This window comes from Macrotis lagotis, chromosome X (genome assembly GCF_037893015.1).
Source record: "Macrotis lagotis isolate mMagLag1 chromosome X, bilby.v1.9.chrom.fasta, whole genome shotgun sequence".
NCBI lineage: Eukaryota > Metazoa > Chordata > Mammalia > Peramelemorphia > Peramelidae > Macrotis > Macrotis lagotis.
The window spans coordinates 205,961,194-206,105,372 of record NC_133666.1 but is presented as its reverse complement, the minus strand read 5'-3'; the positions used below and the strand labels follow the sequence as shown (position 1 = coordinate 206,105,372).

Here is a 144,179-nt window from a genome sequence, read left to right as displayed (position 1 = left end):
AGATTGCTTGCTTGTTTTCTTGGTAAGCAGCATTGTCTCATATCACATCAAATTATAATTATAATCATTTTTTATTTTACCCCCTTTTCAAGTACCCTCCAAGTACACACAATCATCCTCATAAGCCAAAGTATCATCTAAAGCCATATTATTTCATGAACTATTTCTGCTCCTCCTCCCAGGCACATTTTCTCTCCCATTTTACCTATCCCAGTCCCTATCTAGGGTACTTAACCCTTGGATTTAGCCAAATCCTGATGTAATTAACTACAAGTAGCTCAAAGGGCTCTAGGTATTGGGAGGCTCTGGGGGTGTCCACTGAGAACTTTACAAATGATTGTAAGTTATGGGAGACACTCTCTCTGGACTGCCCAGTTTATGATGCTTAAAGGACTCTAAGTACTGGGTGCTTCTAAAGGTCTCACCTGAGAACTTTACAAAGGATTATAAGTTATGGGAGACACTGTCTCATGACCATCAGCTTATGGTGACCTCATTAGACAAAGTAATAAGCTTTTGTCAGCACAGCACAATTATTGAGTCAAAGTCTAATGAATCATTTAAGTTTAAAGTTAACACTTCTCCTTTTCATCAGGAATTTTTGTCTCAAACATAGTGATGTCATTTTAGATCTCTTCCATGGAGTGACAGGATCCAACTATACCCTTTAAGTCCATTCTCTTCAATTATAATTGATCCTTTAATTATGCTAAGAGAAAAAAAGTTCTAAAGAATTAGAAGTGTTATATCTTCCCTTTTAGGGTTGTGTACAATTTGATGATCTTGACCAACATTTGTTTTTTTTTTTTCTAGCTGTACTAATAGTTGTACAATTCTTAAGAGTTACTAGTACCTTCTTCCCAAGTAGAGATGTAAATAAACTCTATTCAGTCCTTCATGTTTTTTTCAGTTTTTTAATTTATAATTCTTATGAATCCAGATATTAGAGGTTGGATTTTGGGTTTAATTCTGAAAGTCTGACATCCTTTTATTTCATTGAATGGTCTTTTTCCTCTCTCAATGTTTTATGCTTAATTATGCCGGGAAGTGATTCTTTGTTACAGTCCTAGCTCCTTTTCTATCCAGAATATCATTTACAAGACTTCTGATCCTTTAATTTTGCAGCTCCCAAGTGCTGTGTTATACAATTATAATTTCTCAATATTTTGTTTCTTTGTATTCACTTTAAAATTTTTTTTTCAAATTTTTAGCTTTGAAATTTGACCATAATGTTACTTGTAGTTTTTACATTTGGGATCATTTTCCTGAGGTGATTCATGTGTGCTTTGAAGTTTTATTTTGCCTTTTGGTTCCAAGATATCAGGACAGTTTTTCTTGATAATAATTTCTGTCCGAATGCTCCTTTTGTTTATGGCTTTCCAAAGGTTCAGTGATTTTGGTACAGTCATCGGCTTCTAGTTGTCCAACTCTATCTTTTAAAGGTAAGGTTGCTTCCCTCATTTGCTTTTGTATTTCATTTTCCATTTGACCAATTCTAATTTTAAATCAGTTTTCCAATTACTCTTTTTCATAATATTTTTACATCACTCTAGTTTATTTTCCCATTTTTCTTCTATCTACTTTATATAATACAAACTCCTTTATGAACTCTTCCATGAATTCTTTCTGGGCTTAAGACCAATTCGCATTTTATTTTGGGGTTTTGCCTATAGATGTTTTGATATTGTTTTCTTCTTGAATTTGTGTCTCGATCCACCTTGTATCCATAATAACTTTTTAGAGTCAGTCTTTATTGATTGTTATTTTTTGAGTGGGCCTTTTCCAATTCATTTAAATATGATTTCTGTTCTCAGAATGGAAGGGACACTGTCTCATTTTAGGTTCCTGTTGGCTGGCTTATCCTTTACCCAGACCAATGTTGAAGAGGTGGGAGACAAGGATGGAAAGTTCTCCAAGTGCTCCATTTATTAAACCAAATACAAGTGCTTAAATATCCTCTCCAGGCCCTGGTCCAATCCCCCTCCCATGGCACTCTCCAATCATCCAATAAAATAATACTCTAGTGCAAGAGGTCATCAGGTGATAAAGGTTTATTTAGTACTCCCATACACAACAGTCCCTTACAAATCCCCCTTTTTATTTTTTTGAAGCAAAATTCCTTAATTCAATTACATAATGCATGCCATATAAGTTGTAAACAAATGTCAATTAAACAATAGTAAAAGCAACTAAACATTCAAATCAATTAGCATGAGTTATTAAATTTTATGAAATAATATTTCCATCATTATATTCTGCATGAATCCACAGATTCTTCCCATAAGGGGGTCTTGATTTGTGATATTTCCCTTACCATAAACGTGTAATATAGATGAGACAAAGAATATATAACATAAGTAACTGATAATTATATGAATTTAACATCAAAACAAATCAGAGAGTACAAATATCCCTTTCCCAAAAGAAATCATATGATTCAATACTCCCAAATTCCTAGAAATATAATTTATTCCAACATAATTTCCTTCTGAATTACATACACACAGGCACAAACAACAGAAACAACTCTCTTAAAACACTTTTACCAAGCTGACATTAATAACCTGGCCAGTACCAGATCTCAGAATATAGAAACATTTTCCCACCTCTCCAGGACAGTAGAGATATGTGAAAATGTCCTATTGATGATTAAATACACACACACACACACACACACACACACACACACACACACACACAAACAATGTACCAATTAAGACAGGTCAAGGAAAATAACTTTTGGAACCAGTCAGGAAATCTTGAAGAAGCTTATACATATTCATGAAAATCTTGAAATAGTCAATCAGAAAAAAAATTGAATGTATTCTTAAATAACTTCATAAAATTTAAAGTTAACTACTCTGTTACAGAGATATTAACCATAAGCACAGGCTTCATTCAAAAGATAAAATCTGAATTTCCCAGTCCCAGAAAAAATCATTCCCTTTTTTCTTAACTAATTGACCACAACACTTACCAATCAATAGTCTAAGAAAAACGTGGTCATTGCCCAACCACCTCCCTTTCTCCCCAATCCAGGAAGAAGGCATGAGGGTCCCTTGATTTCTAAAACAAGGTTTTGGAAGGGTCTTTGCCCTTCCTGCAGTGAAGCATACACTCCACTTGAGACACAGTTTTGAACTTCAAAGTTCCAAAAAAGGAAGATTTCCCTTCTCTCTCCCCCTCCCTCTTCAGAGGGTGGGGGAGGTGGAGAATGAGAAATAACTTGAATTGTTAACAACAGTAGAATTTGGAGTTGTTACATTTTCTGAACAGTAGCCAGCTCCATTACAAAGTGTCCAATAGCTTGTGACATTTTTGCCTTAACACAGGGAGTACAGTTAGTGTGTACTTCACAACTTTCTAGTGCCAGAGCAAGAGTTGTGGTATGCTTGGTTGTAGGCTGGAGAGTAGAATTTGTTGTGGGCGCTAGAGTGAATGTCAGGGTCAGCAGTACCAAGGAGGAGTCTCTGAAGTTATCCATAGGTTTAGAGATTTGGTCATGCTTAGCATGCATAGTGCAGCCAGGTAGGCAGTGCTGGCCAAAAGGAGAGTCCAGCAGGCCCTCTGTATCCCATTCATGGCACTGGTGTTCAGGCAGTGGACTGCTGCTTGAGGAAGAAGCTCTGTCCCCCTTCAGTGCTGCCTCAGAGACTCCACTTCCCACTGGCTCCTCAATGCTGAATACTTATTTGTTTCTTCTTACTTTCACTGGCTCCTCAATGCTGAATGCTTATTTTTTTTTTTTTACTTTCCTTTTCCTCCATATTTTTTTGTTCTAACTCCCTTTCAGATACCCTTGATGTCTGCCTCTAGATAACAATTGACTTGTTACCTTCTCTGAAGTCTTTTGCTCCAGGATGTCCCCTGGAATTTTTCCTGGCTTGTATCTGCTGGTCCCTTATCCTGGACTCCAATCACATTTCTTGTCCCTTTTAGGGAGTCATTTGTTAGATCCCTGCCCGCTGGCTTATCCTTTACCCAGACTGAATGTTGAAGAGGCAGGAGACAAGGATGGAAAGTTCTCCAAGTTCTCCATTTATTAAACCAAATACAAGTGCTCAAATATCCTCCCCAGGCTGTGGTCTGCTCCTACTCCCAGGGCACTCTCCAATCCACCAGTAAAACAATTCTTCAGTGCTAGAGGACACCAGGTGATAAATGTTTACTTAGTACTCCCACACACAACAGTCCCTTAAAGTCTCAGACTTCTTTGTCAATGACTTCAGGTCCTGGCTCTTTACCTGCTGCTGCACTGATGTTAATCTGAGGTCCTTAAGGAATCCTAGGATTTGGTGGTGCATTGAGACACTGTGGAAGGGGGTAAATTTTGTTGTTAAAGGTTGTAAGGTTGACAGATTATGTTTCACTGAGTTGTGGTCCAATTAATTGTGTCTCGTCTGTTACCAAGGCTATTGATGTATTCCACAGTTCTACACTGTATCACTTGGCTGTCTGGCCTACCTGGACCTATGCTAAAGCTCTTGGAGCTGGAGCCTGCTGGCTTCCTTGTTCAGGTTAAAGACCATGAGGAATCTTAGTGTTGGCATTTGTTCACTCCACTACTCTGGGATTCAGGGCCTCCTATGGCATTGCTAAGGTAAGACTTGCCACTCACCTTCTGGGATGCTTCCCATGCTAAACTGCATTTCCCTTTCACACCCAAGTGAGATGGACCTCTTTTGCTAATCCTCCAAGTTTCCTGAGCTAATAGATTTTTTTTACCATTTCTATCATCTTTCTGCTTCTACTGTTCCAGGACTTGTCCTGGGGCACTACATTATAGTCGTTTGGCATATAACTCGTGGTTTACTCCACTCCCAGCCCTCTTACATGATTTAAAAAGTCTTTTTTAGATCTTAGATCTTATTGAGATTTTTGTATAATTCTTAATTTTTTCCCTTTAAAGATTTGTTTGTATCTAGTTTCACTTCATTGCCTTCTTCTGAATTTATGTCTTAGTTTTCCTTGACACCATAGTAGCTTCTAATAGGCAGATAATTTTTTGTGGTTTGCTCAATTTTGAAAGTATGTTAGAGCAGGATTCTCTTCCTGGAACTGAAGGGGGAGGAGAATTTTTCTTAGCTTTAGACGTTTTGTGCATATGTTTTCAGATATAATTCTGGGATTTGGAAGTTTTCTATGCTTACAAGGTTTGTTTGATCTGAAACAAGATGGGGTCACAGTTTTTGTGTTCTGTTCTCTCTTCATTCAAGAAAAGCCCGTTTCTTTTAAGGTTTATAATTCAAAGTATTTTTTTCATATGATTGTTAGTAGCTTGAAATTCATTTTTCATAACTCATTGATCACTCATTTAATCACTTATCTATAATGTGCAATAATTTTTATCTATATATTTATAGTGGGTGATTTCTTATATACCTTAGAAGAAAATACTTACCAGTTAAATTAAATACTAAAATTTCTTCCTTATTTGACCAGTTACATTCTTGTCCAATAGAAGCATTAATATCATTTGTGCAAAAGCTTTTCTATTTTGTATAATGAAAGTTAATTATTTTATCTGTTATAACCATCTCTATCTCTTGTTTTGCTTAGCATCTTTCTCCTACAATATATAGAGGTGAAAGTTATATGAACTGCTTTTCTTATGATTTTTAAATTGTGGTTCATTTTCCTATTGTATTTTATTTTTTCACAATACCATATTGAAATTATTGATAATTGTTTTACCTTTTAATTTTTGAATCTTTTGTATTCAATTTTTCTAATTTCATATATAGTTTTCAATATTCATTTTTGTAAAATTATGAGCTCCACTTTTTTCTTCCTTTACTTCATTATACCCTCCCCAAGACAGCAAGCAATCTGATATAGTTTAAAAATGTACAATCGTGATAAACATGGTTCCATATTACTCAAGTTGTAAGAGAAGAAGCAGAACAAAAGGAAAAATAAAAACCAATTTGAAAAAATAGAGTATGCTTTGTTCTGAATTTAGATTTCAGAGTCCCCCCCCTCCCTCTGGATGTAGATAGCATTTTCCATATCAATTCTCTTAGAATTGTCTTTGATCACTGTATTGCTGATCTATAGTCTATAACATTCTATAACAGTTGGTCATCACATAATGTTACTGTTACTATATACAATGTTCTCTGAATTGTATTCAGTTATCTAAGGATCAGCTTATGTAAATGTGTACAGATTTTCTAATGGAACAATAGCTTTCTATCGCATACAAACACCAAAATTGGTAAAGTCATTCCTCAAATGATGAGCAATCCCTCAATTTCTAATTCATTGCCACCACAAAAAAACCAGCTCTAAATAATGTTGTACATGTTACCCTTTTCCTTTTTTTTCAGATCTCTTTGGAATACAAATGAATAATGGTATTACTGGATCAAATGGTACCTGTAGTTTTATAGATCATTGGACATAGATCCAAGTTACTCCCCAGAATCGATGGACCAATTCAAACCTTCACCCATAGTATATTAGTGCATCAGCTTTCCTACACGTTCTCTAACATCCATCATTTTCCTTTTTTTTGTCATATTAGTCAATCTGATAGGTACAAGGTGGTCCTCACAGTTGTTATAATTTTCATTTCTACAATCAACAACGTTTTGGAGCACTTTTCATATAACTAGATAATTCAAGTTTCTTCATCTGAAAACTTGTCTGTTCATATCCTTTGGCAATTTTTAAATTATAATCTTATAAATTTGACCCTGTTCCCTTATATATTTAAGAAATGAATCTTTTATCAGAGACATTAGCAGAAAAAAAATATTTTGTACCTTTCTCCAATACATCTAATCTTGGTTTCATTGGCTTTATTTTATGCAAAATCTTTTTAATTTAATGGGAAAAATGATCTATTTTACATTTTATAATGTTCTTTATCTCTTGATAGGTCATAAACTCTTCCCCTCTTCATAGTTCTTTCATATGAACTATTTCTTTTTCTCCTAATAGTCTTATGGTATGACCCTTTTAGAACTAAATCTTGTACCTATTTTGATCTCATCTTGGTATAGGGTGTGAGATGTTGGTCTTTGCCTATTTTCTGCCAGGTTATGTTCTAGTTTTTCTGCCAGTTTTCTGTAAAATAGTGATTTCTTATCCAAGAAACAGGAATCTTTGGTTTATCAAGCAATAAATCTCTACAGTCAATTACTACTACTTTTATACCTGCTCTATTGCAATGGTTCATTTCTCTGTTTCTTAGCCAATCCCAGATAGTTTTGATGACTATATCTTTATCATAAAATTTTTAAATTTTTATTCAAATTTTATTTAGTTTTCCCAATTGCATGCAAAAGCAGTTTTCAGCACTCAAGTAAAGTTTATTTTACAGTAATTATTTTGCAAATTTATAAATTTCACATTTTTCTACCACCCTTCCTTCCCTCCCCCCTCCTCATTGGTAGCAAATGATCTGGTAAAGGTTGTAAATGTACAATTGGATTTAATATATTTCTGTATTAGTCGTGTTGTGAAAAAGAAAATAGAACTGGAAGGGGGAGCCATGAGAATGAAAGGGAAAACATAAAAGAAATTTTAAAATGTGAACATTGTATACTTCTCTTTGCATTAATAATTCCTGGTTTTTTTCTCTGAATGTGCATGGCATTTTCCTTAACAGGTATCTCAAGATTTCCTTGATCATTGAACTGATGGAAGGAGCTGCATCCTAATAGTTGATTATCTCACAATATCATAGTTAATGTTTACAATGTTCTCTTGGTTCTGTTCACTTCAGTCAGAATATAATTCATGCAAGTGTTTCTATACTTTATTATAATCTTATCACTCATTACTTCTCACAGAAAAATAATACTCCATAATATTCATACACTATAGCTTGTTCAACCATTCCCCATTTGATGAGCAAACCATCAAATTCTAATTCTTTACCACTACAAAAAGAACTGTTACAAATATTTTTTAACATGTGAGACTTTTCCCCTTTTATTTAATCTTTTGGGATATAGAGCTAGTAGTTATTATTGGATCAGTGGATAGTGTGGACAGTTTTATTGCCCTTTGGGCAATTGTTCTTCAGTTTGCCAAATTGTTCTTCAACATGGTTAGAATAGCATTGTGTGTCAATTTTCCCACATCCTCTTTATTAGTGATCATTTTCCATTTTTATCATCTTAGTAAATCTAAAAGGTGTAAGGTGTATTTCAGAGTTGTTTTAAATTGAATTTCTCTTATCAGTAATTATTTGGAGCATTTCTTCATATGACTATAAATAGCTTTTATTTCTTCTTCTTTGTCTTCTTTTTTTTTTTTTTTTTTGGTTTTTGCAAAGCAATGGGGTTAAGTGGCTTGCCCAAGGCCACACGGCTAGGCAATTATTAAGTGTCTGAGTCCAGATTTGAACTCAGGTACTCCTGACTCCAAGGCCAGTGCTCTATCCACTGTGCTCCCTAGCCGCCCCTGCTTTTATTTCTTCTTATGAAAATTTTCTGTTCATATCCTTTGACCATTTATCAATTGAGGAATGATTTATAGTCTTGTGAATTTGATTCAGTTCTTTTATATGTTTCAGAAATGAGTCCTTTATCAGAAACACTAGCTATGAACATTGTTTAACAGCTTTCTACATTGCTTCAAATCTTGGCTATGTTGGTTTTATTCATGCAAAAACATCAATTTATTCTAGTCAAAATTATCCATTTTGCAATTATATTATTCCCTATTTTTGTTTGGTCATAAATTTTTCTCTTTACGATAGATCTGACAGAATATTTCTTGAATTTTTTTTTGCAAAACAATGGGGTTAAGTGGCTTCCTTAAGGTCAACAGTTAGGTGATTGTTTAAGTGTCTTAGGCTGGATTTGAACTCAGAGTCAGTGCTCTATCCATCGAACCACCCAACTGCCCCATATTTCTTGCTTTCTTAATGGGCCTGTGGCATCATCTTTTATGTCTACATCCTATACCCATTCAGTCTCTATTTTGGTATAGGTGAGAGATGTGGATTTATGTCTGTTTTTGTCATTCAGATGAATTTTGCCACCATTTTATCTAGTTTTCTAAAAATGGTATTTTGATAATTTGATTATAAAGTAATGAAAATTTTCATCCTTTTTAGCTCAGCCTACCCATCAGCAATTGACAATTTTCCAATTGTTTATATTTGAATTTATTTGTGTGAAAACTGCTTTGCAATTTTGTTTATATAGTTCCTGAGTTTGTCTTGGCAGGTACATTCCCAAGCATTTTATGTTATCTATAGTTACTTTAAATTGAATTCCTTTTTTCTTTTTCTTTTTCTTGTTTTTAGTCCTTATTTTTTTGTAATTGATATTTTATTAATTTTCCCAATTACATGTTATGAAAATTTTTTAACTTTCAATCATATTCATATTTATAAATTACATAATTTCCCACCACCCTTCCTCCTCCCCCTCCTTTCAGTAGTGAACAGTCTAGTGAATATTGTATGCATGCATTTGTGTTTAGCAAGTTTGCAAGTTAAATGTTTTCTGTATGAAGAATTAGGAGCAAGGGAAAAGAAAGAAAACCATGGGTTAGGAAGGAAAAACATAAGAGAAATTTTTAAAAAGTGAACATCATTCAGGTTTTTCTTTTTTGTTTGCTTTGTTTTGTTTTTCTATAGCATTTTCTATAACAGTTCTCCCAGGGTTGTCTTATCTCTCTGAAGTGCTGTGAGGAGCTCCATTCATCAAAATTGATCAACTCACAATGTTGTTATTGTGTACAATTTTCTCTTGGTTCTGCTCTCTTCATTCAGTCAAAATTTCTTTAATTCTTCCATGCTTCTCTAGAGTCTGACCATTCATGGTTACTTATAGAACAATAGTACTCCATACCTTTAACCAGTGTGTATCTCTTTGCTTCAGATGTATTTCTTGTGAACACAAATTGTAGGATTAAGGTTTTCAATCCATTCTACTATGTGTTTTTGTTTTATGGGAGAGTTAATCCACTCACACTTACAGTTAAAATTGCTAAATCTTTATTTCCATCCGTGTTATCTTTCCCCATTTGTACTTTTCTCTTTCATTTCTCTTATTCTTCCTCACTAATGATTTGATACCTTTTATCTTTAATTATTCTTTTAAATTTTACCTGTAAGTTTACTTTCACTTAAACCTTCACCTTCCCTTTTGTTTTTCTTCCCTTTTCTTTCCCTCCCCCCATCCCCAATTGCCTGAGATGTAAACTAGATTTTTGTACTCAGTTGGGAATGGATGTTATTCCTTCTCTAGGACAAATTTATTGAGTAGGGTTTGATTTCTTTAGTCAATTTATCATAATTGTCCTGCATGGCTCTCATTTCTTTTATCCTATTTTCTTCTTCCTCTTTCCTTAGTTTATAAATTATTTTTTAAGGTCTTCTATGAGATTTTTGGATTTGAGTCCAATTCATAGATTCCTTTGAAACTTCCCATATAGGAAATCTGTCACTGCTTTCTTCTTCTGAAGTGGCATTTTTATCATCTTTATCTGCATGATAGTTTTCTATAGTTAGTGATCTTTAAGGTATTTTTGCTCATTTTGATCGTTTGATTGTTTGTGGTATAGGGAGTATAGACCCAAAATTTCTATGCTGGGGCTGGTGTCTGATCCCTGGCTTATTGCTGGTCAAGACAATTCCTACGTAGCCCCCTAAGAAGTACTTTGTTCCAAGTCCTGTCTTTTGCCCCAGTGTTCCCTGGGTTCAGACTTTGTCTGGGGTTTGAATTCTTCCTGTTGACTTGCTACTTGCACTGTGACTAAAAACTTTCCACTGCCTTTTCCCCTCTCTAACCTAACTGAGCTTCACTTCCCCCCTTCTCCCCAAAGAGACAAACCTTCATTCAATATCCTCCATGATATCTACAGTTGAAAACTTGTTTGGATCTTTTCTCTTTTGTGTGGGATCTGTAGCTTTAATGAGTGTGTAGAAGCCAGATTTAGCACTTGTGTAGGGAAAAAATTTAGGAGCATGCTAACTTTGTGCCACTATCTTGACTCTGTCCTGGAAACCAGAATTCTTCTTTTCAAATCTTACTGCTGGGCTTTGTTGGTAATATACAGAAATGTTGATGATCTATGTGCATTTATTTTTGACCTTCAACTTTCCTAAATTTGATCATAGTTTTTATATGATTCCAGGACTTTCTAAGGATATCATCATATCAACTACAGAGAGAGTTTTCTTTCTTCATTGTCTATTCCATGTCCTTTTATTTTTCTTCACTTAGTTTTAAGACAACATTTCCAGTACAATATGGACTAATAATGGTACTGCTATCCTTGTTTCACCTCTGATCTTTTTAGGAATGTTTGACTTTCTCCCTTACATATAATGATTCTTGATAGTTTTAGATAGATTCTGTCTTTTTGTTTTTAGGTTTTTGCAAAGCAAATGGGGTTAAGTGGCTTGCCCAAGGCCACACAGCTAGGTGATTAAGTGTCTGATACTGGATTTGAACCCAGGTACCTGACTCCAGGGCAGGTGCTTTATCCACTGCACCACCTAGCCACCCTGATTCTGTCATTTTCAAGGAAAATTCAATTGAATCCAATATGTGTTTTTAATAGTAATGAGTGCTGTATTTTGTCAAAAACTTTTTCAACACCTGTTATGGCAGTTTTGTTATTAATTTGATAAATTATGTTTTTTGTTTTCTTCATATTGACTCAACCAATTTTCATTGATTTAATTCCTAACCTGCCATAGTATACTATCCTGCTGATAATTTCTTGTAAAATTTTTGCCAATATTTTATTTAAGATTTTTAACATCAGTATTCATTAAGAAAATTCTTTTTTGGCTCTTTCTGGTTATGTTATCAACACCATATTTGTGTCATAAAGGAATTTGGCAGGACTCCTGATATGCCTTTCTTCCAAAATAGCTTTTGCAGAATTGGAATTTATTGTTCTTTAAATATTTGATAGAGTTTGCTTGCAAATTCATCTGGTCCTGAAGATTTTTTCATACTGAGTTCATTAACAATTTATTCAATTTGCTTCTCTTAAATTGATATATTTAAGTATTTTATTTCTTTTTATCTGTGAAATTTCTATTTTTAATATATTCATCCATTTCACTTAGATTGTCAGATTTACTGGCATACATTTGGGCAAAAAAGTTGTGAATTATTACATTTTTTGAAACTGGTAATTTTCATTTGTTCTTTCTATTTTTAGTTAATTTAATCAAAGATTTATCTATTTTAATTTCTTTATATAAAACCAACTCTTAGGTTTTATGTTTTACTTTAATAGATTGCTTCAATTTTTTTAATCACATCTGTGATTTTCAGAATTTTTAATTTGATATTTAATTGGAGATTTTAATTTGTTCTTTTTTTAGATTTAGTAATTGTGTGACCAATTCATTGATCTCTTCTGTCTCTCTTTTTTAATTCAAGTAATCATTTAGAGATATAAAATTTTCCATAAGAACTACTTTAGTTGAATTGCATAGGTTTTGGTATTTTATCCTATTATCATTATCTTACATGAAATTATTGATTATTTCTATTTTTTTGCTTAACTCACTCAATCTTTACAATTAGGTTATTTAATTCTCAATTGATTTTTAGTCTATCTTTTATATTTTATATTTCTTTTTTTTTAAATTTCTTTTATAATTTTGGTTGAGTGATTCTTGGTGTCTAGTAATGTTGTTAACTTCAACTTACCTAATTATAATTAAAAAGGAATTATTTTCTTCAGTTTGTTTTTGAATCTCCTTTTTCATTTGGTCAATTCTATTTTAAAAGGAGGTATTTTCTTCAATCTATTCTTGTGTTTCCCTTTTAAAGCTATTGACTCTTCCATACCTCCCATGTCTTTTCCCAGTTTTCCTACTTGATTATTAAATGCCTTTTTGATATCTTCCAAAAGGATTTTGGGGACTTGAGATTAATTCATAGTCTCTTCTTGAGCATCACATATAGGTCTTTGCCCAATGTCCTCTTCTGAGATGTTGTATTATCTTCTTTATCACCATAATAGTTTTCTGTATGCAATTTGCATAGCTCCTGATTTTTAAAGTTCAGCTCTCCATCTCTGAGACACAAGAGGGCACTAACTCAAACCTATTGGGCTGAAATCAGAGTTCTGTTCACTAGCTTTCTTTATGTTGGAGCCTCCACTATTAGTGACTCCCCCTACTGCACTGGGATTGCCTGACCTAGTTGCACCTACTGTATTATGTTCTTGGACTTAAAATTTTCCTTGTACTTTAGACCCAGAGGTCCCTCAACTGGCCTGCTGAACCAGGACCTAGGGGCCTTCGTTAGTGATCTGCACTGAGGTTAAAAGCCTCTTGTTGCGTTCCTAGTCCCCACTTGTGCTGGTATACACTCCTCCTAAACTCAGATCTTTCCTGAAGTCTCTCCAAATATCTTTTTTCTTTTTTAAATTTTTCTTAATTTCCAACTACACGTAGAAATAGTTTTCAAAACTATTTTTTGTAATATTGTGAGGTCCACATAATTCTTCCTTCCTCCCTTCCCTCTCCCACTCTCTCTGATAGAAAAAAGTCTAAAATAGGTAATACACATATAACTATGATTATCATATCCACATTAATGTGTTATGAAAAAAAGAATCAAGTTGAAACTCTTTAAGATATCTTAAACTTGAAAATGCTCTACACTGTCTTTTTGTAGGTTTTGACATTCCAGAATCTTTTAGAGGCTTGATTAAAATTGTTTCTGAGAAGACCCCTATAATTCATGGCTTCTTTCTGTTATCTTTGCTATACCCCCTACTAATTTTTATAGCATAATTTTTACTCTCATGTATTTAAATTCAGAATTTTCCATAGAATAGTAAGATATTTGTCTCAGTCTTTTATATCAAATGTTCTTCGTTTTTTTCCCAAAAATAAATTTATGAGAGAGGTAGCTTTTCTAAGTTAATTATGGGGTTTTCCTTTAACAATATATTATTGAAAATGGTGCAGAGAAGCTAGGCAGTGTTTTAAACTCTCTTGGGTTTCCCTCAGAACTAACATGAACCAAGTCTCTTAACAGATTTTGGAACCATGGAACACAGAGGAGAACATTTCACAGCAAGGTGAGTCACAGGAGAGCATGGACATACTGGTGGAAGAGAACAAAGACATTGCACAGGGACAATGTGGTGAGGGTCAGAGACTGACCTGAGAACAGTGTCAGAAGCACTTACTCTGTATGTGTTTTGGGTGGGAGAACTGTAGCAAGGTGGCCAGAAATCTATCCCATCAGCTTGTCTGATCTGGAAGACCCAAGCATGAGCCTCCATGCTTCCAACTCTGCCCACCCCCACCCCCCGCCCCCCATATTCCTGTGGGAGAATTTGGTGACTTTCTCCAGAACAAACAGCATCCCTCCACTCCCCCCCCATATTTGCCCCAAGGCTCAGATGTGGGCAGCTGATCTCCACTAAATATTGATTGCAGAATAAATAGATTATCTAACCCAGGAGCCCAGCCCACATTGTTCAAGGACACCACACCCATACCCTCCAGTCTAGGAAGTAGGGCACTAATGAACAACACAGACAATCTAGAGAAAACTTCTGGCATCCCCTACAGGACAATACATTGGGTACCCCCTTGAAGTGGGCAAGCCCTCTAGGAATCTCAACACTGAAAATATGTGAACCAGCTCTTCCATCAGCACAAACTCAAAGGAAAGGACCCAAAATGAAGAAAGGGAAACATGAATGGGTGGGTGGGTGAATGTTACATTGAAATAAGGGTCTTAACTCAGAGAGGACTACAGCCTCAAAGGAGAATATGAATTGGTCTCCAGCCCAGAAAGCCTTCTTAGAAGAGATCAGAAAGGAGATTAAAACTCAAATTGAAAAACTGGGAAAAGAAATGCAAGAGAAAATTAACACCTTATAGCAAGAATACAAATCCAATTAGACAAAAAAGAAAATAATTCTCTCAAAAGCAAAATTAGGAAAATGAAAAATAACTTCAAAAATAGAATTGACTATTGGAAAAAGAAATGCAAAATGTAAAAATAAATCAGAATCTGTGGAAACTAATGACTTCATAAGACAACAAAAATTTCTTAAACAAAATTTTAAAAATTAAAAAATAGAAGAAAATGTAAAATAACTCATCAGTAAAACAACAGATGTGAAAAATAATCCAGAACAAGGCAATTTAAGAATCATAGAGCTTCCTGAAAACCTTGAAGAAAATAAAAACCTGAGTTCTATACTTCAGGATACAGTGAAGGAGAGCTGCTCTGATATCCTGGAACTAGGGGGAAAATAGTCATTGAAAGAATCATTTAATCCCCTCTTGAAAGGGATCCCAAAATGAAAACACCAAGAAATATAGTGACCAAACTCCAGATCTATCAGATTAAGGAGAAAAGTTTTCAAGCAGCCTGAGAGAAACAATTCAAATACCAAGGAGCTACAGTCAGGATTACACAGGACCTGGCTGCATCAACATTAAAGGATCAAAGGTCCTGGAATAAGATATTGTGAAGAGCAAGGGAGATTGGAATGCAGTCAAGAATTCACTATCCAGCAAAAGTGAGACTTCTCTCCCAGGGGAAAAGATGGACATTTAATGAAATAGGAGACTTTCAACTTTTTCTAATGATAATACAAGAGTTAAACAGAAAATTTGGTCTTCAGGTAAGAGACTCAGGAGATACATGAAAAGGAAAACAGAGGAAAAGAAAAAAACTGTTGTTCAATAAGATGAAATTGGTTATATCCCCATCTAGGAAAAAGATTATCATAACTCTTAAAAATTGTAACTATTAGAGGGAATGTACTTAGTTAGAAGTAATGGACACTCATGAGTTGTCCATGACTCAGATGGAATGATTTTAAAATAATATCTCCTTAAAAGGGGGTAGAGTGAAGAGATGGGAGGAAAGGGGAGATTGAATGGGGCAAATTATATTACATGAAGAGGTTCAAAGGACCTATTACAATTAGGAGGAAGGAGGGAGAAGATAAGAACCACCTGAATCTTACTCTTATCAGATTTGGCTAAAAAGAGGGATTAACACACACACACTCAGTTGAGTTTAGAAACTTCTCTTACCTTTCATGTTTTTTCCCCACATGTAAGACACAGTTTTTTTAAAAATGGGGTTTAAAAACTGGGATCATTTTATACAGTGGGTGCATATTTTTTTTCCTCGCATTTCCTGCTTTTTTTGCATTTGTTGTCTTTATACTCATTGTTTCACATTTGTTACCAGTATATAAGATTATGTTTTGCCACATTCTGCCCACAAATGGCTCAGGAAAGATTTTTGTACAGTGCTGAATTCAATTTAAAAGTGATCTAGTTCGCAAAAGTTAATGGAATTCATGCTGCTGAATGTAAGTTTGGTCCTCCTACAACTGAGAAAATAATCCAGTCAAACTATGGGAAGAAGAAACTCTACTAAAAACACCATGACAAAAGAAGGCCATGAGAGGCATGTCAAGAAAATGGTCTGATTTGGAGAGGGAATTGAAGATATGGATTGATGACCAAAGGGCAATTGGAATTTCTGTTTCCACAAAGATGGTTCAGCATGAGGCAAGAAGAATTGATGATGAAAAAGGAGTTATTGATTTCAAAGGAGGACACAGTTTGTGTTTGAGGTTCATGAAACAGAATGGACTAAGCATGTGCTCATGCATCAGACTTGTCCAAAAGATGCCTGAAAGTTATGAGCCTTTACTCATTGAATTTCATGATGAATAAAACTTGAGTTCAATAACTTTATGTACTACATTTTTTTTCAAATTTAGGGCCTCAAAATTAAGGTGTGTCATATAGTGGGAAATACATTACTAAGACAGGAAATGGAGAGAGTGGAGGAAAAGAGGAACTGATAGAAGGAAGGTAAGGAGGAAAGGTTAAAGGGAAAGGGGAATGAAAGAAAGAAGGGGGATTGGCTAGAAGGGGGAAAACACACTGAAGGAAATTGTATTCTGAAACAAAATACTGGGGGAATAGGGATAAAGGGAAAAAGGGGGGGAAATACAAATGGGGAGAAGATGGAATGGAGGGTAATAAAGAGTTAGTAATTGTAACTTTCAATTTGGATGGGATGTACTCTCCCATAAAATGGGAGATGATAGCAGAGTGGATTAAAAACTGGAATCCTACAATATACTGCTTTTAAGAAACGCATTTGAAGCAGAGAGAGATACATACAGAGTAAAGGTAAAAAAGACTGGAGCAGAATATATTATGCTTCAACTGAAATGAAAAAGGCAGAAGCAGAAATCCTTCTCTTAGACAAAGCAACTATGAAAATACATCTCATTAAAAGAGATAAGAAAGGAAAATTTATTCTCTTCAAAGGAGACATAGACAATGAGGCAACTTTAATACTTAATATACATGCACCATGCTGTATAGCATCCAGATTCTTAGAGGAGACTGAATGTGTTACAGGAAGATAGAGGTAGTAAAATTCTACTGGTGGAAGTTTAGATTTATCTAATTCTGAGAGAGGGAGGCTAAACTTAACATAAACAAGAAGGAAATTAAGGAGGTAAATATAATGTTAGAAAACTTCGACATGATAGACCTTAGGAGAAAATTGAATGGGATAGGAAGGAATATATCTTTTCTTCTGCAGTATATGGCACCTACAAAAAAATGACCATGTACTAGAGGAAAAACTCCACATAATCAAATGTTGAAAGGCAGAAATATTGAATGCATCCTTTTATCATGATATAATAAAAATCATGGGAAATAATGGGCCATGGGAGAGATTAAACTAAAACTAATTGGAAACTAAATAATCTCATTTTAAAGACTGAGTGGATCAAATAATAAATTATAGAAAGAATTACAAGACAAGGGCAATAATGAGACAACATACCAAAACTTATGGGATACAGCTAAAGTAGTCATTAGGGCATACATGATATCTCTAAATCCTTACATGAGTAAAATAGTGAAAAATGAAATCAATGAACTGAACATATAACTAAAAAATTAGAGCAAAAAAAAATAAAACCCCAATTAAATACCAATTAGTAATTCTAAAAATTAAAAGAGAAATTAATAAAATTGAAAGCAAGAAAACTATTCAATTAATAAATAAAATCCAAGATTGGTTTTATGAAAAAAATAAAATAAAATAAATATTTGGTTAATTTGATTTAAACAAGAAAGAAGAAAACAAAATTATTAGTATAAAAAAATGAAAGAGGAGAGATCACCACAATAGAAGGGGAAATTAAAGTATTAATTCAGGAGTTATTTTGACCAACTATATGCCAATAAATTTGATAAGCTAAGTGCAATGGGTAAATATTTATGAAATATAAATTGCCCAGATTAAATTAAGAAGTAATTAAATACCCAAATAACTGTATCTTAAAAAAATAAATTCAACAAGCCATTAATGAATTCCTTAAGATAAAGTCATCAGGGCCAGATGGATTCAGAAGTGAAGGTGACCAAATATTCAAGGAACAATTGGTTCCAATTCTTTATGAATTATTTGCAAAAATAGACAAAGATTTAACTCCTTCTATGACATCAAAATTTGGTGCTTATACTTAAAATAGGAAGAGTCAAATCAGGGAAAGTTATAGACTGATTTATCCAATGAATATGGAGGCAAAAATCTTAAATAAAATGTTAGCAAAGTGATAACAGCAAGTCATCGCTAGTATAACACAGTATGACCAAGTAGGATTTATTTCAGGGATGCAGGGTTGGTTCAATATTAGTAAAACTCTCAACATAATTGACTATGTCAATAACATACCTAACAGAAATCATATGATTATTTCAATAGATACTGCAAAAGCCTTCGACAGAATATAGCACATATTTCTACTAAAAACACTAGAGAGCATAGGAATAAATCAATTTTTCCTTAGAATGATAAACAGTATCTATTGGAAACCATAAACAATCATTATATGCAATGAAGATAAACTAGAGGCTTTCCCAATAAGATCAACATCACTATTGAATATTGTATTAGAAATGCAGGTTTCAGCAGTAAGAAAAGAAAAAGAAATTGAAAGAATTATAATTGTGAAGGAAGAAACAAAACTCGCAATCTTTGAAGAAGACTTGATGTTATGCCTAGAGAACCCTAAAAATCATCTGTGAAAGTCATCAGGGCATACATGATATCTCTAAATCCTTACATGAGTAAAATAGTGAAAAATGAAATCAATGAACTGAACATATAACTAAAAAATTAGAGCAAAAAAAAATAAAACCCCCAATTAAATACCAATTAGTAATTCTAAAAATTAAAAGAGAAATTAATAAAATTGAAAGCAAGAAAACTATTCAATTAATAAATAAAATCCAAGATTGGTTTTATGAAAAAAATATGAAATTACTGAAAACAATTAGCAACTTTAGCAATGTTGTAGGATATAAAATAAACTCACATAAATCTTCAGTATTTGTATATATTACCAATAAGACATAGCAACTTGAGATATAAAGAGAAATCCTATTTAAAATAACTTCAGGCAACATAAAATATTTGGGAGTCTATCTGCCAAGGCAGTCTGAGAAATTCTGTGAAAACAATATAAAACACTTTGCACACAAACAAAAAAAATTAAATCTAATTAATTGCACTAATATCAACTGCCCATGGATAGGTCACGCTAATGTAATAAAAATGACAATTCTACCAAAATTAAACTACTTATTCAGTGCAAAACCAACCAAACTAACAAAAACTTACTTTAGTGACCCAGGAAAAATTGTAATGAAGGCATATGAAGAAACAAAAAATCAAGAATATCAAATATTTTAATGAAAAAAATGCAAAAGAAGGTGGCTTAGCTTTACCAGATCTAAAATTATATTATAAAACATTGGTCATCAATACTGCCTGGTACTGGCTAAGAACTAGAGTGGTAGATAAATGGAATAGAGTAAGTGCAAAAGAGATAGAAGGAAATTATTATAGAAATCTGCTGTTTTTAAACCCAAAGAATCCAGCTTCTGGGTTAAGAACTCACTCTTTGATAAAAACTATGGGGGAAAACTGGAAGATAAAGAACCTAGGATTAGATCATCTATACGAAGATATAATCAAAAGTAGTACAAGATTTAGAAATAAAATACAATATTACAAGCAAATTAGGAGATCAAGGAATAGTTTACCATGAGGCACATGGAAAGGGGAGCAGTTTATGACCAAGGAAGAGATAGAGAACATTATAAAAAGCAAACTGGATAATTTTGAATGCATTTAATTAAAAAGGTTTGCACAAGCAAAATCACTCTAACCAAGATCAAAAGAAATGCAATGAATTGGGAAATGATTTTTACAAGTAGTGTTTCTGACAAAAAACTCATTTTTAAAATAGATGGAGAACTGTGCCAAATTCATAAAAAAGGAAACCAAGCCATTCACAAATTAACAAATGGTCAAAGGATATGCAAAGGCAATTTTTATTTGATGAAATCAACACTATCATTGGTTATAATAAAAATTGCTCTAAATTATTACTGATTAATGTAAAGGAAATTAAAGCATCTCTGAGGTACCACATTATACCTCTCAGATTGGCCAATGTGACTAGAAAGGATAATGATCAATGTTGTGGGGGTTGTGGGAAATCTGAGACATTAATGTAGCATTGGTGTGTAAGGGACTGTTGTGTGTGGGAGTACTAAGTAAACTTTTAACACCTGTTGTCTGCAAGAACCAGGGCATTGTTTGACTTGTAATTAGAGAATTTGTCAGGATGTGGAGTGAAAAAAAGGATATTTAAGGGGCAGCTAGGCAGCACGGTGGATAGAGCACTGGCCCTGGAGTCAGGAGTACCTGAGTTCAAATCCGGTCTCAGAAACTTAATAATTACCTAGCTGTGTGGCCTTGGGCAAGTCACTTATCTCCATTGCCTAGAAAAAACTAAAAAAAAGGATATTTAAACAATTGCTTGAGATTGAATAAACAAAGAACTTTCCATCTTTGTCTCCTGCTTCTTCATTGTTTGTCTGAGTAAAGGATAAGCTGGCCACCAGGAACATAACACTGGTGGAGTTGTGAACTGATCCAGCTTCTCTGGAGAGCAACTTGGAATTATGCCCAAAGACCAATAAAAATGTGCATACCCTTTGTTCCAGCAATAGCACTACTGCTTCTTATCCCAGAAAAGATCAGGAAAAAGGGTAAAACTATCACTTGTGCAAAAATATTCAAAGCAACTCTATTTGTAGTGGTGAAGAATTAGAAATCGAGGGGATCTTTATTATATGGGGAATGACTGAGCAAACCGGTATATGTATGTGATGGAATATTATTGTTCTATTAGAAATCAGAGGGACAGAATTTAAGAGAAGCCTGGGAAAACTTGCATAAACTGATGCTGATTGAGATGAGCAGAACCAGAAGAACATTATACACCCTGACAACAACATGGGGTGATGATCAACCCTGATGGATTTGCTCATTCAATCAGTGCAATAACCAGGTGCAAATTTAGGGGATCTGTGATGGAGAATGCCACCTATATTCAGATTAAAAACCTGTGGAGTTTAATAGAAGACTAAATATTATTATTTTCAATTTTTAATAAGTCATCTTATGTATTACTTAATGTTGTTATCTCCAATATTTTCTTTCTTCTTTAAGGATATGTATTTTTTCTCTCAGCACATTTAATTTTGATATAAGCATATCATGGAAACAAATCAAATTGCTTTCTGCTGGGGGGAAATTGTAAAATTCAAAACCTTGCAAAAATAATTGGTGGAAGCTGCCAATTATTATATACAATTGGAAAAGAATATATTTATAGTAAAACCAAAATACCCAATGTATTATTGAGTTCCATTGTTTCTAATTCATTTTTATCTAGTTTGTTGCATTGCTCTGTTGCTCCATTTTTAGATTATACTATATACTAGAACTTTATGTTTTATAATATTTGGAGATCTGTAAATGTTTTTGCCTTTCTTTCCTATAAATATATATATTTCCCCTGATTCTCTAGAACCTACTGTTTTCCCCAAATGAGTGAATGAATAAAGGGGTGGTCATTGACCTGGGGTTGGGAAATAGATACTGCCTCTCTGACCATGTCAGATTACAAAGTCTCCTTTAAGACTACTTTTTAATTATAAAATTTACAAGGGACAGTTAAGTGGTGCATGGATAGAGTACTGGCCCTGGATTCAGAAGGATCTGAGCTCAAATCCAGTTCCAGACACTTAATAATTGCCTATATGGGTGAACTCAGGCAAGTCACTCTTCACCCCATTGCCTTAAATAAATAAATTTTTTTTAAATTTACAAAGGAAGAGTAGCGGGAATTGTCATACCTACATAATGATAGCACAGTAACACATTTTTAAAGAACAACATATTTTCTTCATTTTATAGTTATTTAGGTAGTCCACATTAAGCTTTCCAGTTCTCATAACAATCATAATCTTATCAATTTGCTTTTTGTAGTACCTGAAAAAATAGTCATATTTTCAAATGTACATCTTTCATAGTACAATAAATCTTGATTTTCTTTAACTTCTCCAGTTATCTTTTGCTTATTGTGTGAAGAAAAACCTCAACTTAGATTTGGAATGTTCTACCTATCAGATGGAGGTAGCTAGGTGGATAAAATTCTGAGCCTTTTTACAGGAAGACCCAAATCTAAATTAGACCTCTGACTCTCATTAGAGCTGTGTCCCTGGGGATTCTCTTAGCTGTATCTTAATCCAATACAAAAGAAAATGGCAAACTACCTCATTATATTTTGCCAAGAAAACTCCAAAGGTGCCACAAAGAGAGTTGGGTATAATTGAATGACTGAACAACAATATATCAGAAAGAATTTCAACCTCTTAAGTAGTGAAAAGATCTTAGAGAGCTGAAAGGCATTCATTGTCTTGAAACTTGTGTGACTTTTGTGTATGTCTCATTATCAATGTACTTTGTGCGTATGACTACTCTTTCCACAGAGATTGTATGAATTTATGTATGGGAGAATGTTACTCAGGTTTCAGGAGACAAATTTTTTTTAAATTATGTGTATTTAGCTATCTTTGTAAATTGTTTTCTTTTTCTTGGAGATAATTGGATATCCTGGTTTATAGTTAATATTAAACCCCATTGGTTTGATATGTTTGTAAGAATGTAGAACCACAATCTGAGATTAGCTGATCCTCATAGTTTTCCAACCTGAAACTGAGTTACAAATTGGGAGTTTAATTCAGGGAGAACATTATGTTGTAGGAAATACCTAGATCCAAAGGAAAACCAAGGTCTTCTTCTCTAGGGAATGCAAAAAATCACATCTGTATGCTTTTGTGTAAAACATGAGGAATGAAAGATTTACTTTGGTCTAACTCATCTGTTGTTGTTCAATCATTTTGTCATTTCTGATTTTTCATAACCCTATGGACCATATTTTCCATGGAATTTCTTGGCAAAGATCCTGGAGTATTTTGTAATTTCTTTCTCCAATATATTAGGCAAATATAAATTAAGTGATTTGAGTTTTCTGCAGTTTTCTGGAGACAAGGTTTATTACTGCTCTATCAACTGAAGCACCTAGCTCCCTCCTAGAGAAACAGAAATTAAACAGCTTGTCCAAGGTCACAGGGCTAGTGTCCTTGGCCAAATTTGAACTCAAGACTTGCTGACATTACACATTTTTTTCAACCATTGTTCAATTGATGCCATCTCTATTTTCCATTTTAATTGTTTTCCTCTTTTATCAACTCTTCTAGGACTATAGATATATGGTGGAGGATCAGACTTACTTTACTTTTTAGTTCTCTTATTAACATTTTGGAGTATTTTTCCTATGGAAATGACAATAAATTATATTTCTACTTTAAATACTCTCTGTACATATTGCTTTGCCATTTATGCTTTGGAAAATGGATCTTTCCAGATTTCCTTTTTGACTACTGTAATTTAAACATTTTGAGGGTAAGGATTATTTTATTTTAATTTTTGTATCAAGAATGTTTCACATAGAATTTTGTGAATAATTGATGCTTTTAATATGTACTGAATGATTTGAATTCAATGAATTTGAATGATATGAAAGCAAACTTAGGCTAGTTAGGATAACCATTTTTTTTGTCTCTGATCCTAAATGACCATCACTTTCAAATTTAGTCTTAGATAATCTTTTTTTTTTAGGGTTTCACTAGGCAATGGGGTTAAGTGGCTTTCCCAAGGCCACACAGTTAAGTAATTAAGTGTCTGAGGCAGGATTTGATCTCAGGTACTCCTGACTCCAGGCCAGCACTCTATACACTGTGCCACCCCTTGGATATTCTTAGATATTCTTTTTCAATCTCTTCAATCTCTAGTAGAATGGCAGATTTCAACTAGCTGAAAATAAGATTGCTAAAACATTTTGATATTATACTCTATGAGAATAGATTGTGCATTAATTTGGGAATTACTGAGAACATCAATGATGGCTTATGGTTGTATTTTTCTTTATTCTAAAAAAACTGATTAGAGTCCACAAAATCTGGGTAAACATTAGCTGCTACTAGTTACAAACTTCAAATTCTCATAATTTAGAGAAACCATTAAATTAGCAAATTGTTCTTTGGGTTTTTACTATGATTGGGGTGATTCAAATATAATCAATACTAAACTAAATTTGAGGCATTTAGTATAGGATTATCTTTGTGTATTTCAGTTAATCATTTATAGAGTAGCACAAACTACTTCTAGAAAAGTGATACTTTTTACTGCTTATTAACAATATTTACATTTTTCTATACCAGCTGTACATAAAGAATTGATATTTTCTGAATTTTTAAGTCAATCTCTTCTTCCTTGAGCCATCAAAGGATTTAATAAACCATCAAAAGATGGGAGACTCGCTCACTAATAAGTGGGAGGCACTCACTCTGTCAGGCAATTAAGTGGACCTGAATAAGCTTATGTAATTAAGCCTCTTACTGCATAATTATCTTTTTTTAAATGTGTCTTTTGATGAAACATCTGTTCCCTGTTTCAAGATATGAAAAGAAATCATGCACATGAAGAAAACAGAGCTTTCAAGGCCATAACACATGCTGCCACTGATGCTCAGTTCCTAGGCGACAAATGATTTAATTTGTTCTGGCTTTGCCTGCAAGAGGCAGGTGTCCAAATGTCCTCAGTCTACATCTGATTGACCTCTATGTTCATGACAGCTATTTCAGGAATTGTTATGCAGAGAGCCACTGTGTGGGACACCAAGGAAGCTGGGACTACGATAGATTGGTGCCACATCCTCAGTCAAAAATGCATAAGGAAATTAATCACATTATATTCATTGGGTTATAAAGTGAAGTTCATGACACCTTTGTGCAAAATCAGGCCTTTGTGACCCTGTTCTCAAGAAAGTATAACTAAACAACTTCTTTTAAAAAAAGAAGAGTCATTAATATTAAACTAGTCTTCAAAGTGTTAAACATTCTAGGAACATTCAAGTTTTAGTAAAATAAGCATAAACTTAACCAATCAGAACCTCACTTGATGTCAAATGATAGGGACTTTATAAAATTCATCTACTTCAAAGTCAAAATTCACAAATGACAGACTTCGAATTGCACTTTTAAAATTCTTAATCACAGAGTTAGCATGAAAATCACCACTTAAAAGTCCAGAGGAGATGAGATTACAAAAACCACAGGAAGTTCTTCATATCTTCATGGAACATAGGCCCAGAAAGTAATTTTAAAATATACAGTCCAAAACTTTCAATTTACAGGTTAGAAAGAAATTGAGGTTGAGAGATGATATTATTTACTAAGTCATTTCAGTCTGTAACTTATAATCAGGTCTAAATTTTTCTCTCAAAGAGGATTTGTTATTGTCATATCTTCCTACTTTGTTTGGAATACAGCTATAGTTCTTCATATTTTCTTTTTTTGGTTTACTGAAACTTATGGTCATCTTCTGCTTCAGTAGAAGCACATTTCACCCTCCCTTTCTATACCTCATAATCTAGACTTTCTCTGTTATTTAGTTAGTCTCCTTGCTTTTTTTTTTAATTAGTGCTTTGTTTCTTCTCTCTGGGTAGAATATCTATTACTCAACAAACTAACTAGAAAACACCGTGGGGATAAGGATGCAAAGCAGTTGTTAAACAAGCAATATTTATTAGAAAAACTGAGGCAGTAGACTTGATTTTTATTGGAAATCCAAAATATGTGAGAATGGTGATATATAACCAAAGGTGTGCATTTTTAATGTTACCTTTACAGGTGATAATTTAATAGCTAGCATTTTAATATGATCTAATTTTTTGCTCACTAAAATCATGGGAATTAGTCGATATTATTATGTCCATTTTACCAATGAAGAAATGGAGTTTACTCAGAATAATGTGTTCAGTGTCAGGTACTGATGTGCATGATGAATACAGACAGCATGGAAAAATCTAATGAAACTGAGGCAGTATGAAATAAGTACAGTCAGAATATACACAGAGTAACTATGACAAGGGAAAAAGAAAAATTACAGCATAGCAAAAACATCAAAAGATAATTTCATGATGACCTCCTGGGTAGAGCTACTATAGTGGTGTGAAGCTAGCAATCTCCTGGAAATCTACCTGAAACATCTTTTAATGGAGCCTCTAAACAGATACTGAAGTGACAGGACCTTTAAAAAACTGAGTGAAACAAGACTTTTTTTTTATAAAGGAAGGTTTTATTTATTTTGAATTTTACAATTTTCCCCTAAACTTGCTTCCCTCCCCCCACCACCCACAGAAGGCAGTCTGTTAGTCTTTACATTGGTTCCATGGTATACATTGATCTTATTTGAACATGAAGAGAGAGAAATCATATCCTTAAGGAAGAAAAAGAGAATATAAGAGATAGTAACATTACATAATATGATAATGTTCTTTTTTAAATTAAAGGGGTTTGGTCTTTCTTCAAATATTTACAATTCTTTCTCTGGATACATATGGTATTATCCATCACAGATACTCCAAAATTGTGCCTGATTGTTGCAGTGATGGAATGAGCAAACCCATTAAGGTTGATCATCACCCCCATGATGTTGATAGATATACAATGTTCTTTTGGTTCTGTTCATCTCACTCAGCATCAGTTCATGCAAATCCTTCCAGAGCTTCCCTGAATTCCCATACCTCTTGGTTTCTAATTGAACATTAGTGTTCCATGACATATATATACCACAGTTTGTTAAGCCATTTCCCTTTGTGCAAGTGATGTTTTTATCCTTTTTCATAATCTCTTCAGGGTATAGATCCAGTAGTAGTATTTCTGGATTAAAGGGTATACACATTTTTGTTGCCCTTTGTGTGTGATTCCAAATTGCTCTCCAGAAAGCTTGGATGAGTTCACAGTTCCACCAACAATGAATTAGTGTCCCAGATTTCCCACATCCTTTCCAACATTGGTCATTGTTCTTTCTTTCAACATTGGCCAGTCTGAGAGGTGTGAGGTGGTAGCTCAGAGATGGGAGTTATTTTCTTTACATTGAGTGAACTCTGTTGCCCTGAAGGGATGGGGTGGGGGTTGTTTATAGTTTGTTCTGTGAAAATGGCTCTGCTGAAAATATGGAGCTCAGGTCCCTGGCCCAGATGGTTTTTCTCCAGGTGTCCTCTGAAACTCTTTGTGTTGGAACTCACCCTCCCGTAGCTCCTTGCCCCCAGCCAAAGAATCTGCAGCAAAAGTTGGATCTTACACACTCCACTCACCAAAATCTCTCTGGCTGAGCCTAACCCTCTGACTTCCCTCAGCTGCTGTCCCCACACTGATCCTTTGCTCTTGTCCCTACCTTCATCCATAGTTCCCTGAGCCAGACCTTCTTGGCAGGTGTTCTCCTAGCTTCTCTTTCTGAGTTTTGTCAATTGACTTAATGTTAAAAGTTTTCTTTCATGCTGTTTTTTTAGGGGAAAGAGGAGCACCTAACACAGTGCCTGTCTTCTCTTTGCCATCTTGGTTGGAAGTCCCCCCCCAAAAAAATATTTTAAAAACCAGTGAACAGAAGAACAAGAAAAATGAAAAAAAAAAAAAGAAATGAGTCATGAAAGAGAATTATGAAAAATTGATTGAAGAAAACAAATTTAAAAGTAAAATTGGCCAAATGAAAAAAAGAGTCAATTCCTTTAAAAGTAAAAATTGACCAAATGGAAAAAGAAAAGTACTCCTGTCAAAGTAAAAATGACCCACTGGAAAAGGAATATAACTCATCTAAAAGTAAAATGACCTAATTGGGAAAGGAAGCACAAAACCTAACTGAAACAAATTAAACCCTAAAGATTAGAACTGTAGAAATGGAGACTAATGAAACTATGAGATACCACAATTTCAACAAATATAACCAAAAGGCTAAAAATATGCATAAAATATAATGGAGCCCTTCAGGAAAATGATCTTATATGGAAAATAGAACTAATAGTGAAAAATTATGAATTATTGGTATACCTGAAAGCCATAATCAGAAAAAGTCTGGGAAATATCTTTTAGAAAATCATCATAGAAAATGCTCTGTTATCTTAGAACAATAAGACAAGGTATTCCTGTAAGAATCCAGTAATTATCTCCAGAAAGTGATCCCAGCATAAAAACCTGAAGGAATATTGTAGCCAAATTTCAGAAACTTAGCTAAAGGAGAAAACACTGCAAGAAACCAAAAAGACATATTTTAAATTTTAGGGAACCATATTTTAGGGAATCAGGATTATGTAGGTCTTCTCAGCTTCAGCATTAAAGGATTTGAGGGCCTACATTGTGATATTCCAGAAGGCAAAGGACTTGGATTACAAAAAATACACCTGCAAATATTAGCATATTATTCCATGGTAAAGTATGGATCTTCAACAAAATAGAGAACTGCCAAAACTACCTGATAAAAATATCTGAACTGAATAGAAAATTTGATCTTCAAATATAAGACAAGAGATGCATAAAAAAGTAAATAGAAGGAGGAAAATGTAAGTAAATAATATTAAACCATATACATCATTAGAGAGGAAGATAATTCTTTTACATCTTGAGAATGAAATGCTAATTTAAACGACTTGGAGATAACACCTCAACCCTCTCAGATTGACAAGAAAAATGATCAATTCTGGAGATTATTGGGAAAACTTGGACACTAATTCACTCGTGGAGTTGTAAACTATTCAAACCCTTCCAGAGATCAATTAGGAACTATGAACAAAGGGTAACCAAATGGTGCATATTGTTAATACACTACTAGTCCTTTATCCCAAAGAGATTATAAGAAAATTAAAAGATCCACATGTACAAAAATGTTTTTAGTAACTCTCTTTGTAGTGGCAATAAATTGGAAATTGAGAGAATACCCATCTGTTGGGGAAGGAACAATGTATGATATATGGATGTTATGGAGTATTATTCTTTAGGTAATTATGAGTGACCAGACTTTAGAAATGACTGTAAAGACTTCCATGATCTCATGCTTATTGAAGTGAGTGGAACCAGGAGAATATTATACAGATTAAAAGCAAATTTGTGAGATAAATCAACTGTGATGGATGCAGCTATTCTCAATTGTTCAGTGATCAAATATAACCCTGAGCAACCTATTATGGAAAATAATAACCCTATTTTGCCAACAAACAAAACTACAAAATCTTTTTGTTGAACAAAAAGATACCATGTTCCCTTTTCAAATTACTTTTATGCTTTTTCTCCCTCATAGTATTTTCCCCTTAGTTCTAATTCTTCTTTCACAACATGACCAATATGAGAATATGTTGAACACAATTGGAGAAACACAACTTTTAGCACATTGTCCATTGTCATGTGGTGAGGGGAGGGAAGGGAAGGGAGGAATGGTTGAAAAATATGGAATTCATAAACATGCAAATGCATGAATGTTGAAAATTAACTTTGCATGTACTTGGAAAAATTAAAATAAAAAAACACTATAGAGCATAGGAATAAATGGAGTTTTCCTTAATATGAAAATCAGAATCTATCTAAAACCATTAGCAAGCATTATATGCAATGGAGAAAAACTAGATTCATTCCCAATAAAATCACTGTTGAAAAAAGGATGTCCACAATCACCAATATTATTAAGTATGTATTGGAAATTTTAGCTTTATCTATAAGAAAAGAAAAAGAAATTGAAGGAATTAGCATAGGCAAAGAGAAAAAACTCTCACTCTTTGCAGATGCTATGATGGTATATTTAGTGAACCCTAGAAAATATACTGTCTGTGCATAAATATACACATGTATACATATGTATGTATAGATATACACACATATACATATATACATACATACATACACACACATATATATGCATATATATATATATATATATATGCATATATATGTGTATATATACTACCTGGGCCAAAGAACACATAGGAGGCTAAATTTCACAATATGCAGAGAATCAAGCTATTAAAAGACTGGAAAGACAGGAAGAGATCAGGTTATGGAAAACTTTAAAATCTAGAAAATTTTCTACCTAATTTCAGAAACTTTTATAGAGATGTCAATTTTTAATGAATAGGAAGGGTCATAGTACTATTTGCATTTCAGAAAGAAGATTTTATACTTGAGTGGAGGATGTATATGAAATCTATTTTTAGTGGAAAATGGATATGCTATTTCAGAGACCTGAGAAAGTGAGAAAAAATCATATAGTTATTGCAGTTTTTCCAGAATTAGGTAATCAGTGCTCAAACAAGGGTGAAGGCAATGGAATAGTAGAAATAGGAACTAGATAGAATAATTACAAGATCAATTTTGAGGAAGAAATGACTAAATCTATTATGTCAACAAAGAAAGGGTAAATAATGCTTTAATACTTTATATTATAAACCAAAAGTCATCTAAGTCATTTTGCATTAATTAAATAATAAATGGCAAGTCAATGAAACAGATTAGATATAAATGAAATCAAGTATTTGATAAAATCCAAAACATAATCAAAAAGAATAAAGATGAGAAATTCCAGTAAAGCTGGAAAGCAGAGAGAGAGAGAGAGAGAGAGAGAGAGAGAGAGAGAGAGAGAGAGAGGAATTTAAATTTATTTGATAGCCTTTTCACAAAAAAATTAAAATCAATTTAGTTAAATGAATTAAAATAAACACATGAACTGAATAGTGCAGAATACATCATAAAACAATTAGAGGAGCAAATTACATTTGCTTGATAGCTTGGGTTAAAAAATGAATTACTTTGAAAATAAACAAAAGAAAAAAATTATTATCATGAAATTTAAAATCCTTATACAAAAATTAAGATATCTATAATAAAAAGAAAAGATGACTTAAAAAAAAATGTTTTTCATTTAATATTCCTGAAAAAATGTTTTGATGCACATCATATGACAAATATAAATATGTCTTAAAGTCATTTCTCATTGCATGATTTTTTCTAGCTATATGATCTTTATTTCTTTTTTTCAGTTAATATATATTTTCCAAATATATTTAAATATAATTTCCACATTCACTGTTGTAAGATATTGAGTTCCAAATATTATTCCCTCCCTATCATCGCTCTCTCCATCCCAAGACAGTATGTATTTTGATATAGGTTTTACATGCACAATTATGGTCAATATATTTCTATATTAGTCATGTTGTGAAAGAATTTGAACAAAAGGAACAAAAACAAGGGAAAGAAATTAAAAGTAAAATTACAAAGGTGGGAACTTCTGGTCAAGATGGTGGAGAAAAGACATGCACAGTTCTAAATTTTCCTGATCTTTTCCCATATATGATATGAAACAAACCTCTTCACAGAAATCCGTTCAACAAAACCCAGAAAGAAAAGCCAGGAGAAAGAACATCTACCTCAGGATTTGTCTTCCTCAGTCCTGGGTGAGTCTGAGCATAGAGGGCAGATCAGCCACATATCAGCATAATAAATGGTGGGGTTGGAGCCTGGGAGCCTGAAGGCCTGAGAATCATACCTGTTTGATCAGCAGTGGGGTTAGAGCCTGGTCCACCAGAGGGACTTGGGACAACTAGGGAGCACAGGCATTGGTGGTGGAGCTGAACATCTGGAGCTTGCCAACAGGGCTGGGGCGGGGCAGAATTCTGGTTGGGAGAGCCATGGACATCATCCCTGGGCTCCTCTGGTTTGAGGAACTTTTGACTCCACACCTCCATTTCAGCTGATGCCTCTTCCCAGAACAAACACAATTACAGACCTTCTGCCTCAGGTCACAGGTTTGTGAGCAGGAGAACCAGCCCAGCTGACAATAGGGAGAGGAATGATCTTACCCCAGGGAAAAATCCACCAATGATTGAAGACAAAGGTATTTAACAATGTCAATCACTCCATCCAGGCCAAGGGAGAAGGCCTCAATCAAGGTCACAGAAAGTCCAGAGGAAACAACCAGAACCCCCTACTGGCCAGCTGGAGATATTGCACTCAGTGAGTGAAACTTCTAGGGATCCCAACACCAAACCTCTATGAACCAGCCTCTTCCCAACTCAAGATCTTAGCAAAATGAAGAAAGGTCAGTGGAAAGGTGGATCCATAGAAAAATTCTTGGAAGTAAAAGACCCTAACTCAGAGAGACCTAGAACCTCTCAGGAGAATATGATCTGGACTTCAGCACAGAAAGTCTTCTTTGAAGAATTAAGGAAGGAGACTGAAAATCAATTGGAAAATTTGGGAAAACAAACCCAAGAGAAGATTAACACCTTGGAACAAAAAAACAAATCACTAGAAAATAAAATTGGACAAATACAAAATGAGAATAATTCTCTTAGATCCTCAATTGGGCAAATGCAAAAAGAAAATCATTCTCGCAAAACCTCAATTTTGACCAATGGAAAGCTTTGTCAAAAATGGAAATGACCAATTGGAAAAGGAGTTGTAAAATGTAAATGAAGAAAACTCTCTAAAAAAATGGAAATTAATGACTTCATGAGAGAGCAAGAGCCTGTTAAACAAAATCAAAAAATAGAAAAAAATAGAAGGAAAAAGTAAAATACCTCATCAGCAAAACCACTGACCTTGAGAATAGATTGAGGAGGGGCAACATGAGAATTATTGGAATTCCTGAAAATATTGAAGAGGAAAAAAAAAGCCTGGATGAAATATTGCAGCATCTACTGAAAGTAGGATTCATCCCAGGAATGCAGGGTTGGTTCAATATTAGGAAAACTGTTAGTATAATCAATTATATTAACAACAAACCTATCAGAAATTATCTTATCATATCAATAGATGCTGAAAAAGCTTTTGACAAAATACAGCACCCATTCCTAATGAAAACACTAGAGAGTATAGGAATAAATGGACTGTTCCTTAGAATAATAAGCAGCATTTATGTGAAATCACCAACAAGCATTATATTCAATGGGGAGAGGCCCGAGGCATTCCTAATAAGATCAGGGGTGAAACAAGCATGCCCATTATCACCACTACTATTCAATATCTTATTAGAAATGTTAGCATCAGCAATTAGAGAAGAAAAAGAAATTGAAGGGATTAGAATTAGGAAGGAAGAGACAAAACTCTTAATCTTTGCAGATGACATGATGGTATACCTAGAGAATCCCAAGAAATCATCTAAAAACTGCTTTTAACAATCAGCAATTTCAGCAGAGTTGCAGGATATAAAATAAACCCTCATAAATTCTCAACATTTCTATATATGACTGGCAAGATACAGCAGGAAGAATTGGAAATAGAAATCCCATTCAAAGTACTATCAGATGATATAAAATACCTGGGAGTTGATTTGCCAAGGCAGACTCATAAACTTTTTGAAAACAATTATAAATCACTTCTCACACAAATTAAATCAGATTTAAATAACTGGGCAAGCAATAATTGCTCATGTATAGGGAGAGCTAATATAATAAAATAATAATTCTACCAAAACTAAACTACCTGTTTAGTGCTCTACCAATCAAAACTCAAAAAAAATTACTTTAATGAGTTAGAAAAAATTGCAAGTAAATTCAAATGGAGAAATAAAATTTCAAGAATTTCTAAGGATTTGATGAAAAAAGTGCAAAAGAAGGTAGCTTATCCCTACCTTATCTAAAATTATATTGTAAAATATCAGTCATCAAAACTATCTGGTATTTGTTAAGAAATAGAGTGGTGGACCAGTGGAATAGACTAGGTGCAATAGCAGGATATAATTATAGTAGTCTGCTGTTTGATAAACCCAAAGGGTGGAGCTATTGGGATAAAAACTGTCTCTTTGATAAAAACTGCTGGGAAAATTGGAAGTTAGTATGGAGAAACTTAGATTAGACCAACACCTCATACCCTATACCAAAATAGGATCCAAATGGATACAGGATTTAGACATAAAAAACAATACTATAAGCAAACTAGAAGATCGAGTACTAGTTTTTCTGTCAGATCTATGGAAAGGAAAGCAGTTTATGACTAAGGAAGAGATGGAGAGCATCAGTAGAAACAAACTAGATTGTTTCAATGACATTAATTTAAAAAAACTTTTGCATTGACACATCCACTGTCAATAGAATAGGCCATGAACTGGGAAACAATCTTTACAACTAATGTTTATGACAAAGGATTCATTTCTAAAATATACAGAGAAGTGATTCAAATTTATATTAAAAAAGTCATTCTCCATTTGAAAAATAGGCAAAGGATATGCAAAGGCAATTCTCAGACAAGGAAATCAAAGCAATCCATAGTCATATGAAAAATTGCTCTAAATTATTACTTATTAGAGAAATGCAAGTTAAAGATTCTCTGAGGAACCACCTCATACTGCTCAGACTGGTCAATATGACCAGAAAGGATAATGATAATTGTTGGAAGGGTTGTGGGAAATCTGGGACACTGTTACATTGTTGGTGGAGCTGTGAACTCATCCAACTTTTCTGGAGAGCAATTTGGAACTATACCTAAATGGCAACAAAAATGTGCATACCCTTTGATCCAGCAATACCACTATTGTATCTATACCCTGATGAGATGATTAAAAAGGCTAAGAACATCACTTGTACAAAAATATTCATAGCAACCCTGTTTGTGGTGGCAAAGAATTGGAAATCAAGTAATTGTCTTTCAGTTGGGGAATGGCTTAACCAACTATGGTAGATGTTTGTTATGTTCTATTAGAAACCAATAGGGATGGGATTTCAGGGAAGCCTGGAGATATTTGCATGAACTGATGCTGATTGAGATGAGTAGAACCAGGAAAAACACTGTACACCCTAACAGCAACATGGGGGCGATGATCAACCTCATTGGACTCACTCATTCCATAAGTGCAGCATCCAGAGAAAGAACTGAGGAGTTTGAACAAAGACCACGGACTATTACCTTTAATTTAGGGGGAAAAAAAAAACCTGATATTTTGTTTTCTAATCTTACTATTTATTATACTTTAGGTTTCTTCCTTAAAAATATGATTTCTCTCTCATCACATTCAATTTGGATCAATTTATACCATGGAAACAATCTAAAGAATGGCAAATTGTCTTCTGTGAGGTGTGGCATGAGGGAAGTAAGATTAGGGGGGAAATTGTAAAAGTCAAAATAAATAAAATCCTTAAAAAATTTACAAAGGTGAAAATATTATGGCTTTGTATATATTAAGACTTCATAGTTCTTTCTCTGGATGGCATTTTCCATTGCAAATACATTAATAATTGTAATGTTGAAGAGTAAAGTCTATAAGGGTTGATGCTATTGTTTGTCTTTCATTCTAAGGATGACCATGACATCAGGGAGGTAATGCCATGATATGCAAATAAATTGGATTTATGTCCTGTACAAAGTCACTAGCTTCATTTTTCCTCCACAGAAATCTATGTCCAGTGGCCAGATGTGGATTGAATTATTTGTTCAGGTCTGGTCTTATCAAGACGAAACTTTTCCCCTTATTTCACCTTACCCCTGAAAGAGTATTTTTTTTTAGGTTTTTGCAAGGCAAATGGGGTTAAATGTTTTGCCATAGGCCACAGAGCTAGGTAATTATTAAGTGTCTGAGGCTGGATTTGAACTCAGGGACTCCTGACTCCAGGGCCAGTGCTCTATCCACTGAGCTGCCTTGCCATCCCAAGAGTATTTTTAATTCAAATATTATTCTTGGTTATAATCCAAGCTGCTTTACCCTCTAGAATATCATAATCCAGGTGTTTCAATACTTTGATTTTGAAGCTGATAAGGCCATGATTGGCTCCTTTGTATATGAATTGCTTCTTTATGAGTGACTGTAATATTTTTGCCTTAATCTGATTATTCTGTGATATTCCTTGTCGTTTTCATTTTGGAATTTCTTTTGGGAGGTTATCAATGGATTCTCTCGATTATTATTTTATCCTCTTATTTTATTTTTAAAAGTTTAATATTTTATTTATTTGTTTTTCCAACTACATACAATGATGAATTTTAAGAAGGATTTTTTTGCAAGGTTTTAAGCTTTGCAGTTTTTTTTTCTGACCCCTCCCTTCCCTCCTCCTTCTCTCTCTGACAGAAAGCAATCTGATATTTATAACCATGCTAAGCATAGATCAATATTGAACATGTTGTGAGGAAAAGAATCTGATCCAAACACGAGAAATCATTAGAGAGAAAAAAATGATATCATACATAAGACAATTTTTAAAAATTGAAGAAAATAAGTTTTGGTCTTTATTTAAACTCCACAATTCCTTCACTGGATATGAATGGTATTTTCCCATCATGTCTTCCAGAATTGTCTTTGATTTTTGTATTGATGAAATGAACAAATCCATCATGGTGGATCATCACCTCATGTAGTGGTTAATGTCTATAATATTCTTCTATATCTGTTATTTCACTCAGCATTCATGCAAATCTTTCCAGACTTTTCTGAAATCCTTTCCCTCATGATTTTTTTCTTGTTCCATCATGCACATATTCCACAATATGTTTAGCTAGGTAGATATTCCTTATCATTTTAAGGAACATTCCATTTATTCCTATGCTCCTTAGAGTTTTTTTTACTAGAAATGGGTGCTACATTTTGTCAAAAGCTGTTTCAGCATTTATTGAGGTTACCATATGATTTCTGTTAGGTATGTTTTTGATTTTGTCAATTATATTGTTAATTTTTCTAATATTGAACAAACTTTGCATTTCTGATATAAATCCTACTTGGTCATAGTGTATTATCCTAGTGATAACTTTTTTTTAAATTGCTTTGCTAATATTTTATTTAAATTTTTTATTCATATTCATTGATGAGATTGCTTTATAATTTTTATCTATGTTTTTACTCTGCCTAGTTTAGTCGTCAGCACAATTTAACTGTCATAGAAGGAATTTGGCAGACATCTTTCTTCATTTATATTTTCAAATAGTTTTTATAGAATTGAATCAAATCATACCATGAATGTTTTGTTGAATTCAATTATGAATCCATCTGGTTCTGGAGGATTTTTCATAGGGAGTTCATTGTTGCTTGATGAATTTCTTTTTCTGCAATAGGGTTATTTAAGTATTTAATTGACTCTTCTTTTTAACCTGGGAAATTTATACTTTTGTAAATACTAATCCATTTCACTTATATTATCAAATTTATTGGCAATTTATAGGCAAAATAGTTCCAAATGATTATTTTAATATCTTTTTTAATGGTTAATTCAACTTTTTTCATTTTTGATGCCAATTAATTGTTTTCTTCTTTCTTTTTTAATCAGATTAACTGAAGGTTCTCTATTTTATTGTTTTTTTCACAAAACCAATAAGATTTTATTTAATAGTTCAATCGCATTTTTTGTTTTCTTTTTTATTAATTTCACATTTAATTTTCAGTATTTCTAATTTATTATTTAATTGGGGATTTTTAATTCGTTCATTCTCTAAAATTTTTAGTTGCATGCTCAGTTCGTTGATTTCCTCTTTCTCCATTTAATTCATATAAGCATTTAGAGATATTATATATCCCCTAATAATTGGTGTGGCATTATTCCATGAGTTCTGATATTTTTGTCTCATTATTGTAATTATCTTGTATGGAATCAGAAATTGTTTCTATGAATTATTGTTTGATCCACTATTCTTTGCATTTAGGTTATTTAGTTTCCAATTAGTTTTGGGTCTATTTCTTCCTGGTCTTTTATTGTATGTAATTTTTATTGCAACATGGTCTGAAAAGGATGAATTGAATATTTCTGCCTTTCTGTATATGATTATGAAATTATTATGCCCTAATATAAGTCAATTTTTGTGTAAGTGCCATGTACCACAAGAAAAAATGTATATTCTTTTCTATCCTTATTCATTTTTTCCAGAGGTTTATCATATCTAATTTTCTTAACATTTTATTCACTTCCTTAACTTCCTTCTTATTTATTTTATGGTTAGATTTATCTAATTCTGAGAGAGGGAGATTAAGGTCCTCACCAGCAGAGTTTTGCTGTCTATGTCTTCCTATATCTCATTTTGCTTTTCCTCTAAGAATCTGGATGTTATACTGTTTGGTGCAGAAACATAATGTAATGAAATTAATCCATTTTCTATGGTATCTTTTAGGAGGACATAGTTTCCTTTACTATTTCTTTTAATAAAATCATTTTTTCAACTACTTTGTCTGAGATAAAAATTGTTACCCCTGCTTCTTTTCACTTCAACTGAAACATAATATATTCAACTTCAGCCTTTTATATTTACTCCATGTGTATATCTGCACTTCAGATGTGTTCTTGTAAGCAGCTTACTGTAGGATTCTGGCTTTTAATCTACTCTGCTACCCACTTCCATTTTATGGGAGAGTTCATCTCATTCACATTCAAAGTTATAATCACCAACTCTAAATTGACTTCTATGCTATATCCCCTTTGATTATGTTTTCCCTCTTATTTCACCTAATCCCTCTTCCACAATGTTTTGCTTCTGAATACCACCTCCTTCAGCATGTTTCCCCTTTCTATTCAACACCATCCCTTTTCTTTTCCTTTTTCCTTTTCTTATTTTTCCTTCCTCTCTCTCTTCTATCAGTTCCTCCTCCCACCTGTGCTTCCCCTCCTAATATTTGAATGATAAGATAAACTGAATGTGTGTGTGTTAATCCCTCTTTGAACCAAATCTGATGAGAGTAAGATTCATGTGGTTCTCAACTTCTCTCACATTTCCCTCTATTGCAATAAGCTTTGCACCTCTTCATGTGATGCAATTTACCTCCTTCTGTTTTCCCCTTCCTCCTGTCTCTTTACTGTCCCATCCCACCCCATTTTAATGAAACATTATTTTTAAATCATAGCATTAATGTCCACATTTTCTCCCTAAGTATATTCCCTCTAATAGAATGCAATTCAATTCTCAAGAATTATGTGAGTCTTCCTCTCCAATGGGGATGTAACCAGTTTAATTTTTTTTGTTAACAGTTTTTTTTTCTTTTCCCCTCTTTACATTTTCATGTATCTCTTGAGTTTCCAGTTTGAAGATAAAATTTGATGTTCAGTTCTGGTCTTTTCCCCTGAAAGAGAGGAATCAGTTTTCTTGGATGGTGAATTCTTGGTTGTAATGCAACCTCTCTTGGTCTTTGGCATATTCCAGGCCCTTTTATCCCCTTGAATCCAGATCCTTTGTAATCCTCATTATTCCTACTTGGTATTTTAATTGCTTCTTTCTGGACACTTGCAGGATTTTCTTCTTGATCTTAATATTCTAGAATGTCTCCACAATATTCCTTGATGCTTTTATTTGGGGATGCTTTTCAGCAGTTGGTCAATAATTTTTTCAATGGTTATTTTGTCCTCTGGCTCCAGGATAGCAGGGCAATTCTCCTTAACTATATCCTTAAGTATGTAGTCCAGACATTTTTTTTTTTGATCAAGGTTTTCAAGTAGTCCTATGATCTTTAAATAGTTTTACCTAGGTTCTATTTTCCAGGTCATTTGTTTTATCGATGAGATATTTTACATTTTCTTTTATTTTTTCATTTTTGTTTTTGTTTTACAGATGCTTAGTGTCTCATGAAGCTTCTAAGTACCACAGATTCCAATATATTTTTCTGAGAATTTTCTCCAATTAGCTTTTAAATCTCCTTTTCCATTTGTTCATTTTTATTTTTGAAGGAGTTGTTATCCTTTTGCATTTGCCCAATTGCATTTCTGAGGGAATTATTTCCTTTTTTGTATCTTTAAAGGAATTGCTTTTATCTGAAATTTCTATTGTTGCAAGGTGTTAATTTCTCTTGCATAAATGTTAATTTTCTTTATTTTTAATTTTTACTAAAGATATTATTTGAGTTTTACAATTTTCCCTGAATCTTGCTTCCGTCCCCCCACCCCCATCCCACAGATAGCACTCTGTCAGTCTTTACTTTGTTTCCATGTTGTACCTTGATCCAAATTGGGTGTGATGAGAGAGAAATCATATCCTTAAAGAGAACAGAATGCTCAGAGGTAACGAGATCAGACAATAAGACATCTGGGTTTTTTTTTTTTCTTTTCCGAATTGAAGGGAATAGTCCTTGTACTTTGTTCAAACTCCACAGCTCCTTATCTGGATACAGATGGTACTTTCCTTTTCAGAGAGACAGAAATTGTTCCCAATTGTTGCGTTGATGGAATGAGCAAGTCCTTCAAGGTTGAACATCACTCCTATGTTGCTGTTAGGGTGTACAGTGTTTTTCTGGTTCTGCTCATCTCACTCAGCATCAGTTCATGCAAATCCCTCCAGGTTCCCCTGAAATCCCATCCCTCCTGGTTTGTAATAGAACAATAGTTCTATTGACATGACATACATATACCACAGTTTGCTAAACCATTCCCCAATTGAAGGACATTTGCTGGATTTCCAATTCTTTGCCACCACAAACAGGGTTGCTATAAATATTTTTGTACAAGTAATGGTTTTACCCTTTTTCCTCATCTCTTCAGGGTATAGACCCAGTAGTGGTATTGCTGGGTCAAATGGTATGCACATTTTTATGGCCTTTGGGCGTAGTTCCAAATAGATCTCCAGAAGTGTTGTATGAGTTCACAGCTCCACCAACAGTGTAATAGTGTACCAGATTTCCCACATCCCTTCCAACAATGATCATTATCCTTGCTGGTCATACTGGCCAATCTGAGAGGTGTGAGGTGGTACCTCAGAGAAGCTTTAATTTGCATTTCTCTAATAATTAATGATTTAGAGCATTTTTTTCATATGGCTATGGATTGCTTTGATCTCCTCATCTGTAAATTACCTTTGCATATCTTTTGAGCATTTGTCAATTGGGGAATGGCTTTTTGTTTTAAAAATATGACTCAGTTCTCTGTATATTTTAGAAATGAGTCCTTTGTCAGAATCATTAGATGTAAAGATTGTTTCCCAATTTACTACTTTTCTTTTGATCTTGATTACATTGGTTTTATCTGTGCAAAAGATTTTTAATTTAATGTAATTGAAATCATCTAATTGGTTTTTAGTGATGTTCTCCAACTCTTTCTTAGTCAAACTGTTCCCCTTTCCAGAGATCTGACAGGTATACTAGTCCTTGATCTTCTAATTTGCTTATAGTATTGTTTTTTATGTCTATGTCCTGTAACCATTTGGATTTTATCTTGGTAAAGGGTGTGAGGTGTTGGTCTAATCTAAGTTTCTTCCATACTAACTTCCAATTATCCCAGCAGTTTTTATCAAAGAGGGAGTTTTTATCTCAGTGGCAAGAATCTTTGGGTTTATCAAACAGCAGATTATTATAATCCTCTCCTGCTTTTACACCTAGTCTATTCCACTGGTCCACCACTCTATTTCTTAGTCAATACCAAACAGTTTTGATGACTGATGCTTTATAATATAATTTTAGATCAGGTAGTGCTAAGCCACCTTTGTTTGCATTTTTTTTTCATTAAGTTCCTGGCAATTCTTGACTTTTTATTACTCCATATGAATTTACTTACAATTTTTTCTAACTCATTAAAGTAATTTTTTGGAATTTTGATTGGTAGGGCACTAAACAGATAGTTTAGTTTTGATAGAATTGTCATTTTTATTATATTAGCTCTACCTATCCATGAGCAGTTGATATATGCCCAGTTATTTAAATCTGATATAATTTGTGTGAGAAGTGTTTTATAATTGTTTTCAAAAAGATTCTGAGTCTGTCTTGGCAAATAGACTCCCAAGTATTTGACAGTTTCTGAGGTTACTTTGAATGGGATTTCTCTTTCTAGCTCTTCCTGCTGTTTCTTGCTAGACATATATAGGAATGTTGAAGATTTATGGGGGTTTATGTTATAACCTGCAACTTTGCTAAAATTGCTAATTGTTTCCAGTAGTTTTTTGGATGATTTCTTGGGATTCTCTAGGTAGACAATCATGTCATCTGTGAATAGTGAGAGTTTTGTCTCTTCCTTTCCAATTCTAATTCCTTTAATTTCTTTTTCTTCTCTAATTGCTGATGCTAACATTTCTAATACGATATTGAATAGTAGTGGTGATAATGGGCACCCCTGTTTAACTCCTGATCTTATTGGGAATGCCTCTAGCCTCTCCCCATTGAATATAATGCTTGTTGATGGTTTCAGACACATACTGCTAATTATTTTAAGGAGCAGTCCATTTATTCCTACACTCTCTAGTGTTTTTAATAGGAATGGATGCTGTATTTTGTCAAAAGCTTTTTCAGCATCTATTGATATGATCATATGTTTTCTGATAGGTTTGTTATTGATATAACTGAGTATACTAACAGTTTTCCTAATATTGAACCAACCCTGCATTCCTGGATTAAATCCTACTTGATCATAATGTATTATCCTAGTGATGACTTGTTGTAGTCGTCTTGCTAAGGTTTTATTTAGGATTTTTGCATCTATATTCATCAGGGAAATAGGTCTATAATTTTCTTTCTCTGTTTTAACTCTTCCTGGTTTAGGTAACAGTACCATATTGGTTTCATAGAAAGAGTTAGGCAGAGTTCCATCTTTCCCTATTTTTCCAAAGAGTTTAAATAGGATTGGAACCAATTGTTTCTTAAATGTTTGGTAGAATTCACTTGTGAATCCATCAGGCCCTGGAGATTTTTTTTTTTTAGGGAATTCAATAATGGCTTGTTGAATTTCTTTTTCTGAGATAGGGTTGTTCAGGTATTTAATCTCTTTTTCATTTAACCTGGGCAACTTATATTTTTGTAAATATTCATCCATTTCACTTAGATTATCAAATTAATTGGCATAAAGTTGGGCAAAATAATTTCAAATTATTACTTTAATTTCATCCTCATTGGTTGTGAGTTCACCTTTTTCATTTATAATACTAGCAATCTGGTGTTCTTATTTCTTTTTTTTTAATCAAATTGATGAGAGGTTTATCAATTTTATTGATTTTTTCACAATACCAACTTTTGCTTTTATTTATTAATTCAATACTTTCTTTGCTTTCAATTTTATTAATTTCTCCTTTAATTTTTAAAATTTCTAATTTGGTATTTGATTGGGGATTTTTGATTTCTTCTTTCTCTAATTTTTTTAGTTGCATGTTTAATTCATTGATTTCCTCTTTCTCCAATTCATTCATATAAGCATTTAGAGCTATAATATATCCCCTGAGAGTTGCTTTGAATGAATCCCATAGGTTTTGGTATGTTGTTTCATTATTATCATTATCTAGGATAAAATGGTTAATTCTTTCTATAATTTGTTTTTTGGTCCACTCATTTTTTAAGATGAGGTTATTCAGTTTCCAATTTGCTCTGGGTCTATATCTCCTTGGCCCAGTATTGCATATGACTTTTATTGCATTGTGATCTGAGAAAGATGTATTCACTATTTCTGCCTTTCTGCAGTTGATCATTAGGTTTTTATGTCCTAGTACATGGTCAATTTTTGTATAAGTTCCATGTACTGCAGAGAAAAAGGTATATTCCTTCCTATCTCCATTAAGTTTCCTCCATACATCTACCATATCTAATTTTTTTAACAATCTATTTACCTCCCTAATTTCTTTCTTGTTTGTTTTATGATTTGATATATCTAGATCTGATAGCGGGAGGTTGAGGTCTCCTACTAGTAGAGATTTGCTGTCTATGTCTTCCTGTAATTCTTTCAGCTTCTCCTCTAAGAATCTGGGTGCTGTCCCACTGGGTGCATATATATTTAATATTGAAATGACTTTATTGTCTATGGTACCTTTTTAGGACAATAAAGTTTCCTTCCTTATCTCTTTTAATGCTATCTATTTTTGCTGCTGCTTTGTCTGAGATAAGGATTGCTACCCCTGTTTTTTTTTTTTACTTCAGCTGAAGCAAAGTATATTTTCTCCAACCTTTTACCTTTACTTTTTATGTATCTCTCTGCTTCAAATGAGTTTCTGGTAAGCAGCATATTGTATGGTTCTGGTTTTTAATCCGCACTGCTATTTGCTTACATTTTAAGGGAGAGTTCATCCCATTCACATTCAAGGTTGTGATTACTAATTCTTTATTGCCCTCTGTGCTATATTCCCTCTCTTTGTATTTTTCACCTCCCCGCCTTTTCTCCATATTCCCCAGTGTTTTGCTTTTGAATACCACCCCTTCAGTGTGTTTGCCCTCCTATATCACACCCTCTCCTTTCTTCCCCCTTTCCCTTTTCCCTTCCCTTCCTTTTGTTATTTCCCCTTATTTCCTCCACTCCCCTTCCCTTTCTCCATCCCCCCCCCCCTTTTCCCTTTTAATACTTGAAAGGTTAGATGTTTTATAAGTTAACTAGGTATGGGTAGTTTGATTTTAAGCCAAGTCTGATGAGAAGAAGATTCAGGTGTTTCTCCTCTACTCCCTTCTTCCCCTTTATTACCATAGGTTTTTTTGTACCTCTTAGTGTAATGAGATTTGTCCCATTCAATCCCCTCCCTCCTCCCATCTCTTTCCTGTCCCCTTTTTAGGGAGGTAGTGTATTTTTTTAGATCATTCTATCTAAGTCATAGAAAATTCTGAGTGTCTGTCCCTTCTAGTTCAGTATATTCTGTTGAATAGAGTCAAAATTCCTGAGAGTTATTAGAATCTTTCTCCCCAGTGGAATTAAAGCCAGTTACATCCAATTAGATATCAGTTTCATGGATAGGTTATGGACATCCATCACTTCTGGATAGGTATATTCTCTCTGTTAGAGTTACATTTCTCAGGATTTATGAGAGTCTCTCCCCCCCCCCCCCCATGCTGGGATATAGCCAGTTTCAACTTACTGGATTGCATTTTTTTCCTTTTACTGCCCCCCCCCCCTTTTATTTTTACCTTTTTATGTGTCTCTTGAACCTCCTGTTTGATAACCAAATTTTCTGTTTAGCTCTGGTCTTTTCATCAGAAATTTTTGGAATTCTTCCATTTTGTTAAATGTCCATCTTTTTCCCTGGAAGAGAAGGTTCAGCTTGCAGGAAAGTAGATTCTTGGCTGCATTCCAACCTCCTGTGCTCTTCGAAATATCTCGTTCCAGGCCCTTCGATCCCTTAAAGTTGATGCAGCCAGGTCCTGTGTGATCCTTACTGTGGCTCCTTGATATTTAAATTGTTTCTTTCTGGCTGCTTGCAGGATTTTCTCTTTTATCTGATAGTTTTGGAGTTTGGCCACAACATTCCTGGGTGTTTTATTTTTAGGATCTTTTTCTGGTGGGGATTGATGTACTCTTTCAGTAACTACTTTGCCTTCCGATTCCATGATGTCAGGGCATTTTTCCATCACTAGATCCTGTAATATTAAGTCCAGGCTTTTTTTTCTCTTCAGTGTTTTCAGGAAGTCCTATAATTTTCAGGTTGCCCCTCCTCGATCTATTCTCGAGGTCAGTGGTTTTGTTAATGAGGTCTTTCTCATTTGCTTCTATTTTTTCTATTTTTTGATTTTGTTTAACTGACTCTTGCTGTCTCATGGAGTCATTAGTTTCTGTAGACTCCATTATTTTTTGGGGGGGAGGAGTTTTCTTCATTAACCTTTTCCAATTGGTCAATTCTACTTTTGAAAGAGCTTTCCATTTGACCAATTGAGGTTTTAAGAGAATTAATTTCTTTTTGCAATTGCTCATTTGAAGATCTGAAAGAATTATTCTCATTTTGTAATTGTCCAATTCTACTTTCTAAGGTTTTGTTTTCTTGTTGCAAGGTATTAATTGTCTCCCCGAAATTTTCTAGTTGATTTTTAAGCTCCTTCATTATTTCTTCAAGGAAGTTTTTATGTGCTGGAGACCAGATTGTATTCTCCTCAGATGTTCCAGGTCTCTCTGGGTTGGGGTCTTTCCCTTCCAGGAATTTTTCTATGGATCTTCCTTTCTGCTGACCCTTCTTCATTATGCTATGACCTTGAGTTGGGTGGGGCTGGTTCACCTGGGCTTGGGATCTCTAAAGGCTTTACTGTGTGCAGTTTCTCTGGCTGTCCAGTAGGAGGTGCTGGTTGCTTTCTCCCTTTGCTTGAGGGAGGGAATTGGAGCGATTTAATTCTTTTGCCTTCAATCAGTGGTGGGCTTTACCCTGGCCTGAGGTCATTTCTCAGCTGGGCTGGTTCTTTTGCTCACACACCTGGGCCTGAGGCAGAAGTAATTTGCATTTGTTTGAGAAGAGGCCTCAGTGCAATGGAGTTGTGGGCTCAGAGTTTCTCAGACCTGAGGAGCCCAGGGATGGCATCCACAACTTTCCTGCACCAGACCTCTCCCCGCAACCCCTTCCCCAAGCTCCAGAGGGACAGCACCAACACCAGTGCCTCTGCTTCCCCGCAGACCCAAGCCCCCTTCTTCCAGCCCCACCGCTGATCCAGCAGGTCCGGCTCTCGGGCCCTCAGACTCCTGGTTCCCATTCAGCTGTTGATCTGGCTGATCCTGGGCTGATCTTACCTAGCAGCCTCAGACTCACCTGCCAGTACTCAGACAAGGCTGCTGTGGGAGACAAATCCTGAGCTAGATTTTCCTCTCCTGGGTTTTCTTTCTGGGTTTCCTGGTTCGGATTTCTTTTAAGAGGTTTGTTTCATGTGATAGGTGGGGAAGAGATCAGGAGACTTTAGAACCGTGCCTGTCTTCTCTCCGCCATCTTGGCCGGACGTGATAATGTTAATTTTCTCTTGGATTTCTTTTCCCAATTTTTTTCATTTGATTTTTAAACTCCTTTCTTATCTCTTTTAAGATGTCTTTCTGAGCTGGAGATCAATTCATATTCTTCTCTTAAGCTTTTTATATAACATTCCTTCTGCCCTTCTTTTCTGAGCAAGAATCTTTATCTCTAAGGTAACATTCAGTAAACACTACTTTTTGTTGGCCTTTTTTTCATTTTGGGATGCTATCTTTAAATAGTATCTTGTTTGGGGTTAAAGTATGGTTCAGGAAACTTCAGTGTTGAGATCCCTAGAGGGCTTTATTTACTGGAGTTAGGAACTCCTGCAGGTTACCCAGTGGACCAACCAGTAAGGAATGCAGAGGCTTTTCCTGAATTGTCTATGTTGAGAGTGTCAGTATCCCCTCTCTAGACCTGAGACAGGATCTGGGCTCTCATCACACAATCTAGTCACTGGACTAGGCAGTCAGGACTAGAAACACAAGACGATCTCTCTGAAGAGTTAGTGCTGGAGAAGTTCTGCCTCTCACATCCATGTCTGGGGAAAGACCCATGAAGCACCTTCTTTGTTTATAATGGAGAAAGTGAGACCCTCCCACAGGAATGTCATAGGCTCAACTGAAAACAATGAGGCTGTGGGTCAGACCCTCCAGATGAGTCAAACTGGCAGGATGTGTGTCCTGGATAGCCCCATTAGAGCTCTCCCAATTCAAGTACTGGAGCACTCCTAGGGTACCCACCAAGTACACTGTAAAAGCTTCCACTCCCACCGTAAAGTTTTCTCTTCCTTCCACTGAAGTTCTCAAGTTAGCACCCTGCTTCATCCTACCAAATGTGTATCGGATCTCTGCTCTCTGTCCAGTGCAGGTCCATGCTCTCACCCATTATAGACCTTGTTGGAAGATATTCCTTTCTGTTCATTTGTGTGTTCTATCAATCCAAAAATCCGTTTAAGAGCCTTGATTCATGTAGGTTATGAGGAAAAGCCAGAAGAGCTTAAAACACTAATTAGTTTCTCTCTATCAGTTTGGTCAGAATTTATTCTCTGGGTTTAGGATATCAGGATCATTTTCCTTGATAATTTCTTGAAAGATGTTAACCAGGTTCTTTATTGGATAATGGCACTCAGTCCAAAAATTCTTAAATTTTATCTCCTAGATCTATTTTTCAAGTTCAGTATTTTTTCAGAGGTATTTTAAATTTTTTTATATTTTTTCTTTTTTTTTAAATTTTGATTGCCTTATTCTTGATGTCTCAATGACTCATTAGCTTTCATTGGTCCAATTCTAATTTTAAAGAAATTATTTTCTTTAATTGGTTTCTGAATATCCCTTTCCATTTGTCTACTTCTATTTTTATTTTAATACCTTCACTGTATATATATTTTCTTTTAGTAGAATTTATTTTCTCTGATTATCTCTTTAATTAAATCTATGCTTGTTTTTGCTTTGTCTGAGAACAGGGTTTCTCCCCTGACTTTTTTTAAACTTCATTTAAGCTTAAAATTCTCTGTTCTCTCCCCTATTTTAATTTTGTGTGCTTCTTTCCATTTCAAATATGTTCTTGTCACCAATATATTATTGCATTCTCTTTTTATGGGTGAGTTATTCCTATTCACATTTATGGATGCTATTACTAATTGTGTATTTCCTTCCATCCTATTTGCTCTATTTCATTCTTCTCTCTTTCTTTTAATCCCATCCCTCTTGAAGAGTTTGTCTTGGTTGTCACTACAACTTCCTTTGGAATTTACTACTCTCTTTAGAATGCTCTCCTATTTATCATCTACCCCCTGTTATTTGCCTGTAGCTACTTTCCAGAATTTTTGAAATTCTAATTCCAATTTAATGTGAGGTTTAGGCATATACTACCACTCCCATTTCCCCTACACTGTAAAATCTCTTGTTTGTATTCTTCTTTTATATGAGATAATTTTCCTCATTCTACTTCCTTCTTTCTATGACCTCTTCTTTTATTTTGAGATAATGCCACTATAATCCTCTCCATGCAGACTCTAATAAAATTAAAGTTTTTAGAATTAATAATATTCTCTTCACATATAAGAATGTAAACATTTTGACCTCATTGATTTCCTTGTTAATTCTCTTTCATTTTATTTTTATGTTTCTCTTGAAGCTTATTTTTAATCATCGCATTTGTTTTTCAATTCTGGTCTTTTTATCAGGAATGTGGTAAAATCCTCCATTCAATTAAATATCCAGTTTTAATCAGTTTGCTAAGTATATTTTTCCTGGTTGTATTCCTAGATGCTTTGCCTTTTGAAATATCATATTCTAGGTCCTTTACTCCTTTGATATGGAAGTAGTTAAATGTTCTCTACTCTTGACTATAGTTCCAAAATATTCAGTTTATTTATTTATTTTTTTTGGCTGTTTGCAATATTTTCTCCTTGACCTGGGAATACTGGATTTTTAACAATAATACTCCAGGGATTTTTCATTTCAGGGTTTTTTTCAGGAACTTTTTGGTGGATTACTTTAATTAATATTTTACCCTATGGATTTAGAATATCATACATGTTTTTCTTGATAATTATTTTAACTAATACATTTATATCTTTTTAATTATGACTTTTAATTAATTATTTAATTCTTCCATTAATTATTTTCTTCATTTATTTTTCTCTCTAACAGGCTATCAATTTTTTTCACATTTTTCTTGCATCACTCTCATTTTATTTCCAAGATTTATTTTTGCCAATCTTTTCCAGGAATTCAGAATGGATGTATGTCTAATTGGTACTTTTCTTTGATGATTTGCTTGTTATGTCTTCATATCATTAACACATTCAATATAATAGCTTTTCAATGTCCAAGTTCTCTTTTATGTTTGTTCATTTTTCCAGCTTATTTCTTAAGTTTGAAATTGATATAATATTTTGTCTCGGCTCACCTTGGGGAGGGTTGGCACTGTCTCAAACTTCAAGCTGTTTGTGTGCTGTTGATTTCAAAGATAGGAGGTATGTAAATGTTTAGTGCTTCCTACCACCTGGGATAGCTCTGGTGTGGGTCTGGACTTTAGCTTATGAGAGTCAGATCGAGTAGAGACACACACACACACACACACACACACACACACACACACACACACACAAACACACATACACACATACACAAGATTGGGTTGCAAGAATCTACTGAATTTATTTTTGGGAACTCAGACTTTTTATAACAAAAACTTATCTCAGGAATGACCCATTAAAGAAGACCCAGTTTCACAATTTCCTGGTTAAATTTACAATATTTGTTCTTAGAAATCTGCATACTTCTCTATCAGAAAAGCCTTTACAACTACCTCCAGAGTCACAGATCCCAGGTCAGGGTTCACTGGAGAACCAACAAATCCATACAATGACAAATATCTCTGATAGAAAAGGTCACCAAGGATATGTGAAAATCACTCCCAGGAGCTGACCCTCTATAGATTCCCCCTTAGGCATGCTGAAGCTTTAGATGGTGTGTTAGGACTTCTATATTTTGTCCCAGTGAGAAAAGATGTTTAAGACAAATGAGAATAATACACAATATCAGTAATAATGCAAAGATACCAGGAAGCATGTTCATTAATAGCTTTATAAAATGAAAGGATGAAACATTAACAAAGTTAAACAAATTATCAATACCTGATTCCATTTCCATTCTAGGTGTCAATGCAATATCATTAACAAATTTATGAAATTGATTCATATCCATAATTATAGAATCATTATACCAAATTTCATTCAAATAACCTTTAATATTATCCCATGGAATAAGTGAAGTATTATATTTTTAAACAAGTAACACAAGTAGCAGAAAATCTATAATCACATTGCAATTGTCCCTTGTGTTCATTACAGAGGTTTGTAATGCATTGATCAAATGATAAAGATCTTCAGTAATTCTCTCTTGAGTATTTTCTTATAATTCTTGTATATCTTTAGCTTCCATTTTTTCCTTATTCCTTACTTGTACAGAAATAACTGTAGAGGTGGTTGCCACAGTGACTGCAACAGCACTTAATATTCCAAACATAATGCAGCTAACACATCTATGTTGCCTAATTCTCTTTAATACCTTTTCTAAGAACTCATCAGCAGGAGACATGTACCAGCCTTCTACTTTGGTGGGTATTATAGGAAATTATGGTTGTCTTATCATGAAAACAACAACATCATCCATCACTTCCTCATTTATACATGCTCAAGTAGTGCAATTGTAGCAGTTAATATTATACCCCCCCATTTTTCTGATAATATAGACATATTTTAAAGATCTTATCATGAAAGTGCCAGCTGGTCCTGTGCATGCAATCACAGACAATTTTTTTTTTTTGCATAAGATATTTTGTCCAACGTCTTTTTCCATTGTATATCCTTATCTCATCTATAGCTGTCATAGCCTTCCATATCTCTGAATAAGCTAACCCTATTTCTGGGTATATAATTGGTTTAATATAGCCTGGAATATCCCATGGAACAATTCTATCAGGAGAATCCCACACTTGTAGCAAAATAGAATGATCATAAATTCTTCTATTTGGGGTATGACAAGCACCCCAGGGTGGAAAACATTCATTTTTAAAATCCCAAGCATGTAAATTTAAACAAGGAGGTTCTGTAGGAAATATCTTTCTTCCTTCAATAGTTTCTACAAATGGAATTCCTGATATTTCTAGGGTCCTAAATTCTCCAATGTTATAAACATTTGGATGAGTTGAATGATTAATTTTACTTAATTTAACACATGGTTCAACAGTATATGTTTTACAAAAACATGTAGGTGTCACAATATTTTAAGCAGAAAGTTATGCCTAACTTTTCTTCTCAACATCTCTTCTTTGATCTCTCCAGTAGGAACTTTGTTATATCTAAAATAATCTGCAACTTCCTCAAATAATACAATTTCTGTTATACTCTCTCCCCATTGTAGAGTGGTGACCCATGGAGGATTTTGAACATAAGTCTAATATTCAATTCCTTTTACAGTACCCAAATTGTTCATGAGTCCAAAATTGTCCAGTAAGCCCATGGCATATTCTTGTCTCATCTTCTCCTTTTCAATATCTTAAGTGTAAGTTATTCATTTTCTGTATTACCTGATTCATCTGGTCTGCATGGTCTGATGTTTCTTTCTGGTACCCAGACAGTTTCTCCATCTGTGGACAGAACAGAAGCATGCCCTCGACCCCAAGTTAATAATGGATCCAGCCACTTTCATTTTGATGCCTTAGGATCCTTCTGCATAACCATGTCCTTCTCTTCATGTTTCATATACTTAAAAATATATTTCTGCAGGTGTTAATTGTTTATCATTCAGTGTTAAAAAATTCAAAGCATATAAGGCAAGATTTATTCTCCATCCTTGTTGCCCCTTTGTCCCTATATATTCCCCCTTCTTTTGCACTTCCAGAAATCTCTTAAGATATTTATGTTTTCTTTCTTCTAAAGCTTGACCAGTGGGGTTAGAGGGAATACCTGTGATATGTTTTATATTGTAATATAAGCAGAATTGTTTAAATGACATAGAAGAATATACAGGGCCATTATCTGTTTTTGTGAATTTTGGTATCCCTGCAATATCAAAACACTGGAATAAATGATCAATCACACTTTGTGTGACCTCTGAACTTTGTGCTGTTGCCATTGTATATGAACTAAATGTCTACAGTAAAATGAATGAATTTCATTTTTCCAAAAGATGCAAGACGAGTCATATCTATCTGCCACAATTCATTAGGAACCTGGCCTCTAGGATTCTTAGAATAATTTGGAGGGGTAGGTAAGTATGGAATGCATTGTTGATAGGATTTTACCCTTGCTTGTTCTCTGGTGATTTTAAATTCTTTCCTTAATAAAGAAGAATTCTGGTGAATTTTTGCGTGATACTACCTAGCTTGCTCTTCTACTAAGCTTATAAAGAATGGAAGGGTTAACTGATCAGCCCTATGATTGCCTTCTTATACAGGCCCAGGCAATCCAGTGTAGGAATGTATGTATTCAAGAAAAAAAAAAGATTATATCTATCTCTTATAACTTCTTGTAACTCTTTAAAGAGTTGATATTATTCTTCATCAGTACTATGTTTAATAAAAGCTGTTTCTATGTATCTGACTGCATGATAACTATATTTTCTACCTGTAAAAATCTTAAAGGTTTATGGCTGTTCTATTAATACCATTAATTGGGCATATAATTCATTCTTTCATTTTAATTAAAAAGGAGTTTGTAAAATATTTTTAATTTCATTTATGCTTGGACCTACAGGCCTAGAATAAGGTCCATCATATTCTTTAAAAATTTCAAGAAACCTAGAGTGTCATAACTTGAGATATTTTCCCTCATTACCTCTACAGAGCAATCAATCATTAACTCCAGGTTTTGATATCATTACAGTAAAATAACTTACATTGATAAAACTAGATCATATAACTTTTCAACATCTTGCTCATCAGTAAATTATCTGACTATGGGTTACATAATTTTCAATTTCCCAATCATTTCTCAAAGCCTCTCACATTTATTCAGTATTATTGGAAATGATTCCAGGTAAACTATATACTTCCCAATCTCTTATACAATTTTCTTCTAAGTTAACCATTTTTTCTTCTTTAAATTTAAACAATAAATTCTTAACCTATATGAAACATAATGTTTCCATGCTGACATCTCATTCTCTTGAAGTTAACCTTAGCAATGCCAGGGTTACAGGATACATGTATAATTTCTTCTTCCTAAATCACAGATATTAAATATGCTACTTGGATCTTACATAGAAATATTCCCTTTAAGAAACACTAGGTGGAAGAGCACAGCTTTTCACAATCTTTCTGAGCCAAAATACCTTGAGAAACATAACCTTGTTGGCAAGGTATTCTCCAGTTTTCTTATAACAAATCATTTCAAAGGTGATGGATGATACTTAAATTCATCCATTATTGTTATTGTTACACAATCTTAAAGTTTCAAAATATTGAATCTGTTCTTATAAAAAGTTTACTAATTATACATAACACATTTCAATTTAATGTATATTTCCTTTACTCCCTAAAACTTTGTAATACATAAAAACTTCCTGAGAACAGATGTTTCTAAAATCCCTTTTTATGATTACAAGATTTTTTTTCATTGTTCTCTTAATAATCGTATAAATTCCAAACTCATATTCAAAATCACCTTAAATTATTTTCCTTTTCAAAATATTAAAGTTTGCAAATCCATCTTATCTGTATAACTGCTATTCTAACTTCTCAGTGCTCTAACTTAAAATGCTCTGACTTTATCATCACTGACAAAATGATGCTCTGGGAATTGGAGATTTGTCACATTTTGAGATGTCAAGGTAGTATGCACTAATTATTTACTTTTACTGTTTATCATTCCTTGTTTACCCCAAATTTTTCATATTATATATATGTGTGTGTGTGTGTGTGTGTGTGTGTGTGTGTGTGTGTATATCTCAGCACGCTAATTAAGACCAGTCCAAAAAATAATTTTAAAGGCAATTTCAAATTCTTCTAGGTCCCTTATAAGTAGAATTTGCCAAATCAGTAAATAAAATTCTATTAGTCTATCAGATCAGAAAAGAGACAATAGAAAATAAGAGAAAATAATAGAACCCCTTCTCCTCCTTAAACAACAGGATTTGGGGGCAGCTAGGTGGTGCAGTGGATAGAGCACCGGTCCTGGAGTCAGGAGTACCTGACTTCAAATCTGGCCTCAGACATTTAATAATGACCTAGCCATGTGGCCTTGGGCAAGCCACTTAACCCCATTGCCTTGTAAAAAAAAAAAAAATTAAAACAAAAACAACAGTATTCTTAGGAAAATCTCTTGTTTTGGTGCCAATCATGAGTTTTGGGGGAAAAAAAGATTTAATTTTCAAAAGATAGAATGGAAAGGAGATTGACCAATCAGAACATTGTCAACAGCAGGCCTGTGAAAGACAGCTAAGATCTTCTCTCTGCCTGTATTTTAAAGCAAACATATATAGACAGATAAATAGTCAGAGAATTTAGAATAAGATAGGCCCTCAAAAATCCCAGGAAACCTCACTCTACTCTCACACTAGAGGGTTCCTTTAAACATTACACAAAGACAAAAATAGAAAGTGTATACCAGATAATACACACACACACACTTCTGCCAGAAAACAAAACAATCACCATCAAAGGTGACAAATCTTCTAAGAAATCAGAGGAAAAATGCAGAGAACATTCCATTTTTCACAATACATTTTTCCATTCAATGGTTTTGATATCTAACACTATTTTAACTATAAGTAGCCACAACCTTTTTTTTTTTTTTTTTAGGTTTTTGCAAGGCAAATGGGGTTAAGTGGCTTGCCCAAGGCCACACTGCTAAGTAATTAAGTGTCTGAGACAGAATTTGAACTCAGGTACTCCTGACTCCAGGGCCAGTGCTTTATCCACTGCCCCACAACTACAACTTTTGAGAAGGCAAATGGTCACTCAAAAATCCCTCAGCCTAATTGGAATAAACCCTGTTCCCCCTTCAGCTGTTCCTTTTTAAAGGAACAGCCTTATTAAGTCTTCACAAAAACAATTCTCTCTCTTATCTAGTGCTTTTTCTTAATTCCTCTCTCAGTTATCTTCAACATCTAGATAAGCAAGCCATGAGCAAACAAGTTGTCTGATTTCTCACACCCCTTTGAACTCCTTGTTGCAGCCTAGCAATAAATTGTGCAAAATCTTCATTAGCTCCTTGTTTCATTTTTGTAAATGAAGCCTTGCTTCCTTCCTTTTCAGGCAATTTTAGCCATGCCTGTTAGTTTGCCAGTAAACTATACCTAATTTGATTATCTACTCCTGCCCATCTACCAGTGGTAGAGATTATTTCAAATGTTATTCTTAACCCTGCTGCTTGATTTATCTTAGCTTGACTAGTACAATTTTCAAAAAGTTCAGTTTTCCATCTTAAGTAATCTCCTGGTAAAAGAGTAATTTTTACTATTGTAGTCCAAACTTCCGGGGTTAATATTTTTCTACCTAATATTTCTATTATAGTTAAAACATATGGGCTATTGTTTGTTGCTGATTTTAATTCTTTAAATGTTTTAAAATGTGAATTATCATATTCTCTCACAACATTCCCTGGAATCCTTGGATCAGGTTTCTCAAGCAAGGGAAAAGAGAATAATAACTCTTTCATATCACATGGAATCTTCTCTTTTAACTACTTATTGAGTAGCATTTATATGCCACTTATCTGTTAGTGCTTTAGTCTTTTTTTTTTTTTAGGTTTTTCCAAGGCAAATGGGGTAAAGTGACTTGCCCAAGGCCACACAGCTAGGTAATTATTAAGTGTCTGAGACCAGATTTGAACCCAGGTACTCCTGACTCCTAGGCTGGTGCTTTATCAACTGGTACTCCTGACTCCTAGGCTGGTGCTTTATCAACTGAGCCACCTAGGCACCCCAGTGCTTTAGTCTTTAGAATGTAAAGGAGCAGAAGGTGGGTTATTAGAGGTAGGAGGAAGTGGACTGGCTGGGGAATCACCGCCACCAGAAGCTCAAGAGCAGCAGCCCCTGCAGCAATCTGAAGGGGTGGGGCCCAGCCTCCAGGAGACTTTCCAGTACAAGTTCCCAAAGCAGGAGCAAGGAGGAGGATTCTCCTGGGAAGGTATGGCCCCAGGGACTTCGGCCTCTCCACCCCTCCTTCCATACTGAGGCAGCTGCAGGTCCTGAGGCAGTGTTGGAGGCAAAAGCCACCACTCTTTTTGACTTTTATTTTCCTGATTAATAGTTTGAACATCTAAATCAACTTGTAATATTCTCTGAGCCAAAGGAACATCTCCAGGTGGTGTCAGGTAGATTTTTAAAATATTCCACAATGAAAAGACTCCTAAAAGTAATGCCTCTTGACTTTCCTGTTTAAAATATTCACTCATGGGACAGCCAGGTGGTGCAGTGGATAGAGCATTGGCCCTGGAGTCAAGACTACCTGAGTTCAAATCCGGCCTTAGACACTAAATAATTGCCTAGTTGTGTGCCTTGGGAAAGCCACTTAACCCCATTACCTTGCAAAAAGAAAAAAAATGTTCACTCATCATTTACCCACAGTCTCCCATTTTTCAATACTTAATACTCTTTCTTCTGGAAATCAAGGACAACATTTTTGTACACATTCAATAAATTCTTCCAATTGTTTTGTTGTTATTAATAAGCCTCTTTCTTTAGCTATCTGCTTTAGCATTTTCAAGTAATATCCTCTGTCCTTATACTATCACTGTGCCATTTTAATGCTCTCTGTTTTAGTCCTGATGAAAAAGTTAAAAAAAAATTATTTACCTGAATTGCCTGCTGTCCCTTTAAGAGCGCTCTTGACCAGCATATGTCCAGACTTATCTTTCCTTTCAAGACTGATTTCCCTTCCAGGTCAGACTTTCTGTCAGTCTGTCCATTTATCAGTCCCTGTTCAGGCACCATCTACCACCCCAATAGCTCTGGTGTGGGTCTAGACATTAATTTACAAGAGTCAGACTGAGCAGAGATGTACTCACACATGCAAGGTTAGGAAGTAAGAATCTACTAAATTTATTTTTGGAAACTCAGACTTTCTATAACAAAAATTTATCTCAGGAATGGCCAGTTAAAGGAGACCCAATTTCACAATTTCCTGAGTAAATTTAGAATATTTGTTCTCAGAAATCTGCATACTTCTCTATGAGAAAAGCCTTTACAAATACCTTCAGAGCCACAGATTATCCCAGGTCATGGTTCACTGGAGAGCTATCAAATCCATACAATGAGCAATAATACATTCTCTGATGGAAAATGTCACCAAGGATATGTGAAAATCACTCCCAGGAGTTGGCCCTCTACAGATTCTAAGGTGGTATGATCTGGGGAGAGGTGTGGTCACTGCTCTCTCAGTTTGCCCTAGAGTCTTTAAGGAGGGGGTTATTCCCGTTTAGCTGCAAATACTGAACTCAGATCTTCCTGACTAGAGATGAATGCTTTATTCACATGTGATCTCTCTTATAGTAATAGCTATAATATTAACAATAATAATCCCATTATTATTGTTTTACTGCATTGCTATTTTACATAAACATAATCACACTGGGAAAGATTAATAATCAATTGATATGTTAAACATCTAGCATACTTTGATAATATATGGATTCCAAATTTAATTTTTAAGACAGATGGATATAAGTGCTATTATTTATAAACACTCTAAATAAAAGTCAGTGAAAAATTATTGTTTAAAGAATAATAATTTTGACATTTATTCTTTAGAAGACAGAAGCAGGAATAAACATGATTTTTACTCAATAGATGGAAAAAGAACTATTTATTATTGGACCTCAATATTAGGCAAAAGTCAGAATAATGACATTTCCAAAATGAAGGTAAGATCAGCAACAAAATTTAACGAGTTTATTAGTGTTTAATAATGGTTTAATAAGTTTATTAATGTTTAAAGCTGAGTTGCACTCTTCTACCAATTCATAATTTTCTATGTAGTTCAAACACCTATCTAGTAGGGACATGGATAGAATTAATATCATTTATGAATCTCAAGTAACCTTCTATATTCCTTTATTTATTTGATTTTTCTGGAAACAGTCTATACTACATATCAGGTGCTGGATGGAAACACTTTTCTACTTTCTGCTGTTCAGTAGATTTTACAGTGGACATCTAGACAAATATTCTCTTTTCTTGGATCATCAACAAACTCTGAACTACCTTGACTGACTGAGAAAGTGTTTTGTTCTTTTTATGCCAAGCTGTTCCATTAAGAAAGAGAAAAGTTAAATTCTCTTAAATCCCCTCTGGGGTTCTGAGGAATTATGCCCTTTCAACTTAGAGTGAAAGTTAGACAATGCAGGCTTTATTTAGATTGTATTTTAATAATTTGGGAATCTTTTTTATGATTAATATCTTACTTTTTATTTTCACATAATTTGTTGAAGGGTCAATAAGTTCACACTAAATTTTAGTCATAACTGAGATGACCTTTTTTAAATTATGTATACAAATTAGCATAGCAGGAACAACAGAATCGATCTTCAGGTGGGTAGATCAAATAGTTGTACAGACTGAAATCCAATGGTGGCCACTGATAGAGTAATTAATGAAGCAGAGGTCTGGAAATACAACTTAGTCCAACTTGATGAAGCTGATGTCCTTCGCGTACTGCCAGAAGCACTGGCGGCACATGTTCAGGCCATACTTGCGGATCAGGCCGTGGTGGTTGGAACAGACGCGGCACGACCGAGACCCCTGGCCGAATTTACGAGGGTGGCTCCAGTACAGCTGCTGGTGACCCATGGCGCCACTGGCAAAGACGCAACACAAAAGGAATCTTTTTTTTTTATGAAATCAGAACTCAGTAAAGTCAAATCTCGTATTACTGCAATGCAGGTTTAAAGCCTATTTCCCCCCATTTCCAGGGATCAGTAAAGAACACTGTAGGCAAATCCTTGAGAGTTTTTTCCTCTCTGAGGCTATAGATTGCATGAAGGTGCTTCTCTTACCTCAAATCAATTATCTTTTAGTGAAGCAATATCTCTTTTAAAATCAGTACAGCCCTTAGTAGATGAGGGGAGATGGCGGGGGGGGGGGGGGGGGGGGATTTAGAACTTTCATATAAGTTTCTGTATTCTGTCTTTAGTGGACACTTTTTCTTTTTGGTTTATCATCTGTCACTTGTTCCTCCTTTATTCATCCTTCTTTTCTACAACTATATTGACCTTATCAACTCATTTTCTCTTCTGATGCATTTTCTGCCTCCTAATGATGCAAATAAGGGCATTCTCATTTTCAGTGACTCATCTCTAGCTTACAAAGAAAAACTAAAAAGTCCCAACCTTCTGTCCAGATAAACATTTTTGGAGCCAGCTCTAAAACTAGTATTTTTTTCTAATTCAGATTTCACTTAAGCATTTTCAAGTTATTTAATAATTAAGGAGAGGTGGCTTTCCTGCCTTGATACAGCAAAGATATAGAAATTCTTTGGATTATGAGACCATGATGTAGTAAAGAACACTGACAATATGTAGGCCTGAGAAATCCATTAAGTCTTAGATTCCCCAGTTAATATTAGTTAAAATTTTATACCTTTAGTGGACAAGGAAGCTACATCTTTGAGTGATATAGAGAATTATGAATATAATATTTTATACTGTTAAATTTTGTTTAATTGTGGAAGGTTATTTGCTCATGAGATGTAAACTGACACCCATTGTTTGTGTCCTAGTTACCCATTCCTCTTTGATCCAGCTTCCTTTTCCCATGTACTTGACCCTTACCCAGGATTGCTGTTGTGACAGCATGATAGTGACATGTTGAACTTAAAGGTCAAGCACTTTGGAACAGGAAAGACCAGTAAGTCACTTCTCATAGGAGAATACCTGGTCCAGGTGCTAAACCACTCCCCAAGCACCACCCCTTGCCCAACCATTTACAGAAGTGTATTTAAGAGGAAGCACCTCCCCTTCTTGCTTTTTTTTCTGACTTTATTTTCCACCTTGCATGATGTCTGCATCTCTCTTTCCTTCTTAGTCCATGTGTTCCCATGCTAGGCCCTGGTGGTCTCCCATATCACATGATCAGGGCTCTCTCTTGTTCTCTCTCTCTCTCTCTCTCTCTCTCTCTCTCTCTCTCTCTCTCCCTCCCTCCCTCCCTTACTCAAATTTTACCTAGCCTATTCTAAAAATGCTTATTGCTTTTCTAGGAGTTTTAACCTGTTTACTTTGTAATAATTTGTAATAAAATCCTGAACATTTTTAAAATCCAAAAGAGTGTGTGAATTCCTTTGTCTCTCAGTAACCCTTGATTTCTATCTTTAATTGGTGAATCCAAATTCCATCTGCTACATGAGGCTAGTGTCAATCAACTTCCAGAAACAAGTCTACCTCCTTTTAGGGAAAGGTTAGGAAAGTAAAGGGGGCTGAACCATCTCATTTTATGTTCAGGGAAGGGGTGGCGGGAAGCTGAATTATGAAGATGTGGATAAATATGAGGTCTAATACATACCATTCTTCAATGTCTAGGGCCTAAAAATATTCTCAAAGACTTGTCACAATTTAAGAATTCATAAAATTATTATTGGATTGTTATTATATCATGGATCATAGTAAGGAGAAAAGGGATAAAGAGAAAAAAATATTTAACTATTTCTCCAAGGAGTCACTTTCATGCTAGGGGGTGGAGAAGGAAAAATATGAAAGACAACAAATGACAGATTTGTCTTCTCTGCTACAGAAGTACAGCTTTTGAAAGTTTTGCAGTTCATTCTAAGTGTTTAATGATATAAGATCTTTGCAATTCATAGTGGGTGAATCAGCGATGAATCAGAAACATCAGAAACATAGCCCAGATTATTATTCCTCCATTTCATTAGGGGTTGATGAGGAGCACATCAATATAGAATTCAAAAAGATATTTCAGTTAGATGTTTAATGTTTGTCCTTGGAGAGGTGACAAAAGAAGAGAAAGAATTTACTCTGTTATACATACAGAAGCCACAAAATTATCTGATCTTGCAGTCATCTTGAAAAGAATATAAAAGGGGCGGCTAGGTGGTGTAGTGGATAAAGCACTGGCCTTGGAGTCAGGAGTACCTGGGTTCAAATCTGGTCTCAGACACTTAATAATGACCTAGCTGTGTGGCCTTGGGCAAGCCACTTAACCCCATTTGCTTTGCAAAAACGTAAAAAAAAAAAAAAAGAATATAAAAAAAAGATCAGTACAAAGATAATTGAAGTTTATGGGTCGACATTACTTTCAGAGTATGCAGAAAGACAGAAAGATAATATAATAGTTGATTTTTTTATACAAAAACAGTCATAGAAAAGAATGAGAAAAAATGTTAGAAAAAGAGGTTCAAAGAAAAAGTAGCAGAACTCAAAATTATGTAGACATCTCACAACTAAATAATATAAAACAATTAATCATGAGAGTTAAATATCAATAGAAAGTGAAATTAGGAGGCAGAGGCAAGACGGTGCATGAAAGCAGGAATTCCCAGAAACTCACTCCCCCCAAAACTCTAAAAGCTGTCAAATTATGACTCAAGTCAAAATTTAGAGAGGCAGAACTCACAGAAAGAATGAGTGATAAAATTTCCCAGTCCAAGACAACTTAGAAGTTCCACAGGAAAGCTCTGTTTCACCAGACTGGGAGTTGGAAAAAGCTGCTACAATTGCAATGGCAGCACAGGGCAGTGCAACTGGGCTGGGTACATAGATAACTGGGGATACCTGGGTCCATAGCAGAGGGGATGGTTTTCAGACTTTCTGGCCCTGGGATCTCATGAAACAGCTTGAAGTGGTAATGAGAGAATTCTGCCACACCAGAGAGAATGGGAGGGAGCTCTGGCCTCAGAGCAGCCCTGCTGAGAACCTGCAGCAGGAGTTGACAGAGTCACCTAGCACATCCAGAGCTCTTAGCCCACAGACTGCAAGGGGGTAAAGGGAGACTGAAGAGGTCTCTCTGCTCTCCCTGGAGAAGGAATCTGCTGTTTGTCCACACTCAGATCCAGGTTGCAGTTTGGCCTTCCATACTACCATAGCTAAGCAGGCACACTCCACATATACCCAAGGCAGGGGGAGGGTCTATGGTCATCCACATATCAAAGCACAGGGAAGAAAGCAGTTAGAGCCTCTCATAAAACCTTGGAGGAATTAAAGTCCCAGTAGGGTGTCCCCAAAACTTCACAAAGCATTGGAAGTGTGGTAAATCAGTCTTAGACTAAGGAAATGAGTAAACAGAAGAAAAAGAAGAATCTGAACATAGGAAACTACTTTGGTCCCATGGAAGATTCAGAAGATGACAAAATTGAAGCTTCTGTACCCCAAACCTGTAGGAGAAATAGAAAATGTGCTCAGGCTATGTCTGAGCTCAAAGAAAGACTTTGAAAAGCAATTAAGAGAGGTAGAGGAAAGATTGGGAGGAGAAATGAAAATGTTGTAGATAAATCATGAAAACCAAATTAGCAGCTTGGTGAAAGAAAGACAAAAAATACTGAAGAAAATAACATGTTAGGCCAAATGGAAAAAAGAACACAAAAAACAAATGAGGAGAAGATTGCCTTAAAAAACAGTATTGGCCAGCTGGAAAAGGAGAAAAAAAGCTCTTTGAAGAAAATAACTGCTTCACATGAAGAATGAAAATATATGAAGCTGATGACTTTGCAAGAAATCAGGAAGTAATAAAACTATTCCAAACAAACCAAAAATTATAAGAAAATGTGAAATATCTCATTGGAAAAACAACTGACCTCGAAAACAGATACAGAAGAGATCATTTAAAAATTATTAGGTTACCTGAAAATAATGACCAGGAAAAGAGCCTGGAATTCATGTTTCAAGAAATAATACAACAAAATTGCCCTGAAATTGAAGGAATTCACCAATAACCTCCTGAAAGATATCCCAAAAGAAAAACTTCCAGGAATATTATAATCAAATGCCAAAACTCCCAAGTCAAAGGCAAAATGCTAAAAGCTGCAAGAAAGAAACAATTCAACTACAATAATTCTATAGTCTGCATTACACAGGATCTGTCAGCATCTACTGACGGTTCATAGGACTTGGAATATGATATTCTAGAAGGCAAAAGGTTTTGATTTACAACTGAGAATCATCTACTGAAAACAACTATTAGAAATCCAAACATCCTATTTCAGGGTAAAAAATGGACTTTTAATGAAACGGGACTTTCAGACTTTCCTATTGAAACAACCAGAGCTGAGCAGAAAACATGATCTTCAAGTATAGGACTCAGTTGAACCATAGAGAGGGAAGACAAGAAGGACTAATTATGAGGAACTTAATGATGTTGATGATGTTGAACTGTTTGTATTCCTGCATGGGAAGAAGAAATATAACTCATATGAACTTTCTCATCTATAATGGCAGTTAGAAAGAGCATATATATATAAATATATATATATATATATATATATATATATATATATATAAATATATATATATATATAGCACAGGAAGGAGCTGAATAAAATGGTATAATATAGTAAAAAGATGGACCCAATGGGTGATAAAGTAAAGTAATGGTAGGAAGAGAAAGGAGAGGAAGAGGAGGCTAAGATATTTCACAAAGAGTCAAGAAAAAATGTTTTCAATGGAGTGGAATGGGGAAGGTGAGGGGAAATGAATAACCCTTCATTCTTATCAGAAATGGCTCAGAGAGGAAATAACATACACATTTAATAGGGTATAGAAATTTACCTAATCCTAGAGAAAAATTAGAAGACAGGAATGAACAAGGGGGAATGGGGGGGAAGAAGGGGGGAATAGGTGACAGAAGAGAGGGAAGATCATGGGAGAGTGTACTCAGATACAACACACTTTTGAACAGGGACAGGGTGAAAGGAGAAAGAGAGAATAGAATAAATGAGAGTAGGAAGGAATATAGTTCAGGTAGTAATAGCAACTGTGGGAAAAATAATGAAACAACTTTTTTGGTGGACTTATAATGAAGAAGGCAACTCATCCCAGATAAAGAGCCATTGGAATCTGAAAACAGCCTGAAGTACATTTTTTTCTCTCTCACTTTCTTGGGGTTTCTCATCTTTTGGGTGGGGAGGGAATTTACTTTTACTCTCTTAACAAGATTATTGTAATAATATAAAATAAGTAAACCAAGATGCAATAAAAAGTTTTAAACTGCATATCCAAAAATTAAAAAAATAAATTGAAATAAGACTATCCAAGAATAAAGGAAGGAATTGAAATGATGTTTCTGAAATCTAATAAAGTACTCCTAACTTTCCAATGTATAGATCTTGACACAATCAAGTACTACAATAAAAAAGAAACAAACTGTGAAAATCTAGAAATCCACAAAATCAGAAAATTTTTTATCTTTGTTAAGCAGTGTTATAACATAAAATGTCAACACCAGTGTAGAAGAGTATAATGCAAGGAAAAGTAGGGGTATCCTGGAAAAAGAAAAGGTTTCAGGTCAAATCAATCAGCCAGGGTAACCTTTGAGTCTTTTGAATGAGGGGCTTATTGAACTCCCTACTAAGGACCAGATAGACCTTACTCATGCTGTTAATTTCAGGCAAAAGCAACAGAATTCCCTAGCTGCACCATGGATATTGAGAATAATATGACAAGAAAACAGGAAAATTTTGAGACACTAGGAATATTCAATTGATAAAATAGCAATTCCCTCCAAGAAATCTACTTAGGTAAAGCATCAGAGATAAAACTACTGGCCACAAGAATTTCAGGAATACTTAGAAGAATTTTTTAAAAAATATATATATAAAATAGACCTACCAAGAGGATAAGATGACAAGGAGAAGTCATATCTTAGGATAAATATTAGAAAACCTCATCCAAGAATTTAATGCCCTCAAAAAGTTAGAAGAAAAAATGACAATTAAAATAGAATATTAAAAATAAAATTTTAAAAATCATCAAAATAACAAGAAATTCTAGGAATTACAGAGTATTACATAAATATTAATTTATTATATATTAAAATTACACTAAGGTTATCGAACTCTTTGGATTTTGCACTCTAAAACTACATTTAAAGTTTTTCAAAAATCCATCAGCTGAAGGAGATGTAATCTGATGTGACATTATTTGAAAATCATGATCAAATAATTTGGAAGCAATGTTTCAAGAAATTTTAAATAATAACTAATGTAATTTCTTAGAATAAGAAACCAAAAAGAAAATTGAAATGTTCTATCACTCACCTGAATGAGAAATGAATATTCAAAATTAAAACTCCCAAAATGTTATTCATAAAATTCATAGCTATGAAGTAATTAAAGAAGGAAAAAAAAAGAAAATATTTTAGTACCAAGGAGTCACAGTAAGAAGAATCATATAATATAGGTAAATAAAAGGGAAACTTCAACTTTGATATTCTAAAAAAACAAGACATAAAGACATAAAAAGAATAATTATTTAGCAAGGCTAAGCAAAAAGTTACAGAATGAAAAAATTCCCTTTTAATTATGTAAAGAATTTTCAAGAATTCCTTACTAAAATGTCAGAACCCATTTTTAGTCTAAAAGGAAATGTGGACTTTTATGAGCAGATTTGTTTATTTAGAAGGGAATATGTGGAGCCAAATTGATTATTTATTAAGATAGGGAAAAGAAACAATGTATTTTCAAAGTATTTTCTTCAAGGAGAATGGAGAATGGTAAAAATTTTAAAAACTTATGGTGGTTTTGTTCCTTTTTTATTGGGCATTTTAGTATTTAGAAGTTTTCAATTTAGTACCTTATTTTTTCCCATTACATGTAAAATGTTTTTAACACTCATTTTTAATACTTTGATTTCCAAATTTTTCTTCCACCATCCCCAGTCTACTCTTCACACTGAGAAGAAAGTAATTTGATATAGGTTATATATGTGTAGTCAGGAAATATTTTCATTATAATAATGTTGTAAAATATAGTCCAAAAAAAACCTGTAAGAAAAATAAACCAAAAAAGTATAAATATATTCATACATTTATACACACACAAAACACACATAAAAATAAAAAAATAAACAAATGTAAACATAAAGAACCTATACTAATAAATATATAATTAAATAAAATCAAAAATATAAGTATAGTATATATCTATATCTATCTATCAAACCATCTAAATTTTCCATCCATCTATTATCTATCTTTTTGCTTCAATCCATATTTAGATACGATCAGTTTTTTACCTGGGATGGATAGCATTTTTCATCCTGGGTCCTTCATATTTGTCTTGGATCATTATATTGTGGAGAAGAGCTAAGCCATTCACAACTGATGATTTTACATTATTAATACTGCTTTGCAGACAGTCCATTTCACTTTCCTTCAATCCATGTAAATCTTTCCAGTTTCTTCTGAGAACATCTTGCTCATCATTTCTTACATCAGAACAGTATTCCATCACAATCAAATAGAACAACTGAATTAGCCACTGGCCAACATCCAGTTTTTTTGCCACTAGAAAAGAACTACTATAAATATTTTTGTACTTACAAATGTTGTTCCTTTTTATTTTTTCTCTCTTTTAGAAAACAGACTTAGTAGCAATATTGCTAGATCAAAGTATGCATAGCCCTTAGAGCTTAGTTCCAATTGCTCAATGGAATGGTAGTCTAAAACTCCACCCAATGGAGAATTATTGTCCCAGTTTTCTCACATCTCCTCCAACATTCATCGTATATCTTTTCTGTAATAAAGTCATATAGCTTTAAGGTGGTAACTCAGAGATGTTTGCATTTATCTAATCAAAAATGTTTTAGAGAATTTTTTCATATGAATATTGATACCAATTAATTTCTTCAGCTATTCATATCATTTGACCATTTGTCAATAGGTAAATGATTTCTTATAAATTTGGCACTGTTCTCTATATATATCAGGAATGAGACTTTTTTTAGTTTTTACAAAGCAATGGGGTTAAGTAGCTTGCCCAAAAGTCCTATCATCTCTATATGCCACACAGCTAGTTAATTATTAAGTGTCTGAGGCTGGATTTGAACTCAGGTACCCCTGATTCCAGGGCTGGTGCTCTGTCCACTGCGCCACCTAGCTGCCCCAAGGAATGAGACTTTTATCATAAATACTGACTATAAAAATTGTTATCCAACTTTCTGATTCTTTTAATTTTAGTTGTATTGATTTTGTTTGTGCAAAATCTTTTAAATTTAATTTAATCAAAATTATCCATTTTGCATTTCATAATGTTCTATTTTTTTTTATCTCCAGGGATCTGACAGATAAATTATTCTTTGCTTTCCTAATTGGATTATGGCATCTTCCTTTATGTCTAAGTCTATATATATTCATTATGTCCTTGCCTAGTTTCTGTCATACCATTTTCAGTTCCTCACCCCCACTGAGTTGTTATCAAATAGTGAGTTTTTGTCCCAGAAGCTGAAGTCTTTAGAATTATCCAACAGAAGATAACTATAGTAATTTACTACTGTGTATTTTGCACTTAACTATTCTGCTAATCCCCCATTCTATTAGCCAGCTATGATTGTTGCTTTATAATATAGTTTTAGATCTAATATGGTTAGGACACCTTTCTTTGCTTTTTTCCCATTAATTCCCTTTATAATCTTGATTTATTGTTCTTCCAGATATATTTTATTATTTTAGGCATCTCTAAAAAATCATTTTTATTGTTTGATTGTAATGACCCTGGATAAATAAATTAATATAAATAGAATCATCATTTTTATTATATTAACTCTGCCTAACTATAAGCAATTGATATTTTTCTAATTGTTGAGATGTGACTTTACTTGTGTGAAAAGTATATTGTAAATGTGTTCATAGAATTCCTGGGTTTGTCTTGGCACATAGACTCTCAAATATTTAATTTTGTCTATAGTTATTTTAAATTGATTTTCTCTTTCTTTCTCCTGCTGATATGCTTTTTAATGATATATGTATATATATATACATATATATATGTATATATATATATATATATATATATATATATATATATATATAGAGAGAGAGAGAGAGAGAGAGAGAGAGAGAGAGAGAGAAATAGTGATGATTTCTGTGGGTTTATTTGATGTCCTGCAACTTTGCTAAAGTTGTTAATTGTCTCAAGTAGTTTTTTAGTTTATTTTCAAGGATTCTTTAACTACACCATCATATATCATCTACAAAGAGTGCAAACTTTGTTTCTTTATTGTCAGTTCTTATTCACTCAATTTCCTTTTCTTCTTTTATTGCTAAAGCTAATATTCTTAGGAAAGAAAGTTCACATTTTGTATGTCCCCTAGATAAAACTTGGGAGAAAGAACTTAGTAGAAATCAGCTATATTTCATTATCTCCTATTTCTTTTTGTTTCATGCTCTTAACAGCCAAACAACTTCAAATCATTCACAGAGAATGAAATATAAGGTAGTAATGAATGCAAAATACATTTCCTATGACAACTATCTCAAAAATCCTATCATCTTTATATGCCAATTTTGATCTTAGGGCATTCCTGAAGGGAATAAAAACCCTAGGAAGTCAATCCTCCTTTCATCAGCTACTTGTAGTATTTCTCCTGCCATCAAACCTTTGTCTCTCAGTTTTCATTTCAGTGGAAAGACAATAACTTTCATTCTCATTCTCATAGGAATCATCATGAAAAGCATTTTGCACCATAAGAGACCACATAGCAAAACTCTGGTATGAAATGTTATTTTCAACTTAAAATGCATAACACAAAGCATTGATGCATCATGTTATGAAAATTTTATCTTTGAGACACACACACACACACACACACACACACACACACACACACAGAGCGATAGAGAAACAGAGACAGAGACAAAGGAGTCCTCTGTCCTAAGGCAATATTTGCTACAATGCTATGGCTTAAATTGAAGCAATGTTATATATATATATATATATATATATATATATATATATATATATATATATATATATATATATATATATATATGTAGTCTGTTTTCATGGGGTTAGAGAGGGGCATTCTTATTGCCAACATAACCTGTCAGATTTTTGTTGCTCTTACTAGTTGTGAAGAATCACTCAGAACTCAGAACTCATTTTCCATTTTTTTTATTTTTGATTTTCTTCCTCCAGTTTATTTTTATTGATATAATTGTTAGAAAGAGTTTGTATTTCAAGTCCTAGTGTTCTGCCATACTAAAATAGTATATTATATAAAAAAAACTTTTGTTACAAAACTGTACACAAATGGCAATAGGTAGAGGGAAAGGAAAGGAAGCAAAGGACAGAGGTTATGTATTTTGCTTATCTGAATCTATTTCTGTCTCCTTTCATTCACACACTCAAACACAGCACATACACACACACACACACACACACACACACACACACACATACACAGACAAAGACACAATGCCCCTAGTACTTAGCTTACAAATTACTTTTTTGTGAAAAAACCTTTTGAAATTTTGAATTTGTTTATAGTTGGTCCTATAAAATTGGACTGTCAAATAATTTTGTCTGATAGAGACAATTACAGTTGCCCAGGGGTGCTGTGATAGGAAAAAAAAGAACTCCTTTTTAAGTCCTTAAATGTCTTATTGTTCAGCATTAAATAATTCTGGAAATTATTCCACTGACAGAAAAAGAAAATGAATGATAATCAAAAGAACTATTTTCCATTCTCTGTCTTCATTTTTTTTGTTTGGGGGGTGGGGGAAGCTATAGGGGTTTAAAGTGACTTGTCCAGGATCTGAGGTTGGAATTGAAGTCAAGTCTTTCTGACTCCAGGGACAGTGTTCTATACTGTACCATCTAGCTGACCTAATTCATGCTCATTTAAAAAATAAAGCTTGTTTTTATAATAAGGTCTTTCATTGATGGTCTCTTGCTAATCTATTTTCTGAAATCTATACTTCCTCCCATTGTATATTGAAGTATCATAGTACCATAGATTTAAAGACAGAACGAACCTTAGTGAACATTGAAAGGGAACAGCTCTTTCATTTTATAGCTGAGAATACAGGCACAGAGAGGTTAAGTGACTGATTCAGGCTCCCACAGTTATTAAATGTTTGAAGCAGAACTTGACCTCAAGATATCCTGATTCTAAGTACAGTGGATATTCATCAATCCAAGTAGATAAAACTATATTTATAGCATTTTATTACTAGAAATGTCACCTTGTACCATTCTCTTGGTCCTATCATGCTCTGAATTTGAAGTTTCTTATTTGCTAATACATTATTTGCTTTGTCTCTCTGCTGTCTCTAATGGCTTTATATAATCATTTTCCAACTCTGAAGAGTTTTTTAGTGTAATGCAAGAAGTGGAGTAATGAAGATCTTCTTACTCTCTAGTTTGGTATACAAAAATCACCTGGTATCCACTCCTATTATAGAATTAATGTTTTTCCAGGTTACTGTTAGTGAATTCAGATCATGTGAATGACAAGTCACAAATGCAACATGACATTGGCTAAAAATAAATTGTAATTAATCAAAATAAATTATTAAGTTCCTTGTATATGCTTGATACTGAGTTGGTATATGTGGAGATTAAAATTGTGCAATCTACAATAAAAGACTAAGGAAAACTCTTTTTGAAAGAGTCAGTATTCCCTTTAATGAAGTGAATCTTAGATCCTTCTAATGTTCTCATATGTCCTCTCATTCTAGAACCCTATCTTTCTAGGTTTGATCCAAATATGCCATGGTGACATAGTAATATATAAAATCTAACTGGTTGATAGTCTTTGCTCTTGAGAGCCAAAAATAATATAAAAACATGGAGTTCATAGATTTTGTGAAGCAAGGGCATCATCACTGACTAAGTGATGATAAGATGGTCACCTGTTTGTGTTGTATAAGAGAGAATGGATTGGAGGTACAAAAATAATTTGTAAAACTTTCCGTGTGATTGAATCACCTATGCTAAATACTGGTTGATCACCATGACAGTGAAAATAAAGATAGAGATCCTTCAGCTACCTCCTTATGATCATACAAGAGTTCTTACAATGTACAGCTCCAACTCTAGGGCCTGATATACAGAAGTAATAATCACTATCCCTATTGAATCATATCAATTTGATTTATGCTGAGTGGAATAGGGTTAAGGTCCAGAATTTTTTCTCACATTTAAAAAGAAAAAAAAACATGACATTCTATCTTTTAATAGTTTATATTGTAGGGAAAATAGATACAAAATATCGACATATATACACATAGAAGAAATTGATATGCATACATGTACACACAAAATAAATATAATTAGTGGAAATAATCCTGGGGAGAGCAGAAGTCTTGAGTAGAAGATCATGAATGGAGATGGCAAAAAACTATGGACTCAGTGCAATTTTGCAGAATATTGACTATGTTCTGCTGTAATGAAGAAACAAATGAAAGTAAAAAAGTCCAAAGCAGAATTATGTAAGGGCAGAAAATCACAAAAGAATACAGCTTTGGCAGATGAAAACTATGATAGCAAAACAGCATAGAATAATGAGTTTCCAAGCCTTGAGAGGAACAGATGGAGGTCTGCAAATAGAAGTAGCAAAGTATTATTATCATGCCAACGTTTTGTGTCAGATTTTGTTTCGGAGGACACATGGCTATTTTGAAATGGGCATTCATTTTTCCTCATTTCCTAATGATGAAAAACAGTTATCTGAAAAAAATACTTGAAATATGCTGAATCAACAGTTCTCATCATATTTTGATGAATTGGTAGAAGAAGTTATAAGAGGGATAGTTTTGTCATTAATCATGGAATATTTTTGGAGTGTTCTATGTGATATCACATCCAGGTGGCTCATAGGGGAAAGGACAAGCTGGACTATCCTGGCCTAAACCCACACTTGGTGCAGGAATTATTATGCATCCAATTTTTACCACATTGCCGAGAATTAAAACTGTGCCACCAATTAAAACAGTAGGATACATAGTTGGGGTGTTAATTGTTTCCATGAACACAGTAGATCAGATGGTTGAACTGCTATGAAAATTAGCCATAAATCCAAGGCCATCTTTTTGTCTATAATATTCATTTGCCATATATATTTAGGGTCTAGACCACTGATATTAGAGAAACATCATTTTCAAAGAGATTTAAGTATTTCTGTATTGACTCATTTAAGATCATATGATGGTTTTAACAAAAAAGTCTTCACCATGATTGTTTATTAAAAAGCAACTCCTTAAATTCTTCAAAATAGAATATTTGTTAAAAATAAAATGTCTTCATAAAATCTTATCTTTTTTAATGTATTTGTTTCCTATAATCTAGAAAAATGGGTATGAATAGATTAAACTGCAAAAAGTGAGGAATTTAGGTAGAGTCAGAAAGAGGTTAAACATTTTCTCTATTTCTCTCTGTGTCTTTCTTTAAGCCTACACCCCCCCCACACACACACACACACTCACAGGAGATTTGTACAAAAAACAGAATGGATCTCAAAAGCATTATAAATCTCAATGAGTATGCTTTTTGTTAAAAAAAAATTATCTATTGGGGTAGAGACAAGATATTGAGGTAGAGGGAGTACTGCATTCAAGCTATCCAATATTCTTCTCCAAACAACTTTCAAAATAATACCTCAAAACTAATTCAAAAGGGGCTGAAATAAAAAAAAAAGTTCAGGTGGAAATAATGCCTCTTGTGCCTCAATTTTATTTTAAAAAAGCAACAAATCAAAAAGAGTCTAATCACAAAAAGATTCTATGGCAACAAGGAAGATTGAGACACAAACTTAGCAGAAGAAAATAGAAAAATACCTAAATATGAATTCTTACAAAGAGATATGAATTGATCTCAAGCACAAAAAGTCTTCTTGGAAGAGCTTAAAAGGAATTTTAAAAATCAAGGGAAGTAGAAAAAATCTGGGAAAAGAAATGAGAATTATTCAGGAGACAGTGAAAGGCACAAAAACTGACTACAGAAAACAGCTCTTTAAAAAGTAGAAGTAGTCACATGAAAAAATGAATACAAACCTAGCAGAAGAGGAATAATTCTTAAAAGTTACAAGTTGCTATGAGATTTCAAAGACAAAATCAAAAGAATGGAAAAAAAGAAGAAGAAAATGTGAAAAACCTTATTGAAAAAAAAAATTTAACTGGAAAACAGAACCAGGAGGTATAATTTAAAAATTATTACCTGAAATCTACAAACAATAAAAGAGCTTGTACTATGTCTTTCAAGGAATTATTAAAGAAAATTGCCCTCATATTCTAGAGCTATTGGGTAAAAATAGCCATAGAGTGAAGATATAAAACACCTCTTCAAAGAAATCCTTAAATGCAAAATCCAGGGTATATTTTAGCCCCATTACAGAATATCTGTTATCACCATTATTATTTAATAGTTTTCTAGAAATGTTAGCTTTAACAATTAGAAAAGCAAAAGATTCTGAAGGAATCAGAATTCACAATTATGAAGCAAGATTCTCACATTTTGCAAAAAGATATGATGGTAGACATGGAAAACCATAAACAATCAAATAAAAACTACTTGAAACAGTTAAGAACTCTAGCATAGTTGCTGGATGCAAAGTAATCCCACAAAAATCAACATTTCTTTATAATACTAGCATCTGAGATAGATAATTTTAAAAACTATAAAAATATTTGGGAATCTAACTGAGAAGACAATACCAGAAACTCTATGACTACAATATCACATCACTTTTACACAAATAAAGTCAGACCTAAGCAATTGGAAAACTTTCAATTATTTATGGGTAGACCAAGCTAATACTATAAAAAAGACAGTTCTTCCTAAATCATTTATTTATTCAGTACAAATTCAGTACCAATCAAAATATCAAAGAATTATTCTATTGAATTAAAAAAATCAAAATTCTTCTGAAAGATAAAAAGTAGAAACAATTTCAAGTGAATTTATAAAATAAAGTCAAAGGAAGGTGATGTGCTTGTACCAAATTCAAAACTATATCATAAAACACTTATTAAAAATAATTTTTTCTGAATTGGTTATGAAATAAAGTAGTAGATCAATTGTATAGGTTAGATACATAAGACAAAAGTAGCAAATAACTTTAGTAATCTATTGTTTGAGAAATGTAATGAACCATTATCTGGATAAGAACTCATTATGGGACAAAAACTCTTAGACAAATTGGAAAATAGTATGACAAAAACTAGGCATAACTCAACAATTTACAGAATATGCTATGATATACTTAAAATGATTTAGACTTGAAGAGTAACACCATAAGCCAATTAGGAGAGCAAGAAATAATTAACTCTCAGATTCTTGAGGAGGGAAAGAATGTATGTTCAAACAAAACATAGATAAAATTATGAAATTCAATAATGAATAATTTCAAATATATTATATTACAATTTGTTTATAAAAGGAAAAACCAATGCAGCCAAGATTAAAAGAAAAATCAGAACTGTGGAAAACAGTCAATATTTCTAATAAAGTTCTCATTTCTCAAATAAATTTATGAGAATACAAGTTATTTTTAATAAAAAGTTCTTGCACAAATAAAATTAAAACAACCAAGGTTAAAATGAATGCAGAAAATTTAGAAACAATTTCATAACCAGTGTTTCTGATAAAGGACTCATTTTTAAAATATATAGAGAACTGGATATTAATGCATTGATGGAGTTGTGAACTCATGCCACCATTCTGAAGAACAATTTGGAATTATGGCCAAAAGACTACAAAACTGGATATATTCTTTATTCCACTATTACTGTTAATAAATTTGTATCCTAAAGAATTCACAAAAATGGGACAAAGACACACATGTACAACAATATTTATATCAGTTCTATTTTGGTGAAAAAAAATTGAAAATTCAGTGGATGTCCATAAATTAAGGAATGGTTGAATAAGTTGCAACACATGAAGGAAATGGAATACTATTTTTCTAAAAAGAAAGCATGAGCAGGAAAATATTAGAAAAACCTGGAAAAACTTACATGAACAGTTGCTGAATGAAGTGAACAAAATTAGGAAAACATTGTATTCAGTAACAGAAACTTTATCTGATATGATAGATTTAGCAATGCAGTGATCAAAGTCATTTTTAAAGACTTGTGACAGAAAATGTCATCTACATCTAAAGAAAGAACTCTGAGTCTGAATGTTGATTAAAACATGATTTTCACTTTTTCATTTTTATTATATTCTTTCTCATGGATTTTTTTCTTTTACTCTGCTTCTGTCACAATACGACTAAGATGTAAATATGTTTAACATGATTGTTCATGTTAAAACTATAGTAGATTGCTTGCAAAGCTATGGAAGAGAGTCAGACTAAATAGAGGAGGAAAAGAAAAAATGAGGAAATCAAAATTTTTCAAAAAAGAATGTTTAAAATCATCTTTACATACAATTAAAGAAATTCTACTAAGAAACTAAAAAAAGAAATAAAAACAAAAAGATTGGTGAGATAATTTAAGTATTATTAAACTATTTGAGATTCTCAATCAAAGAGACTAGGTATTATATTTCATGAAACTGCTGCAGAAAAATCACCCAGATATCTTAGAATCAGAAGATAAAGAAGAAAATTAAAGTATCCTCTGAACATCTCCTGAATGAGATTCCAAAATAAAAAAAAAAAAACCTGAGCAATATTATAGCCAAATTTCAGTTCCCAGGTCAAAGAGATAAGCTTTCAAGCAGTTATAAAAACACCATTTAAATATCACAGAGTTAAAGTCACGATCTCACAAGACTTAGCAGGTACCATGATAAAGGAAGGTTGGAATTGAAATAAAATATTCTGGAAGGCAAAGGAGATAAATGTTAAAAGAAAGAATAACCTAGTCCAAAACCTAACTATAGTACCTCAAGGGAATAAATGGATGCTTAATGAAGTAGAGGGTTTTCAAATATTCTTGATGAAAAGAAAAGAATTGAAAAGATTATTTCACATTCAAGATGCAAGATTCAAAAGAAATATACAAAGGTAAAGATGAAAGACAAATGATAAGATACTCAATAAAGTTAAATGATTTATAATACTGTATAAGATGATACAGGTAATTCCTAAGAAGACGAGCATTATACAGGCAATTAGAATGAATTTATACAAACAAAGATCATAGTTGTGCTTTGATTATGTTGAGGAGAACTCAAAAAAGGAAATGGTGAGAAAGAGGTCTGCAATGAAAAAAGGTGCAAGTTGAGGAGGAATGAGGAAATTGTTTCCCATAAAAGAGACCTCCATGGAAGGACTTTTACAGTAGAGGAGAAAGTAGGATTGGTGAGGAAATGCTTTGCTTCACTATCATCTGAAGAAAGAAGCATATTTCATTAAATCATTTGGAAATATAATCTTACTCAAAAAGAAAGTGAGAGGGGAAGAGGATAAGAGAAAAATGGGATGCCTAGAGGAAGAACAGATTAAGAGAGACAGTGGTCAGAAGCAAAAAAAGTTTTGCTTTTTATCAGGGAAAGAGTAAAACAAAGAACGAAGGATAAACAGAAGAAAATAACATTGAAGGAAATACACAGATCAAAACTATGAATATTATAGTGATGAATTCACAGAAAATTGAACTGAATAACAAGAATTGCAACAGTATTTGGTTTCACAAAGTAAACTTGAAACAACACTTCACACACAAAATATGGAGAAGTATCTCTAGTACTTTATGTGAATTAAAGTGTAGGCAGTAATCAAGACCTCAGACAAAGTAAAAAAAAGTTGACCTAATTTTAAAAATCAAGAAAAAGGTATCAGAGATCTTAAGTAAAATTGGTACTATTCATATATGTAGTGTCTTAGATAAACAAAATGCAGAAACTTTGTCTGCCAAAGCCTAAAGCACATACACACTTGGTGTTGCAACATTATTTGGCTACAAAAGTGAGAAACAAACTTGGACTAGATGTTAGGGATTGTGGCATGTGTGGTGCTCTATCCAATGTAAGGAGAATTGTACTTATAAATAGCTGGTCCCAGTTGTCACTGAAGTAAATGGAGACATACATTAATGTCAGGAAAATATCCATTAATCAGTATGAAAAGTCTCTGAGACTATTTTGAAGTCTGGTTCGAAGGGTTCTGCCATCAAAGAAAATGAGAATTAGGAGCTCAAAATGAAGTGGGGGAAAAAATGTAAACAACTATATGCCTTCCAATAAGGTTGATATTTGTTAAATTAGAAATATTTTCAGAGGGAAAGTAATAAAATTAGGGAGAAATAGGAAAAGATTTCTGCCAGAAAGTAAGTTTTTTAAGTTAGACTTGATTCAGTATACTATTCAATACAATATTAGAAATATTAGCTGTGGAAAATACATAATAAAAAGAAATCAGGGCAAAAACATAATTAAAAATGAAAAATAATATCAACTTATGCATATCATTTGATGGTTTCATTAGAGGAAACCTATAATATAAACTTAAAATTCAATTGAAACAATAATTTCCCTAATGTTATATAATATAAAATAAATCAGCATTTCTATATTACCAATAGAGTTCAGTAAAGATACTTCTTCATTCCCCTCAAGGTTCCACTTAATGCCTTCTCACCATGACATGTCCTCCTTGATATCCAGGAAGTTCATTCATTTATGCTACTCTTTCTTCTAATTGGTAATTTATTCCTAAAATTTCCATTTTGTGTAAAGTACCCAATAAAGTCATGACTTTGTTCCTTTGTGGACTTTGTATATTTCCCCCTCCCTTTTTTCTTTTAAAATATTTCATTTTTCCCAATCACATAGAAAAAAATTAATATTTATTTCCATAAGTATTAATTTCTAAATTTTATCCCTCCATCCCTTCCCTGATACCTTGCTGAGAAAGTGACCAATCTGATATAGATTATATATGTGAATTATGTAAAGTATATATCCATATTAATATTCTGATGGAATGAAACTTAAACTGAGAAATATATTATTATTCCATTACAATCATCTACCACAACTTGCTGTTAAGACATTCTCTAATGTATGGGCATTCTCCATTTCTAATTCTTTGACATCACAAAAATATATACAATCAGGGGAGGCTAGGTGGTGTAGTGGATAGAGTACCGGCCCTGGAGTCAGGAGTACCTGGGTTCAAATGTGGTCTCAGACACTTAATGATTACATAGCTGTGTGGCCTTGGGAAAGGCACTTAACCCCAAACCTAAATATATATAATCAGCTTTTAATGCAAATAGCTATTTTACCTTTAATTTCTTTTTTTTTTAGTAGTTGTATTGTTGGGTCAAATGACATGCATAGTAAGAATTTTATAGTTCTACTTCCAGCCAAGATAGCAGAGAGAATACAACCACTGTGCTAAGGTCTCCTGATCTTCCTTCATATATAATATGAAACAAACCTCTTAACAGAACACAGATAAAGAAGGTAAGTGAAGAACATCTACTTCAAGGTTTGTCTTCATGGACCATGTGTGAATCAGGGGCAGAGAGCAGAGAGCCTGCCAGGGTGGGGTGAGACTGGGACTAACCTAAGATCAGTTGAAGAGGTGTTGACTATAGGAGACACAGTCTAAGAGCCAACTGGTGTACAGAGGCTTTGGCTGTGGGCCTGATGGTCGGGGGCTCTCCAGCAGAGATGGAGGGCAAATTCCAGTGTGGAGAGTTGTAGATATCAATCGGCTGGGCTTCTCTGGTCTAGAAGACCTCAGACTCCATACTCTCATGTCAACTGAACCCTCTTCTCAGAACAAATATAGTAACAACCCCTACCCCCACCCCAGGCCCAGGAGTGGGCAGCACATCTCCCTTAGTGGAACAGGGAGAGTCATTATCTTGTCCCAGGGAATAGCCTAAATTGCTCACTGATAAAAGTATCCAACTGTCCATCCCCTCCAGGCCAAGGGAGAAGGACTCAAATTAAAGTCACAGATACTATAGAGAAAGCAATCAGTACCCCCTACTGGTGGGCCCACTTGGGGTTACTAAACTCAGTGAGAAAAAACTCTAGGAATCTCAACACAAAACACCATCCCTTCATCCAACACAAGATCTCAGGAAAATGAAGAAAGGTCATTGGAGAGGGGGGTCCATAGAAAATTACATGGAAGGTAAAGAACCTCCATAAGAGAAATAGGATAGAGTTAGAGGAGAATATGATTTGGTCCCTAGCCCAGAGAGAATTCCTCAAAGAAATAAGGCAGGAGTTTAAAAATCAATTTGAAAATTTGTGAGAGAATATTAACACTTGCAACAAGAAAACAAATCCTTGGAAAACCCAATTGGACAAATGCACAAAGAAAATAATTCTCTCAAAACCTCAATTGATCAAATGGAAAACTCTTTCAAAAGTAGAATTGATCAGTTGGAAAAGGAGTTGAAAAAGATAAATGAAGAAAATTCTTCTCTTAAAAAGAATGGAACCTGTGGAACTAATGACTTCATGTCAAAACAAGAATCTGTTAAACAAAATAAAAAAAAATCAAAAAATAGAAAAAATGTAAAATATCTCATCAGCAAAACCATTAACCTCGAGAATAGAACTGGAGAGACAACATAAAAATCATCGAACTTCCTGAAAATATTGAAGAGAAAAAAAGCCTTGATGTAATATTACAGGAGTTTTTGATGGAAAATTGCCCTGACATCATGGAACTAGAGGGCAAAATAGAAATTGAAAGAATATGTTGATCCCATCTGAAAAGGGATTCTGAATTGAAAATGACAAGGAATATTGTGGCCAAATTAAAGAACTATCAGATAAAATAGAAAATCCTGCAAGCAATCATAAAGAAACAATGTACATCCCAAGGAGTCACAGTAAGGATTACACAGGACTTGGCTGCATAAACATTAAAGGATAGAAGGTCCTGGAATGTAATATTCTGAAAAGTAAAGGAGAATGAAATGCAGCCAAGAATTCACCATCCAGCAAAACTGAGCCATCTTGTCCAGGAGAAAAGATGGACATTTAATAAAATAGGAAACTTCCAACTTTTCAGGATGAAAAGACCATGGCTTAATACAAAATTTGGACTTCAAGCAGGATACCCAAGAGACACATGAAAAGTTAAAAAATAACATGAAACTGGCTATATCCCTACTTGGGAGAAAGATTCTAATAATGCTCAAGAATCATAACTCTATTAGAGAGAAAATATTTAGAAGTTATGGATACTCATGACTTTTCTATGACTCAGAATGATTTAAAAACATTATCATCTTAAAAGGGGGATAGTAAAGATATGGGATAATGGAAGAGATTGAAGGGGGTAAATCTCATTACATTAAGAGGTACAAAAGAACCTATTGAAACAGAGGAGAAGAAGGAAGGTGGTTAAAACGGTCTGAATCTTACTCTCATCAGATTTGGTTTAAAGTTAATATATATACACTCAGTTAAGTTAAGAAATTTATTGTACTTTTGAAGTATTAAAAGGGGAAAGGCGAATGAGGAGGAAAAGGGTAACTAACAGATGGAAGGGAAGGAAGAAGCGGCAAAGGGAAAGACAAAAGAAAGGGAAACAGGTTGAAAATAGTAGGGCATGCAAACTGAGGGTGCTGGTATTTAGAAACAAAATACTGGGAAATATAGATAGAGGAAAAAAGGGAGAAAATACAAACAGAGGGAAGATAGAACAGAAGACAATGAAGAGTTATTAATTACAACTTTTAATATAAATGGGATGAACTCTCCCTTAAAACATAAGTGAATAAAAGAGTGGATTAAAAACCAGAATCCTACAATATTCTGCTTACAAGAAACTCATTTGAAGCAGAGAGATACATAAAGAGTAAAGGTAAAAGGTTGGAGCAAAATATATCTTGTTTCAGCTGCAGTGAAAAAAGCAAGGGTAGTGATACTTATCTCAGACAAAGCAGCTGCAAAAATAGATAACATTAAAAGAGATAAGGAAGGAAACTATATCCTCCTAAATGATACCATGAGCAATAAAGTAATTTCAATACTAAATATATATGCACCAAATGGTATAGCATCAAAATTCTTAGAGGAGTTGAAGGAATTACAGGAAAACATAGATATTAAAATTCTACGAGTGGGAGACCTCAACCTTCTGCTCTCAGATTTAGACAAATCTCATCATAAAATCAGCAAGAACAAAGTTAAGAAGGTAAATAGATTGTTAGAAAACCTAAATATGATAAACTTATGGAGGAAATGGAATGGCAATAGAAAGGAACATACATTTTTTCTGCAGGACATGACACACAAAAATTGACCATATACTAGGGCATAAAAACCTAATAATCAATTGTGGAGAGGCAGAAATAGTGAATATAGCTTTCTCAGATCATAATACAATAAAAATCACATGCAATATTGGGCCAGGGAGATATAGACCCCACACTAATTGGAAACTAAGTTAACATCATTTTTAAAAAATGAGTGAATCAAACAACAAAATATAGAAAGAATTAATTATTTCATTTTAGATAATGAGAATAATGAAAGAACACACCAAAACTTATAGGATTCACTCAAAGTGGCTCTCAGGGGATATATTGTATCTAGAAATGTTTACATGAATAAATTAGAGAAAGAGGAAATCAACGAATTACATATGCAAATAAAAAATAGAGAAAGAACAAATTCAAAACCCCTAGCTAAATATCATACTAGAAAATCTAAAAATTAAAGGAGACATTAATAAAATTAAAAGCAAGAAAATTATCAAACTAGTAAATAAAACCAAGACTTGCTTTTATGAAAAAAATAATAAAATTGGTAAACTTCTTCTCAATTTGATTAAAATAAAGAAATAAGAAAACCCACTTGCTACTATCATAAAGGAAAAAGGTGAACTAACCACCAATGAAGAGGAAATGAAAGTAATAATTCAGAATTATTTTGCTCAAATCTATGCCAATACATTTGATAATCAAAGTGAAATGGATGAATATTTACAAAAATAGAAGTTGCTCAGGTTAAATGAAAAGGAAATTAAATACCTAAATAACCCTATCTCAGAAAAAAAAAAAACTTCAAAAACCATTGTTGAACTCCCTAAGAAAAAATTCCCAAGGCCAGATAGATTAACAATTGAATTCTATCAAACAATTAAGGAACAATTGATTCCAATTCTATTTAAACTCTTTGGAGAAATAGATGAAGATAGAACTCTGTCTAACTCTTTCTATGACACCAATATGGTGCTGATGCCTAAAGCAGGAAGAGTTAAAACAAGGAAAGAAAATTATAGGCCTATCTCCCTGATGAATATAGATGCAAAAATCTTAAATGAAATTTTAGTAAAAAGATTACAACAAGTTATCACAAGGATAATATATTATGACAAAGTAGGATTTAATCTCAGTAATACAGGGTTGGTTCAATATTAGGATAACTGTTAATATAACTAATTATATCAGTAACAAACCTACCAGAAATCATATGATTATATTGACAGATGCTGCAAAAGCTTTTGTTAAAATACAGCACCGATTCTTACTAAAACACTAGAGCACATAGGAATAAATGGATTGTTCCTTAGAATAATAAGTAGTATCTCTCTGAGACCATCAATAAACATTATATGCAATGGTGATAGGTTAGAAGCAGTCCAAATAAGATCGGGATGTATAAAGGATTACCATTATGACTGCTATTGTACAATATTGTAGTAGAATTGTTAGCTTCAACAGTAAAAGAAGTGAAAGAAGTTGAAGGAATTAGAATTGGGAAGGAAGAGACAGAATTCCCACTCTTTGCAGATGACATGATGGTACACCTAAAGAATTATCTAAAAGCTATACCTAAGACAGCATACCTAAGAAATCATCTAAAAAACGACTAAAAATAATTAACAACTTTAGCAAAGTCACAGGATCTAAAATAAACCCTCATAAATCCTCAACATTACTATATATGACTTATAAGATGCAGCAGGAAGATCTCGAAAGAGAAATACCATTCAAAGTAACTTCAGACAATAAAAAATGCCTGGGAGTCTACCTGTCAAAGCAGACTCAGAATCGTTTTGAAAACAATTACAAAACACTTCTCCAGCAAAGAGAATCAGATTTAAATAACTGAGCAAATATCAACTGCTCATGGATAGGCTGAGCTAATACAATAAAATGACAATTCTTGCAAAACTAAACTTCTTGTTTAGTACCCTACCAATCAAAATTCCAAAAAAAAAATTACTAAGTTAGAAAAATTTGCAAGTAAGTTGATATGGATAAATAAAACCCCAAGTTTTTCTAGGTATTTGATGGGGGGGGGGGGACTACAAAAGAAGGTGGCTTAGCCCTACTAGATCTAAAATTATATTATAAAGCATCAGTACTCAAAACTGCCTGGTATTAGCTGAGAAATGATGCATTACTGGAATTGACTAGTTGACATAGCAAGACATGATTATAGTAATCTGCTGTTTGACAAACACAAAGAGTTCAGCTTTTCAGATAAAAACTATCCTTGATAAAACCTGTGGCAAAATTTTTAAGTTAATACGGCAGAACTTGAATTAGACCAACACCTCACACCCTTTAACAAGATAAGATCAAAATGGATACAGGGTTGAGACATAAAAGACAATATTTTGTTTTGTTTTGTTTTTTAGGTTTTTGCAAGGTATTGGAGTTAAGTGGTTTGACCAAGGCCACATGGCTAGGTAATTATTAAGTGTCTGAGACCATTTGAACCCAGGTACTCCTGACTCCAGGGCCAGTGCTTTATCCACTGCACCACCTAGCCACCCCATATAAAAGATAATATTATAAACAAACTAGGAGATCAAGGAATAGCTTACCTGTCAGATCTATGGAAAGGGAAGCAGTTTATGAGCAAGGAAGAGAAGGAGAACATCATTAAAAACAAACTAGATAGTTTTGATTACATTAAATTAAAAAGTTTTGCACAGAAAAAACCACTGTAAAAGAAATGTAGTAATTTGGGAAATGCTTTTTATAACTAGTATTTCTCACAAAGTACTCATTTCTAAAATATACAGAGAACTGGGTCAAATTTTTAATAAAACAAACCAATCCCCAATTGACAAATGAGCAACGGATATGCAAAGGCAATTTACAGATGAAGAATTCAAAGTGATCTATTGTCATATGAAAAATTGCTCTAAATCTTTGCTTATTAGAGAAATGCATTAAAGCATCTCTAATGAGATAACACCTCACATCTCTCAGACTGGCCAGTATGATCAGAAAGGACAGAGGTTAATGTTGGAAGGGATGTGAGAAATCTGGGGTTCTAATACATTGTTACTGGACTGGTGAACTCATTCAACCTTTCTGGAGAGCAATTTGGGATTACACCCAAAGAGAAACAAAAATGCGAATACCCTTTGATCCAACAATATCGCTACTGGATCTGTACCCTGAAGAGATGATCAATAAGTGTAAAAACATCACCTGTTCAAAAATATTCATAGCAGCCCTGTTTGTTGTGTCCAAGAATTGGAAATTGAGTGAATGCCCTTCAACTGGGCAATGGCTTAATAAACTGTGGTATATGTATGTCATGGAACACTATTTTTTTTTTTTTTTTAGTTTTTGTAAGGCAGTAGGGTTAAGTGGCTTGCCCAAGGTCACATAGCTAGGTAATTATTAAGTGTCTGAGGCCCAAATGGAACTCAGGTACTCCTGACTCCAGGGCCGGGGCTCTATCTACTGTGCCACTTAGCAGCCCCAAGGAACACTGTTTTTCTATTAGAAACCAGGAGGGATGGGAATTCAGGGAAGCCTGGAAGGATTTGCATGAACTTATTCTAAGTGAGATGAGCAGAACCAGAAGAAAACTATATACCCTAACAACTACATGGTGTTGATGATCAACCTTAATGGATTTGCTCTTTCCATCAGTGCAACAATCAGGCAAAATTTAGGGATATTGGCAATGAGAATATCATCTGGATCCAGAGAAAGAATTGTGGAGTTTGAACATCAATCAAAGACTATTACTTATAATTCAAAAATAATTTGTTATCATATTATATAAAAAAAGAAAAAAGAAAACTGAGTGTGGTGCAGATTGCTTAGGGTCCATCTACTCTGAGTTCCATTTCCTATCCCAAGTATTCTCAATGGATAACTACTAAGGTATTTAGCCATGAACTTGGAATCTTATGAAACTTATATTTAAAATTGTATTCACAATAACATGTACAACTTTCCCATGGTTGTAAAAAACTTATGATTAAATTCCAACTGCACGCAAAAAATGATCAAATTGTATAGAATTTAAGCAAGTCTTAACTCTCACACAATTTGACTGATTTCTTCAAATAACAGCACTCTAATTTGGGATAGAAGTGAAGAGGAAGGGAGGGGAGTCTAAGAACTACTATCTATTGCACAACTGCTTTTTTTTATTCAGTTATTATAAAAAAGGACATTGGTTTCCACCAAAAAAAAGAATTGTATAGTTCCAAATAGGGCTCCAGGATGATGGAATCAGTTCACAATTCCACCTCCAATAATGTCTCACTTTTCTCACTTCCTCCTTAACTTCTGTCATTTTTTTTCTGATGTAGCAGTCAGTGTGATATTTTGTAGTAACCCAAAATTTTTAAATTTTCATTTCTTAAACCAATAATGATTTATTTTATTTTTTTAAAAATATTTATTCATTTTTCCAATTATATGTAAGATAATTTTAAACAGCCATTTTTGTTAAGTTTTCTCTTTCACACTGATAGTAAGTAATCTGATATGCTCTAGTAGTGCAATTATATTACACATGCTTCCATATTAGTCATGGTGTGTAAGAAGAATCAGAACAAAAGGGATAATATTGAGAATGGAAAAGCAAAAATAATTTAAAAAAACTAGAAAGAGTATGTTTTGATCTGCAGTTATATTCCATTGTTCTTTCTCTGGATATGAATGGCATTTTCCACCAGAAGTCTTTAAGAACTGTTTTTAATCACTGTATTTTGTGAAGAATTAAGTCTATAATAGCTGATTACTTCATGATATTGTTATTAAAGTATACAATGTTCACCTTGTTCTACTCACATCACTCAGCATAAATAAATCTTTCTAGATTTTTCCTGAAATTTGTCTGGTCATTATTTCTTATAAAACACTAATATTCCATTACCTTCATATACTGCAACCTTTTCATCTATTTCCCAATTGGTGGGCATTCCCTCAATTCTTAGTTTGCCACCACAAGTAAGAGTTGCTATGAATATTCTTGAAAATGTGAGTCTTTTCCCCCTTTTTAAAATCTCATTGGCATAAAGATCTAGTAGTGGCATTGACTGATCAAAGGGTATGCAAAATATTATTGCCCATCAGGCATAATTTGAAATTTCTTTCCATAATGGTTGGATCAGTTCAAAACTCTTGAAACAAGGTATTTCCTTTTTTCCCACATTCCCTTGAAAATTAATTATTTTCTTTTTCCTGTCATGTGAGCCAATCTGATATATGTGAGGGATACTTCAGAATTATTTCATTTTGCATTTCACTATTTAAAAATTATTTAGAAAAAATTTTAGAATGATTCTAGATATCCTTAATATCATCCCAAAACTGCCTATTCAAGACTTTTGACCATTTATCAATTAGGGAATGAACTGTATTCTTCTAAATTTGACTTAGCTCTCTCTATATTAAAGAAACGAGGGCTGTACCAGTGCTGGGTAATTCCCATCTTGGAAAATCACATCTTGGTTGTATTGATTTTGTTTGTTCAAACACTTTTAAAATTAATGCAATAAAATTTGTCCAGTTTTGCATTTCATCATATTCTTTATCGCTTTGATCTTAAATTCTTCCCTTTCCCATAGATCTGTAAACAAAATGATTCCTTGCTCTTATAATTGGCCTATGCTGTAGCCCTCTATGTATACATTCTATTTCTATTTTGACATTATCTTTGTATAGAGTGTGAGATGTTGATCTGTGCATAGCTTCTTCCATATTATTTTCCAGTTAGGCCAAAAAGATTTTTTTTAAATCAAGCAGTGAGTTATTATTCTAGAAGATGGAGTCATTGGATTTATCAAATGCTGGATCAAAAAAGTTATTTACAACTCTGTCCTGTGAGCTAACCTATTCTATTTATTAACTACTTTATTTCATAGCCAGTATCAAAAAGTTTTGATGATTTTTGCTTTACAATAAACTTTTAGATCTGTTATAACTAAGTCATATTTATATATTTTTGCATTTTTCACTAATTTCCTTGATATTCTAGATATTTTGTTATTATATTTTCTAGCTCTGTAAAATAATTTTTTTAGGATTTTGTAAGACAAATGGGGTTAAGTGGCTTGCCCAAGGCCACAAAGCTAGGTAATTATTAAGAATCTGAGGCCGGATTTGAACCCTGACTCGAGAGCCAGTGCTTTATCCACTGCGCCACCTAGCCAGCCCTAAAATAATTTTTGATAGATTGGAATGGCACTGAATAAGTAGATTGATTTAGAGAGATTTGTTAATTTTATTAAATTAGATACTTTCCCCAATTGTTTAGATCTTTCTTTATCTGTGAAAAATGTTTTATAATTGTAGTCATATAGCTATTGGATTTCTCTTGGTAGTTAAATCCAAAGTATTTTCTGTTGTCTTCAGTTATTTTAAATAGAATTTATCATTCAGTCTTTTGCTGTTGGGCTTCATTGGTAATATAAAGAAATATTGTTGATACATGAGGGTTTTTCTTACATCCTATAAATTTGCTAAAATTTTTCATTGTTTTACATAACTTTTTTAAAGTTATTTTTCTGGAATTCTCTTAAGTAAATATCATATCATGTGCAAAGCATGAGTTTTTCTTTTAACTGTTTTATTTACCTTTTACATATTCAATTTCTTTCCAATTGATATTTTATCACATTTTTCCAGTTACATGAAATTACATTATTATGAAAGTTTTCTATATTCATTCATATATATGCATATTAATCAGTTATATAATTTTCTTCTCTCCTCCCTTCCTACCCTCTTTCCTCAGAGGTGAACTATATGGCAAACGTTGTTCATCTGAGTTGAAGATGTATAGAAATTACTCATTGTCTGTAAGAGAAATTATGACTAAGGAAAACAGAAAGAGAACCATATGATAGGAAGGAAAAATAAAAAAAAATTAGAAGGGGTATGCAGTGTTCATTCATATTCTTTCGTTTTGCTTTATTTTGTTGTGTTTTTCTTTGTCTGGATGAGGATAGTAGAATCCATAACAGATTTACAAGGTTGTCCTGTCACTCTGAATTGCTGAGAGGAACTACATATATCAAAGCTGATCAACTCACAATGTTGTTGCTAATGTGTACAATGTTCTCTGGGTTCTGCTCCCTTTGCTAGTATCAATTAATGTGATTTTCAATGCTTCTGTATTGTGAGACCATTTATCTTTCTTATAGAACAAGCATACTCCATAGCCTTCATATAGCATAACTTGTTCAGTCATTCTCCAATTGACTGGAATCTCCTCAATTTCCAGTTTTTTGCCACTACAAAAAGAGCTTCAATGAATATTTTGGAATATGTGGGAATTTTCCCATATTTTTTTGATTTCTTCTGGATGAAGGTCTAGTATTGTTATTGATGGGTCAAAAGGTATTATCATTTTTTTTTTTTTGCTTTATGGGTGTGGTTGCTCTTCAGGATGATTGGATTATTTCACAACTCCACCAACATCACATTAATTTCCTAATCCTCTCACAGTTGCTCCAACATTGATCAGTTTCCCTTTTACATCTTATCTAATCTGATAAAAATGTTTGTCCTTCATTCTCAAAGTAGACCATGACAGGAGGGGAGGTGATGCCATGACAAGAACATGAATTGGATTTGAGAGAGGGGAAGTTGTGCTAAGTCACCAGTCTTACTTTCTCCTCCAGAGTCTTCTGAAATCAGTTGCCAGAAAAGAGATGATCCAATTTGTGAGGCAAATGATTTGCCCAGTGTCACACAGCTAGTAGAGTCTTAGGCTTTATTTGAACTCTGGTCATCCTGACTCCAAGGAAAGTATTCTATTCACTGTGCCACTGTGCCACTGGACTTGGAGTCAGGAGGACTGGAGTTTGAATCTAACCTCAGATACTTGACTCTACTAGCTGTGTGACTGGGCAAATCATTTATGCCTGATTGCCTTGTATTCAGGACATCTCCTGTCTTTCTGATTCATGTCTGGTCACTAGACCCAGATGGCTCTGGAGGAGAAAGAGAGGCTGGTAACAGCACAGTACTCCCCCCCCCAAAAAAAATATCCAATTTATGTTTTTGTCATGGCATCACCTCTCCTGATGTCATGGTCTTCTTTAAGGATGAAGGATAAACATTAACCAAACAGATAGCTGGGAGGTGGTACTCATAGTTGTATTAATTTGCATTTCTTTGATCAATAATGATTTAGAGTATTGATTCATATGATTCTATATAACCTTAATTTCTTTGTTGTGAAAACTGTCTGTCCATACCCTTTGACCATTTATCGATTGGGGAATAACTTGTAACCTCCTAAATTTGTTTCGATAATCTCTAAATGTTTTAGAAATGAGACCTTTATCAGTATACCTAGTTTTATTGCTGCAAATAGTTTTTAATGTAATATAGCCAAAATCATCCATTTTTCAATTTGTAATGTACTCTATTTCTAATTTGGTCACAAATTCCTCCCCTTTCTATCAATCTGATAGAGTATTTCTTGATCTATTAATTTGTCTACAATACTGCGCTTCATGTCTAAATCCTGTACACATTTGGATCTTATTTTGGTATATGATGAGAGATGTGGATCTATGCTTATTTTGTGCCATCTTTATTGTGCCAATTATTGTGCCATTTTATTTTGCCATTTATTTTTCAGTTTTCCCAAAAAAATTTGTGGTTTTATCTCAGAAGATAGTGTATTTGTGTTTGTCGAACAGTAGATTACTTCAGTAATTTTTTTTTACTATTTCTTTTCTACCTATCCAAATCCACTGATCCAATACAATATTTCTTAATCAGTACAGGTAGTTTTGAAGATTGCCACTTTATAGCAAAGTTTTAGATTTAATAGAGCAAGATCAACTTCCTTTGCATTTTTCCAACAGTTTCCTTGATATTCTTGACATTTTGTTATCCAGATGAATTTTCTTATTATTTTTTCTAGATTGGTAATTATTTGATTGTTTGATTGCTATAGCACTGCATAAGTAATTTATTAAAATAGAAGTGTCATTCTTATTATATTAACACAACCTAACCATAAGCAAATGACATTTTTCCAGTTGTTTATAACTGATATTATTTCTGTGATAAGTATTTTCTTATAGTTTCTGGGTTTGTCCTGGGAAGTAGATTCCCAAGTATTTAATGTTGTCTGCAGTTACTTACTGATGTTTTATGATGATTTATTCTTTTTTCATCCTAATTCAATTTATATCCTGCTACTTTGACGAATGTTTTATATTTATATTTTTCATATTTTCAAGAAAGATTTCAAGAAGATTTTCCTGGATTCTCAAAGTATAGCATTATATCATCTGCAAAGAATGAAAGTTTTGCTTCCTTATTGGCAATTATATTTCCTTCAATTTCTTTTTCTTCTCTAATTAATAAAGCTAACATTTCTAATAATATATTGAGTAGCAGTGGTTATAATGAACACCCCTGTTTCATCCCTGATCTTATTGAAAATGTTCCTAGTTTATAACCATTACATATATTTGTTGATGGTTTTAGATAGACACTGCTTATTATTTTAAGGAAAAATCCATTTATTCATACACATTATAGTATTTTAATAGGAATGGATGTATTTTCTCAAAGGCTTGTTCAGTATCTATTGATATAATCATATGATTTCTCTTGGTTTTGCTTTGATATGTTCAATTATGTTGTGTGTTTTCCTAATTTTGTGTTACCTCTGCCTACTTGGTATAAATCATAGTATATTATCTCAATACTAAGTAGATTTAATATCTTTTAAAAAATTTTTATTTAAGATTTTAGGGAATCCCAGTCAAGATGGTGAAGAGAAGACAGGTATAGTTCTAAAGTCTCTTAGTTTTTCCCCATCTATGATATGAAACAAATCTCTTAACAGAAACCCAACCCACAAAACCCGAAAGAAAAGCCAAGAGAAAGTACATCTACCACAGGATTTGTCTTCCATAGCTGTGGGTGAGTCTGGGTGCAGAGGGTAGATCAGCCATGGATCATCCTGATTAGGGGCTGGATTGGAACCCTGGGTGCTTGAGGGCCCTAGTGAGGGACTTACTTGATCAGCGAGGGGGCTAGACAGGGTGGCTTGGGTCTATTAGGGAACAGAGGCATTGGTGTTGGTGTTGACCCTCTGGAGCTTGCCACCAGGGCTGGTGGAAGAGTTTTGCTACAGAACAGCTAAAGACACAATGCCTGGGCTCCTTGGGTCTGAGGAACTCTGAGTCCCTACCTCCATTGTGGCTGAGGCCTCTTCCCAGAACAAACACAATTACAGACTACTTCTGCCCCCAGGAGCAGGTGTGTGAGTAGAAGAAACATCCCAGTTGATAATAGGGAGGGGGATGACCTCACTGCCAGGGTAAAACCCAATAATGATTGAAGGCAAAAGGATTTAATAGCTTTACTCGAAGGTAGCCTGAAGGTCACAGACACTCCAGAGAAAGCAACCAGCACTTTCTACAGGCCATTAGGAGAAACTGCACTCAGTGAGTAAAGACTAGGGATCCCAACACCAAACGTTTGTGAACCAGCCTCTCCCCAAATAAAGGTCTTAGCAAAATGAAGAAAGGTCAGTAGAAAGGTGGATCCATAGAAAAATTCTTGGAAGAAAAAGACCCTAATTCATAGAGACCTAGAACCTCTGAGGAGAATATGATCTGGTCTCCAGCACAGAAAGACTTCCTTGAAGAAATAAGGACAGATGTCAGGAACCAGAATTCTGGAGACACACCCCAGGTCACCATGCCCCAGGTGCTGGAACATTGTGTGCAAATAAACAGACTGCACTAGTTCCAGGAAGGACCCTACCCTACAGAATAACAGGAAACTGCCACCCACAGAATGTTCCTTCTCACAGGAACTTCCTCATTCCTGCTCTTGAATATAAGCCTGCACTCAACTCAATAAACTCAGACCTTGCTTGCCACCATCTCGGTCTCACTCTCCTTATTTCATACCCATTCCTATTCAGGCTGGGTCCTCCTCGACCTCCACTTAATTACTGACCCGCGGGTCGGGTCAGACAGAGCTTAAAAATCAATTGGAAAATTTGGGAAAATAAATCCAAGAGAAGTTTAACACTTTGCAACAAGAAAACAAATCATTGGAAAATAAAATTGGACAAATACAAAATGCGAATAATTCTCTCAGATCTTCAATTGGACAAATACAAAATGAGGAAAAAAATCTCTCAGATCCTCAATTGGACAGGTACAAAATGAGAATAATTCTCACAGATCTGCAATTGGGCAAATGCAAAAAGACAATAATTCTCTCAAAACCTCAGTTGGTCAAATGGAAATCTCTTTCAAAAGTAGAATTGACCAAGTGAAAAGGAATTGCAAAAGGTAAATGAAGAAAACTCCTCCCTAAAAAAAGAATGGAGTCTGCAGAAATTAAGGATTTCATGATACAGCAAGAGCCTGTTAAACAAAATCAAATAATAGAAAAAATAGAAGAAAATGTAAACTACCTCATCAGCAAAATCACTGACCTCAAGAATAAATTGAATAGAGGCAGCTTGAGAATTATTGGACTTCCTGAAAGCATTGAAGAGAAAAAAAGCCTGGACTTAATATTACAGGATCTAGTGATGGAGAATTGTCCTGAAATTATGGAACCAGAAGACAAAACAGTTACTGAAAGAATATATCGATCCCCTCCAGAAAGAGATCCTAAAATGAAAACACCAAGGAATGTTGTGGCCTAATTCCAGAACTATCAGATAAGTGAGAAAATCCTGCAAGCAGCCAGAAAGAAATAATTTAAATACCAAGGAGTCACAGTAAGGATTGCACAGGACCTGGCTGCATCAACATTAAGGGATCGAAGGGGCTGGAATAAGATGTTCTGAAGAGCAAGGAAACTTGGAATGCAGCCAAGAATCCCCTATCCCACAAAGTTGAGCCTTCATTTTCAGGGAAAAGATGGACATTTAATGAAATATAAGAATTCCAAAAATTCCTGATGAAAAGACCAGTGCTAAATAGAAAATTTGGATATCAAACAGGAAGTTCAAGAGACACATGAAAAAGGTTAACAAAAGGGGGGGGGGGTAAAGGAAAAAAAACTGCTATTCCAATAAGTTGAAACTGGCTATATCCCAGCATGGGGCAAAAGATTCTCATAACTCTTGAGAATTGTAACTCTAACAGAGAGAATATACCTAGACGGAAGTGATGGACATTCATGACCTATCCACGAGACTGCTAACCAACAGGATGAAACTGATTATAACCCCCCTTGGGAGAAAGATTCTAATAACTCTCAAGAATTTTAACTCTTTTAGATAGAATGTACTTAGTTAGAAGTGAATTTTCTATGATTCCGATAGAATGATTTTAAAAACACTTCCTCCTCAAAAAGGAGGACAGGAAGGAGCTGGAAGAAGGGAGGGGATTGAATGGGGTAAATCTCCTTACACTAAGAGGTAAAAAATACCTATGGTAATAGAAGGGAAGAAAGGAGGAGATGAGAAACACCTTAATGTTGTTCTCATTAGATTTGGCTTAAAGTCAACTTACGCACATACTCAGTTAACTTAAAAAACATCTAAACTTTCAAGTACTAAAAGAGGAAAAGGGGAGGGAGGGCAGAGAAAAGGAGGGGAGGGAAAAAGGGGAACTAACAAAAGGATGGGAAGGGAAAAGTGACAAAGGGAAAGGTGAAACAAAGGGGAGGGGTGGATATAGGAGGGCAAACACACTGAAGGAGTTGGTATTCAGAAACAAAATACTGGGGCATATGGATAAAGGGGGGAAGTGGCAAAAATACAAACAGAGGGAAGATAGCATGGAGGGCAATAAAGAATTAGTAATTATAACTTTGAATATGAATGGGATGAACTCTCCCTTAAAATGAAATCAAATAGCAGAGTGGATTAAAAACCAGAATCCTGCAATATGCTCCTTACAAGAAACTCATTTGAAGCAGAGGGATACATAGAGAATAAAGATAAAAGGTTGAAGGAACTTATATTTTGCATCAGCTGAAGTGAAAAAAGCAGGGGTAGCAATCCTTATTTCAGATAAAGCAGCTGCAAAAATAGATAACTAAAAGAGATAAGGAAGGAAACTTTTTCCTCCTAAAAGGCACCATATACAATAAAGTTATTTCAGTACTGAATATATATATATATATATATATATATATATATATATATATATATATATATATACACATATGTATATATATATATACATTCAATGGGATAGCATCTAAATTCTAAGAGGAGAAGCTGAAAGAACCACAAGAAGACATAGATAGCAAAACTCTATTAGTGGGAGACTTCAACCTTCCACTCTCAGATCTAGATAAATCAAACCATAAAATAAACAAGAAAGAAGTTAAAGAGGTAAATAGATTGTTAGAAAATCCAGATATGGTAGACTTATGAAGGAAATTGAATGGGGATAGAAAGGAATATACCTTTTTCTCTGCAGTACATGGAACTTATACAAAAATTGACCATGTACTAGGACATAAAAATCTAATGATCAACTGCAGGAAGGCAGAAATAGTGAACACATCTTTCTCAGATCACAATACAAGTCATGTGCAATATTGGGCCAAGGAAATAAAGACCCAGAACCAATTGGAAACTGAATATCCTCATTTTAAAGAATGAGTGGACCAAAAAACAAATTATAGAAAAAATTAATCATTTTATCATAGATAATGACAATAATGAAACAACATACCAAAACTTATGGGATTCACTCAAAGTGGCTGTCAGGGTATATATTATGCATCTTTAAATGCTTACATTAATAAAATAGAGAAAGAGGAAATAAATGAACTAAACATGCAGCTAAAAAAATTAGAGAAAGAACAAATTAAAAAATCCCAATTAAATACCAAATTAGGAATTCTAAAAATTAAAGGAGTAATTAATAAAACCTAAAGCAAAAAGAAAACTATTGAATTACTAAATAAAATGAAAAGCTGCTTTTATGAAAAAAACAATAAAATTGATAAACCTCTTGTCAATTTGGTTTAAAAAAAGAAAGAGGAAAATAAAATTGCTAGTATCATAAATGAAAAAAGGTGAACTCACCACCAATGAGAAGGAAATTAAAGTAATAATTTGAAAATATTTTGTCTAACTCTGTGCCAATAAAGTTGAAAATCTAAGTGAAATGGATGAATATTTACAAGAATATAAATTGCCCAGGTCAAATGAAGAGGAAGAGATTAAACACCTAAACAACCCTATCTCAGAAAAAGAAATTTAATAAGCCATCATTGAACTCCCTAGGAAAAAATGTCCAGGGCCTGATGGATTCAAAAGTAAATTCAACCCAACATTTAAGGATCAACTGGTTCCAATTCTATTTAAATTCTTTGGAAAAAATAGGGAAAGATGGAACTCTACCTAACTCTTTCTATGAAACAAATATGGTGCTGATACTTAAATAAAACCAGGAAGAGTTAAAACAGAGAAAGAAAATTACAGACCTATCTCCCTGATGAATATAGATGCAAAAATCTTAAATAAAATCTTGGCAAAACGATTACAACAAGTTATCACTTAGATAATACATTATGATCAAGTAGGATTTATCGCAGGAATGCAGGGTTAGTTTAATATTGGGAAAAGTGTTATTATAATCAAGTATATAAACAAGAAACCTATCAGACATTATATGATCATATCCATAGATGCTGAAAAAGCTTTTGACAAAATACAGCACCCATTCCTATTAAAAGCACTGGAGAGTGTAGGAATAAATGGACTGTTCCTTAGAATAATTAGCAGTATCTATCTGAAACCATCAACAAGCATTACATTCAATGGGGAGAGGCTAGAGGAAGCCCCAGTAAGATCAGGGGTGAAACAAGGATGCCCATTATCACCACTACTATTCAATACTGTGTTAGAAATGTTAACTTCAGCAATTAAATAAGAAAAAGAAATTGAAGGAATTAGAATTGGGAAGGAAGAGACAAACTCTCACTCTTTGCAGATGACATGATGGTCTAACTAGAGAATCCCAAGAAATCATCCAAAAAACTACTGGAAACAATTAGCAATTTTAGCAAAGATGCAGGAGATAAATAAACCATTATAAAAGCTCAACTTTTCTATATATATATATGTCTAGAAAGATACAGCAGGAGGAGATAGAAAGAGAAATCACATTCAATGTAACCTCAGATAATATAAAATACCTTGGAGTCTATTGGCCAAGACAGACTCAGAAACTTTTTGAAAACAATTATAAATCACTTGTCACACAAATTAAATCCGATTTAAATAACTGGGCAAATATCAACTGCTCATGGATAGGTAGAGCTAATATAATAAAATTGACAATTCTACCAAAACTTAACTACCTGTTTAGTGCCCTACCAATCAAAATTCCTAAAAATTACTTTAATGAGTTGGAAAAAGTTGCAAGAAAATTCATATGGAGAACTAAAAAGTCAAGAATTTCAAGGGATTTAATGAAAAAAAGTGCAAAAGAAGGGGGCTTATCCCTACCTGTTCTAAAATTAAATTATAAAGCATCAGTCATCAAAACTGTGGTATTGACTAAGAAACAGAGTGGTGGACCAGTGGAATCAACTAGGTGGAGTAGCAGGAAATGTTTATAGTAATCTGCTGTTTGATAAGCCCAAGGATTCCAGCTATTGGGATAAAAACTCTCTCTCTTTCATAAAACTGCTGGTAAAATTGGAAGCTAGTATGGAAGAGACTTAGATTTGACCAACACCTCATACCCTATACCAAGATAGGATCCAAATGGATATAGGATTTTGACTTAAAAAACAATACTTTAAGCAAATTATAAGATCAACGACTAGTTTTCCTGTAAGATCTATGGAATGGGGAGCAGTTTATGACTAAGGAAGAGATGGAGAACATGACCAAAAGCAGACTGGATAGTTTAGATTACATTTTGCACAGATAAAACCACTGTAACCAAGATCAAAAGAAATGTAGTAAATTGGGAAACAATCTTTACACCTAATGATTCTGACAAAGGACTCATTTCTAAAATATACAGAGAACTGAGTCATATTTTTTCCAAAAAAAACCATTCTCCAGGTGACAAATGGTCAAAGGATATACAAAGTCAATTTACAGATGAGAAGATAAAAGCAATCCAAAGTTATATGAAAAATTGTTCTAAATCATTAATCATTAGAGAAATGCAAATTAAAACTTCTCTGAGGTGCCACCTCACACCTCTCAGACTGGCCAAAATGATGAGAAAGGTAAATGATCATTGTTGGAAGGGTTGTGGGAAGTCTGGGATATTATTATACTGTTGGTGGAGCTGTGAACTCATCCAACCTTTCTGGAGAGAAATTTGGAACTATGCCCAAAGGGCAACAAAAGTGAGCATACTTTTGATCCAGCAATACCATTACTGGGTCTATACCCTGAAGAGATGATGAAAAAAGGGTAAAACATCACTTGTACAAAAATATTCATAGCATCCCTGTTTGTGGTGGCAAAGAATTGGAAGTCAAGTAAATGTCCTTTAGTTGGGGAATGGCTTAGCAAACTGTGGTTTATGTTTGTTATGGGACACTATTGTTCCATAAGAAACCAGGAGGGATGGGAATTCAGGGAAGCCTGGAGGGATTTGCATGAACTGATGATGAGTGAGATGAGCAGAACCTGAAAACATTGTACATCCTAATAGCAACATGAGGGCAATGATCAACCTTAATGGACTCACTCATTCCATCAGTGCAACAATTTTGAGACAACACTTAGGGACAATTTCGGGTTGTCTGCAATGGAGAATACCATCTGTATCCAGATAAAGAACCATAGAGTTTGAACAAATTTCAAGGACTATTCCCTTTAATTTAGGAAAAAAAGCAGATATCTTATTGTCTGACCTTGTTATTTCTTACACTTTCCATTTCTTCCTTAAGGATATGATTTCTCTCTCATCTTAGTTTGGGTCAATATACAACATGGAAACAAAGTAAAGACTGACAAATTGCTTTCTGGGGGGGGGAGTAAGATTCAGGGAAAAATTGTAAAACTCAAATACAATCTTTAGTAAAAGTACAAAAAGGAAAAAAAAGAACTATTATATAATAATATGAGACCATTTTCTCCCCATAAATTAAAAGGAGGGAGTGGAGTGGGGAATAATTGAAAGAATAATTTAATAAACTGGAATTGGCATTATTTATAAGTCACAAACTTATGTTTTCAAATGTAAGCCATTTAAAGTTTGTTTACCTAACTGCTAATAATAGGTAACTTCATGTTCAAAATAAATAATATAAAACTTCAAAAAAAGATTTTTGCATCAATGTTCATTTGGGAATTGGTTAATAATTGTCTTTTTCTGTTTTAGTTTTTCCTGATTTGGGAATCAGCACCTTATTGATGTCATAGAAGGAATGTGGCAGAACTTGTTCTCCTATTTTTTAAATAGCTGATGTAGAATTGGAATTTTTTTTACTATTTGGTCAGATTCTCTGGGAAATCCATTTGGACCAAGAGATTTCTTCTTAGGAAGTTTTTTGATGGTTTCTTCAATTCGTTTTTCTTAAATAGGGTTAACTATTGTATTTCCTCTTCTGTTAATCTCGGCAATTTGTATTTTTGCAAATACACACCATTTCACTCAATTTATCAAATTTATTGGGATATGGGTAGGCAAAATACGTTTGACTTATCTAATTTCCTGCTCATTAGTAGTGAGTTCAATATTTTTGATACTGATCATTTTGTAGTCTTCTTTCTTTTTTTAAAACCAGATAAACAAAATAATTATTTATTTGTTTGTTTATTTATTTATTTTTAAAAACAACTCTTAGTTTTATCTTTGGTTTCCTTGCTTTCACTTTTATGAATCTCTCCTTTGATTTTCAAAGTTTCTAATTTGGTATTTGATTGAGATTGTTTAATTTGTTCTTTTACTTGCATACCTAATTCATTGATCTCTTTTACTATTGTATTCATTAAAGCATTTAGAGATATAAAATTTATAAACTCCTTTGACTGTATACCAAAAATTTTGGAATAATATTTGATTGCTATCATTTTCATGAGTGATCATATTGCTAATTTCTATTATTGGTTTTATATTATAAAAATATTGTATTTGTTCTTCCAACTACAAACAATGGCAATTTCTACCAGTCATTTTTTGTGAGGTTTTGGGTTTTGTAATTTTTTCCCTGATACTCTTCCCTCCCTCCTCTGCTCAAAAGAAAGCAATCTGATAGAGGCTTTCCATTTGTATTAATGCTAAACATAGAACAGATTTGAACATGTTGTGAGAGAAGAAGGAAAGAAAGAAAGAAAACATTAGAGATAATAACTTTGCATAACATATAAGACAACTTTTAAATATTGAAGATAATAAGCTTTGGTCTTCTGTTAAACTCCTCAAATTTTCTATGGATATGGATGGTATTTTCCATTACAAATCTTTTAAAATTCTCTTTGATTATTGTCTTGCTGAAATGAACAAGTCACTCTTAGCTGTTATTAGTGTATATAACATTCTTCTAGTTCTGCTCATTTTACTCAACATCAATTCATGCAAATCTTTCCAGGCTTTTCTGAAATCCCATCCCTCAAGATTTTTATAGAACTATAGAGTTCCATAACATACATACATACCACAATTTCCCTAATTGATGTACAACCCCTCAATTTCCAATTCTTTGCCAAAACAAAAAAGAGTTGCTTTTTGTTTATGTGTGATCTTTACCCTTTTACATGATCTCCTCAGGATACAAATCCAGCAGTGGTTTTGCTGGATCAAAGTATATGCATAGTTTTATTGATGTTTGGGCATGATTCCAAATTGCTCTCCAGAAAGGTTGAATCAATTCAGAGCTCTACCAACAATGTATTAATGTCTGCAATTTCCTACATCCCCTCCATCATTGATCATTGGCCTTTCTAGACATATTGAACAATCTGAAGGTATGAGATGGTATTTCAGTGATGCTTTAATTTTATTCCTCTAATCAATAATGATGTAGAGGAATTTTTCTATATAGGTTTGATTTCTTTGCTTCCTTGTTATCTTTTTCATGGATAAATGATTATTTCTATTATTTGATGCTTGATCAATTAGTTCTCTAAAATTTATTTATTTGGTTTCCAATTAGTTTTTGATTTATCTTTCATTGCATTGCTGCAAATCATTTTATCATTTATCATTTGGGCAATGACTTGCTTTTTTAGTAAATTTTGACCCAGTTCTTATATTTTAGAAATCACTACTTGGTAACACATATTAGTTTTAAAAATTGTATCTTAAGTTAATACATTCCTTTCAATCTTGGTTGCAGTGGCTTTGTTTGTGCAAAACCTTTTTTAATTTAATGTAATCAGAATTATCCAGTTCACTTTTTATAATATTTTCTAACTCTTCTTTGGTTATAAACTTTCCATAGACCTGAAAGGAAAACTATTTCTTGTTCTCCTAATTGATTTAAAATATTATTTTATATCTATATTCTGCAGCTATTTTCAGATTATCTTGGTATAGTATATGACTTTGTAGTCTATTCCTAGTTTCTGTGATACTATCTTCCAATTTTCCCAACAATTTTTATTGAAGAATGTTCCAGAAGCTGGACTCTGGGTTTATCAAAGAGAAGATTACTATAATCATTTCCTGCTGTCTCTTTTGTACCTAATCTATTACTCCTATCCACCATTCTATTTCTAGCCATTCATTACCAGACAGTTTTGATGACTGATGCTATTTAGTATAATTTTAGATTTGGTATGGCTAGGCTGCCTTCTTTTGCATGTTTTTTTTTCAATAATTCCCTTTTTGTTACTCCATATGAATTTAGTTACTCTATTTTCTAGCTCACCATAGTAATTTTTTAGAAATTTCATTATTATTGCACCAAATAAGCAAATTAATTTAAGAAGAATTGTCATTTTCATTAGATTCTCTTGGTCTACCTATGAGCAATTGATATGTTCCCAGTTATTTATATCTGATTTTATTACTGTGAAAAGTGTTTAGTAGTTGTTTTCATAGTATCTGAGTCTGCCTTGGCAGGTAGACTCCCAAGTATTTTATGTTTTTCTGAACTTATTTCTAATGAGATTTCTCTTTCTATCTCTTGCTGTTGTATTTTCTAAGTTGTATATAGAAATGCAGAGGATTTATGTGGATTTATTTCATATCTTGAGGCTTTGCTAAAGTAAATTGTTTCTATGAGTTTTTTAGATGATTTTCTAGGTTTCTCTAGGTATATTACCATATCATCTGCAAAAAGTTAGAGCTTTGTTTCTTGTTACCAATTGTAATTCCTTTAATTTCTTTTTCTTCTCTTTTTGCTAATGCTAACACTTCTAATATAATAATGAATAATAGTGGGGATAATGGGAATGCTTGTTTCACCCATGATCTTAATGGGAATGCTTCTAGCTTATCTGTATTATATATGTAATGCTCATTGATGGTTTCAGATAGATATTGCTTATCATTTTAAGAAGCAATCAATTTATTCTTATGCTCACTAGTGTTTTAAATAGGAATGGAGGTTATATTTTTTCAAAGATATTTTTCAGCATCTATTGAGATTAATCATAAGATTTCTGTTACATTTGCTATATAGACAGTTATGCTGATAGTTTTCCTGATATTGAACTAATCCTGAATTCCTGAAATTAAATCTTTTTTGAAAATAGTGCATTATCCTAGTGATAATGTGCTGTAGTCTCTTTGCTAATATTTTATTTAAGATATTTGTATCTATATTCATTAGGAAAATTGGTCTATGATTTTCTTTCTATGCTTGGACTCTTCTGGTTTAGGTATCAGTACCATATTGGTGTCAAAGAAGGAATTAGGCAGAGTACTTCCTTCATATATTTGTTTTAAAATAGATTTTTAGAGAATTGGAAGCAATTGTTCTTTGAAAGGTTGATAGGATTCATTTGTGAATACATCTTCATTTGAAAATTTTTCCTCAGGGAGTTATTTGATGGCTTCTTTATTTTTTTCTGAAATGGGGTTATTTAAGTATTTCATTACCTTTTCTGTTAATATGAATAGTTTTCAAATTTGTAAATATTCATCTATTTCACTCAGTTATCAATTTTTTTTTTGGCATACACTTGGTCAAAATATCTCTGAATTATTACTTTACTTTCCACCTCCTTGGTGGTAAATTCACCCTTTTTATTTCTGATAATAGTAATTTGGTATTCTTTCTTTTTTTTTTAAAAACAGATCTACCAAAGGTTTAACTGTTTAATTGATTCTTTCATAAAACCAACTCTTAGCTTCATATTTTTAATCAATGGTTTCCTTGTTTTCAAATTTATTAATCTCTCCTTTGATTTTCAGAATTTCTAATTGGCATTTAATTGAGGATATTAATTTGTTTTTTTAGTTTCATCCTAATTCACTGATCTCCTCTTTCACTATTTTATTCATGTAAGCATTTTGTGATTAAAAATTTCCCCTAAAAATTCCTTTGACTATATTAAATAAATTTTGATACTTCATTGATATAATTTTCTTGTATGAAACAATTATTTCTATTATTTGTGGTTTGATCCAATAGTCTCAAATTAATTTTTGTTTTGTCTTTCAGTGACTTTATTAAATATAATTTTATTGGATCACCACATGAAAATAATGCATTCATTTTTTTCTTCCTTTCTGCATTTAATTGCAAGAATTTTATGCCCTAGTAGTACATAGTTAATTTTGGTATTGCCATGTATTGCAAGGAAAAAGGTACATACTTTTCTATCTCTATTCAGTTTTCTCCAGAAGCTTATCATATTTAAGTTTTCTAAGAATTTTTATTCACTTTTCTAACTTCCTCTTTGTTTATTATGTGATTAGATTTATTTAGTTCTGAAAGAGGGAGGTTGAAGTCCCATTAGTTAGTTTTCCTATGTCTCTTTGTAATTCAATCAACTCCCCTTCCCCCATCACTCTAATACCCTGTAGAGTAGGGTAGGTTTTTAAAACCAATTGGGAATGTATGTTATTCTCTCTTTATGCCAAATCTATTGAATAAAATTTCAGTTTTCACACCCTCTCTTCTTTCCCTCTACTATAATATGTCCTTGAACTTCTTTATCTGGTATTATTTATTCACTAATACTTAGCCTTCTCCTAGTAGAGTCCTTCTTTTCATGTTTTTACTGTTTCAAACCAGTTTTGTACTTACATCCCCTTTGTCAATATATACTCCTTTTATTGGACCTGATAGAAATACTATTCACAAAGTTGATAGATTGATTGTCTGATTGTTTGATAAATTACATTGCTTCATAGTCACTAGTACCCTCCTCTCTTTGTTCACATCAGAAATACACTTCTCAAGAGTCACTAATCATATCAAATTATAATCATATTATATCCTATCCCTTTTCAAGTAACCTCCATGGACCACAATTCTCACAAGTCAAAGTATCATGCAAAGCCAAATCATTTTATTATCCAGTTGTTCCCTTCCCCCCAAGCATACTCCCTTCAATTGTAGCCAAAGCTTCAAGCAAAGCATATCACTTTATTTTATTTTCATGTCCAGTCCCTCTAAGTCCAGTCCCTTCATCTCTATAGTACTCCAACCATAGCTTTATAGCCCTCCCAACCAAAGTGTCAGATACAATCTCTTCCACTGTCTTTTAAGCATTGCAACCTTTATATTTAAATCCTCATTAACTAAAGTATGAATTAAGATAAGGTAACTTCCTAATCTCTTTATGTCCATCCCTACTCAGTAAGTTCCCAGCTCATTCCCTATTGTACTACAAACCTCTTAGAATTTAATAATTTAAAGTCACTTCTAATTTAATTATGTATATAGAACCTCTAGGTACTCTAAGTACTGGGACACCCATTAAGTCTCTTTTAGAAACTTTAGTATTGATTGTAAGGCATGGGAGACACTGGCTTAGGATCACCTAGCATAGGGACCGTTTATCAGAGGAAGTGCTGAGCTCTAATGAATAAGGCAGAAGTAATGTAGTGCAAAGGAAACCTGAGATACATGAATTTAAAGTCACCAAATTTCCACCTAGACTTTTAGTACCAGACCTGTAGTAGAGCATTCTAAGATCATACTGACCTGATCAACCACAGTCAGATGCACGCTAATTTTACTCAAACATAGTGATATAATTTTTGTCTTCTTCAATAATGACAGACAAGAACCAAACATACCCATATCTTCTAAGTACAGTGTCTTCAACTATGTTCAATCCTTTAACTATCCTTAGAGAAATACAATTCTCAAGGGTTAAAAGTGTTATCTTCCCTTAATTGAGTTGTATACTGTTTTCCCCTTCTATATAACTTTTTATGCATCTCTTGTATTAATTTTTAGAAAGATTTTATTTATTTTGAATTTCATAATTTTTGCCCTATTCTTGGTTCCTTCCCCTAACCCCCACAGAAGGTAGACTGTTAGTCTTTAGATTGTTTCCATGGTATACATTGATCTAAGGTGAATGTGATTAGAGAGAATCATACCCTTAAGGAATAAAAATAAAGTATAAGAAATAGAAAAATTATAAAATGAGGTAATTGGTTTTTTTTTTCCTTGAAATTGAAGGTAATAGTCTTTGGTCTTTGTTCAAACTCCACATTTCTTTTTCTGCATACAAATGGTATTCTCCATTACAGATAGCCCTGATTATTGCAATAATGAAATGAGCAAAGCCATCAAAGTTGATGATCACCACCATATTGCTCTTAGGGTGTACATAGGTTTTCTGGTTCTGCTCATCTCATTCAGCATCAGTTCATGCAAATCCTTTCAGGCTTCCCTGAATTACTATCCCTCCTGGTTTCTAATAGAACAATAGTGTTCCATGACACACATATTCCACAGTTTGTTAAGTCATTCCCCAATCAAAAGACATTTACTTAATTTTCAATTCTTTGCCACCACAAACAGGACTGCTATGAATACTTTTGTACAGTGGTATTTTTACCGTTTTTCATAATCTCTTAAGAGTATAGACCCAGTAGTAGTATTGCTGGACAAAGGGTATACACATTTTTGCTTCCCTTTGGTGATAATTCCAAATTGATCTCCAGAAAAGATGGGTGAGTTCACAGCTCCATGAAGAATTTCCCACATCCCTTTCAATATTGATAATTTTGCTTTGTGGTCATATTGCCCAGTCTGAGAGGTGTGAGGTGGTACTTCAGAGATGCTATAATTTGCATTTCTCTAATAAGTAGTGATTTAGAGCAATTTTTCAAATGACTATGAAATACTTTGATTTCCTTATTTGTGAATTGCCTTTGTATATCCTCTGACCATTTGTCAATTGGAGAATGACTTGGTTTTTTGAAAATTTGACTCAGTTCTCTGGATACTTAAGAAATGAGTCCTTTGTCAGAAATACTAGTTGTAAAAATGATTTCCCAATTTACTACATTTTTTTGATCTTGGTTACAGTGATTTTGTCTGTGGAAAAGCTTTTTAATTTAATGTAATCAAAATTATCTAGTTTGTTTTTAATGATGTTTTCCATCTCTTCCTTGGTCATAAACTGCTTCCATCTCCTTAGATCTTACAGGTATACTACTCCTTGATCATCTAGTTTGTTTATAAAATATTTTTATGTCTAAATCTTGTATCCATTTTGATCTTACCTTAGTATAGGGTGTGAGATATTAGTCTAATTCAAGTTTCTGCCATACTAACTTCCAATTTTCCCAACAGTTTTTATTGAAGAAAGAGTTTTTATCCCATTAGCTGGACTCTTTGGGGCTATCAAACAGCAGATTGTTATTAACAATTCCTGATATGGCACCTAGTCTATTTCACTGATCCATGACACTATTTCTTAGCCAATATTAGACAGTTTTAATTACTGTTGAATTATAATATAATTTTAGATCAGGTAGGGCTAAGCCACCTTCTTTTGCACTTTTTTCATTAAATCCCTGGAAATTCTTGACTTTTTAGTTCTCCATATGAATTTACTTACAACTTTTTTGAACTCATTAAAGTAATTTTTTGGAATTTGTATTGGTAGGGCACTAAACAGGTAGTTTAGTTTTGGTAAAATGGTCATTTTTATTATATAAGCAGTTGATGTTTGCTCAGTTATTTAAATCTGATTTAATTTGTGTGAGAAGGGTTTTGCAATTGTTTTCAAAAAGTTTCTGAGTCTGTCTTGGCAAATATACTCCCAGGTATTTATATTGTTTGAGGTTATTTTGAATGGGATTTCTCTTTCTAGTACTTCATGCTGTATCGTTTCAATAATATATAGAAAAGTTGGGGATTTATGAGGGTTTATTTTATATCCTGCAACTTTGCTAAAATTGTTAATTGTTTCCAGTAGTTTTTGGATGATTTCTTGGGATTCTCTAGGTAGAGAATCATGTCATCTGCAAAGAGTGAGAGTTTTGTCTCTTCCCTATTCTAATTCCTTTAATTTCTTTTTCTTCTCTAATTGCTGATGCTAACATTTCTAATACAATATTGAATAGTAGTGGTGATAATGGGTACCCTTGTTTGACCCCTGATCTTATTGGGAATGCCTCTAGCCTCTCCCCATTGAATATAATGCTTGTTGATGGTTTCAGATAGATACTGCTCATTATTTTAAGGAACAGTCCATTTATTCCTACACTCTCTAGTGTTTTTAATAGGAATGGATACTGTATTTTGTCAAAAGCTTTTTCAGCATCTATTGATATGATAAGATAATTTTTTGGCTAGGCAATGGGATTAAGTGGGTTACCCAAGGTTACACAGCTAGGTCATAATTAAAAGTCTGAGGCCAGATTTGAACTCAGGTACTCCTGATTCCCAGGCCAGTGCTTTATCCACTGCAGCACCTAGCTGCCCCTGAAGCTAATATTTCTAATAAGATATTGAATAGTAGAGATGATAATGGGCATCTTTGTTTCTGCCCTGATTTTATTGGAAATGCCTCTAGCATCTTCCCATTTAATATAATCTTGATAGTTTCATATAGATACTGCTTTTTATTCTAACTAACAATCCATTTATTCCTATGCTCTCTAGTGTTGTAGTAGGAATGGGTGCTGTATTTTGTCGAAAGGTTTTTCAGCATGTATTGATATAATCATATGATTTCTGATAGGTTTGTTTTTGATATAATTAATTATACTAACAGTTTTCTTAATATTGAACCAACCCCGCATTCCTGGCATAAATCCTATTTGATCATAATCTATTTTCCTAGTGACAACTAGTTGTAATCCTCTTGCTTAGATTTTTTTTAAGATTTTTGCATCTATATCCATCAAGGAGCTAGGTCTCTAATTTTCTTTCTCTGTTTTAGCTCTTCCTGCTTTAGGTATCAGTACCATATTGGTGTCATGGAAAGAGTTAGGCAGAGTTCTGTCTTCACCTATTTTTCCAAAGAGTTTATATAGAATTAGAAGCAATTATTCCTTAATTGTTTGATAGAATTCACTTGTGATGATTTTGAAACAGAGGGGAAGGAAAGAAGAACTTAGAAGCACCTGAATCTTCTTCTCATCAGACTTGGGGAGAAAAAGGGGAACTAACAGGTGGAAGGGAGAAAGGGAAATGGGAAAGAAAAGGGAGGGGCTTGATATAGGAGGGCAAGGACACTGAAGGTGGCAATATTCAGAAACAAAATATTGGGCAATATGGATGAAGGGGGGAAAAAGAGAAAAATACAAACAGAGGAAAAATAGTATGGAAGGCAATAACGAGTTAGTAACTATAACTTTGAATGTGAATGGGACAATTTTTTTTTTCTTAGGGAGTTCAATAATGGCTTGTTGAATTCCTTTTTCTTGGAGAGGGTTATTTAGGTTTTTAATTTCATCTTCCTTTAATCCGGACAACATATTTTTGTGCATATTCATCCATTTTACTTAGATTGTCAAATTTATTGGCATAAAGTTGGTCAAAATAATTCTGAATTATTGCTTTAATTTCCTTCTCATTGGCAGTAAATTCATCTTTTTCATTTATGATATTACAATTTGGTTTTCTTTTTTCTTTTTATCATCAAATTGACCAAATGTTTATTAATTTTATTGTTTTATTCATAAAACAAACTCTTGATTTCATATATAAGTTCAATAGTTTTCTTACTTTCAATTTTATTAATTTCTTTAATTTTTAGAAATTATAATTTGATATTTAATTGAGAGGTTTTAATTTGTTCTTTCCCTAATTTTTTATTTCAATATTTAGTTCATTGATTTCTTCTTTATCTAATTTATTCAGATAAGAATTTACAGATATAATATATCCCATAACAGCCACCTTGAGTGCATCACATAGATTTAGGTATGTTGTTTTGTTATTGTAATTATCTAAGATGAAATAATTAATTCTCCCTATAATCTCTGGTTTGATCCACTCATTTTATAAAATGAGGTTACTTAGTTTCCAATTAGTTTTCCATCTATATCTCACTGGCCCAATATTGCATATGATTTTTTATTGAATTATTACCTGAGAAAGTTGTATTCACCCTTTCTGCCTTTCTGCAATTGATCATTAGGTTTTTATGTCCTAGTATATGGTCAATTTTTGTGTAAGTGCCATGTACTGCAGAAAAAAGTATATTCCTTTCTATCGCTATTCAATTTCCTTCACAAGTCTATCATATCTACGTTTTCTAACAATCTATTTACTTCCTTTACTTACTTCCAGTTTATTTATGATTAGATTTATCTAAATTTGAGAGCAGGAACTTGAGCCTTTCCACTAGTACAGTTTTGCTGTTTGTGTCTTCCTGTAGCTTTTTCAACTTCTCTAAGAATCTGTATGCTATACTATTGGGTGCATCCATATTTAGTACTGAAAATACATTATTGTCTATGGTACCTATTAGGAGGATGCAGTTTTCTTCCTTATCTCTTTTAAGGCTATCTATTTTTTGCAGCTGCTTTGTCTGAGACAAACATTGCAACCCCTGCTTTTTTTTCTTTTTACTTCAGCTGAAGAAAAATATATTTTGCTCCAACCTTTTACTTTTACTATATATGTATCTCTCTGCTTCAAATAAGTTCTTTTGTAAGCAGCATATTCTTTTATAGGATTCTCGTTTTTAATCCACTGTACTATTTGTACTCTGCTATTTTAAGGGAGAGTTCATCCCATTCACATTCAAAGTTATAGGCATTAACTCTTTATTGTCTTCCATGCTATCTTTCCTCTGTTTGTATTTTTCTCTTTTTTTCCCCCCTTCATCCATATTCCCCAATATTTTGTTTCTGAATACTTCCAACTTTAGTGTACTTGTCCTCCTATATTAAATGTCTCCCTTTTCATTCCCATTTCCTTTTCCTATTTCCTCCTCTTAGTTCCCCTTTTTCTCCCCAAGTCCGATGAGAAGAATATTCAGGTGGTTCTAAGCTCTTCCTTCCCCTCTGTTTCAATAGGTTCTAGGTACCTCTTAATTTATTGTGATTTACCCCATTCAATCTCCTCCATCCTCCCTTCTTATTACTTCCCCCCCCCCTTTTTAAGGAGGTATTGCTTTTAAATCATTCCATCTGAGTCACAGAAAAGTCATGAGTGTCCATCACTTCTGGCTAAGCATATTCACTCTAATAGAGCTACAATTCTCAAGAGGTATAAGAATCTTTCTCCCCATTGAGGATATAGCCAGTTTCATCTTATTGGATAGCAGTTATTTTTCTTTACCCCATGTTTTTTTTTTTTTTTACCTTTTCATGTGTCTCTTGAGCTTACTCTTTGAAGTCCAAATTTTCTATTTAACTCTGTTCTTTTCATCAGGAAATGTTGGAAGTCTACCATTTCGTTAAATGCCCATCTTTTCCCCTGGAAGAGAAGGCTCAGTTTTGCTGGATAGTGGATTCTTGGCTGCATTCCAAGCTCCCTTGCTCTTCAGAATATCTCATTCCAGGACATTCAATCCCTTAATGTTGATGCAGCCAGGTCCTCTGTAATCCTGACTGTGGCTCCTTGGTGTTTGAATTATTTCTCTCAGGCGGCTTGAACAAAACTATTGAATAAATAAAACTGAGTTGATTTAGTTTTTTAAATAATTAATCGGACTTTCTCTCCACCATCTTGGTCATAAGTCTTATTAATTATTTAAAAAATGAAATCAGCTCACTTTTATTTGTTCAATAGTTTTCACTTTTATTAAATCTCCATTGATTTTCAGTGTTTCAAATTTGGTTATTTAATTGTGGATTTAAATTTGTTACATTTCCAGTTTCTTTAGTTTAATTCCAAATTAATTTATCTCTTCTTTCCCTGTTTTATTCTTGTAGGAATTTAGGGATATTAAATTTCTCTTATGATCTACTTTCGTCTTATCCCTTTTGTTTTGGCATGTTGTCTCATTATCAGAATTATCTTGGATGAATTACTAATTATTTCTATGATTTGTTGCTTGACCTATTTAATCTTCAAAATTAGCTCATTTAGTTTCCAAGTAAATTTTAGTTTATCTTTCTATGACTTTTAATTACATGCCATTTGGATTTTATCCTGATCTTGAAAGGATTCCTTTAATATTTATACCCTTCTGTATTTGATTATTAGTGTTTTTTGCTCTACTACAAGATCAGTTTTGGGGTTGGTACCATGCACTGCTGAGAAAAGGTGGATCTTTTCTATCTGCATTCAATTCTCTCCACAAATGTGTCCTATCTATTTTCCTAATAGTCTATTCATCTCCTTATCTTCTTTCTTTTTTATTTTGTGGTCATATTTATCTAATTCTAAGTGAGGGAGGTTGTGATCACCCACTGTTAGTTTTGATTTTTATATTTTCTTATAACTAATTCAACTTTTTCTCTAATAATATTTTCTCTAATAATTTCTCTAATAATACCAAGTATTGATATTACTTTATTGTCACTGGCACCTTGTAGCACTAGGCAGTTCCCTTCCTTATTACATTTAATTAGCTCTTTTTTTGTTTTTACTTTGTCTGAGATCAGGATTGCTATTCCTGCTCTTTTTACTTTACTTGAATAACATTATGTTCTACTCCAGCTTTTCATCTCTACTAACTTTATTTCAAATATATTTCTCATAAACTGCTTATTGTAGGATTCTGGTCTTTAATCCATTCTGTTACGCTTCCCATTTTATGGGAGAGTTCATTCCCTTCATAATAATCATTTTGATTACTAAATCTGTATTTCACTCTATCCTTTTTCTCCCATAGTTTTCTCTCTTCTTTCACCTTACCCTCCTCACCAGTGTTTAATTATTGACCATAACTTTCTTCATTTTGCCTTCCCTTCTAACAGTTACCCTCCTTCTCTTCTGAATTTCCCCCTTCTTATTTTTTCATCTTTCTTCCATCCCTTGCAAGGCTCTCTCCTTCCCTTTTCTTTTCCCTTATGCCCACACTCTCCATTTATGTATACTATTTCTAATCAAGATACAGTTCACAAAAATTAAATGTTTCATCATCCCTTGTAGGGAAGGAATCAGTTTAAAATTATTGTACATTTTTTTCTTTCCTATTTACCTTTATGCATTTCTTACATCTGAAGATCAAATTTTCTGTTCAACTCTGATCTTTTCATCAGGAAAGTTTAAGAACTGTTTGCTTTGTTGAATGTCCAAACTTTCCCCTGAAGAGTATGTTTTGCAGGGTAGTTGATTCCTGATTGCAATCCAAGCTCCTTTGTCTTTTTAGAATATCATTATCCAGGTCCTCTCCTTCTTTAATGTTGAAGTTCTTAAGTTCTGGCTGTAGCTTCTTGGTATTTCAATTGTTTCTTTCAGTCTGCTAGCTGTATTTTTGTCCTTTATTTTATTCTGGAATTTGATTACAATATTTCTTAGATTTGGGGGATCTCTTTCAGGAGGTGATTGCTAAGTTCATTCAATGATGATTTTATTCTCTGCTTATAGGATATTAGGACAGTTTTCCTTGATAGATTCTTAAAGGATTTTGCCTAGGCTTTTTTAAAATTTATGGCTTTAGGTAGTTCATGTTTTATTTATTAGTTCTATGATTTACTTTCAGTTTTATTAATCTCTTTTGATATGTCAGGCTTCCATTCTGATGTTTATTTGGGACTTTTTGGTTTGCTTTGTTTTTCTAGTTTTTTAAGTTGTATTATGAATTTGCTTATATTTTTCTCTATTTTTAAATCAAGCATTTAGAGATATAAATTTTTCCTATATATTGGTTTTGATTCATACCAAAAATTTTGATATGCCTTTCTTTTAAAGGTATTATGATGTTTCTATGATTTGTTCTATGATCTACTTATTCTTTAAGACTAGATTATTTAGTTTCCAATTAATTGTTTTTTGCAAGGCAAATGGGGTTAAGTGGCTTGCCCAAGGTCACACAGCTAGGTAATTATTAAGTGTCTGAGACCGGATTTGAACCCAGATACTCCTGACTCCAGGGCCAGTGCTTTATCCACTATGCCACCTAGCTGTCCCACCAATTAATTTTTAATTTATCATTCCACTAACCTTTGTTGAATGTAATTTTTATTTTGTTATGATTTGGAAAGATACACTTAATATTTGGAGTTTTTTGCCTTTTTTGTGAGGTTTTTGTGCCATAATCCATAGTCAATTTTTATATCCTTGCCAGGTTCTACTGAGGGGAAAAAGTATGTTTCTTTTTCCATTCAATTTTCTCCAGACATCCATCATATCTAACAATTCCTAAATCATATTCAGTTCCTTAATGTCTTTCTTGACATTTCTGCTTGTCTTTTTGTTTAAATTTATCTAGTTCTCAGAGGGAAAAATTGAGTTACCCCACTAAGGGTGTTTTGCTATTTCCTTCTATAACTCATTTGCCTTATTTAAATATTTGAATACTTTAGCATTTGGTGTATATATGCCAAAATTGTTCTTAAATCAATACCTTTGGTACCTTAAACAATTTATGGTTTCTTTCCTTTTCTCTTTTAATGTGGACTATTTTTGTTTTAATTTTGGTTGCAATCTTAATAATCTTTTTATAAAGTTCGTCTCAAGTATGATTTATTTTGTTTCAATCCCTTATTTTTACTCAGTGGAAAATTGTAGAATTCTGGTTTTTAATCTATTTATTCTGTTTTTATGTGAATCCACATTTACAGTTATGATAACAAACTATATATTTCACTCTATCCCATTTCCTATCTTTATTCTTTTGTTTTTCTTACTTTTCACACTTTTTCCTCACAAATATTTTACTTTTGTTCACTGTCTATATCAATCAGTCCTCCCTTCTTTGAGTTCCTTTCCTTTCCCTTATCCCCATCCCTTTTTACTTCTCTATTAGATAAAATAGATTTCTAAACCCAAGTGAGAATGTATGGTATTCCATCTTTGGAGGAATTGTGAAGAGAGCAATGTTTAAAGGTTGTCTGCTGTGATCCCAATTTTTTCCTTCTTATGCAGTAATTCATTCATAACTCTTTTATTTGAGGTAATTTACCCACTTCTATATCTCCCCTTCCATTCTTTTCATAATGCAATTTTTTTATCCCTTAATATTCTATTTTTGGATATTATAGCCTCATAGTCAAATAGCACCATTATCCTTAGATTAGGTATACTCATTTCTTCACTTTTTATAGCTTTTCAGTTCATTTTTATTTTTATTTCATTATTCCACATTGGACTTAATGCTTCCAAGCACTTATCACAGTACCTGTGATATAAATTGATGATTAGCAAATGTCTTTTTCATATTATTTGACTTGGAAAAAAGATATGGAAAGAGAAATTACATCCAAAATAACTACTGAATATTAAAATATCTGGGTACACACCTACAAAGGCATATGTAAAGAGCAATTATATAACTATCACCACACAATATGATTTATAGAAATTGGAACAAAGCTAAATAAGTGAGATGGTGGTAATTAAAAACTAAGATAATCAATATGATAATAATAATTAATTGTTGCCATATCAATCAACCAAAGTTACTTAATAGATTTAAGAAAAAAATTCATATATAAGAACAAAAGATTAAGAATTTCAAGTGAAATAATGAGGAAAAATAGATAAACAAGAATATTTAGAGGTTTTGATGAAGAAAAGGTGATTGTATGATCAACAAGAGGGAATACTATATTCTTTCTCCTACCCTCCTACCCTTTCTCCTAACCTCACTACCTTTATTTTTCAAGACATAAAACATCTGTTTCCATTTTCAGATCAAGCAATCTAATGAAATAGTAATCCTTTTAACTAACAGGAGAAAACTTCATCCATAATAACTAATGCATTTATTAAACACCCCCTTCCCCAGTGACCATTGCACTCTTTCTAATCTATAATAGTCTATAATTCAACTACAAATCCTGCTTCTTCTCCTCTTATTTACCAACCACTGAAATTCTAAAGCCAGAAGAATACTGACTGGGGCAGAGGGGGAAACCCATTTCTTGATTTTGATTGATTCATAAGGGAATTATAACTAACTTTAATGAAATAATATCTAATTAATCAAATTGCAAACTGCTCTCAATTTAGGTTAATTCAATTTTACATAAAGGATTCTGAAAGAAACCCACATTTCAAAAAGCTGACCCGTGTTAACTTGAATGTGAAGTACTATATTCTCCTGCCCCTCAGTTAGGCCCTTTTTAATCTTGCCACAAAAAAATGAAAAAAAAAAAACAATTTCTTCAAATGAAAATACAATGGATATGTAGAGGGGTCAATAGAGCAGCCAGGTGGAAGGGCATGGTTGCTTGAAACCTTCCTTGAGAGGAGAAACATTTGCTCTACCTGCCCATCCTAAAATTTCTTCCCATTATGATGTATCTTTTCCTTAACCCTGTGTATCACTTCTTTTCCCGCTTCTGTTTTGGGACTGATGACATATATCTGACCCACCTCCATGCTTGACTGGTCCAAATTCTTTCTTTCTCCTCTTGCTCTCACTTCTGTAAACCTGACACTCCTTCAAGGAAATGGATTCCCATGTCTTTATCCCCCTCTCTCTTCCCCAAATTCATGTTCTTGGAATAGACCATTATATAAAATGAGAATTGTCTGTTCTAAAAGTGAGAAAGAAAGCATTCTAGCAGAAATCTTTACTTGAATAACTATAATCCTAATATCTAAACAGCAACAACAACAATAAGATATATTGCAGGAGAATTATATGCCAATATCACAAATAAAAATCAAATTTAATTTTTTATACCAAACCTAATCTAACTTATATTGAGTATTCATTTAAGAAAACATTCATAATGATCAAGATGTAATTGTACAAAAGATGTAAAGATTTAAAATGTTAATAAATTAATGAATGTAATAATCATACCAACTAAAAATTTAGATTCATGTGATAGTCTTAATAGAAAAAGGAAAACTCTTTGACAAAGTACAAAACTTATTTATGCTAAAAATTCTACAAGTATAGGTATAGATGGACCACTTGTAAAATAATAAGCATGATAGCATGTATCTATCAAAAAATCAAAAAATCAAAAATGCTACAAGGAAGCATAAGAAACTTCCCTAACAAATATGGGTGAACAGCAATGATTCCCACTGTTTTTTATTGATATTTGAATTAGTTCTGGAAAGGCTAGAAGTATAAGAAGGATGAGAGAAAAAATAAAAAATATAAAGTACTTAAAGATTTTTCTTCTTTTCTGTTGATACCAGTGATTTTCCTAGAAAATCCTAAAAGATCATCATATTTACTCAATTTTTAAGTAATCATTTATTTATTCATTTGTTTATTTATGTAATTATGTATTTATTTATTCATTTATTTATTTCCATCCATTTGTACATGCATATGTCTAAGTACAAAATTTCCTTTCACCCTTCCTTCCTACTCTGTTCCTTCAGCAGGGATTAACCAGGTTAACATTTTACATACAAATTTTGTTAAACATATTTGCAAATTAGTAATTTTGGGCATGAGGAATTAGGATTAAGGAAAAGAGATATATGAGATAATTTTTGAAAGTGTTCATCAGATTTCTAATGGTGTTTTCTCTATGTTTTGCTTTGTTTTGTCTTTCTTCCTCTTGTTCAGGATAATATAATCCATTGCCAGTCAAGTACAATTATCCTAGCTCTCTGGAATGTCCAGAGGATTTGCTTTCAAGGTTTGTCTTCTCATAATGATGTTGATGTGTACATTGTTCACTTGACTCTACTCCTTTCAACTAAAGAACATATTCTGTAAGCCATTCCATGCTTCTCTGGAGTCTGACCATTTATAGTTTCTTATAGAAAAATAATATTTCATAGTATTAATGTACCATAACTTGTTTAGCCATTCCACAATTGATGGGCATCCCCTCAATTTCCAATTCTTTGCCACTACAAAAAGCTCTACTATGACTTTTTTGGAACATGTAGGACTTCTCTCATTTTTACAATTTCTTTTGGATATAGTTCTAGAATTGGAATTATTGGCCCAAAGGGGATGAATAGTTTCAATGCTCTTTGGTCATAGTTCCGTATTGCTCTCCATATATTTACTAATTAAGACAGTCAGTTTGACCCTTGTCCTGCCATACGACTCTGTTTATTTTATTTTATTTTATTTTATTTTATTTATTCTTTATTGTATTAACTTTGTTTTTATACAAATGCTGTTTTATATATTACTAAAATATTCTTGTTTAAGAGTAAAAATGGTACCCCCCCAAAATATAGACCCTGATGAGCAATAAAGTAGAGAAAAAATAATAATAATAATAATGGCAGCCAATCCGGTCCCAGAAACCCAACAATTACCCAGCTGTGCAGCCACAGGCAAGGCACCCAACCCCATTTGTTCTGCAAACACCCCCAAAATAATAATAAAAAATGTGGTTCAGTCTGTGTTCCAACACCTCTAGTTCTGTAGTGGGTATATCATACTCTTTATGATAAGTCCATCAGAAAAGCTACTTCCATATTTTTTCACTGTTGCCATTGCTGATTGCAACTCCCTCCAATTGTACTTCCCTACTACCATATACTATATTTTCTCTCTCTCCTTTGACTCTTTCCCTCTTCTTAGATGTGTTGTAGGATAGCTGAGTGCAGCAGACTGATCACTGGCACTGGGGCCAAGAGCCCCGGAGCCCACATACTACCCCTAAGACCCAGCAACCACCTGGCCCTGTGGTCCCGGACAGGCCTTCCAATCCCAGCCCCTTGCAAGAAGTAAAAAAGAAAATGTGTGTTATATTTAACCACTCTCCCCTACAGTCCACCCTTACCTCCATCATTCATATCCCCCCCTTCCCCCTGTTCTTCTTCCATCTGTCCCCCTTCTCTCCTTCTTACTCTAGATGTTTATACCCGATTGAGTAAATATGCTGTTTGCTCTCCGAGCCACCTCTGATGAGAGTGAAGTTTCCCTCATCCCCCCTTGTCTTCCCCTGCTTCTATATCATTGTAATAGCTCAGTGTAATAAAAAATCTTATTTTATGAAATATCTTAGCCTATTCCACCTCTCCTTTCTCTTACTCCCATTACATTTCCCTATTAGCCACTGACTCCAGTTTTAAAACATATTGTATCTTCAAATTCAGCTCTTTCCTGTGTTTCATCTATAAAAATTACTTCTAACTACTCTATTAAATAAGAAGTTTCTCATGAGTATTATCAATATTGTTTTTCTATGCAGGAATACATATAGTTCATCATTATTAAGTCACTCATATTTTCCCTTCTTCTCCACTCTCTATGCTTCATCTATATTTGAAAATCAAACCTTCTCTTCCCAGGATGTAGGTTAGTAAACTGCCCCTGCTACCATGAGCTACAGCTCCCAGGCACCCTGGGTCTGCCTCTGGGAGGCTGAAGTTCCTTAAGAGAAGGTGGACATTGCAACAGGATCATTTGAAATTCTCCTGGTTCATTGAAAGTCCATCTTTTTCCCTGGAAGAGGGCATTCAGTTTTGCTGGGTAGTTGATTCTCAGTTGCATTCTGAGCTCTTTTGCCTTCTGGAATATTATATTCCAAGCCACACAAGTCTTTAATGTAGTTGCTGCTAAATCCTGTGTGATCCTGACTGCAGCTCCATGATATTTGAATTGTGTCCTGGCTGCTTGTAATATTTTCTGTTTGACTTGGGAGTTCTGAAATTTGGCTATAATATTCGTAGGGGTTGCTTTTTCTTTGGATCACTTTCTCAGTGAGATCAGTGGATTCTCTCAATTTCTATTTTGCCCTCTCATTCTAGGATATCTGGGTAATCTTGCTGTAGGAATTCTTTAAAAATGATGTCAAGGCTCTTTTCCTGATCACAAATTTCAGGTATCCCAATAATTTTTAAATTATCTTTCCTGAATCTGTTTTCAAGATCAGTTGTTTTTTCAATGAGATGCTTGACATTTTCTTCTAGTTTTTCATTCTTTTGGTTTTGAAATATTGTATCTTGATTTCTTTAAAAGTCAGCAGCTTTCCTCAGTTCAATTCTACTTCTCCAGTATTCGTTTTCTCAGAGAGCTTTCTTATTTCTTCTTCCATATGGCCATTTCTTCTTTTTAAAGCATTCTTTTCCTCAATAACTTTTTGAAAGGTTTTATCCATTTGACCTATGCTGGTTTTTAACGTTATTGTCTTCAGCATTTTTTGGATGTCCTTGACTAAGCTGCTGACTTCTTTTTCATGTTTTTCCTGCATCTCTCTCATCTCTCTCATTTATTTTCCCAATTTTTCTTCTGCTTCTCCCACTTGATTTTCAAAGTCTTTTTTGAGCTCTATTATAGCTGAGCCCAATTTCTGTTTTACTTGGAGTCCTTAGATGCAGGAGCTTGTACTTCTTCACCTTCATATTGAGTATTTTGATCCTTCTTGGGATCATGGACAAAGTATTTCTCAATGGTGTTCCTCTTTTTCTCTGTTTACCCATTTCAGTGTGTGAAGCTCTGTCTTCCCTTATGGTCTGTGAATGATCACAAGTGCATCTCTCTGCCACAGGGCTGAGGTGGGGAGGGGGTGCCCTGCAATTCTATGGGTGGGGCATAGACTGCCTGGCATCAGGATCTGAATGTATTCAAAGCTCCAGAGTCCTGTTCCAGGTACAGAGGACAGACCTTGGAAGTCTCTTTCCTCTCCCCAACCTAGGCTGTGTACTACTCAAGACTCCATTGCCTGGGGGCTCCTGCTTACCGCCTCAGCCTGCTTCCTTTTCCTGGATCTCAGTTGCCATGGCCAAACTGCTTGCTGAGTGCCCTGAGTACTGGGCTCCAAGCACTGACTCTGGTAGAGACCCCTCCCCCATTTATCTTCCAAGTTCCTGGTGCTCCCCAGGATGTAGGTTAGTAAACTGCCCCTGCTACCATGAGCTACAGCTCCCAGGCACCCTGGTTCTGCCTCTGGGAGGCTGAAGTTCCTTAACTTTGGTGGGCCTCCCCTCCAAACCTATGGAGTGGAATCTTTCGACTCTTTTCCAGGTTGCCTTGGATTGTTGAACTGCCTCACTGGATCCTTCTGTGCGTTCTGTCTTTCAAAAATTTAGTTAGAGTCCTTATTTTATGAGTTTTATGAGAAAGCACCTAAGAGAGGATCGTCTCCTGTTGCCATTTTGGCTCCACCCTTAATCATGTCACCTTTTTCCTCCACCCCCAACTCAATAACTCCAGTGGCTTCCATTTGCCTCCAGTATGAAATACAAAATGCTCTGTTTGACATCTAAATTCATTCATAACCTAGCCCCCTCCTACCTTTCCATTTTCCTTAAACATTATTCTCCTGCACATATTTTTCAGCTGGGGACACTAGCCTCCTGACTATTCTATTTCCATCTCTTCTTCTCTGCCATATGACTTTGATGATTCATGAGTGAGACTTACAATTTTTCAAACATCTGCCTACATTAAAGTAAATTCACATAAGTCAAGAAATCATTTGTGATGTCATTGATCCTCTTCAAAAACAAAGGATGAACAGCAATTGAGACAATTAATATCATTAGCAAAGTTGAAATTATAAAATTAATAATATTTCTAACACAATAGCATCAAAATCCAGGTGCAATAATAGAAAATGAATACTTAAATATAAAAATAGCAAATAGAAACAATTAAAATGTTTATGTTTAAAGAATAATTAGGATCAATATATCAAAATAAGTACAGTGATCATAAAATTCAATAGTCTCTATAATTCCTTTTTTTTTCAGTTTTTGCTAGGCAATGGGGTTAAGTGGCTTGCCAAAGGCCACACAGCTAAGTAATTATTAAACGTCTGAGGCCAAATTTGAACTCAGGTACTCCTGACTCCAGGGCCAGTGCTCTATCCACTGTGCCACCTAGCTGCCCTTTATTATTACTTCTTAAAGAAATAAATAACATCTTAAATCAATGTAAGAATATTTAGTTTTCATGACTCCTAAATACTATATAAATGTTCTCAATCTTTCAATATTGGAATACAATCATTCTTCATCTCTACATTCAACTTCCCTTACTTCCTCTACATTCTAACTAAAATATCATTTTTCTTCATGAGATTTTGCTCTTTCTCTCTTGATTTTACTACCTTTATTCATTTATTTCCTGCTTCTTCTACATATAACTTATCTGTATGTAGTGATCCTAATTAACCTGTAAGTTTATTGACAGTAAGGCTTCCATTTTGCCTCCTTTTTTTAAACCCCAGCACTTAACAAAGTTTCTGGAATATAGTAGACAAGAAAAATTTATTTTCTTACTGATTGAATGATGGAAATATGATAAAATGATACTATTATCATAGCTAGTTTTTATTAAATCAAATAATAAAACTCATGGGACTCAAGGAATTGTAAAAATTCATTAAAAACAAAATGTATAATATCAAAAAAAATAATAGAAAGAAGAAGAGAATAAAAGGAGAATAGTATTCTACACTCCCAACAGACAAGAAAGTCAATTGCTAGTTATTAAATCCAGTGATTATAGATAAATGAAGTGTTGAAACAAGAACAATGGACATGAATCGGAACAGGACAGGGGAAATAGATACAATGGACAGTGTTTGATCAGAAACAAATTTAGTATGAAAAATCTTTTGATTTGATAAAAATAAAATCCAAGAAAATTATATAGCTGTCTGGCAGAAATAAGGCTTAATACAAATATTTACATTCTCAAATTTTATTTTATAATTTATTAAAATTTATTTATTTTCACAATACTACAAGACAGCAGCAAAAGCAAAGACATCCCCCCTTCCACCCACAAAACAGAGAAAACTTCATGAAACATAAAATGAGAAAAAAAAGAAAAAAATGTACTTTAGTCTGAGTTCAGACACCATAGCTCTATCTTTGGGATATATTGCCTTGTTGCTTCAATATTTTCTTCCACAGTTGCTGTTCCTAATTGTGTTTCCTTCCATCTATTCCTCCCACTTCCCATTTATTCTATTCTCTTTCCTTTTACTTTGTCCTTCCTCAAAAGTGTGTTGTGGGTCAACCAGGTGGCACAGTGGATAGATAGAGTCAGGAGGACCTTAGCCAAATCTGGCTCCAGACACCCAACAACCACCCAATTATGTGGCACTGGGGAAGTCACCCAACCCCACCAGATTACCAAAAAAAGTGTGTTGCTCCTTACTACCCTCTCCCATGATCTTCCCTCTCTTCTATCATCTACAGCCCCCTCCCCTCTCCCTGCCTCCTTTCTCCTATCCCTTTCCCCTCCTTTTTTCTTTAGGAAGATACATTTTTGTACCCTACTAAGTGTGTTTATGTCGTTTCTCTTCTGAATCATTTCTGATCAGAATGAATGCTGACACATTACCCCTTCACTTTCCACTCCATTGCAAAAACTTTTTGTTGACTTTTATATGTCATATCTTGGTCCATTTTACCTCTATTTCCCCTTTCTTCAAGTATATTTTTGACATATTGACTCTATTTATATATTAAAAATTCATATTTAACTCTCTACTGTGACATGCTCCTTCTAACTGCTTTAATTAAATAGAAGGTTCATATGAGTTATCAGTATCATCTTCCCATGCAGGAATAGAAACAGTTCAACATCATTAAATACCTCAGAATTTGCCCTTCCCATCCAGCCTCTATAAACTTCATCTGAGTCCTGACTTGGATATCAAACTTTCTCTTCAACTCTGGTCATTTTAACAGGAAAGTTTGAAATTAACTAATTTCTTTCAATATCCATTTTCCCCCTGAAAGAGGATGTTCAGTTTTACTGAAGTAATTGATTACTGATTGTAATCCAAGCTCTTTTGCCTTCCAGAAAATCATATTCCAAGTTCTAAAAACCATTAATATAAATGCTGCTAAATTTTGTGTAATCCTGCCTATAGTGTCATGATATTTGAATTCTTTTTGACTGCTTGTAATATTTTTCTTTTTGACTTAGAAGTTCTGGAATGTGACTATAATATTCCTGTGAGTTTTTATTTTGGGATCTCTTTCAGGAGGTGATTGGTGGATTCCCTCAATTTCTATTTTACCCTCTTCTAGGATATCAGGGAAATTTTCCTGGTGAAATTCTTTAAAAATGAAGTCAGTATTTTTTACCTGATCAAGACTTTCAGGTAGCCCAATAATTTTTAAATTCTCTTTTCTGAATCTGTTTTCCAGGTCCATTGTTTTACAAAGAGATATTTTGCATTTTCTTATAGTTTTTCATTTTTGGTTTTGTTTTATTGCTTCTTGATTTCTCACAAAGTCATCAGCTTCCCTTAGCTCCATTTTACATATGAAGGAGCTGTTTTCTTCAGAGATCTTTCTTGTCTCCTTCTCAGTCTGGTTAGTTCTGCTTTGTAAGACATTATTTTCCTCATTGAACTTCTGGACTGCTTTTTACATTTGACCCAAACTAGTTTTTAACATGTTATTTTCTTCAGTAATTTTTTTGTATCTTCACCAAGCTGTTGACTTGGTTTTCATGATTTTCTCACATCATACTCATTTCTCTTTCCAATTATTCCTCTATCTCTTTTTCTTGATTTTCAAAAACTTCTTTGAGCTCTTCCATAGCCAGAGCCTAATTTCTATTTTTCCTGTAGACAATTGATACAGAAGCGTTGACTTTGTCATCTTCTGAGTATGTATTTTGATATTCCATGGGACCAAAGTAATTATCTATGACCCATTCTTTTTCTTATGTTATTGACTCATTTTTCCAGTCTATGACATGATTTTAACATACTTTACAAGCTTTTTAGGGTTTTTGGAATCCCCCCCCCCCCAGGACCTCAATTCCTTCAAAGTCTCATGAGAGGCTCTGACTTGCTCTCCTGGTCTGTGCTCTGGTCTGTGGATGAACACAAAAGTCCTTTCTGCTCTGGAGCTTTGAGGAAGCTCCTTGCTCTTCTATGGCAATAGGAAACCCCAGACTGTGACCAGGATCTGACTATAGACCCTCTTTCCTAGGGATAGAGAAGAAACCTCTACAGTCTTCCCCCACCCCTTTCCATCTCTAGGCTGAGCACTCAGAAATCAGGTTCTGGGTGGCTCCCCAGGCCTAGATCCAGTTCCAGAGTGGAACTGCACTGACTGCTGCACTGGTTTGGTCTCTAGGATGAATCTGGTGTGGCAGAATTTCCCCAATGACGTTCCAATTTGTCCTTGGCAATCCCTGGGGTGAGAGGCCTGTAAACTACTCTTCTCTCCACTGCAATGCAACCAAGCTTCCTCAGGGACCCATGTGCCCCTTAGACTTTTCCTAGAAGTCTAGAGCTGGTTTGTTCTGGTTCAGAGTGGCCCAGGCTGTGCTTTTGCACCTCGCAACCCTTGTGAAATGGACCATTCCTGGGAATCTTACAAGTTCTCTTGGGCTGGAAAATTATTTTACTCAGTCTTTCTATGTTTTCTGCCACTCTATAATTTGTTTAGAGACATAAGTTTAAGGCATTTGTAATGGCCTGGGGGGATAGTTTATTGGAATTCCTTTCTGTACTTCAGCATCTTGGATCTTCTGTTTTATTGTCATAATTCTTGAGAATTATACATCAATTTAAGGGGAAAAATTTAGCCTGAAAGTATGGATATTCATCATATCTCCTTGACATTGATGGAATGATTTTTAAAAAATTAGGATATTAAAAATGATTGGGAACCATAAAGAGAAGGGAGGAAGGGGGGAGATAGAAAGGGGTAAACATGCAATAGAAAAAGGACAGAGGTGTGAACTTTTGAATCCTACACTCATTGAATTTTGATCAAAGAGGAATTAATATACAAACTCAGCTGAGTTTAGAAATTTTTCTGATTTTTCAGGTATTATGAGGGAAAAGGGGCAGAGGGAAGAAGGGACTGATAGGAGGGAAGGAAGGAAGAAGGAAAAAGAGAAAGGGGAAAGAAAAAGCTAGGTTGTTGAATAGAATGGGGGAAATGTTAATAAAGGTGGAATTCAGAATCAAAAGAATGAGGAGAAGGGATAAGTTGAAAGGAGGAGGGAAATGCAAATGGAGAGGAGATAGTGATAGAGGGTAACAAAGAGTTAGTAATTATAACTATAAATGTGAGTGGGATGAACTCTCCCACAAAATGGATGCAGATGCAGAGTGAATTAAAAACCAAAATCATACAACATGCTACTTGCAAGAAACACATTTGAATCAGATTGATGAACATAGAATAATGATAAAAGACCAGAGAAGAATATATTATGCTTCAGCTGTAGTGAAAAAAAAAGCAGGAGCATCAATCCTTATGTCAGACAAAGCAATTGAGAAAATGGTTCTCATTAAAAGGGATTAGAAAGGAAATTACGTCCTCCCAAAAGGTACAACAAAGAAGTATTTGCAATATTAAATATGTATGTATATTAAGTAGTATAGCATCCAAATTCTTACTTACTTAAGCTAACATTTGTCATACAATAATGAATAATAGTGGTGACAATGGTCATCCTTGTTTCACTCTTTATCCAATTGAGAAGCCTTTCAATGTATACTCATTGCATAAATAGCTTGTTGATGATTTTAGATAGGTAATTCCTTTTCCTTTTTAATAAAAGTCCATTAATTTCTATGGTCTCTAATCTAATAGGAGCAGATGCTTTATTTTGTCTATTTCAATATCTATTGAGACAATCATATGATTTCTCTTATTGCTATTCTTGATGATTATCTAATGTTGAATCAGCACTGTATTTCTGTTATAAATCCCACCTGTTCTTAATATATTATCCTGATGATAAATTTATTTAGTTTCCTTGCTAATATTTTAATTAAAATTTTTGCATTGACATTCACCAGAGAAATTGTTCTATAATTTTCTTTCTCAGGTTATAGTTTTTCATGGTTTAAGTATAAGGAAGCTATTGATATCCTTTAAGGAATTTGTCTAAACTCTCTTTTCCATCTATTTTTCAAATAGTTTATATAGATTAGAATTAATTTTTCTTCATATATTTGGTAGAATTCACTTGCGGTAAATTTGTTTTATGTCTTTTTTTATAAAAATCAATTTAACCACAAGTTTATCTATTTTGTTGTTATGTTTTTAATAAAACTAACTTACTTTTATTACCTAGTTCAATAGTTTTCTCTTTTTCAATTTAGTCAATATCTCCTTTGATTTTCAAGATTTCTGATTTGGTATTTGATTGGAGATTTTCTAGTTTTTTGTAGTTGTATGTAGAGCTATAAAATTCCCCCTAGTAACTTCTTTGCCTATCCCACAAGTTTTGATATGATGTTTCATTAGTGTCATTTTTTTTGGATGAAATTATTGCTTCTACTAGTTGTTGTTTTGCCCACTCATTTTTCAGCATTAGGTTATTTAATTTCCAATTGTTTTATAATTTATCTTTCCATCACTCTTTGTTACATATTTTTGTTGTATCCCAATCTGAAAAGTTTGCATTTAAAATTGCTGTTTATCTGAAGTTTATTGTGAGGTTTTTTTGTTTGATTTTTTATTGTGAGGTTTTTATAACTTAATACATGGTCCATTTTTGTTCAGGTACCATTCATTTTTCTCCTGAGGTCTATCTTATCTAACTTAGCCAAAATTGTATTCACCTTCTCCATTTTTTTGGTTTATTTTATGATTGGATATATTTAATTCTGAGAGAGAGAATTTGAGGTTCTCCCTGGTATATTTTTATTGTTTATTTCTTCCTATAACTCACTTAAACTCTTCACTCAGAATGGATGCTATACCAACTGTTTCACATATATTTAGGACAAATATTTTACTTCATTTATATGGTGCCTTTTAGCAAGATTAGTTTCCCTTCTTATCTCTTTTAATTATTTCTATTTTTGCTTTTGCTTTGTCTAAGATCAGAATTGCTGCCCATGCTTTTTTGTGCTTCAATCAAAACATTATATATTCTCCTCTAGCCTCTTCCTTTACTCTGTGTGTGTGCTCCTCTGTTTTAAATGTGTTCCCTACACACAACATATTGTAGAACTCTGGTTTTCAGTATAGTTGTCTAACAACTTCCATTATATGGGAGAGTTCTTCACTTTCACATTCACAGTTATGATCTACCAACCCCATGAAAACATATGCATTTGTTGGGTTAGGATAGATTTATGACAGACTAACTCCCTTATTACCGAGTATGACAATTGTACATTTGTATATAAATGTTTACATTTGAAGTATTTGACTGAAGTCAGTGATGGCATACCTTTATAAATTATGTGGAGTTCTTGCAAAAGAAAGCAAGATAGAATAATAGAGTTATTTTTGAATTTCTTGATTTCTTATTCTATAGTTTTAGTTTATAGTTTTATAGTCTATAGTTTATAGTTTTAAATTCTGTTACACAGAATTTCAAATATTTTTAGAATTAGTATTGACTGGAGACAATGTTTCCACTCCTTGTTTTATTTTCTTCTGGTTTGCTTTCTTGTTAGAGTATTGCCTTTCCTATCATATCTTCATCATGATCTATAATGTAGATTTTGGTGCCATTTCCTTCAGAAAGGCTTTTTTCTTATTTTCTTAGTTGTTAAATCATTGTTTCCAATATTTATCTATATTCATTTTGGATTTTCTTGTGTGCCATATCCCCAAAGAGTTTACAAAGAATCTTTCATGATGGAAAAACAGAACAATAGTAACAGTTATATGATTTACCCTCTCCTTCAATAATACTTAGCTTTTTATTTTTTTATTGATAAATTTTCATTTAAAAAAATACAACCATCAGTAATGAATATAGAAATACCCTTGCCTCTACACAAGGTATCAGTTTTGGAAATTAGCACAACTGTATAACAACTGATTGTAATTTTAAAATGAGCATAAAAGTGTGTGAATTCATTTTAACATATCAGATTCTGTGTTGTCAATTGTTTTATTGTGAGATTTGTTTCTATTTATTATTTTTCTATTTCTATTTATGTCTTAAATCATATAATTATATTCCTTCTCTAACATGTGTCCAAGCACATAGATCACAAATCCATACTGAAGTGCTTCCCCCACAATCAGTCAGTAGACATAATTTTCTCTAACCAAAAACAAACACAATAAGAAATATAGAGATAAAAATATTCCCTATAAAATTGGAGCATATTTTCAAATAATTCATCTTGCTAATAGAGAGTACAAATTTACAATATGTAAATCAAGAGGCATACTTGTCATAAAGCTTTTGTTCAGAATTAATCTTTCTGGTAGTGAAGACCCTAAAGTGTTTCCCCCCCTATATTGTGGAATCTTCAGTGTATCTCTACTGGTTATACTGTTCATCTGGAGTTCCATGGTCTACTTGTCTACACAGCTTAAATCTCAATTGCACAAGGAACTTATGTTTATGAGGTTTATATCTGTTAATATTTACAATTAAAATAAAAGAAAAATTAATAAGGTTTATCAATTGTTTTATAGTAAAAATAAGTAGATGTTGACAAATAAGATTGTTATGAAAAGAAACTATTTTTGCAAAGCAATAGAAATTAATAAGAAGAGTGGCACTGATTTGCATTTTTTGCAAAAATTTTTGATGTCTGGATTAATAGTTTTATAGTCATAAGTGAATCTGAATTCATTTCATTGTATATATTTTTGGCTAAAATATATAAAGAAAATTCATCTTTGCACAGCACTATAGTTGCAAAAAGGGAGAACATGCTAATAGGTTTTTCAGATAATTATTAATATTTTTCTTTGGTCTATATAAAATCTTCAATAATAGATTTGCTTAATCTAAAGCTTTAATTTTTAAAATTTTTTACTCTATGAAATCTGAAACCTTATCACTGAACTTTCAATACTTGCTACAATCAAATAAATTATCCTATTTTTTACTTTGATTACTTGAATTTGTAATATTGTGAATTGCTCATTTGTAAAATATTAAGCACATTCCATATATTGACAAATATCATTATACAATATCAGAAAAATCTTATTTGTGAAAATATCCCCAAGATCATGAGAAAAATATTTTTGTATTGAGAAACTATTAAGCTCAGAGGAGTGGATATGTTTTCAAAAATTATAATTTTTATTATCAATAACAAATTGCTTTTTACCTTTGAGTTGATAGGCCTAATTTATTTTGAGAAAATATTTACTAAATACACAAATCTGAATAATTGGTTTATTTGTTGTGCTTTCAAGTAAAAATGATGTTCTATAAAAAAATCATTTCATCTATATCAAATCTATAACAGTTATTTAAGTGCTTTGTGTCAAAACAATTTTCTTATTTTGGTATGCAGTGCTATATGGAACTTTCCCATTGTATCATACAACATATGAAAAAGAAGTATATTCAAGGATTTTTCTTTAATAAATGCATCAATTTTTATTGTTTTATTAGGACATTCTTTAATGAAACTCACCTTTTTAAACTTTTAAGTGTATGATGGTGAAGAGTGCATGGTTGGGAAGAATGAAATATCTATTAGTATAGTGTAGCAATGCTGACTTGAGGCATCAACAGTAATGACAGCACCATAGTTCCAGGATGAACATTATTCATTATTCAACAGTGTTATATTTCAGCACTATTTGTATTTCCTGCCAAGTGTTCACAAAAGCTGATATTCTTAATGATTAATTGGGCATTATACAAGAGGAATATAAGCAAAATAATGAGTCTGGTCACATCTATAGTTTAGTTCATTTTGCAAAGCAAAAGTATCATTCTGCAGATGAGATATTGTCAGTATTTACGTAGCTAAATCTTTAATTTGACAAATAACAATCTTTTATAAATGGCACTGCCAAAATTTCTTTCATTGACTTTTTTATCCAACAGACTTTCAGCAATTTGAACAATAAAGCATCTGTACAAGGATTTAATAGTTTCTCTGATACTGTATGCAATTCTCTAATCAATACAATATTACAAATAACAATGTAAAATGCTTCACTGACTTTTTCATTTTTAGTTTGAAAAGTTGTAAGAAAAAAAAATTTGGGGAATTATTTCTTTATATCTTTATTGAAAGTATTCACTTGTCTTTTGTTTAAACTCTGAATGATTAGTCTCAAAATGACACTAGGAATTAACTGGTACAAAAATATTTATAAAGGGGCAGCTAGGTGGTGTAGTGGATAAAGCACCGGCCCTGGAGTCAGGAGTACCTGAGTTCAAATCCGATCTTAGACACTTAATAATTACCTAGCTGTGTGGCCTTGGACAAGCCACTTAACCCCATTTGCCTTGCAAAAAACCTAAAAAAAATTCATAAATATTCTACCATGTAAGATAAAATAAGGCAAATTTAATATCTCTATAGTTTCATTTTTTATTTATAGCTTTCCCCATTTCTTTGGGAATTATAGGACTCTGATAAATCAGCTTCTTCTTTTTCAACATCTTTAGACCAAGAACACTTGTGGATTGGGAAAGTTCATCCCTTATTTTCCACCAGCTGCATTTTTTAGACTTTAGACTCTATTTTCATCATAGTTCAGGAAAGTGTTTTACACATAAACTTATTATCCTTCAATATTAAAACAGTTTTGAAAACCAGACCTCTTCAGTACCATCATTACATCTGCCCTTCTGATTGGAAGGTTAGAGATCAAAGGGGAAGAACAGCAAGGCAACCAAATACCTCTTCTCGAAGATTCCATTGAAAGAGGACTCACAGATTAGTCAACTTCTCCTTTTCTACAAATTCTACTAATTGTATTACATGATGTCCTAGGTAACTTCTTTCTCTTTTTCTTATGAAGTTAACACATATAGATGCTTAATAAATGACTATTGACTGACTGAATTTTTTCTAATTACTATTTTTAAAGTAAGTAGTCTGTCCTTAAATACAAGAAAAACATATATATTTTTCTTTCATTTTAAATGAAACTATTAGTCTAAAATAAATTATTGATGAAATTAAAAAATTTAGAAGTTTTCAAAATTTATAAAAATGTTATTTCAAAATAAGACAATGAAATTTATTTAGTTCTTGTGGTTTTGTATAAGTGCAAGGAAAATTTCAATATTTTAAAATAATAATTAATTAGATGACTAAGTTACAGAAATTAGGGTGAGTTTAAGTGATGATAGTTGGCAAGTGAAAAAGTAAAAATAACGATAATTTAGAAAATTCAGGAAAATGATGATTGTAACTAAATTTACTGTAGTTAGTAGAAAACATGATTAAACACATGAGCACTATAAAAGACAAATATCTTAATCTAATATGAAAATAGTTTTTTATCATTTTAGATGCTTTAAAAATATCAGACACCACAAGGGTCTAAAAATGACACTTTTAGAAATATTACTCTTGTCCATAGTTGACTCTTTTGTTAAATTACAGAGGTTACTTTTCTTAAAAAACACTTAACATGATTGCATCAGATGAAAATTATTGCATCTTTATATTATCTCGTTCATTATTCTCTCAGATATGTCTCCCATTCCTCTCTTCAAAATGTCATGCTATATTTATTTTTATGTATGCAGATAAATCTGAGATTTTGAGATTAATGACCTTTAACCTGCTGTTTTTATATACCTCAAGTTAAGTACAGTGCTCAACTTATAAAAGACAGTGAATGGAAAAATGGCTCCCAAACACTAATGTTGTGAATTTTGATATGAAAAATAAATTATTGCCAAAATTATTCACTTGTTAATAATAATGTATTAACATGCACATTTATTGAAAAGTAGAGCACTACTTTCATTTTATGGATGAATAAATTGATGTTCAAAGAAGAGGTAACAATTCTCTTGACTTAATATCCAGGGTCTTTTCTACTTTTTGTTCAGCTGTTTCAGGCATATTTGGCTCTTTGTGATCATTACACCATGCTGACTTAGAAGCCTGAACAATGCAAACCAGAATAAAAAAAAATTATGATTCCAGAAGACCAATTATGAAAAATACTATCCACTTCCTGACAGAAGCAAAATGAGATGATTATTTTTAAATATGGCTATTATGATACTTTGTTTTGCTTGAAAATATTTGTTGTAAATTTCCATTTTCTTTTTTTTCCAGTTGGGGTAGAGGGAAAGAAAATACATTCTTGCTTAATGGAAAAAAATTCAAAGCAAAACTAAATAACTCTCCTTAGCTCTTATTCCTGCTATGCATTCCTCTCCCTTATGCCTAGTCCCAGTTTCTTCTATTTCCAAACATGAAGTTCTTCAGAACAAAGAATTTTGAAAATTTCAATTCAATGAATGATTTTTAAATATCTATAAAATGCTTAAGAGAGGGTTCATGGTTTCAATACATAACTCCAACATTCTGTTATACACAAGATGTGTAAAAATGAAAAAAAATGATAAAATCCCTGTCCTAAGAAAACTGAACAGTACTGGGGGAAACAACATGAATGCTCATAAATAAAGAAACAATGGTCCAACAACTAAGAGAATCAGAGAAGGCTTTGTGAAAGAAGGGGCACTTATATTCATACTACAGATCTTGAGTGGAACATCATCAGAAAGGCAATAATATAGTAAAAAAAGAAAAAAAATTGAAAATACATGATTACTCTAGAGAATTATGTAATGACTTACAGGATCTGATGTTGAGTGAAGGGAGCACAACCAAGAGAACATTGGACACATCAACAACAATACTGTGATTTGGACAACCTTGATGGAAGCAGTTCCTTTCAGCAGTCCGAGAGCTAGGACAACTGTATCTGATTGGTTATGGACTATATTATCTTCATCCAGAATAAAAAAAACAAAAACAAAAACAAAACAAAAAACAGCCCTTTGGAGTCTGATGAATACTTTATAAAAATGATCTCTTATGTATCTCTTTCCCTTAATGCTAATTCTTCATGCCAAAACTACTAATTTGTAAACATGTGTATCAAAATATGTATGTACAATGTTGACCTGACTGTTCATTGCTGGGAGGGATGGGGTGGGAAGGGAGGGTAGAAGGAAATTTTGTAACTTCATATATATATATATATATATATATATATATATTAATATATATATATATATATATATATATATATATACTTATCAATGAAAAAAGAAAGGAATTTTAAAAATAACATAAAAAATAAAATGAAAGGAGGAAAAAAAGAAAATACATGAATAACAAGATAGAGGATGAAACATTTTTTTTTCCAGTTCATGCTAACTCAAAAAAGATAGAAATTTTGCTCACCAGCATTGTAATTGTAGTTAAAATTCTTTTTTTGCATTTGCAAGGCAATGGGGTTAAGTGGCTTGCCCATGGTCACACAGCTAGATTGCCTATTAAGTGTCTGAGGGAAGATTTGAACTCAGGTACTACTGATTCCAGGGTCCGTGTTCTATCCACTGTACCACCTGGCCACCCCCATAGTTAAAATTTGAATAGAAAAGGAAGAAGCTCAAAAAGTCCTATGTTATTCTGTTTTTCTATTTTTTTTGCAAAAACTTCATAAAATCAATAAAGAATTTCTATCACTCCCTCAAGTGGAATGCCTCTTCACATTTTCATATAAATATGCATTTGACATGTTCAGCAATAAGGAACTTAATCTGTGGAATTAATTTCCTTTGCAAATCATACAATAAATCTATTCTTGGCAACAATGACAAATTTTTTCCAAATTAAAAAAAAAAACTATCTTTCAAATTAGATATGCTCAGAATGTTTTTCCATAGCAAGCTGGCTGGTAGATAGATAGATAGATAGATAGATAGATAGATAGATAGATAGATAGATAGACTGACATAGATACAGATAATGTCTTTCTATCTTATATTGTTATTAGTATGATTGACATGATAATAGAGTAAATACTTTACATAATAGCTTAAGATGCCATGGTATATCAGAGAAGATGTCTGCCATTGTGATAGGATTGAGGAAGTAATCAAATACATAATCTTTCCCTTGATATCATTCCCTAAATATATGGCTGTAGAGCCATGATCGAGAAAAGTTTGTAATGGAATATATTTTGCTTTTTCATGGAATAATGAATATATAATACCTATCATAGAAGATTCCTCAAATATGTATCTATGAAATGAATGTGTGAGTAATGCAAATTAAATCAAATGATGGTGCTGATATAAAAAGACAGTGGGCCTTAAAAGAAGGAACTGACATTTAAGGAGCAAAATCTACATCCATCTGACATTCCTTGCTTAATATCCTTTAATCTGGGAAACGCACAAATCATTTTACAGTAGTCATTGCTAAAACATGTGGGATTGAGGTATTGCTCCTTTTGCTTGTGATCAATATCTGAATTGAAATGAGCATGGTATTTGGATTATCCTGGTTTCGAGCCTTTCTGTGTAACCTTGGACTTAATATTCATGAAAGTGTAAAAGAAAATTGTATTACATAGAATGTTATCCTGCTTCAGAAACTACAGATTAGTATTGATAAAGGTCAATAGGTCTTTTGTGATCTAATGACATTTATGTACTTCTGCCCAAACTAGTGTGATTTTTATGAGCTCTCATCAGTCCATATACTTGAATCCTTAGATATTTCCTATTTTTCCCCATATCCAAACTCAAAGCTTGTATCCTATTTGCCATTATATGAGTTTAGAAATGATTCAACTTGGTCATGTCAATCTTTCATTTTTTTGCTCTGTGTGTCTCCACAGCAGAAGCATTAAGTAGGAAAAAAGCCATTCCTATATTCAGCCCTCTTCCACTATCTGATTCAAGGATCAATTCACTGTGAGGAAGAGACAAAAATATAGAATGAACTTTCTTATTTTTCTTTTTAAAAAAAATATTTATTTTTAATTTTGGGGGTTAATTTTAATTTTCAAATTCACTTCCTCCCATCAACCCGTTCCTTACTTATTGAAAATGCAAGAAATAATTTAACTATTATGGATGTGAAATCAAGCAAAACACATTTCCACATTAGTCAAGCTATTAAAAAACAAAAATGAAGGAGTAGGTTTTAATTTGGTCATAGAATTTCTCTGCCATTCTAGAATTATTTTTTCATCATGATTCCTTTGGAATTACCTTGAATCATAGTATTGTATAGAGAAAACAAGTCCTTTAAAATTGATCATCATTATAATATTGCTTTACTGTGTACAATGTGCTCCTGTTTTTGCTCAGTTCATTTTGTACCAATTCACATACGTCTTTCCATGTTTCAATAAAACTATTCTGCTTATCACTTATATATAGCACAAAAGTACTCTATAATATTCATAAAATTCAATAATTCAATAAAATTCCTTAAGATATGGGCATTCTTCAATATTTGGGCATCTCTTCAAATTCCAATCCTTTGTCAGTACAAAAAAGAGCTTCATCCATATCTTTGATTATAGTCATATTTTCCTTTTTTATCTATTTGGAATATGGACCTAGCAAAGGTATTGCTAGATAAAAGGATATACACAGTTGCCTTTTAGACATACTGCAAATTGTTCTCCAAAATGGTTGGACCAATTCACAGTTCCATCAAAATTGCATTACAATGTCTACTTTTTCACATTCTTTCTAACAGTCATTCTTTTCTTTTCTAAATTGATCAATCTAAATTAACCAGTAGATGTGCAGGAGTATCTCAACATTGGTTTGATTTGCTTTTCTTTATTCATAATATTCAAATATTCAATAGTAATTTAGAACATTTAAATGTGACTAACAATAACTCAGTTTTGTCCTGAAAACTTATTTATCCTTTAATAATTTATCAATAGGGAAATAGTACTTTTTATTATAAATTTGAATCAATTCTCTCTTTGAAAAATGAAATCTTTAGCAGAAAATACTATAAAAATTATCCTTGTTTTGTGCTTTCCTGATAATTTTAACTACATTGATTTAATTTTTGAAAAATCCTTTTAATTTCAAGTCATCAAAATCCTTAACACTCATTTTTAAATCTCTTTTTTTCTATTTTTGGTTTTTGCAAGACAATGGGATTAAGACTTGCCCAAGATAGGTCATTATTAAGTGTCTGAGGCTGTGTTTAAACTTAGATCCTTCTGACTCCAGGGCAGTACTCTAGTCACTATGCCACCTAGTTGTCCCTACTTATGATTTTTCTAGCTCTTGTTTGGTTATTAACTCTTTCTTTATTCATAGATTTGACACAAATTTATTCATGTTCCCCTAATTTATTTATGATGTGAAATTTTGTGTCTAGATTATTTTTGTCTTATTTTGTTACAAAATGCAAGACTTCATCTATGTCAAATTTCTGCCAAACTTTTCCAATTTTCCAATTGTCAAATAGTGATTTCTGGACCCTGAAACTTGGTTCTTTGGGTTAATCATTTATCAGATTATGCTAGTCACTTATTACTTTGTAGGCTCTACCTAATTTATTCCACAGATCTACTACTCTATTTCTTGGCCAGGAAAAGATTGTGTTGATGATTCCTTCTTTGAAATTGAGTTTGAAATTGGGTTCTCCTTGATCATCTTCTTTTATATTTTTCCACTAATAAATTTGATATTCTTAACCTTTTCTTCTTCTAGATGATTTTTATTATTTTTCTTTCTCCAAACAATAATATTTTGCAAATTTGATTTTGTCTGGCACTGAATAAGTAAATTGATTTTAGTAGAATTTCAATTTAATTATATTGAGTTGACCTACAAATAAGCAATTCATAATTTTTCCAATTGTTTAGTTCTGTTTCAAGTTGTGTAAAAAAACATTTTGTAATTGTATTATTCCTATAATCACTGGGTCAGAGAATTAAAAAGTGTTTTATATTGTCCATAGTTATTTTTAATGAAACTTTCTATATCTCTTCCTTCTTAAGATGAGGGAAGAGGAGTTTATAATACAGCTGAACTCTGAATACTTCTCCCCACACAACGTTCAAATAATGCCTCAAATCCAAAATTTGGAGAGACAGAAAAAATATACGTTCAGGTGAGACATGTCTGCAGTCTAAGAAAAATTAAGATGTCAGCAGGAGAGGTCTTTAATTACAAGCAAGGAGATCTAACCAGAGGCCCCATTGTAGCTGACACAGAAGGCAACAGACGCAGCAGCTTCAGGAGCTCTCACCCCCAAAGATGGTCAAGGGACCAGGAAATGGGTAAAAAGAAATTATAAAGGATATTTTGCTAGCACTGGGGTAAAGTTGAATTTGAGTGGCAACTCTAGCGATTCTTTTGCCCATATACAGTTCTACATCACAGTTTAAGGTCAACAAGTGGTGCAATAGATCAGGACAAGTTTGCAGGGCAGTTTTAGGGCAGAGAAGAACACTAGTGCCTTTGACTTCAGAGGATCAGGGTGATTTAGAACAGAATTTAGACTAAGACAGCAATAACTATACATCACCTTTAATCATACAACCCCTTATAACACCAAAAAATTTCAGATGCCCAGAACTAATTCTGAACACAAAAAAAACCCCACAAATAACCTGAATCTTGGGATAGTGCCTACCTCCATCTGAGCAAAGTTCAACTTTAACTTAATGACAAAATGCTAGAGATTAAAAAAAACTATTAAAGGAATTTAACAGAACTCATGACAAAAATAGAAAACAGTATGGCAAAACTTGTTAAAGACTAATGTCACACGCAAAATACCAAGATCAGGTCAAAGGATTTAAACCAGGTAGGCAGAGAAGGTTCCGTATTAGGACACGAAATGATATTCTCAATAGATGTTGAAAAAAACCTTTGGAAAAAATACAATATGCAATCCTTTTAAAAACACTAGAAATTTTAGGAACAAATGGACTTTTTCCTTAAAATATTAAGTAGTATCTATTTAAAACTATCAGCAAATATGTAATTGGGATAAACTCAGAGCATTTCCAATAAGATCAGGGATGAAACAAGGACACCAATTATTACCACTACTATGCAATATAGTATTAGAAATGTTAATTTTAGAAACAAAAGAAAAAAAAAGAAATGGAAAGAACCAGAGTTGGCAATGAGGAAACAAAACTTTCACTCTTTGAAGACGATATGATGTAATACTTAGAGAACCTGAGATAAACATCCAAAAGCACCTTAAAATAATTAACACATTCGACAAAGTATCAAGATATAAAATAAAATCATCAGCATTTCTGTATATGAACAACAAAACCCAAGAGCAAGAGATAGAAAGAGAAATTCCATTAAAAGACACTGATGATGACATTAAATACTTGGGAATCTACCTCCCAAGATAAACCCAGAAACTGTGTGAATACAATTATAAAACTCTTCTCACCCAAATAAATTCAGATCTAACTAATTGGAAAAATGTCAATTGTTCATGGTTAGGTCAAGTTAATATGGCAAAATTTCCAATTATAACCCAAATTAAATTACTTATTCAGTGCCATACCAATCAAACTACCAAATAATTATATTACCGAGATAGAAAAAAAAAAAACAAACCAATTCACCTGAAGCATAAAAAGATCAGAATAGCAAGGGAACTGATGAAAATAACTGAAAAGGAAGGTGGCCTAGATCTACCAGATCTAAAAGTGTACTATAGAGCACCAGTCATCAGAGCATCAGAGTGCTTGCTACTTATTATAAAATAGAGTAATGGATCAGTGGATTAGGCTAAATTCAAAAGAGACAAGTAGAAAATGACTACAGTAATCTACTGTTGTAAAAACTCAAAGACATTAGTTTCTTGGATAAGAACTCACTATTTAATGAAAATTTCTGGGAAAACTGGAAAATAGTAAGGCAAAAGCTAGGCACAGATTCATATACCAAAATAAGGTCAAAATGAGTTAAGTGTTTAGATATAAACGGTGGCACCAGAGAAAAATTAATAGACCAAGAAATACTGCATCAGATCTATGAAAGGGGGAATATTTATGACCAAACAAGAAATAGAATACATTACAAACTGCAAAATGATTTATTTGGACTATATTAAATCAAAAAGGTTTTTGCATTAATAAATCAATGCTGACAAAATTAGAAGGAAACTAGAAAGTTGGGAAACAATTTTAACAATCTGGAGTTCTGATAAAGGTCTTATTTCTAAAATGCACAGAGAACCATATCAAATTTGTAAAGTTACAACTCACTCCCTAATTGATAAATGGTCAATAAATAAACAGTTTTCAAGTGAAAAAAATTAAAGTTATATATAATCATATGAAAAAAATATTCCAAATCAATAATGATTAGAGAAATGCAAATTAAAACAACAATGAGGTATCACCTCACACCTATCAGACTGACTAAGATGACAGAAAGGGTAAATGATCAATGTTGGAGAAGTTGTGGAGGATTGGGGCCTTAATGCATTGCTGGTGGAGTTGTGAAATGATCTGACCATTCGGGAGAGCATTATGAAACTATGCCCAAAGAGCAGTAAAACTGTTCATACTCTGATTCAGCAATTCCAGTTGAGATCTATAACCAGAAGAATCCATAAAAAAAATGGGAAAATACCCATATGGTTAAAAATATTCATAGTAGCTCTTTTTGTAGTGAGAAATAATTAGAAATTAAGGACATGCCCATAAATTGGGTAATGTTTAAACAAGTTTTATAAGAAACTATAAATGGATTCTAGAGAAGAAAAAAAATGAATTACAGGATCTAGTGCTGACAGAAGGGCACAAAACCAACAGAACAACATACACACTAACAACAATATTGTGAGATGATCAACCCTGCTGGATGTAATTACTATTAACAGTTCTGAGAGCTAGGACAGCCTTATTAGATTGGATATGGACAATATTATCCCCATCCAGAGGAAGGGAAAAAAACAAAACAAAACAAAATAAAAAACACTTCAGTATCTGAAGAACACTTCATTCACTTTAAAAAAATACATCTCAACCAAGAGAACAATGTACACATAAACAGTATCAAGAGATGAACAAACTTTATGGAAGCAACTTCTCTTGACTTTCCACAGAGCTAGGACAACTGCATTTGATTGGCTGTGGATTATATTATCCCCAAAGACAGGAAGAAAAGCAAAACAAAACAAAAGAAAACAGCAAAAATACCCTTCAGAATCTGATGAACACATTATAAAAATTATCTCTTATATATCTCTTTCCATAATCCTAATTTCTCATGCCAAAAGTTACTAGTTTGTAAATATGTTTAACAAAACATATATGTAAAATGCTAACCTGACCTTTCCCTGCTGAGGGGAGGGAGGGTGAAGGGAGGGTGGAAGGAAATTTTGTAATTTAAAATACACATATGCATATGGATGAATTTTGAAAAATTTCCATAATGTATTTGAAAAAATAAAATATCAATAAAACACTAGAAAGTATGAGAAAAAAGACTGGGTTAATAATAGGTGCATGCTTTAGAGTTAAATATAAAGGATAATACAACAATCAAATTAGAAGGGTAAGGAATATTTTGCCTGTCATGTTTATGGACAAGGAAAGAATTTATGACAAACAAAATGCAAATATACAATAAAAATTGTAATAATAAATTAATACAAAATTTATAAATCCTAAATTAAAACTATTGCTAAAATGAAACCCATGAGCCAAGATTAGAAGGACAGCAGAAAGTTGGGGAAAATATATGGGAAGTGTATTTGAGAAAGAACCTATTTCTAAAATATAGAGCTGAATTAAACTTGAAAGTGTTCTCCTGATTGATAGTCAAAGGAGATGAACATGAAATTTTCAGATGAAGAAATCAAAGCTATCTATATAGAAAAAAATTCTCTGAATAGCTTTTACTTAAATGTAAATTAAAACAACTTTGAAATAACACATCACACCTTTCCATTGGAAAATTATAATGCTACTACATGTTGGAGGGGATGTGAGAAAACTGGGACAATGGATTATGGCAGCTGCGAGATGATCAAGCCATTCTGTAGAATAATTTGTAACTACATCAAAAAGGCTACAAAACTATGCATTCATTTTGATTTAGCAATAGCAAAACTAGCACTTTATCTCAAAAGGAAATTAAAAAAAAGCAAAAGGAAAGCAATTATACTAACATATTTACATAGGTTCTTTTTGTGTTGAATGAGAATTGACAATTGAAAGGATTTCCATCAATTAGTCAATGGTTGAATAAAATGGGGCATGTGATTGTAATAGAATATTATTATCTGATAAGAAATGTGTTGCTTGAGTTTTTTATTTTTAAAATGCTTTACTTTTATTTTTCATCACCTTACAATAATCTTGTAAAAATAAACATAACACCCCCCCCCCACAAAGAGAAACCTAAAGAAAAATGAGAGAAAAGAAAAGTGTTATTCATTCTATATTCAGATACCATCACATCTGTCTTTGGAATAGAAAGCATTCTTTACCATGAGTCCATCAGAGATATTAATATTTTTCCCCAAAGTTGCTATTGCTAAAATCTATTTCCCTCTATTCTATTCCTCCCCAACCCCATTTATTCTATTCTCTCTCCTTTCTGTCCCTCGTGAAAAAGTATGTTCTGACTATCATCTCCCATGATCTTCCTTCTCTTCCATCACCTACACATCCTCTGCCTTACCCCTTTCTCCCATCTCTTTCCTCTCCAATTTTCCTCTAGATACATAGATTTCTATATCCAATTGAGTATATTATGTCTTCTCTAGGGCACTTTTGATGAAAGAGAATCTCATTCATTCTCCCTCATCTTCCTCCTTTAAACTGCATGGCAAAACCTTTTTCTTTCCTCTTTTCCATGAAACAAACAACCTATTAAACACCTCCTTTCCCTTTTTCCTAGTACATTCCTTTCTTGCCAATTAACTACATTATATCTTCAAATTCGACTTCCTCCTGTGCATTGTTTAAATATACTGCTTCTAACTGTCCTTACAAGTGAAAAGGTTCATATGAGTTATAAGTTCTTTCCATGTAGGAATATAAGCAGTTCAACATTAAATACCTCATAATTTGCTCTTCCCTTCCACTCTCTCTGTGCTTTACCTGAGTGCTGTACTTGAAGATTACTTTCAATTTACCTCTGTAATTTCAATTGAAAATCTGAAAGTTCCCTATTTCATTGAATGTCTATCTTTTCCCTTGAAAGAGAATGCTCAGTTTTGCTGAGTAGTTGATTCTTAGTTGTAACCAAAGCTCTTTTGTCTTTCAGAATAACATATTCCAACATATTGCAGCATATTCCCTTTGAACTCTTATTGTGGAAGCTGCTAAATCTTTTATTACAATGACTGCAGCTCCATGATACTTGAAGTGTTTCTTCCTGACTATTTGTAATATTTTCACTTTGTCTTGAGAGTTCTGGAATTTGATTATAATATTCTTGAGATTTTTTATTTTGAGATTTCTTTCAGGAGGTTATTGGTAGACTTCCTCAATTTCTATTTTACCTTCTGTTTCTAGGATATCAGAGCAATTTTCCTGGATTATTTATTGAAAATAAAATCTAGGCTCTTTTTCTGGTCATGACTTTCAGCCCAATAATTTTTAAATTATCTCCCCTGGATTTGTTTTCCATGTCATTTGCTTTTCCAATGAGATATTTCATATTTGCTTCTAGTTTGTCTTTCCTTTGGTTTTCTTTTATTGTTTCTTTTTTATTAAGGATTTTATTTATTTTGAGTTTTACAATTTATTCCCCAATCATACTTTCCTCCCCAAACCCCCACAGAAAGCAATTTGTCTGTCTTTACATTGTTTCCATGTTGTACATTGATCCAAAATGAGTGTGATGGGAGATGAATAATATACTTAAGGAAGAAACATAAAGTATAAAAGATAACAAGATCAGACAATAAGATATCAGTTTTTTTCTAAATTAAAGGGAATAGTCCTTGGTCTTTTGTTCAAACTCCACAGCTCTTTATCTGGATACACATGGTACTCTCCATTGCAGACAGCCCCAAATTGTCCGATTGTTGCACTGATGGAACCAGCTAGTCCATCAAGGTTGAAAATCACCCCCAAGTTGCTGTTAGGGTATACAGTGTTTTTCTGGTTCTGCTCATCTTGCTTAGCATCAGTTCATGCAAATCCTTCTAGGCTTTCCTGAATTCCCATCCCTCCTGGTTTCTAATAGATCAATAGTGTTCCATGACATATATATACCAGTTTGCTAAGCCATTTCCCAATTGAAGGGCTTTAATTTATTTCCAGTTCTTTGCCCCCACAAACAGGGCTGCTATGAATATTTTTGTACAAGTGATATTTTTACCCTTTTTCATCATTTCTTCAGGGTATAGACCCAGTAGTGGTATTGCTGGATAAAAGGGTATGCACATTTTTGTTGCCCTTTGGGCATAGTTCCAAATTTCTCTCCAGAAAGGTTGGATGAGTTCACAGCTCCACCAGCAGTGTAATAGAGTTCCAGACTTCCTGAAATCCTTCCAAAAATGTTTATTATCCTTTCTGGTCATATTGGCCAGTCTGAGAGGTATGAGGTGGTACCTCATAGAAGCTTTAATTTGCATTCTCTAATAATTAATGGGTTAGAGCAATTTTTCAAATGACTGTGGATTGCTTTGATCTCCTCATCTGTAAATTGCATTTGCATATCTTTTGATCATTTGTCAAATGGGGGATAGCTATTTTTAAAATATGACTCAGTTCTCTGTATATTTTAGAAATGAATCCTTTGTCAGAAACATTAGTTGTAAAGATTGTTTCCCAGAGTACTGCATTTCTTTTTATCTTGGTTACAGTGGTTTTGTCTATGCAAAAACTTTTTAATTTAATGTAATAGAAATCACCTAGTTTATTTTAGTGATGTTCCCCATCTCTTCCTTGGTCATAAACTGCTTCCCTTTGCATTGATCTGACAGGTAAATGAGTCCTTGATCTTCTAGTTTGCTTATAGTATTGTTTTTATGCCTAAATCTTGTAATCATTTGGATCTTATCTTGGTATGGGTTGTGAAGTGTTTGTCTAATCTAAGTCTCTTCCAAACTAACTTACAATTTTCCCAGCAGATTTTATCAAGGAAAGAGGTTTTGTTTTATCCAATAGCTGGACTCTTTGTGTTTATCAAACAGCTGATTAATATAATCATTTTCCTGCTATTGCACCTAGTCTATTCCACTGGTCCACCACTCTATTTTTTACCCAATACCAGATGGTTTTGATGACTGATGCTTTATAAAATAATTTTAAATTTGGTGGGGCTAAGCCCACTTCTTTTGCAATTTTTTCATTAAATCCCTGCAAATTCTTGACTTTTTTATGTCTCCAGAAGAATTTACTTACAACTTTTTTGAACTCATTAAAGAAACTTTTTCGAATCTTATTGGTAGGGCACTAAACACGTAGTTTATTTTTGGTAGAATTGTCATTTTTATTATATTAGCTCTACCTATCCATGAGCAGTTGATATTTGCCCAGTTATTTAAACCTGATTTAATTTCTGTGAGAAGTGATTTATAATTGTTTTCAAAAAGTTTCTGAGTCTGTATTGGCCAATATACTCCCAGTTATTTTATGTTTTCTGAGGTTACTGTTTTATTGTTTCTTGATTTCTCACAAAGTCAGCTTCTATTGACTCCATTCTACATTTGAAGGAATTATTTTCTTTAGAGAGCTTTTGTATCTCCTTTTCCATCTGGTGAATTCTTTTTAAGGCATTCTTCTTCTCATTGACCTTATGGATTGCTTTTTTTTTTCAATTTGGCCTTAACTAGTTTTTAAGATGTTATTTTCTTCAGTATTTTTTGGTAATTCCTTCATCAAGCTGCTGACTTGTTTACATGTTTTTCCTGCATCACTCCCAGTTCTCTTCCCAATTTTTC

General features: G+C 33.3%; 1 protein-coding gene across 1 annotated transcript; it reads right to left on the bottom strand.

Moving 5' to 3' along the window:
• Positions 1-58,933: 58,933 nt before the first annotated feature.
• LOC141499886 (small ribosomal subunit protein uS14-like) lies at positions 58,934-59,135 on the bottom strand. Its single transcript, XM_074202675.1, has one exon. The coding sequence runs from the start codon at positions 59,113-59,115 to the stop codon at positions 58,945-58,947; it is 171 nt and encodes a 56-aa protein (XP_074058776.1). The 5' UTR covers positions 59,116-59,135; the 3' UTR covers positions 58,934-58,944.
• Positions 59,136-144,179: the final 85,044 nt, after the last annotated feature.

Coding starts and splice junctions, on each gene's coding strand:
- LOC141499886 (XM_074202675.1), bottom strand. CDS start 59,115: ATGGGTCACCAGCAGCTGTACTGGAGCCACCCTCGTAAATTCGGCCAG.